At 45.0% G+C, this 110,426-nt stretch overlaps 1 protein-coding gene across 1 annotated transcript; it reads left to right on the top strand.

Annotated features, from left to right (window-relative positions):
• Positions 1–1,645: 1,645 nt before the first annotated feature.
• ELP3 (elongator acetyltransferase complex subunit 3) lies at positions 1,646–99,303 on the top strand (the record flags this gene model as incomplete). Its single annotated transcript, XM_081997980.1, has 11 exons — positions 1,646–1,664; positions 3,157–3,256; positions 4,173–4,311; positions 14,580–14,734; positions 38,396–38,557; positions 41,906–42,032; positions 59,004–59,197; positions 64,386–64,476; positions 73,226–73,453; positions 75,961–76,042; positions 99,227–99,303. 11 exons carry the CDS (start codon positions 1,646–1,648, stop codon positions 99,301–99,303), a joined length of 1,374 nt encoding a protein of 457 aa, XP_081854106.1.
• Between the last annotated feature and the right edge of the window lie 11,123 nt (positions 99,304–110,426).

Here is a 110,426-nt window from a genome sequence, read left to right as displayed (position 1 = left end):
GGTCTCACAGCGGACACACACATACACCCTGCTACAAGCTGCCTGCCAGGCTGCTGACCTCAGGCACCAGAGCAGGCTCCGGCTGCCTGATAAACCAACCCACACAGTGGGAGCAGCCGACCTGCAGCTGCTTAGAATCACAGAATAGTTTGGGTTGGAAGGGACCGTTATAGGCCATCTAGTCCAACCCCTTGCAGTGAGCAGGGACATTGTCAGCTAGACCAGGTTGCTCAGAGCCTTGTCCAACCTGACCTGGGATGTTCCCAGGGATGGGGCATCCACCACCTCTCTGGGCAACCTGGGCCAGGGTTTCACCAACCTCTTTGCCAAAAACGTCTTCCTTAGAGCTAGTCAAAATCTGTCCCCCTTTTAGTTTAAAACCATTACCCCTTGCCCTATCGCAACAGGCCCTGCTAAAAAGTCTGTCCACATCTTTCTCCTCAGCTCCTCCAAGCCCTGGCAGCTGCGCTAAGGTCTCCCTGGAGCCTTCTCTGCTCCAGGCTGAGCCCCCCAGCTCTCCCAGCCTGTCCTCCCAGCAGAGCTGTTCCAGCCCTCGGAGCATCGCTGGGGCCTCCTCTGGCCCCGCTCCAGCAGGTCCATGTCTCTCCTGTGCCGAGGGCTCCAGAGCTGGACGCAGCACTGCAGGGGGGTCTCCCCAGAGCGGGGCAGAGGGGCAGAATCCCCTCCCTCGCCCTGCTGGCCACGCGGCTTTGGGGGCAGCCCAGGACACGGGTGGCTTCTGGGCTGCGAGCGCACGTTGCCGGCTCCTGTCCAGCTTTTTACCCACCGGGACCCCCAAGTGCTTCTCCATGGGGCTGCTCTCCATCCCTTCACCCCCAGCCTGTGCTGATACCAGGGGTTGCCCTGACCCAGGGGCAGGACCCTGCACTTGGCCTTGTTGACCCTCATGAGGTTCACATGGGCCCATTCCTCGAGCTTGCCCAGGTCCCTCTGGAGGGCATCGCGTCCCTCAGGCGTGTCGACCGCAGCCCCCAGCTCCACCCCGCTTGTGATCCCCCAGGAGCCCGCACGTCTCCAGGCACCTCTCGGGGAGGGAATTTTAGCTTTTTCCAAGGAAAATCCAGCTTGTTCTCCCCTCCTCCTGTCGATACTTTGCCACCACCTAGCGCTGAGCGGGCGCAGGGCCCGAAGGCGGGGGGTGGCCTCAGGGGGATTCGGGCCTCCCCGCTGGCGACGCCGCAATATCGATAAATATCGGTGAATGCTGAGGATTTCAACTTAACACCGGACACGGTAAGGAGGGACCGGCAGGGAGGCATCCCCGCGGGGCCTCGGCACACACACGCGTGGGGGTTCCCCACGGGACACGCCACCCCCTTGAGGGAGCTGCGATGCTGCCGCCCGTTCCGCGCTCCCCCCCCGCACCGGGTTCCCCCGCTCCGGGTCTCCCCACGGCGCCCCCGGGCGGCTGGCGGAGGCACCGCACCGCCTCGCCGGCGGTGTGCGCATGTGCAGTACGGCGACACCCTCCCCCCCCCCCCCCGCCGCTCTGTTCTTCGCTTTCCGGCAGCGCGGCTGGAGGTTCGACGTTTTCACGACGGCGCGTGTCGAAGGGCGGTGTCGCTTCACGGCAGGAGACGCTGGCCTAGCCTGTGAGGGGGGCGGCTGAGGGGGTTCCTCCAGTATGAAGCAGAAGCGGAAAGGTACTGGGGCCTGGGGGGGATCGCAATACCCGGGGGCTGGCCGCAGGATGGCCTCTGCCCCTCTCTCAGGAGCTGAGGGCAGTGGGGCAGGGCTTTGCCGCCTTCCCCGGCCTTGTGTGTGTTAAGGGGGGCTGGGGGCAGCACTTTACCCTGTTGTTTGGGCATGGCGCGGGTGTGTGGGACGGGGCTCCTTCTCATGCTTTTCCCGGCCCTGTGGGGGTGGGACCTGTGGGGCAGCAGGGCTTTACCACCTCCTCTGTCGCTGTGCGTGTGTGTGAAGTGGGAAAATGGGGAAATACCTTTCTCTCCCCCTTCCCTGTTCTTTTGGGGGCAGGTGAAGGGGCAGGTGAAGGGCCAGCCCCGACCTTGTTTGAGGGTTGGAATGACGTGGCACCCCTCTGTGAGCCACCCGTTTTTCTCTCCCCACTGTTGAATTGGGTGCTGTCAGCAGGAGGCAGAGTCCTTTCCATCCATGTGGGTGCTCAGGAGTTTGCCTTGCTCCTGGCCAGTACCCTGACTGTCAGACACAGAATGGGGTGCTGGTGGCAAGGGAATGTGGGTGTTGCTCATGGCAGAGCGGGGAAAAAACTGAGGGAAGGATATGGGGCAGCAAAGATGATGCAGGGCAGCGCGGGATTAGCAGTGGTATGGTCTGTCCTACAAAACTACCTGCAGAGAGAGACCAGATGGGAGCATCGCTGTGGTGCTTCTCCCCAGTGGGTGTAAATGCTGACAGATTTCAGAACAGCTGGCACAAACAAAAACTTGTTGGAGTGGCTGCGCACCCAGCTATGTCCCTGCTAGTGGCTTTTCTAAGAAGTTTGGTGCGTACATTTTACTGTCCCAACACGTGCTGGTGTAGACATAGCTGCGCGAGGTGAAATAAATGGAAGTTGCCAATAGGAAATGTGGATGGATCTCTTAATAGAAATGCCCCTTTTCTCCCATAGCTGGTATGGAAGAAATGTAAGCAATGCATACAGTCTATACAGTGCAAACCCTCATTGCAGAGTGGGGTGGGTGTGTGAGGTGCAGTGGGGAAGCTTTGAGGCACGGATACATTGCCTAGTGCAGCGTACTCTCTTTGTGATGGTGGGGAGTTCGCAGAGCTCGCCTTTTCATTTGGCTTGCCCTGCCATCTTTCTCAGAACGCCTTCCATCCCTTGCCATGCATACTGGTAGCGTCAGAGCAGTCTACTAATTGTCTTTGACTTCCAGTGTCTTTTTATTTCTAGCTGTTGTGCAGATTCCCCTGACATAAGAAGGTGGAGTTTGTCCTAGACTTAAAAGGCGATAGGAGGTGATAGGAGGTAGTTACTATAATTCGTTCCGGAAATGCTGCAAATGAAGAGTGATAGGCAGTGGCAAAATTTGCTCTGTAGGCAACAGTTGTAGGAAGTACTAAAAATGAAATGCAAAGCAGATGCGCCTCGGTTGTCACAAGCAGTTAGAAAGCACTGACTATACACGTGGTTTGTTGTTCTCATTTCAGGAGACCTCAGCCATGCAGAGCTGATGATGATGACGATAGCTGACATCATAAAGCAATTAATTGAGGCTCACGAGCAGGGAAAAGATGTGAATCTGAACAAGTAAGTCACTCTGGGATGACACTGAAGAGCTGGTCCACCAATGATGAACGTGTCCTGTATAGTCTTTTATGTTCAGGCTGTATCTTAAAAATGTTTTCACAGGCTGCTGTCATTTCTCTTACTGTTATCTGATATAAAAATGCCACCAAGAGTTGCAAATTCTGCGGTGATTTGAAATCGGGCCTTGCTACTTCATTGGCAATGCTCAGAATACAAAATGGGTTGTATTGGTGAAAATCTCCCAGAAACTTGTCATTGCCATTTTTTGTTTCCATCTGTGTTCATCCTTCAGTAGTCCCAAAGTCAGTTCCATCAGGGAAAGGAGAGATTAACTTAGGGATAAAGTTTAAATAAAATTTTCTTAGTAATGTGTTATAAGTGAGGTTCTGTAAACAGAACTTTCTTCCTTTACGTATGTGGAATAATAAAACCTGAACTTGTCCCACTGTTTCCATTTCATTTACATGTTATGATTGCAAACTTTTTGCTGATGCTGGAAATAACTGATATGAATGCCCGAGAAACGAGCTTAGCTAGACTCTGTGTATGCAGGGGTTAATCACATGGAAGACTTATGAAAAGAATTAAATCACTTAGAACTGATAAGCCAGAGTCTGTGGGCAGCTTTCACAATGTTTTGATAAAACCGTATTTAGAAGAAGAGTATACAGAAACAAAAAACATTGGCAATTGTTGCATATCAACTTTATTTGGAATTTATTTTCTGTATCTTAATATGCAGTGCAGCTGTTGCAAGGAATTACTGTATGCTTTTTAAATAAGTTACCTAGAAAGGCAAATTGAGAGAACCTGCCTAGATCTCCGCGTAACTGAAGGGTAATGCGATAGCACTGCTGTGGAATATGGGTATGCAAGTCAGAATGGAGTTGTTAATTTGAAATATTTCTGTTTTCAGACTGAAAACCAAGACGTCAGCAAAGTATGGACTTTCAGCGCAGCCACGTTTGGTTGACATCATCGCTGCTGTTCCACCACAGTACCGCAAAGTGCTGGTACCAAAGCTGAAGGCCAAGCCTATAAGAACTGCTAGCGGGGTAAGCATGTACATCATTCTCTCCATCCACCATCATCCTCCCCTGCTCTCATGAATAAATTGTATTTAATTGTTTTGAAAGACCAGGATATTGAATGCTCAGAAGCTTTAATACAGGTGCACTGGCTGCATTTGCCAGCTTCCTGGTTGCCTTTTTTGTGATGGTGTGCCCATGGGGCTATTGATTTCAAAATGTTTGAGAGGAGGAGATGTGGACATTTTGTTTTGGAGCAGCATGTCTTGCTTTTTAGTTGCTGTAGAAACAGTGCAACTTAATCTGCAGGCCCTCTCAGTGAACAAAGGTAAAATGTCAGTATTTAACCTGTGTCTTTGAAAGGTAGTTCAGGCTGAAAGCAGTAATAGAGGTACAGCTAACATTCAACTGCGTATTTTTCAGCTTCCCTACTGTATATATAACATGCCTAAACTCAAGTTAACAAAAAACCCCCAAACAAACTAGAAACCAAAATCCCAGGAAGTGTTAAATTTTTGTAACTTAAAAACCCCAACAAACCAAAAAAACCCCATACCCCCCAAAACACACTTAATTTCTTTAATTTCTTCTTTCTGGCTATTACTCCAACCAGGATTTCTGAAAACTGGAGATGAGGTATTCCAAGTTGAGTGCCCAAAATTATTTGACACTGAAAACTCTTAGTCTGTCTGTCTCTTCTTCCCACTGGTCCTTTTTAAAAAAAAAGATAGCATCTTATACTGTGCTTGCTTTTAACGTGTGAAAAGCTGCCTGAGATCAGCCTGGGGAAAAAGGCTTCGCTCACTTAGGTGGAGGGAGGAAGCTATTTTTATTATCTTTGCTTTATATCTTTTTGTTTCTCTTCATCTCTGCCCCCATTTTCATCTTCCAGGGTGTGTTTTGATAAGCTTGGCAGCACGCTTTCACCCGTGCACTGTTTTAGATGCATGTTAGATGGTCCTAGTGAACACCTGAATGTCAGTCTGCATCTTTTCAGCCAGGTGGTTAATCAGATTTGGTATAATATAATTATACCAAATATACAATATATATTTTGGTTCTTTATAATATAGTGCCAGTTTATTCTGAATTTTGAAAATATGAAATAATAGGATTCCTATTTCTTGATATATTTGTTATCATAGAATCACAGAAGTGTCTGTGTGGGAAGGGACCGTTAAAGTCCATCTAATCCCACCCCCTGCAGTGAGCAGGTTGCTCAGAGCCCCATCCAGCCTGACCTGAGATGTTTCCAAGAATGGGGCATCCACCACCTCTCTGGGCAACCTGGGCCAGGGTTTAGCTCCTTGTCTTTTTATCCAGTGTTATCCCCTTCAAGGGTTAATGCACAGATATTTGAGGTGGCAGACTAAGCAGAAAATGTCTTTAAATAATCTCTCGCAGATGCACATGTGTACATACCCTTCCAAGATGCACTTTATTTTAGTAACTTCAGAAGCAATTACTATAATTTCTCTCTTCTGTAACTCTGCTTCTTACAGATTGCTGTTGTGGCTGTGATGTGTAAACCACACAGGTGTCCGCACATTAACTTTACAGGCAACATATGTGTGTAAGTATGACAGCTCAGATGACCTAAGAGGACTGTTTTCCAGTATTTCTGAATAAATCTAGTATTACAGTGGCATTGGATTGGGGACAGGCCTCCTTTGTGCACAAGTGCAAAGTTGCAGATACCGGCACATGATGCTAAAAAGTCTACGTGTTTTCAGTTTTTCTTCAAGGAGGAAACCTTTTTCTTTCATGGGCCAAACCTTACTTACCACAGTAGATTGGAGTTGTGAATGGAGTTAAATCCACTTGGTGGCTGATCACAAGCGGTGTTCCCCAAGGCTCGGTTCTGGGGCTGGTCTTGTTCAATATCTTTATCAATGATCTGGATGAGGTGATCAAGTGCCTCCTCAGTAAGTTTGCAGATGACACCAAGTTGGGCAGGAGTGTTGATCTGCGGGAAGGTAGGAGGACTCTGCAGAGGGATCTGGACAGGCTGGATCGATGGGCAGAGGCCAACTGTATGAGGTTCAACAAGGCCAAGTGCTGGGTCCTGCACTTGGGTCACAACAGCCCCATGCAACGCTCCAGGCTTGGGGAGGAGTGGCTGGAGAGCTGCCCAGCGGAAAAGGACCTGGGGGTGCTGGTTGACAGCCGGCTGAATATGAGCCAGCAGTGTGCCCAGGTGGCCAAGAAGGCCAGCAGCGTCCTGGCCTGTATCAGCACTAGTGTGGCCAGCAGGAGCAGGGCAGGGATTGTGCCCCTGTACTCAGCACTGGTGAGGCTGCACCTCGAATCCTGTGTTCAGTGTTGGGCCCCTCCTGACAAGAAGGACGTTGAGGTGCTGGAGCGTGTCCAGAGAAGGGCAACAGAGCTGGGGAGGGGTCTGGAGCACAAGTCTGATGAGGAGCGGCTGAGGGAACTGGGGGTGTTCAGTCTGGAGAAGAGGAGGCTGAGGGGAGCCCTCATTGCTCTCTACAACTGCCTGAAAGGGGGTTGTGGTGAGGTGGGTGTTGGTCTCTTGTCCCAAGGAACTAGTGATAGGACGAGAGGAAATGGCCTCAAGTTGTGCGAGGGGAGGTTTAGATTGGGTATTGGGGAAAATTTTTTCACCCAAAGGGTTGTCAAGCACTGCAACTGTCTGCCCAGGGAGGTGGTGGAGTCACCATCCCTGGTGGGATTTAAAAGCCATGTAGTGATGCTTAAGGACATGGTTTAGTGGTGGAGTTGGCAGTGCTGGTGTAACGGTTGAGCTCAATGACCTTAAGGGTCTTTTCCAATCTAAATGATTCTATGGTTGTACGTACAGTTTCTTGAATATAGCAACCAGAGTAATATATTAATGATGAAATGTGAGTTTGTTCTGGTTTCAGCCAGGATAGAGTTAATTTTCTTCCTAGAAGCTAGTGTGAGGCTGTGTTTTGGATTTGGGATGGGCAAATGTTGATAACATGCTGGTGTTCTGAGTTGTTGCTAAGTACTCAAGGACAGCCCAGCTTCTCGTGCTGGCCTGCTAGCAAGCAGACTTGGGGGTGCTCGGGAAGCTGCGAGGGGACACAGCTGGGACAGCTGACCCGGGCTGGCCAAAGAGATATTCCATACCATATGACATCATGCTCAGTATATAAAGCTGGGACAAAAAAGAAGGAAGGTGTGGAGGGGTGTTCGGAGTTACAGTGTCTGCCTTCCCAAGAAATGGTTACGCGTGATGGAGCCCTGCTTCCCTGGGGATCGCTGAACACCTGCCTGCGCATGGGGAGTGGTGAATGAATTCCTTGTTTTGCTCTGCTTGCATGCACGGCTTTTGCTTTGCCTACTAAACTGTTTTTATCTCAAATCATGAGTTTCCTCACTTTTACTCTTCCGATTCTTTCCCCTGTCCCACTGTGGGGGAGTGAGCGAGTGGCTGCATGGTGCTTAGTTGCCAGCTGGGGCTAAACCATGACAAAGTTGTATTACTGTTAGGGTGTGCAGGTGTGTTGTGCACGTGACTGAGTACGTAAGCAGATGGGAGAAGACTTACAGAAAAGAAACAGGGCTCAACCTGAAAAGTTTGAAAACCACTGAACTGAGACCCACCTGAGGAGGTGCAGGTGTTGTCTGCAAAGACTTGCTTGGTGTGACAGTCTGGTTCTGCCTGGCTCTGGAATGAAACGAGAGCACAGATGGAAAGGAAGGCCTCCAGCTGCCAAGAGCTTGTGGTGTTAAGGGAATAGCTTCTGAGTTTTATTTGAATTGAGAAACCCAAGCTAGGTTTACCTTGAAATATGTTACCTCTGTTTGACTTAGGAGTCTGTGCACCTGAAATCTCATCTGTTTTTTTTCTAACCATATCAGTTCATCCGTTTCAAAAGATCACTTCTCTTTTCCATCTTGTCACTCCTGAAAGGTCAGTGTGTTTCACTACCAGCTTCCTAACACAGAGTGAGCTGGCTCCGTTCTTGTTTTTTTGCATGGGCAACTATTCTGTTTGAGATGTTCCAGGTAATTACATATATGAAATGTCTTCAATTGGATTGCTCAACTTTTGCCAGCAAATTAATTTGGCCATGGTGATTTGGTAATTAATTTTATAATGGTGACAGATGACTTGGGTTGAGTTTGCAGGGCAGGCAGTGAGGAAACTAATCAATTACATTGTGAACCAAATGTGTCTGATTTGATAGAGATGGCATTATCTCAGTCTGTACATTTGAGATGTGCACCGTAAGTAACGATACGCTGACTGCTCTATTACCTTGTCTGCTGGAGGTGCTCAGCGCCTGCAGCTAACATTGGAGAGGTTGTCAGCCCTTCTGTCTTGGGTCATCTTTGAGTTTACAGTGATTGTAGATTGGTCATTAATCCCACAGGCTTCAAAAGAAAGCTAAGGACTCCTCAGCACAAATTTATATTCCTTTTAATTACTATCTGCCACATACTGTTCCTCTCCTGGCTAGCAGTCATGATGTGATAGCTGCAAGTCTGTCTTGCTGTGTCACAGAATAAGAGTTTCAAACAAGCCTTTAGATGCAGAAACTGTAGTTTAATACCAAACTGTCATATAGTCATCTGGAGTAGATGGACTGTATTCTTTTGAAGTAGTCTTAGAATGCTGTATTTATTAAATAACATGTTCCTAAGTGCAGAAAACAGATTTGAGTTTTCTCACCATCAAGATATTTAAATTCTATAAATTTCTGGGAGAGAAATGTAGGTCACGTAACAAGATGATATCTCTATATTATGTCTTTCCATGCCAAAAAAAAAATCATATATTACATCAGATGATGTTTTTGATAGAATGGTGGAAAATATTTAAATTGTTTACAACTGTAAAATTACCTTTTAAAATCTAATAATGTGTGCATAACTATTACTCCAAAACTGTATGGCAGCTCCCTAAAATAATGCCATGTTCCAGAAATATGTTCACAGTACATTTTGCTTCTAGTAAGTCTTACCAAATTGTTTTATGTGGATGTAGTCATCTCACAGGTCTGAACTGTTTTTTGACATTCCATTCTCACGAAAATTAAGTGAAACAACTGTTTTGCACTGTATACTTAGCATTTGTAAACATAGGTAGGCTCAGTTCCTCTCAATGTTACAGAATATCACAGAATCACTCTCTTCAGCATGTGCGTTTGGGTCTGTACCTATATTTACATCAGGTGATGCAGAAACACAGGTATTCACTCATTCATCCCATGCTCTGAGCTGACCAGTCACAGTCAGGTTTGACACGCCTGAGGGACGCGATGCCCTCCAGAGGGACCTGGACAAGCTTGAGGAATGGGCCCATGTGAACCTCATGAGGTTCCACAAGGCCAAGTGCAGGGTCCTGCCCCTGGGTCAGGGCAACCCCTGGTATCAGCACAGGCTGGGGGTGAAGGGATGGAGAGCAGCCCCATGGAGAAGCACTTGGGGGTCCTGGTGGGTGAAAAGCTGGACACGAGCCGGCAATGTGCGCTGGCAGCCCAGAAGCCACCTGTGTCCTGGGCTGCCCCCAAAGCCGTGTGGCCAGCAGGGCGAGGGAGGGGATTCTGCCCCTCTGCCCTGCTCTGGGGAGACCCCCCTGCGTCCAGCTCTGGAGCCCTCGGCACAGGAGAGACATGGACCTGCTGGAGCGGGGCCAGAGGAGGCCCCAGCGATGCTCCGAGGGCTGGAACAGCTCTGCTGGGAGGACAGGCTGGGAGAGCTGGGGGGGCTCAGCCTGGAGCAGAGAAGGCTCCGGGGAGACCTTAGTGCAGCTGCCAGGGCTTGGAGGGGCTGAGGAGAAAGATGGGGACAGACTGTTCAGCAGGGCCTGTAGCCACAGGACAAGGGGTGACGGTTTTAAACTAAATGAGAGTGGATTCAGACTAGATGTAGGGAAGAAATTTTTGACAACGAGGGTGGTGAAGCCCTGTCCCAGGTTGCCCAGAGAGGTGGTGGATGCCCCATCCCTGGAAACAGCCCAGGTCAGGCTGGACGGGGCTCTGAGCAACCTGCTCTGGGTGAAGATGTCCCTGCTCACTGCGGGGGTGGGACTAGAGGCCTCTGACGGCCCCTTCCCACCCAAACCAGTCTGTGATTCTATGATTCAGTCATGAGCCAGCTTTAGTTTGGAAGCTGTATTGCAGCATTAAGGCCGCAGTGCTTGAGCTGATAAAGCCTGCCTTTTGTGGATTTGCTTTTACTGATACGAGAACTCCTGAATGCCAGGAGAGCGACTGGCATGTTGCTGTGGTCAGGCTGTCTGGAATTTGTATTCCCCCATGTTTCTGGTGAGAGGTGGGGTAGTTAGAGCACTGTCTGCTCAGCCTGCACCCTCTTGTGTACCCATGCCTCAGACAGATTAAGTCATTGCAATTGTATGAGTTTGATGCTTGTTTTCTGTCTTTTAATATTTGCAGATACTGCCCAGGTGGACCTGATTCTGATTTTGAATATTCAACGCAGTCTTACACCGGATATGAGGTATTACTTCCGTCTGCTGTAATGCATTGCCTGCACTCTCTCCAGACGTGGGTTAGGCTGCTCTTTATTTCTACAAACTCACCCATATTGCAAGAATTAGAAAAAGCAGACTTCATAAACTTTGAGATCTAAAGGAACTAACTACAGGACTGGAAATTCTTCTCAGTTATTGTAGCAGTTGTTTCTTTCTCCTCACCTTGCTGCTGTTCGTACTGTTATACGTGTAATACGTTGTAGAGCAGGAGCAAGCAGCCTGTGATTCTGAGCAGAGCAAGTGCGGCACTGTGGCTGTACCCCATGACTTACTGGTGTGGGAACAGCTGTTAATCTCAATCTCCAGCTGTGGAAAACGATGAGTGAGTAAGAGCAGTTGAAGGTGACATTGCTGTCTCCCATGGGACACTGCTGCATGCAGTTTGTTGAAATGAATGCTAGCTGTGATTCCTACAGCAGTTATCAATCTGCTTCAAAATTTTCCTAACTCAACAGTCTGGCAGAAACATACAGTCTTACCTATGGCTCAGTCTGGGTTTAAGGGAAAGGTACAGAGAAGGCCGAGCCAGACTCCTTCTCAGAGCTGCCTAGTGGAAAGATGAGCGGCAACAAACATGAGTTAGAATGTGGAAAATTCTGCCTTAATGTAAGAAAATAATATTTTAACATGATGGTCGTCAAACACTTTAGTAGGGGCCTAGAGAGATTTTTGTCATCTCTGTCCTTAAGGATAGTCACATGCTGACTGGACACAGCCCTGAGCGTCCTGTCCTAACTGGACCTGCTTTCAGTCCTGTCCAGCCTACAGGACGCTGTGGATTAGCAAAGGTCAAGCTCTGTAAAAAAGACCATAATTTAGCTGTTAGTGCCTCTGAAATTACATTCTTGCCCTTTTATGTCTCTGTATCTGCAGTGATAGCTCACTAAATATATATATTTCTGAAATAGTGCTCTCCTGTTGTCTGGAGAAAGTTTAATATCAGAAGATCTTGTTGTGACTAAGTTATTTTGCCTGGTTTTAACAAAACAATTCATAGCTGTAGTACAGAGGTAAAGTAGTAAAATGAGGTAAAATAGAAACTGGATTAATTCAGTGAACAGTGATGTAGCATCCTTTTAGTATGGATTTTGTTGTTATCCACTTTTTCAGTGACTTGAAACTTGTCCCGTTAGTGCAAAGTAGGAAAATCCTCTGTATGTGTAACTGCTTTATAATTCATGTTGTTTTGGAGATATTGCATTCATTTGTTTAGTACTAACAGCATGTGGGAGTTGTCCATAATTAAGAGAGTCCTCATCCTTTAGAGATTTTAATATAATGGATATGCAATTCCAAGCAAATCCAGGATACACAAGATACTTGAACACCTTATTTTAGAGTATTCTTAATAGGCTTACATCAGCTAGTCATACAAAAAGTGACTTGTTAATGATTTCAATTGAAAGGATATGTTTAGCTTAATATTTCAAGTTTAGACTGAGCTGTAGAGGACCCCACTTGGATAACTGTTGTGCAAGGAAAGAGAAACTGAAATGAATGGAACAGAAAAACTGGTATTTTAAAAAAACATTTTGTTTGTGATTTTTGCATTATTTTTTGTGACTCACTACAGAGATTCTTCATCCATCCTGTTGTAATGCACAAAAAATGTTAAAAATGGTGTCATTCTTCTTATGTCATGTTACCATCTCAGGACAAAAGTGTGTTTTGTTATAATTTTAAAAAATTGAAGGAGCCAAATTAATATTTACAGATGGGTGGACTCTTTGGTTGTGAGTTTGAAGACTTTAGGGCCAATTAGGTTTTGAAGTCTTGAGCATCCGTTTCATTGCTAAAAGGTTGTCTTCTGTTCTTTTTTCACTGTGTTCTTTAAAAAAAAAAAACAAAAAAATTAGTCTCCTTGTGTTTTTTAGCCAACGTCCATGAGGGCCATTCGAGCTAGATATGACCCCTATCTCCAGACAAGACACAGAGTGGAACAGGTAAATTTTTATGGTGAAAGGGGAGTGCATTGTGATGAGAATAATGAGAATGCTTTTAATTGCCTGAACTTGTGGGCTGAAATCCAGCTGAAGGCCAGTCTCCAGTGATATAATCCAGCTGTCAATATTGGGGCCAGTAGTGTTTAACCTGTCTGTTAATAACCTGGATGTTGGGACAGAGCACACTGTGAGCAAGTTTGTAGATGATGCAGAATTGGGAGGAGCAGATGATAGACCAGAGGGTCATGCTGCCATTCAGAGAGACCTGGACAGGCTGGAGAAATGGGCTGGCAGGAACCTCTTGAAGTTCAAAAAAGGGAAATGCCAAGTCCTCCCTCTGGGGAGGAAGAACCTCAGGCACCAGTATGTTCTGAGGGCCGACCAGCTGGAAAGCAGCTTGAGAAAGAAAGACCTGGGGGTCCCGGTAGACACCCAAGTTGACCATGAGCAGCGTTGTGCCCTTGAGGCAAAGAAGACCAGCAGCCTCCTGGGCTGCATTACCAGGAGCGTTGCCAGCAGGTCAAGGGAGGAGATCCTTCCTCTGGCCTCAGCACTGCTGAGGCTCCACCTGGAGAGCTGTGTCCAGTTCTGTGTTCCTCAGAAGACAGACGTGCGTATTGGAGCGAGTATAGCAAAAGGCCACTAAGATTATGAAGGGACTGGAGCATCTGAGGAGACCCTGAGAGAGCCTACACTGTTTAGGCTGGGGAAGAGAAGGCTTGGGGGAATCTTAACCAATGTGTATAAATACCTGGTGGGTGACACTAAGTAGATGGAGCCAGGCTTTTCTCAGTGGTGCCCAGTGACAGAACAGGACACAGTGCAATAGGCACAATTGGAAACATGACAAATTCCATTTGAACATCAGGAAAAAAACCTAACTAAATTAAAAACTAACTGTGAGAGTGACTGGGCACTGGACCAGGTTGCCCAGAGAGGTTGTGCAGTCTCCATCCTGTGAGACACTCGAAGGCTGTCTGGACACAGTGCCAAACAGTTGTAGCCGATGCTGCTTTGAGAAGAGAGGTTGGACTAGGTGATCTCCAGAGGTCCCTTCCAACCTCAACGTGTCATGATTCTATAATTGTACGTTAGACTGACTTGATCCCCATAGAGAAATTATTTTTAAACCTTTTCATTGTCTGTCATTTCTATTAGATAAATGACAAGTTTTGAACCTCTTTAAAAGATCTTATCTGTTCTGAACAATACCTGATTAGTGATAGGAGATCCTATTACAACAAAATTGTACTGAACTTTCGTGGCAGTTGCTAATTCTTGATAATTACCTACATGGAGAATTTAGTACTGAAATAGTGGCTTTCCTACCAAAATGCAAAATGATTCTTTTTTTTTGGGTCTTCGCTGGAGAGTTAGAAGATCTGAAGAGTTTCTCAATCCTGTTGTGCTTTGACTGATTTCCTGTTTATCTCCAAATCCATTGGAAAATTCTCCATGGATTCAGTGTAGTCCTTTTCTCCCACAAGTTTTTAAGAAAAGTTAGTTCTACATGGATTGAAGCACATGTGAGGAAACTTTTCCTACTGGCTGTATCGAAGCTAGCTTCAAACTGGAACTAGTGTAACTTCATCAGCAAGATGCTGTGCTCAAATAATTCTGCTTTGTCAAGAAAACCTGTTAATGCTGGGCTCAGTATCTGTACTGTGCTCTTGCAGTAGCAAGATATTTTTTGAGGTTTCGCTGGGGGGAGGATTAGAAGAAATCTGTACAAAAATATTTTGTCATTCGTAAAAGATATGACAACTAAAGAAGGAAATGCAGTGTAGGAATGTCAGGGTTTTGAGAAAAATCTTTTAGATAAGTCCCTGATCAGTAATTTTTCCCTGATACTTTTAATTTTACAGCTGAAGCAGTTGGGCCACAGCGTGGATAAAGTAGAGTTTATTGTGATGGGTGGAACGTTCATGGCCCTGCCTGAAGAGTACAGAGATTACTTCATCAGAAACCTTCATGATGCCTTATCAGGTCACACTTCCAATAATGTAGCAGAAGCCGTCAAGTAAGCATCTTCGTTTTCTTTAATGTAATTATTTAAAAGTGTTCTTTAACTGGTGTAAGAACAGAAGATACAGAAGACAAAATTTCAGGCCTTTTTTTTTTTTTTTTGAAAGACAATGTTTATCCAAATATGTGTTTAGGCACAGAATATTTATAGCTCAATTTGCAGCATTGCTCTGTGTACTGTATAGCACCAGCAGAAGATAGGGCCATGGTTTATCTATTTTCTAATGTAGGAAATGCTAAGCTTCCTCTAATTTCTTGGCGTTCCATCTGGGCTTCTACCTTTTATACCTCATCACCTTGATTTGGAGCTGTGACGAATCACATTGCCATGGGAATTATTTCTTTTAGCTGGGAAGGGGAACTGATCCTGGCTTGGAGGGAGGCCAGACGTCAGCTCCCATAAGGGATGACTCACCCCCGAGAGCATCAGTGCTCAGGAGCTCCGAGCCCCTTGCGATCTCAAACGCAGTTACCCTTGCAGTATTTCAATGTGACGGGGAGATGCTCTTCTCCTCATTTTACAGTTGATGAACTGAAAATCAGAGGCTGATTTATTTGCGTGTGCTTTGGGTTGTTAAATACATAACTTTCCAGTGCATTTTGTAGTATAAAACGGAGAAGAAAAAGGAGAAAGATTTGACATTTTTGAGCTGATAAATCTAGGTGAGCATCCCTACTGACACTTCTAGTTTGCTACCTTGTCGTTATTTAGTGCAGTGGATTTCCCTTGATACCATTATCATCTACTAAAGAAAGCGGTTTTAAAACTGAGTAGGACTCAGTTTTAAAAGCCCTTGTCCAGCTTCATGTCTAGCTTCATACTTCAAAGCTGTAATTTCATTTGGTTTTCCTCTGGAGGGCAGCAAACACTTCTGCTGGTTTTCTTTGAGTTTTTTTTTCTTGTCACTCAAAGACCAGACAAAAAGTGCTATGCTGCTCTTTCTAAGTGGATTTTATCAAGAGAAAATCACAAACAAGTTGGGAAAAGAATTGCTTTTCTTTTGCTCTAGTGCCCTGGCTGTGAGCACTGAAGGACACAGTTCATTATGGAAGAAGGGTGGAGTTTGCAGGTTGTCTATTCAAATCAGTCCTGTGCTTGTATGTATGTCAGGTGGTTCAGGACGTGGTTATTCCATGTTTTTTCTACTGCAGGTGTCTAGCTAATTTTATTGGACCTAAAACTGCTTTTCAAGTAGCCTGTCCTTTGCTCTGCAGATTGAGGAAACTATTTATGACACAGACCGTGTGATCAAGTAATTTTAAGCACATGCAAAAATGAAGTGACTCTGAAGTCAGTGTACTGCATTGCAAGCATGCAGGTCGAGCAATGTGAGAAAACCTGCACTAACAATTTGTGGTTTTTTCCAGCAGATAAATAAAAGTTTATATTTTTAACATAAAATTCATGCTAAATGCTTAGTAAATGGAGGTATGGGAGTTATTCAAGTTGCACTTCCTAAATATTCTAGAGGCGAGAAAATTGGGTTCAAGATGAATCAGACGTTTTACTTTTTGTGCTTCTTGCATTTAGTTATTGTACTGTGTCACTGCAGTACTGTTTTAGGATGGTCAATGACACTTGGAATAAACAGTCAAGGTTGAATTTATTTCTGTTTGTACATGGGGATTCAGTCCTTCTGTCTTACTACTTTCATCAGCAGAGGCCATGCTGCATGGGGAATACTGACAATATTTTACTTGTTTTATATTGTGGCCTCGTGCCATAGGCGGTGACCTGAGATCTGGTCTTTCCCACCCCTTATTTTGAATGTGATTATGGTAGCCTTGAAATTTTCCTCCTTGTGCAAATCATTAGTTAATTTTAGATTTTGTACAGTGTTTCCCTAATGGAGAAAAAGACCTTCTGCCAGGGTACTTCTTAAAAAGCCTTTCTCAGCATGACCTTTGATTAAAATAGTGCAGCACCTATCTATATAGGCTTCAGCCCACCTAACTGTGAGCACATTTTTTTCCCCTTTTGTCCAGTCATTTCTTTACTTTGTCCTAAACTTAAGCTTTGCTTCTGTGTCCAATGCTGTCTTTCCAGTGATAGTGATATGCTGACCTGTATGGTCCAAGTTGTGCAGCACTGAAGGGCTCATCAATCTGGTATCCTCCTCTTGATGTAATTTTGAATTTTCTTCATATAATACTTTGTCTTGATCAGCCCACTGCAGCTTCTGGTCCCAGTTAATCTGATAAAAAGGATGTGACTCTGCCGTTTCAACCAGCACAGTACGACCGTAGCCTGCCATGGATATACTGTTCCTCACCAGGAACCGGCACTGCAAGTCTGACTAAAAAAATAAGTTCTCAAACTGTGTTGGCCCTTGGGCTCCAGCTGATGTTCTGAGTTGGCTTCTGGCTTTCCTGCAGGTACAGAGCCTCGTGGTGAATCTCGTCCCCATGGTAAACCACAAAGCTGCAAACCCAGCAGCGCCTGTATGAGAGAAATGGTGTGGGACTGGGACTGATCTGTCTCGGGGAAGTGGAGCACTGCTCTAGCCAGCTGCTGACAAATAAATAAGTGTGAAACTGTGGCTTTATAGTCAGTGGAGAGAGCGGGATCTTTATGGGATGGCCAGGAGCATCTAAGCTAGGTTGCTGCTTTAAGCTGTTTCCAGGTAAACTGGGCAGCTAACTTGGAGGGTGTGAAGAACTCCCTCTGTACCTCTATTTATAAGGCAGTAGGAGATCCTTTTTGCATGAGTGGACGTGAAGTTTTTATGGATGCATGAAAAGATGACAAGTGTAGAAGTGACCATATTTACATATGTGAACTCACCAACCAAAAGTGTGATTTAAAAAAATATAAACAGAGAAACTGCTAGGCTTTCATAGTGACTCTGTTGCAAGTGGAACAAGGAAATTAATTCTGTAAGAAAGTGTTGCAGCTGTTTAATATTTCTGTAGCACCACCCTATTGAGGTAATAAACAATTTCTAGACTCTTCAGACAGAAGTCTTTGCTTGAGGTGCTTTGGTACACTTGAGAAATAAGTTGGCCAAGGAGTGAGTAAAGACTTGCAGAGCCAGAGGGGATCTTTGTTTTGTAGAGAGTGTGCAACAAGACTGAGAAGTTTTAATTTTTATCTGCTGAGAACACCACTTAGGAGACTTAATGCACTTCTGGATGCCTATCAAGCAAGGCTATGGACTTGGTAATAAGCTTCCCTTCTTTAGGAGGAGATTTGTAATTACTGCTAGACTCACTATAAGACAGATTCTTCTTTTTGTACACTAGAGAAATACATCTTCCTCTGGGAGTATTCCCATCAAGCCGAAGTGTTGACTTGATCACCAATTGTGGCTGCCTTTGCTCTTTTGTGAGCACAATGAACCAAGAAGGTGTAAAATACACATGCAAATGAGAATTGCTGTTCCCCATCATTTTGCTCCTCTTACCTGACCCATGAGTCATTAGAGGTGCTGGGCATATTTAACTGCCACCGTGACTCACCATTTAACTCCAAGGGCTGACCACCTCTTCTCTGAGCCAGGATCTGACTTTTAATTAAGTGAATGAGGCCAAAGGAGAACTTGGCTGTGTTGAGAAAGGCAGGTGTCAGAAAGGCTGCACCACTGCAGTTCCTTGGACTGCAACATGAAGCCTGGCTACTCTTTGTGTATTTAAAAATGGACAGAAATTATTTAGAAAAAATATTTTAACAGTATCATGCATTGTCTGATGTTCAGTCTGGTTGTAAATCATGTTGTTAATGGCAAAGTAAGAAGAGGATAAAATTGCTGGAACCTCGTGTTCTGCATTTCAAGTATCTTGTGTACTTGCTATTTATGTGACAATACTCAGGTGCATGGCAGACATATTAACTATTCCCATAATGCGTCCGCTCCCTCAGTAAGTTTGCAGACAACACCAAGTTGGGCAGGAGTGTTGATCTGCTGGAGGACAGGAAGGCTCTGCAGAGGTATCTGGACAGGCTGGATCGATGGGCTGAGGTCAACTGTATGAGGTTCAACAAGGCCAAGTGCCGGGTCCTGCACTGGGGTCACAACAACCCCATGCAACGCTCCAGGCTTGGGGAGGAGTGGCTGGAGAGCTGCCCGGCGGAAAAGGGCCTGGGGGTGCTGGTTGACAACCGGCATGTCATGAGCCAGCAGTGTGCCCAGGTGGCCAAGAATGCTAACAGCGTCCTGGCCTGTATCAGCACTAGTGTGGCCAGCAGGAGCAGGGCAGGGATCGTGCCCCTGGACTCGGCACTGGTGAGGCTGCACCTCGAATCCTGTGTTCAGTGTTGGGCCCCTCACGACAAGAAGGACATTGAGGTGCTGGAGCGTGTCCAGAGAAGGGCAGCGGAGCTGGGGAGGGGTCTGGAGCACAAGTCTGATGAGGAGCGGCTGAGGGAACTGGGGGTGTTCAGTCTGGAGAAGCGGAGGCTGAGGGGAGCCCTCATCGCTCTCTACAACTGCCTGAAAGGGGGTTGTGGTGAGGTGGGGGTTGGTCTCTTCTCCCAAGTAACCAGCGATAGGACAAGAGAAAATGGCCTCAAGTTGTGCCAGGGGAGGTTTAGATTGGGTATTGGGAAAAATTTCTTCACCGAGAGAGTGGTCAAGCATTGGAACAGGCTGCCCAGGGAGGTGGTGAAGTCACCATCCCTGGAGGTGTTCAAAAAATGTGCAGACGTGGCACTTTGGGACATGGTTTAGTGGGCATGGTGGTGTTGGGTTGATGGTTGGACTTGATGATCTTAGAGGTGTTTTCCAACCTTAATGACTCTGTGATTCTGTTACCCAAGGTGGCTTTGGCTTTACATCTGCTCATCTGTCAATAGTCCTTTTAAAAGATTCATTTTCCACTTGCCTCCTGTGTTGAAGCCCAGAACTTGCAGAAGTGAGTACTGTCAGCTGCGTTTGGTTCCTTGTGGAGAAATTGCAGCTCCTAATACCAGATGACACCGTGAGACTGCCTTTTTCTTAGGCTTGTCATCGATTGCTTTTGCCAAGTGTCCTTTTGTGTTTCCACCATTAGCTGTGTCTTCCACTGGGCTGATAGCAGGTAGATCCAGCTCCTTTAGAGCCTTTGCTGAAAGAGAAGACATGGGTTTTAAATAACCACTGCTTAGGGCTGGATTATTATGTGTGCAGTTTAAAACCTCTTAGCCCATCTGAGGAAGGAAAAAAAAACCCTGAGCACTGGCAGTTTCAGCAGCTTTCAGGTTTGATATGTGGAGCTCATGACGCATTTTAAAACCCAGCTGGAAATCACTCTTCTTGAACATGCCAGATCAGAGCAACCCATGAAAAATGTGTTTGGTGTGATTATCAGATCATGAGTTTTCTGGAAAGGTTGTTATATTCTTTTCTTAAATGCTCACATTAGGGCTCATGTATCATTATTTCTTCTAATAGAAGCTACGGTTTCTCTACAAGAAATAAAGTGTTTGTGAAGGTTTACAACTAATTTTGCTTTTCAACAGTGAGGAATAAACTCACTTTCAAAAGGTTGCTCTTTATTGTCAAAGTAGAAGTCTGTTTTAAATTTCCCAAGTAAGACTTTAGGAGCTTTGTTAGAAGGTGTAGGTTTCTGCAGGTAAGTCTAGTCTTGCTGCTGCTGCTGCTGGAATTTTACCAAGATTCAGCCTGGCTGCTTGACTTTTAGGGCACAGACATGCAATGAAGTTATGTGGGGTAATCGGTGGGGTTGTATGCCTGTGCTGTTGCAGCTGGCTTTGTGTATCTATTTCGCTGGCCCCATTTGTGAGAAATTCTAGCGTACTGTGAATCTGAAGGGGAGAGATTTGAGCACACATGCTTTACCTTGCAGTTATTATAGGCAAAGAAGATGCTCTCCTACAGTTCCACTGGCTCAATTGACATATGGCTGCTTGTTACACTCATGTATCTTAATTGTGCTTTCTGAGTACTAATTGTGACTCTAGCAAAAATAACCGAGAGCTTTGACTCACTAGCTCCAGTGAGTCATGCTGGGGCGATTTAAGAGGTTACTATTCTCCCTTTATCTACCTTGACCCTCTGCTTGAGGTTACCACTTCCAAAACAGGCAACTGAACATAATTGTCCACCCTTCAGCTGCCAGAGTTCACCCTGTGGCAAATTAATGTAATCTGAAATGGATAGCCATTTAAGAAGATGTGCTACTTGTTTGGCTGTGGGGAGCCCAGCCTGTTAAATTGCCCCGCTACAAATTGCCAGAATTTGATAGTCGGATCTCACCTCTTGACTTGCCATAATGATTAGGTGCTGTGACAGGTAGGCTCTTGCAGCTCTAGCAGCTCCAGCACAAACCACTGTAATTGCCGGCTTAAGCTCCTATTCTAGCAGTAATTTGGGCGACCAAGGTGCGTGGGTACTTATCTGCTTCTGCATCCCCTCCTGTGCAGGCAGCAGCTCCTCGCAGAGAAGGAAGCGAATAGCAGGAGGCAGCAACGCTGCAAATTGCTGTGCCTGTATCCATCAGAGCTTGTCTGTCAAATCCCTCGGGACATCTGACTGGGCAGTGATTTTTCTGTGCCAGGCAGGAGATAACTGGCTATTGTTTTAGTGCCAGATCGTTTACAGCAGAGATTCTGCCTAAATGTCATTTTAGTCCTGGAGATTTGGAGACTAGTTCCTAATGCTCTGGAGAAGCGGGCAGATTTTCTTTGTTTCCAGCTTTGGCTGCGACTCTTCCACGGTGCAGGAGCCATGTTTGCCATTAAAACCTGTTTCTTTGTGAGTAGTTACCCCAACATGCCTTCAGTGTGGATAATGTCTTTCCATCTAGCAGAATTTGAGGAAGTTTACCCCAAAGCTGTCAAGCCTTTGTTGGCATCCTGTTACTTCTGCATTGCTTATTTTCTACCGCAAGACCCAACTTTTAGCTGCTGAAGTGTGTGTTATTTGGAAGATAGATAAGTGAAAGTCATTTCATCAGTTCCTAATCTTGTTATGGGTAGCTGTTCATCGTATTTTTCCTCCTGCAGCTGTGGAAAGTGATTGCCTATCCAGTTATCTGTCTGGTTCAGTATTTTCACAGCATTTTCTCCTGCATGGAAAATATTCAGATTTGTGACTGAACGTTGTCAACTAGGGAAGGTAGATATGAGGAAACCATACCCACATATTTCTGTGCATGTGCAACATTATATGGCTTTAGGTTTTCTAATGTGGATGCTGGAAGCAAATATATCTTTGTCAAAGGTTTACTAGGTGGTAGTGTTTATTTGTAACAGAAATTTGAGCTCCACCAAGTTTAGCAATATTTGTAAATGCTATTGATCTGTATTTCATCCTACACTGGTGGAAAGGATGATGGCCCTAGCGGTCATGACATTGTCAAAGCTAAAGAATGAATTTCAGTGCCTTTTTTTTTTACATTTTCAGCAAATTACTGCTGAACACCTGCCAAAGGGAATACTTTTCTCATTTTTGCTGCTTCACTGCTGTGCCTGTGTAATTTGGCAAGCATAACAAGTTCTCCAGTGACCCGCACTAAAATGTTAATGCTAGGATGGGATCTGAGTGGTCAGCTGGGATTGGTAACTGGAGATGGAGTTTTTTCTTCATGGCTTGGTCACCTGTAGGAATATGAACCTGGCCTGATTATTATATGGTTCTAGTTCAAATTGTGCTGGTGATCCAAAGGCAATGTCATGAAGAGACGGTGTGGCATGTACTAAATAAGCTTTCTGGGTTAATTTCCTCCCTGACGCAGAAAGTGTTACGCCATCCTGTGTGTTACAGAAGCATTGCCTTAGTTGCTGTTGTATTCTGATTTTCCAAGAGGTCAGAAGATCAGACGTTAGCGATTGCGTTGAGCTCCGTAAGGATGCAAGTGATCCTAGACTGATACTCCCATGCCCTGGAGAGCTAACGCGGGACCTGCACTACCTTTTTTCCTTCTTTCAGCAGAGATTGCTTTCTAGCCCAAATTAAAATGGGCTGGTAAAATAGGGAGATGTGGTTTATAGCTCCCTCAGCTGTGCTGTGCTTGCCTCATTGATATTGTAAACTGAGATCCACTGCCTTTCAACAGCGCTAAATTAATTTGAAAGAAGTCATTTTCTAGCAACATGGTGGGTGCAGTAGGCATGCAAAAAAAAGGCAGGTTTAATTTTCATACTTTTATGGAAGGATGTCAAGAAGTGGTTTTGCTGTGACTTTTGTGAACATTGTAGTAGGCAGAGCAGAGGCCGTTTGCTTTTGAAATATATCTTTCTGCAGTGTGTTGGAGCTAATGTGCTCTGGGACTCTGTGCCTCCTCGTGGCCCATCATTTTGTGAAGTGAAGTACTCAAAAGCTGCGAACTGGCAGAGCTGGGGGTGTTTGTGCAGCCTTAATTTGCTCACTTCTGTCTGGGCCTTGGATTATACGATTACCTACTTTTTTCTCTTTCTACAAGACCTTTGCTTGGATCACTTCCAGAGATAGATTGTGTGTTGCTCTAAAAATTCTAAAATTAATGGGAAGAGCCTTCCTTCCTTTGATATAAATAAGATTCACCTTTTCTCTGACAGCTCTGAGGTGAGATGTGGGTTCAATTTGTGGGTTAAGACAGCTCAATTCAGATGTTTCTGTGTGAACTGGGTGCCTGATCTCCCCTTGCAGCCAGCAGAGATGTAGTCAGCGGCGCCTAGAGAGGGATCCGGCTTGTGCTGAAGGAGGCACCCACGCTGGGTCTGCGTCACGCTCTGGGCTCTGTTGACCGGGCACCGCTGACTGCCGTGGGAGATGAGCGCCCCAGCTCAATGTGGGCATTTGCATCCATGAGCTGGATCCCATGCCAAGAGTCTTGGCTCCATTGCAGGCTTGGGCAGGAGGCTTTTCCTTCTTCATCACTGACTTCTGACTCCTTGAGCTCGTGCTGGTTTTTGATGCAGCATAGCTTTTTGCAAGATACTCCTATTCTAGTGTTGGATCTTGGTTCCGTTATCCTTTCCAGGTCTTTGCTTTTCCCCACCCCTAGGAAGACTCAAGTGGTCACTCGCCTTTGGTTGTATTCTTCTCTGTCTCCTCTTTGCTGTATTTGTCTTTTCATAAGCCAGGTTGTGCCATTCACAGGGGGTTGTAGCCATGAGAGGAAACATTTGACTTCACTCCTTAGCAGGAACTTGCTCATTGGGACCAACACATCTTCACTGGAGTTGAGAGGGAGTCTGTGCCTGGGGAGGCTGCAGTTTTATGCTACTGTAGCAGCTAAAAGCTGAAGTACTTTTCCAAAGCAGTGAGCTCAATCACCATTAAAAGTTGAATAGCTGTTGGCTCCTTGGTTGGAGCTACGATGGATGGCAAATGGAGCCGGGGAAATGGCACCATCAGTTCTTGTAGTCCACTTCAGCAAGCCTCTTCCTGAGCGTGGGCTTTTACAAGCATGGAGAAAACAAGCGCGTGTATGCTTTTGTAGCACTTTTTTGAGAGAGATCATATTGCAGCTTTATAGGTGAGAGAGTTGCTTTGGCAAGAGAATAAGATCAGCTAAACCACAGCTTTTCACTAGCAGTTTTGGCTCATGACTGCTTTTTATTAGCTCTGTTTATAATTTTATTGATACAATTTCTTTTTTTTCTCAAAGTAGCAATCAAGCTGATTTTCCTTCCTCAAGCTAAATGTTCATACTGGAGTGTCAGATGAGAGTGAGATTAATTCTGTTTAATAGGTGGATGCAGAAACTGCAAAGCGAGGTCTTTACTGGACACGGTCTTCATGCAACAATAGCTTGCATTGTTAGGGCATTGAATTGTCGGAACTATACGCAGCACCGCAGTGGCAGAAATGGTTATTTTCCTCAATATCAGCTAGGAAGTGGTTGTTACTAAGAATATGCAACTTTCCTTAGGCCACAGTGAGTCAATATCAGAACTGAAATTAGAACTAGATTTTTTTTTTTTATACATGTAAGTCTCACCTAATGGTGTCTCTCTCATCAACTGTAGCAAGAAAAACTTGAGGTTCAGTTTAGATTTAATAAAAGAGGCTGTCGTGTAATTTCTTTCATAATTTTAGATATAAAGATTTTTTTCTCCCGAATCCCTTTTTAGCTTGCGTCTATAACTACATATTGACTATTCTGTGGTAAACTGTCTATATAATTATGACCTAATTGTTGATCATATTGATCCAGCAACAGACATTTAAATTGTTGTTCTTTCAAGTTTCCCTGAACTAAATTGCACAGCAAAGATGTGAGAAATCAAGGGCAAATCTTGGGCATCTCCTTATGCAGGTTTTATAACAGTCTGTGTTTCACTGTATGTAGCGGGATGATGAGCTGCTTGCACTTTGGTGTCACTGCAGTGACATGGTTTGTTGCTCATGGGGTGTGTTACCTGCTTCTGTACACTTGGATAAAAAGAGAAAGGGATGTAGAGTAAAACCTGTCCTGTGGGAATAGCTGGTATCGATTGCCTGGTAGAGGCAGAATTTACCTAAAGGTCAAAAAAAATTGTACTGGAATCCACATAAGGGACAACTGAAATGGGACTAAGAGCTACTTCTTTTTAGGTTATATATCGCTTGGTGAAAAGATGCCAGAAAGGCAAAACGGACCAAAATGAAATGTTAACCAAATGCAGCCCACAGCCTTCTGGTTTTCTCCCCTTGAAATAGTGTGTGGGTTAAGGCCACCACACTGCATAGAAATGATGCTTAAAGCAAAGAGTGGGACTCTGTATTTAGTGCTTATCGTGGATTACTGGGCAGAAATTCCTATATTGTTACTGAGAAATGCATTTGATTCTTTCTAAAATGTCATAGATTAAAGTCTCTCCAATTTTCTCTCATTGTGCTGAGCGTATTTTTTTTTTTCCAAGCTTTTCTTCTGCACCATAAACTGACATATAGTTTTGAAAATAATACTGTTTGGGGTTGATAACCCTCATGTGTGGGCTTTTTTCGCCACTTCAGAAGTGACCTGTGTGGTTTTGGTAGCCTGGGAGGGCATGTAGTTATTGTAAACTATTTTCTTTTCTTAAATAGGAGAGGAGCTGCTGTTTGGCACAGGAAATCTTGCCCTTTTTTGTAATCAGCCCAGAGCTTCATAGTGCCTTCAAGCTTCTGGTCATCTGAACCACTTCTTCTTTTGCAGTTTTATGAAGTCTTTCAGGATGACATTCATGGCTTCTTTTCCTTGGTTGTCATTTTCAAATGCTATTAGTGGTAATTAAATGACATTAAAAGTCTGTACAAGCATCCTGGGAGCAAGGATGGGAGTTTTAGAATGGCTGGTAGGCAACCAACCTGTTGTTTCACCCATGTGTGGCTCATTGATCTGCTTGTCTTGGCTGCTGGAAACCCAAGCTGGAAGGATCAGCATGGTCTGTTGGACTAGCTGCATCTTCCACATGTAAGATAGATTATTTTTTTAAATTATTTTTGAGGGTTTTTTTACTGGCTTTCATATATTAGTCTGAAATTTAAAGTGTCTGGCTCGTGATGAAGGACAGTGTGTACACTTCTCATCTAATAGATTGAGTGTGGGCTTAGGAAGCGGACGTTTTACAAACACTTTATATACTTTCAGACATCTGGGAAAAAGTTTTGTTTTGCTGTTGTGTTGCACCTCAGTTGTCTTTACTAGGATAACAGTTTTTGTTTTCTTAAACCACCTCCCTCTTTTTGTGGAGTAAGTATAGAGAGATTCTTGTTTCTATAGTACTTTCTTCTGGCTACTTGAAATGGCATAATATTTCAGTGACACATCTAGGTTGTAGTTTTCTTTGAGGCATTTGACGAATACGTGTAACTTCACCTGGATTTCCAAAAATGAGGTCCTTCACCAAAGCCTCTTTAAAGATTCTGGGATTAAGAATGAAGGCTTTGCATGCATAAATACTTGAAAGATACTGGGAGACGGAATAAATGATCAATGTCATTAGTGATGTCCCAGAGGAGACTGTGCTGGAATAGGTCATCTTGACCATGCTGGGTGGGTCGTGAAGGGGTGAAAATTAGGTGAAAATTAGTGTAGATAGAGCCATGTATATAAGAAAGATTTTTCTTATTTTACTACAGATCAATGATCTCTACAGATCAATCATCTCTAAGTTGGCTAGTGCCACTCAGGATCAAGATTTTAAAGTTATAGTAGAGAACTGTGAGAAACAGAGGCTTGATGCTCTGTATTAGTTAAAAGACCGACTCAGCGTGAGGAACCGTGACGAAGAGAATAGAAAGCAAAATGAGAAATATTGTTATGCTGCCGCGTAATTCAGCAGAGCCTTCACAGCTTGAACCTATGTTTAGTTCTTCTTAAAAATAAGGGAGGGGAGAAGGAAAATGATACTGTGGAACTGGGGAAAAAATACTTGAGTGTGATATAACAGAGATCTGTGAAATCTTGAGCGGCATGGAGAAGACAAAAAAAAGGATAAACGTCAAGTATCTTCTACAGCATGAGAACTAGGGCGATCGTATGGAATGGGAATTAAATACAAAGGAGGCACCACTGTGTAAGGTACACAGTTAGGCTGAGGGGTGACCAAACGCATTCATAGGAAAAATACCCAGTGAGAGCTGCTAAGTCCTGAAGACACCTACTACTACTAAAGACATCATGTCTGGCTCAGGGAGTCCCTGAAGAGGAAATAATTGGCAACTGTGAGAGTATTCAAGGAAGATACCACTGCAGCTTCCCCTGCTCCTATTGCTGTAGCCTAAGCATCTGCAGCCAGCCATGGGTGGATGGGATACTGGGCTAAACAGACCTTTGGACTTGCCCAAGACAATGTTTGTGTGTTCCTGGAGCTTGCAGGTCCCTTGTTCCTCCTCCAGACTGGGTCAGTTTGTTAGTGGCACTCCAGTTGCCGTATGAATGCAGTGCAGAGACTCGGGTCTCCCTAAGACTCGGTGTGAGGAAGCTGGCAGCTCATGTCGCTGCCTCTGTTCTGGGAGAAACCTGAAGACTTCAGTATCCGAGACTGTAATTTGGCTCTGCTCACTGAGACAGGTTTGAGAAACGCAGAGGGCTAACATAGGGGAGGAGGAGATAAGCGCTGTCCTGCCCATATTAGCCTTGTTTCAACTGAAATCTTTGATTTTGATGGAGATGGGTAAAGAAGAGGTTGCAACTCAGCTTCTGTTAGAGCCACACATAGGTGTTTTTATTGTTTGAAATATTTCACTCTAGCATATGCTTATTCATCCTGGTGTTTTCAGTTACAGCTTGCTAATAATTTCATGCTGAAAATAACATCATCTGTATTGCTCTTGCCTTGAACTTAATGGATGGGAGCTTAGAAAATAAGCCTGCAGAGTTAGAAGGTCTTGTCAGGGTTTTCTGTTCAGTGTCCTTTTTTTGGCCTCCTGAGCAAAGGCAAACCTTTCAGGGCCTGCTCAGATGTCCTCTGGGTGATTATGGCTTTTGAAATAATTGTGCATTTATTAGCCCAGCATGGTAAGAGCTGAGCAGCTCTCGTGCGGGGCTCTGTCCTGGCCGTTGTGGACGGCAGAGTCCCTCCAGCAAAGCTCCTTGCCCAGAGGTCCTCTGCATGACGTTGCTCTATGAAAGCTGTGAATGATATAAAAATAAACCAAACAACCTCTCCCACCCCCTTCCCTCTATAGCCAACATCATTACCTCCTTGTCATTACAGCCAGGCATTTAATTAGTCCGTGCAAATAGCCCTACTTTGATTAGGCCTGAAGTGTGTTAACATGACTGTGCTGCTTCTGCTCGTGCTGTGCTTTTTCTTCGGAGGATTTTCAGATGTCAGATCCATTCATTGTGGTTACAACTTGGTAAACACATTAAGAAAGAGAGAAAAAAGGCAAGTTCTAGGTTTTGGGGTTTTTTTTCTCCAGCATGGTTACTATTTTGAACACAGATCCTATCCTGGATTTCTAACAACAAGTGACGCAGCAGGAGGGAGCATAATTACGTGTGACTTATCTGTTAGTGGCATTTCACGAAAAAAAAAGGATTTGTTCTCGCTTATCTTTTAGCAGTTATAAACACTGATACTTTGTCAAAATTTGAAAATAATATTTTAGTCAATAAATGACTGTATTTTAAGTAACTGTAAGTTTTTCAGTATTTGCAAACTGAACCTTGGGAAACTGATGCTGCTAAGAAACCAAAACAGACTGTCATACTTCTGGTAGGGGTGATAAAGAAAACACTGAAATGTTGTCATAAAAAGGGAGCAGTATAAAGCCAGATAACTGGCATTTGAGCTTTCAGAAATACCTGCTCTGGGCAATCATCAAACATGCAACTTTTGAAATGTATCAGATGAGTAAGATGCCACCTGTTTTGTTTACTAGCAGGAAATTGTAGATATTGAATTAATTATTGCTATCTGTGTTTCAGAGTTTGGCATTGTGTTAAAGCAGAGCTATTAGGGATCAAGGAGGAGGAGATCATTTAAGTAACAGGTGAGGGTATGGGATGTAAGATACTTGTGACACCCTGGGTTTCTGAAGAGGAAACTGCTGATGTAATACACATTTAGTCTTAATTCCATGCACGTAGACATCACTGTCTGTCTTGAACACCTGTAATTGCATTACACCTAGGACTGTGCTCCTTGTAGTCAAGGGCACAAAGGTTTTTTTTTCCAAGATGTTAGACTTGTTTGAGATGCTGGATGTTCACCATCTTTGTTGTTCACAAAGTTAAGGCCAGGAACCTTCTGCCAAGGACTCCTCTGGTCACTGATTAAAATTCTTGATTTTCCCACCCAGCCCTCCAACATTTCCCTCTTTCCACAAGACTCTAAGCATCTCTTCCAAGGCAGATTTGCCACTGTTTTGTGGGTCTTGTCTTGGGCATAGTGTAAGGGTAGATGAGGAGCAGTGCCTTCCCCTTCCCAGCTAAGCTGTGACCGCTCATTGCGATGTGTATGAGTATGGAGCACCACGTTTTGTGGAAATCACTGGTATTAGATAATCCATTGGCAACAATGGTGATCAAGTAATATGAGCATTGTTGTAGTTTATTCTATCTTCACCTTCAAGAAGATTTTCTTTGACTTTTGAAGTAATGCTGGAATGTCCTGCAGGCAAGTTTTTGGGGACTGCTGGGTTGGATGAGTTGTTCTAGATCCTTCCCTTCTTTCCATATGGATGGATACACCTAAACACTTCTTGATCTTGGTGATTGGTTTTCTTTGATGCTGCCTTTGAACTGTTTCTGCTGCTTCTTGTGCCTTTTTCTGCTCCTTTGCCCCTCTGTTTGCCTCCTTTTTATGTACTCCTCTGAAACGTGTAGAACAGATGAATGGTTTAAAAGTGTGTGATTAACGTGCTGTATACACACTGTGTTAACCCACCTGCTTTATTCTTACAGTTACCATTTCTGAGCTTTTTGGGGTGAGGCAAGTCTTTCTGTGTTGTCTGGCATCCTGCCACTCTGATCCCAACCAGGGAGTCTGGAAGCTGCTGTAGTATGGATTGTAAAGAGTTGAGTCTTTGATGTTCAGGTCGCTTAGCTGATGAGACTTTTGTCTCTAGACCAAAGTTTAATTGAGAGTGAGTAGAGGCTTTGCTAAGTGAGTTGTTTTATGCCAGCACTACGCTGACTGTGTTTTCTCTAATTGAGAAAGTACCTGAAACCCTATGTCAAACTGATGTGTCTGGTGGAGAGGTAGGTACCTTTTTGATCTGAAAAAAACTGAGCTTATTTTAGAGGCAGATTCTGATTTGAAGGTCTGCTTAATGTACCAGCTTTCTCTGAAAATTCAGTCAGATCTTCTCCAATGATGAGAACTCATAATCTCTCCTTTGCTTCTATTTCAGACAGTTCTGTAATCATGCTGAAAAGAACTGACTTTACAATAGCTATGTCTGAGCAAATCTTAAGGTTTCTCTATATCTCATTTCCTTCATTTGTATGGCTTAGCATCTATTTCATTTGCGTAATTCATCTCTGTGGTCAGTCTGTTATTAAAATTGCCCCACTGTCATCTTGTGTTATACACTTGTCTTGATTTCTGATTATTCTTTGGATTATGTGGGATTATTATTACAAATTACACGTATATACAAATAACAAGTAATACTCTTCCAGGGAAGGAGAAGTACTGTAAGGTGTTTGTTGCTGTTGGAGAAGATAAAATCCGTCTCCACTCACAGATTCCAGAAGAAATGCATTCATAAATATTAATGCCAGAATGAACCTGTAAATAGGGTGAACTTGTATATGCAAGACCATTATGGGTCGATGTATTGGGTCTGGCTGAGATGGAGTTAATTTTCCCCATGGCAGCCCTCATAGTGCTGTGCTTTGTTATTGGTGCTAGAAAGGTGTTGGTAACACAGCAGTGTTTTGCACAGCATCAGGGCTGTCTCCCCAACATTCCTCCTCGCCAGTAGGCTGGGGCGGGCAAGATCTTGGGAACATAGCCAAGGCAGTTGACCCAAACTGGCCAAAGGGATATTCCATGCCATACGACATCAGCTCAGCAAAAAAAGCTAAGAGAAAGGAGATGGGGGCATTCGTTTTTTATGACGTTTATCTTCCGGAGCAAACTGCTACGTGTACTGAAGCCCTCCTTCCTGGGAAGTGGCTGGATGTTGCCTGCTGATGGATAGTAAAGAATATATCTTTTGTTTTCCTTTGCTTCTGCACGCAACCTTTTCTTTTGCTTTATTAAACTGTCTTTATCTTGACCCACGTGTTTCTTCCATCTTATTTTCTCTCCTTCTTGTCTTGCTGAGGAAGGGAGTGATAGAGTGGCTTGGTGGTACCTGGTGTCCAGCCAAGGTCAACCCTACCACAGTGGAGTTTTCAGCTTGGGTTCATCTAATTTCTCTGGACTTTCTCTGTTTTGCTTCTTTTGGTCTTCAGTTAATAATAGTTTTTCTTGTCTTCATCATCAACAAGGTCGTCTTAACCTCTTGTGGCTGAGTATTCTGAGTCACTCTCTTCAGCGGTCTAGATATCTGCTTTTCAGGTTGTCTGCCTTAGCTGCATAGAGTCTGTGCCCTCTTCATATCTGCCTTGACTAGCATGCCATTCCTGCAGGATATGTGGCTAGATGTCTGTTGTTTTTAAAGATTATGTGAAGGCAAATCCATCATCTCCATTATCATGATAAGTCACTGTATCCTGTTAGTGAGCTTACAGGGTGTTTTGGAAAAATGAAGTGTAATATGCATAAACTTCTGCAAGAGATTTGACTTGGTACAGTGAGATATTTTGACGTTAAAAAGGAGACTAGAACAACATGCCATACATTACATTGGTTTTCAAAACAGGCATAGCAGAAAATTATTGTCATTGACCTGAATGATTTCTAATAGGATTCTGCTGTTTTTGCCTCTGGGCCTTGTGTTTAACGCTCATGTTAAAATAGTAATTTCTAGGGGTTGGCAGGAGCTATCAATATTGGACATAGGCAAGTAAGGCATAAATCTGTATTCCATAGTAAGCTGTATATGAGCAAGCTCTGTACTTTATTACAGGAAATGTAAAGCTGTTTTTCTAGGAATGGTGCAGGATTCTATTCTGAGAAGCAGCGAAATGTCTAGAAAATATTTAGGAGTTAAGTTGCATTATCATGAGTTTTCTCTATGATTCAGCAGCCAAATTACCCTTGACTGTATAAATAGTGGAAAATTGGATAAGAATAGGCAAATCGTATTGCATCTGGTATAGTACTGGTGTGTCTGCAAAGTTCTGTGGCTGTTTTTGGTATCAAAGGCAACAAGAAGAATGCTTAGAAGCTGGAGATAGTGCTAAGAAAAGGCAAGAAAATTATGTGAGCATTAGAATATATGCACCTAATGAACAATATACAAACCTATTTGGATCTAGTCTGACACCCTGATACCTGCTAGAGAGGCAACATGGTGGAACACAACTAATTTAGGAGATTTCTGGAGTGCATTGTGATAAGTCGTTGGCTCATCCAGTGCCTAGGAAGGGTGCTTTCCTGGATCTGCTACTCGCAAAGAGCTGGTCGAGGCAGGGATGTTGTCTTAGTTGCGATGACTCTGAGATAGTAGAGCTTAAGAGCCTGAGGGGTACAAGTAGCAGAATAAAGACATCAGAATTCAGGACGACAGACTTGCACCTTTCCAGGGAACTGAAAAGCAAGATCCCATGGGAGGATGGGTGAATGAAGGGTGAATAAGCTCAGATGAGTTTAGCTGGTCTTCCAGGACAACCTCCTCAAATGGCAAAGACAGTGCATCCTGATATGCAGGAAACCAAGCAGACACAAGAGGTCACCAGCTTTGCTCAACTGCTTAATAGGGAAGTTCTGTCGGAGATACAGGATGCTCAGGGGGGACACAGGCAGGCAGAGGGCATATTAGGAAAGCGTAGCTGGAGTTGAAACTCCAATGGATTATAGGGCAACAAGAATGATATCCATAGGTACGTTGTCATCAAACGAAGACAAAAAGAAAGGTGGGTCTGCTGCTGGATGAGGCAGGCAGCTCCATGATGAAGGACACAGGAGAAGGCTGAGGTATGCAGTGTTTCTTTGCCTCGGTCTTTATTTGTAAGATCTGCTCTTGCTAGGGGGTGGTTTGGGGTAAGAGGTAGTGTCCATGGCAGAGGATTGCGTTGGGCACCACTGGCAAATTGGACACATGCAAGTCTGTGGAAGAGGACAGCTGAGGCAGCTCCATCTCACCTTGGAGAGATCATGACAGTGAAAGGTCCCCAGTGACTGGGTATGTCGTGTCTGACTTCAGGAGGGTGAGGAGGAAACCTACAGACTGGTAAGCTTCACCTTGGTCCTGGAGAACGTTATGGAGCATGTCTTTGTGGAAGCTGCTTCCACATGGTTGGGAAGGCGGCAGGAGGATTCAGTATGGATTTGCAAGGGCAAAAACCTGCTGAAATGTGGGAAACCACCATGTTTCCAGTGGGCAGTTACAATGAAACTGGGGCACTGAAAGTAGATGAGCAAAGTCAGTCTTGAAATAGCCAATCTACTATGAATTGTTACATAAATCACTGTTTAGTAATAAAAAATCAGTGACTTGAATTAGGCTTGCCAATGTGACGCCCGTCTACAAGAAAGGCCGGAAGGAGGATCCTGGGAACTACAGGCCTGTCAGCCTGACCTCTGTTCCAGGGAAGATTATGGAGCGGTTGGTTTTGAGAGTGCTCACAGGGCATCTGCAGAACAGCCAAAGGATCAGGCCCAGCCAGCATGGGTTCATGAAAGGCAGGTCCTGCTTGACCAACCTGATCTCCTTCTATGACCAGGTGACCCGCCTAGTGGATGAGGGAAAGGCTGTGGACGTTGTCTACCTGGACTTTAGTAAAGCCTTTGACAGCGTCTCCCACAGCATTCTCCTGGAGAAACTGGCGGCTCGAGGCTTAGACGGGTTTACTCTTCGCTGGGTGAGGAACTGGCTGGATGGCCGAGCCCAGAGAGTTGTGGTGAATGGCGTTAAATCCGGCTGGCGGCCGGTCACGAGTGGTGTTCCCCAGGGCTCGGTTCTGGGACCAGTCTTGTTCAATATCTTTATAGATGATCTGGATGAGGGAATCGAGTGCTCCCTCAGTAAGTTTGCAGATGACACCAAGCTGAGTGGGAGTGTTGATCTGCTGGAGGGTAGGAGGGCTCTGCAGAGGGATCTGGACAGGCTGGATCGATGGGCAGAGGCCAACTGTATGAGGTTTAATAAGGCCAAGTGCAGGGTCCTGCACTTTGGCCACAACAACCCCATGCAATGCTACAGGCTTGGGGAGGAGTGGCTGGAGAGCAGCCCGGCGGAAAGGGACCTGGGGGTGCTGGTTGACAGCCGGCTGAATATGAGCCGGCAGTGTGCCCAGGTGGCCAAGAAGGCCAACAGCGTCCTGGCCTGTATCAGGAATAGTGTGGCCAGCAGGAGCAGGGAAGTGATTGTGCCCCTGTACTCGGCACTGGTGAGGCCGCACCTTGAATACAGTATTCAGTTTTGGGCCCCTCACTACAAGAAGGATGTTGAGGTGCTGGAGCGTGTCCAGAGAAGGGCAACGAAGCTGGTGAGGGGTCTGGAGCACATGTCATATGAGGAGCGGCTGAGGGAACTGGGGTTGTTTAGTCTGGAGAAGAGGAGGCTGAGGGGAGACCTTATCGCTCTCTACAACTACCTGAAAGGGGGTTGTGGCGATGAGGGTGTTGGTCTCTTCTCCCAAGTAACTAGTGATAGGACAAGAGGAAATGGCCTCAAGTTGCGCCAGGGGAGGTTTAGATTGGATATTAGGAAAAGTTTCTTCACCGAGAGGGTGGTCAGGCATTGGAACAGGCTGCCCAGGGAGGTGGTGGAGTCGCCATCTCTGGAAGTGTTCAAAAAACGTGTGGATGTGGCGCTTCAGGACATGGTTTAGGGGACATGGTGGTTCTGGATTAATGGTTGGACTTGATGATCTTAAAGGTCCTTTCCAACCTAGTGATTCTGTGATTCTGTGATTCTGAGATCTGCAAATCACAATCAGTTTTCAAAGATATACTTCTTTAAAAATGGAAAAAAAAAAAACCAAACCCAAAGGCTTTCTTCACTTAAAAAAGTATTACTCTGAAGTAAAAGTCAGTTCGTCTTTTCATTTTCTCTGTTGGCTGGTAAATATCTTTCTCAGACCCTGACTGTGCTTTAAAATAAGAGATCTTGCCAATTTGATTTTAAAAAAAAAGGTATCTGTCTTGATGTAAATCCAGTATTTAGTAGATTACCTTTTATATAGCATTTCCTGCCCTTTTCAGGTCTTCAAGCTCTCTCTTACAGCTCAGCATTGACTTGGTCAGCAAAGGAGGTGCTGGTCGTGCATAGGAAAATGATGAAACTAAATGTTAAACATGGACAGATTTATTTTTTAAAAACTAAAAATTTAACTTAGTTGTGTAATGCAGCTCTGTGCTGCATAATCACAGAATCACAGAATCACTAGGTTGGAAAGGACCTTCAAGATCATCAAGTCCAACCATTAATCCAGCGCCACCATGTCCCCTAAACCATGTCCTGAAGCGCCACAGCCACATGTTTTTTGAACACTTCCAGAGATGGCGACTCCACCACCTCCCTGGGCAGCCTGTTCCAATGCCTGACCACTCTCTCAGTGAAGAAATTTTTCCTAATACCCAATCTAAACCTCCCCTGGCGCAGCTTGAGGCCATTTCCTCTTGTTCTATCACTAGTTACTTGGGAGAAGAGACCGACACCCTCGTCGCCACAACCCCCTTTCAGGTAGTTGTAGAGAGCGATAAGGTCTCCCCTCAGCCTCCTCTTCTCCAGACTGAACACCCCCAGTTCCCTCAGATGCTCCTCATCAGACTTGTGCTCCAGACCCCTCCCCAGCTCCGTTGCCCTTCTCTGGACACGCTCCAGCACCTCAACGTCCTTCTTGTAGTGAGGGGCCCAAAACTGAACACAGGATTCAGTGATGATGGGGATGTCTTGCCAGAATCACCTTCGTTCTCTTTTCCGGTTAGTTTAAAAGGAACCTGTAGACTTTATGAAATATGGACCACACAATTCAAGCTTTTCTTTTATGTTGATAAAACACAGTATGAGACTGTGCTCTGTTTGCTCACCACAAGTCTTAGGACTGCTGGGGAGAGGTGGAGGACTGGGGGCTCAAGTTGAAAATGTCTGTCTTCTACAGAGGACAGCGATCTGAAGAAGCTTGTGACTTTTCTTGGAAATGCCAGCTTTATTACTTTATCTGTTCTGGGTTCATCTTTGGTTTGCTTTTCTAGTTACATTAAGACACACTTCTTTTTATGGCACAGAGTTGGGCAGGACAATTTTACCAGCCATTACACCATACTGAAATCCTGTTGGTGCCCTTAGTAGATGTTATAGTTTAGGGTCTGTTGGTCTTCATTGTATTCAACATTTTATTCCTTGGCCATAAATTTGCTTGCGGGGGGAGGTATAATTATTTTTGTCTCCCCTCAGTATTTCTAGTTGTGTTTGCAGGAGTTTAATATCAGCACATACCCTTTGGTGTGCTGGTGAGTTCTCTGGTGACCTTTTTCCCCCCACCCCTTAGCTGAAATTTCTCTCTTTAATTCTTGCAAATCACATCTTTAAAAGTGGGCGTTTTTCAGTCTGATGTTAATGAATCACACTTTGGCAATGTTTTCCCTGACGTGATAAACAATTGTTCTGTTTGTCAGATTAGTGAGCCACAAACTCTGAAATGTTTTACATGTTTTTTGTTGGTTTGTTGGTTTTGTTTTGTTTTAAGATGCTTATTTTGGCAGACATTACGTCTATCCCCCAAACATCTTGATCTTTATATATCTTAGGCTTTAGCAGTTTGAAGGGAGTTAATACTTTTGCTTGTGAGTCTGAGCCCACTTGAGTTTTTTGCTGGTTTGGTTTTTGTTTTGTTTTGTTTTTTTAGGGGTTTTTTTGTTGTTTTTTCAGGGTTTTGAGGAGGGGGGGGAGGTTGGTCAAATTGGACCTCCATCATGCTCTAAGGTAGGCTCTGGAGCTTTATTTTGATTCAGATGGTTCTGGCTATCTGGAGCCGGAAATCAGATGATGAATCTTTATAGAGCACCTAATAAAGAGCTGAAGTTAGTCATCCTTATGATTTTGGTGTGCAATATGCTTTCAGGTATAAGCATAACATCTCACTCTTACTCAAGGTGTCCTCTTTTCAGTCACATTTAATATTAATACTGAGATCTTCATCATTTGGGACCATTAAAGAGACCAATATTCCTCTCAAACAGTGTTTGTTAATCCTGCCAGCATCCTGGTTTGGGAATTATCCAGATTCTCTGCGGTTTCAAACGGTTTCCAAAGAAGTTTCCTCCTTCTTCCTGTAAATCTTTTCTCCTGTGCTGCAGTTCTCTGTTATACAACCACCATATTCTGCAGGAAAGATGGTCAAGTGAAATAATTCCTGTATGGAAAGGAATATTATCCTTGCTGGTAGTGTTGCAGATCATCTTGATTGATGGTTGCCTTTTGTGACCTTTGGTTCAAGGCTACTTTGGGTTCCCTTTTTCTTCTGTTAGACTTTCTCGTAGGTCAGTAACTTACCATTTGTCATCAGCAGAGGATTTTTCTACTAGCTGGAATAATTAGCCTCTGTTAGACAGATAGTGATAAATGGGAGAGGAGGGGGAAAAAGGTTAACAATGAATTTTGTTTCAGCGTTTGACTTCAATGAAGCTGCGAGCGTGCCGCTTGCTCACAAAGGGAGGTGATTTGTGGAATTTTTCATGGACAGTCTTGTACGTTTTCTTGTGAGAACATGGCTGAATCTTGTCCCAGTCCCTTGCGGTTGATCTGTACACTGTGGGAATCAAAAGAAAATGTACCGATTATACCAAGCTCTCCCTAACCTGAAGTCCTGTATTATCGACAGTGGCTGAGCGGGGAGAGTGCTCAGACTGCCTTTGGTTTGTCCCCAAAAGCGGCCATGGTTCTCATTGCCTACCCTTGCTTTCCCTTTTGCCCAGGCTTTGTTTCCAGATGATGAGTACTGAAGGCTTAGTCTGTTCTGGGAGCGTCTTCCTATCAAGTACGGTTTAAAAAAGCCCTGCAAGGCTGCCACAGTCCAGTTCTTTTTCATACAAAGCAAACCCCAGACTTCTATTAGTGCGCATTTTTGTGTATTGTTTCATCCACGCATTGCAATAAGGGCGAGGGTTCCTTGCCACTGTGGTATTTGAGGTTTTTAACCTGGATTTTAATTCTGGTAGTGATGTAGAAACTCTCACCTGGAAGATTTTGGAAACTCTTCTGAAGTCACTTGTGACAACTTCACAACTTTAATAGAGGACGGGGTTTTTTTGCAGGTATTCAGAACGAAGCCTGACAAAATGTGTTGGGATAACGATAGAGACCAGACCAGATTACTGCCTGAAGCGGCATTTAAGTGACATGTTATCCTATGGCTGTACGAGACTGGAGATCGGAGTGCAGAGTGTGTACGAGGACGTGGCCAGGGACACCAACAGGTGAGAAGAAAGCTTCAGTAAGAAGCTGAGCATGGCTGCTCACTGTACGCGTTCTGGAATACTCTGGAGTAGTGTGTTTTGACCGGTTTGCTTGAACACCCACTTAACACTGAACGTTGAAACATCTTGCTCATCTCCTTGCTTGGTTGGCCATAAGTCTGTTAAGAAAAACTAATAAACTGCAGTGGCTTCATGGATTTCTTTGTGATATTGTGTAGACCGTGGCTTGAGAAAAGAGAGTTTTGTGATGTTTTATTTTAAACTCATACCCTTTTCCTGTATTGTATACCTCTCCTTTTTTTTTATTGCTTCATAAATAAATGCAGTTTTGTGAAGTAGAACGTTTGTCCAAAGATTGCTAATAGCTCCTGTCCTACGTAATTCATAACCTATAGGCTTGAGTAGATACAGTGCAGTATGATCTATTGGAGGTACTTTACCAGCAAAGGGCATGTTCTCTACACCAGATACCTTTTTTGGCTGAGTATTGGAGAGGAGACATGACATCGGCAAGTACAGAGGGTGAGGCGTAGCCAGAAACAACACTTGTTGATAGATTAACCCAAATCATTCTAGGCATACAGCACCTCTAGGAATTGCAAAATATATTCACCAGAGGCCTGTGATTTATTCCTTGTCATATTGGACCTATGGCTAAAAGAACCGTTGTCCTGTGTAGGAGAGTGTGCAATACGCTGTTCATCCTGCTCCTTACAGGCAAGTAAGCCAATACCTTTTTTTTTTAATTGCAAGTCTGTCTCGTAATTCTCTTCAGATTTTGAAAGAGGTTATTTTTCTGTTGTTTTCTGACACTCATTCAACTTGCCTTCATTCTTATTGCATATTCCAGTCACCTACCAAAGATGTTTAATAACCATAATCATACGTAATGACAGAGAGATTATGGTTCAATAAGCAAAGCACATTTTTGTTAATACCTACCTTATAGTGCAAAACTGAAAATGTGGACATTTGCTTTTAGAGACTTCAAGAATCCAAAATGAGTTTCCTCCTGCAGGTTTAGCCGTAGTATTGCTGGTGCATGGAAGTGCAGGATGTCACTGCTGGGAAATGATCAGGCTCCAGGTCTCAGCAGATGAGGAAAAGGCATTTATTGAGTAGTCCAAGAGTTAACAGCTAAGATTTATAGGTGGTACGTTCCTCCTCTAGATGTCAGAGCTTTCCAAAGGAAAAGGTCCATACTAAGGAATGTAGCTAGATCTCACTCTTGGCTAGATGTATTGATTTACAGTTAAATCTGACACAGATTGTAAATGTAACAATTAATTTATCTTCAGCTTTTAAAATCTTTTAAAGGTGTCCCGTCCTGAGGTGGAACTGTAAAACCCCACTTAACTATCACTTCAGTCATCTTCAGTTTTCCTCCAGTTTTGTCTGTCACGTCAGAGCTGGTACCATAAATCATTCAAAGCTGTATGTCACTTTTGGCTTGTGCGTTTGCTAATGAACTCTTGTTTTCCTGCTGATGAATCAGAAGAAGAATGAAGTAGTATATTACTGACTTGATTTCACTAAGAAGTAATTCTGTATAGAATTGTATTTGTAAAGGTTTTTGGCGCATTTAAAAGCTGCTTGCGGAATTCCTAAAAGGCTTTGCTGCAGGCTGTCTCCGAGCAGGGAGAACACAGGCTGTTCACTCAGATATCTCCCTCCAACTTTTTAGAAGAATGAATTGGAATACACTTTTAGAGAAGGGTGATTCAAGTTTCTCTTTCTTTTGAAATGACCTTATTTTGCTTCTGTTCTTCTTCTACTTTGTGGGGGATGTGTTTAGGCTTTAAACTTTTAATATTTTGCTTGTAGCAAAATGTCAGATTACAACCAATTAGGCTAACTGTTTGGAAATTACTTTCTATTATGTTCCATAAGTCATTAGTGAGGTTTTTGAGTGCTTTTGGTGGCTCTGAGGCAGAAAAATATTCAAGAACAGATCTAGGCATCAAATAATCAAGTTATTGATGCAGCTCAAATTCCACTTCTAATAAGAAAATAATTTTTGTTTATGAAGCAAGTCTCCATTTATTCCCCTCAGGCTACTCAAGGTCTTGAGTAATACTGTCCTTGACCAGTCTCAGAAAAACACCATAATACTTCTGAAAAAATCATAAATGGAACTGTAGTCATAAAACTACATATAGGGGTTTAGCAGAGGCAGAATCTTCTAGTAGAGAGGAAGGAAGAGGTCCTTAAAACAAGGAAGTAGCTGTTTGGTTTGGTTAACGTTGGGTCTCGGCAGAAGGCATGCATTTGTAGGGATGCCCAGATGGTGTCAGTTTTTCATCCAAAGGACTGTCGAGGAGAAGGAGTCACCTGCTGAACTAATCTGTTGGCAAGGAATTCCAAAAGGTGGAGTGAACTGGTGTGAAAGTGTGATGGGAAGAAAACAGAGGGATTGGAAAGGAAAGAAGGTAGCAGATGCTGAGAGGATGGAAATGTCCAGAAATGTTAGCCAGTAGTGGAAGAGCCCTCCCAACTGGGGAACAGCAGAAGCAAGGACTTTTTGGGAAGACTGGTCACATGTGATGGGGACCTCGTAGCTGTTTGTAGTGATAATGATTGTCGTTGTGGAGGCAGAAAGCAGCTCCTCAACCATGGAGATGGAAGGAGAGAGAAGAGTTTGCTTGAGGCTAATGACTTATGTGAGATTCAATCTTTATCCCTACCATCATTGGTGCTCCCACCCTCACAGAGCTCCTGCAGAGCAAGCCTGGGTTAGTTTGGTTTGATGTCGGTGAAGAACATGAAATCCTTCAAAAGTCCCAATCCAGCCTATGTTTCAGAGGTTTGGCACCTCTCAGAAGTTGAGAAGAGTTTGTGTTTCTCTAAAGGGAGTGCTTGAGAGTTCGACAAGCATGTTGCAGGATGATTTTCTAGCTAGCTGGTTTTATGTAGCCCCTATCCTGCTTCTCCTTTTGCTCTTCTGTTGCTTTTGTTTCTGGTTATGCTTTGCTTTGATTATTTTAAAATAATTTTGATTATTATTTGATATATATTTGCTTCAGTGCAGTGTGTCCTAGCTTGTATTGTGACATCAACTTGTGTCATTGCTTTACAAATTAAATTTCATCAGCTTTCAAAAATTTCTCAGGCTGTGGTTTGAATAGCTGTAGCCTTGGTGGGGTTCACCTGCTGTAGAAGTAGCAAACCAGACTACTTTTAGCCCCTAGTGTGGTTTACTTTGTTAGCAGCCATGTTCCGAGACTTGAGTGGTGAAAAACTGATAATAAAACCCAACCCTTCTCACTTCCGAGAGAATAATCTCAATTAAGCCTATCAAAATAAATGTCGTCTTCTGTGTGATCCTGAATCTCTTTTCTCTCTTCCCAGAGGTCACACCGTGAAGGCTGTGTGCGAGTCTTTTCACTTAGCCAAGGATGCTGGGTTTAAAGTGGTGGCGCACATGATGCCTGATCTACCAAACATGGGGCTTGAAAGGGACATGGACCAGTTTGTTGTGAGTATGGCTTAAAATAACGGGGAGTTTCTGGTTTGTTCCAGCTTTTCCATCTAATGCTGACTCTCTTAGCTCAGCTATTAGTTACAATCCAAGCCAGAATTGTTTCTTAAGGACAAACAATTTAAAATTCATTTTTGAAAGTGGAGGGTGAGAAAGATTTGTTGAACTACTTCATCCAGAAAATTATATCCTTGCCTCATGAAAGACTGAGTCACTCATGTCTCTGTGGAATATAGTTCTTCCGATATTCACTAGGGCTCTTACTTTTTTTCCAAGGTGGTTTTCTTTCGTTGGATTTAGAATAGTACATGATTCAAAGTTAAAAGCATACTATCTCAAAGGTAATTAATTGCAAAGTAGAGGGTATAGGTGTATTATATAGCATCTCTGTTCTTGGCTCAGTGCTATTCAATATCTTTATCAATGATGTGGAAGAAAATACAAAATTATTTCTAGAGAAATTGAAATGAGAAATAAAGAGCAAATGGTAAACAGTGTAGGGAATTAACTACTTTATCTGGTAGAATGGTGGCGCTTTTTTCATTATTTCCATTTTTTTTGAAAGTCAGAATTGGTTGTCTTTTTAAAATAGTGCAGAAATTGCAGGTATATTTATGTGCAAGCTCAGACTAGGTGCTTTGTGGCACTAAAAAGCTATCAAGGCAATGGAACATATTGATTAAAAGTACAGACAGAAGGCAGTGGTTTATTCTGGTATGCTGCAAACAGGCACGTCTAGAAAGAAGCAATCGAAAGTGCAGCTGTACAGTACATGAAGGAAATTCTGAAAACTGTGGTAGGTACTTTTCCTAAGCGGTTTTGTAGCGAATTCCTTGGGCTCTTCATAAGCATGGTGTCATAGTACTTAGCAAATATCACGTTCATGTGACAAAGTGAGAGGCTGGGGCAAAGTGACATGCATAAAACTGGAGGGGAAGTCAGTGACAGAGCTGAAAGTTAACTCAAAATTCCTGCCCCAGACGCTGTTGCTCCTGGATTATTTTCTTATAATGCTGAAGGAGATGGAGGACGGACATCACATTAGCTCTGTTTTCATATAATTACTTGTGATGCAGGGTACAGCAAAACCTGAGTCCCTTACTCAGTATCTCATGAAGTTGCCGCCGTAGTTCTGCATTCTTTACGAGCCTGTCATTACTGAAGTAGTATTGCGCTGGAGAGAATTTGTGGTGGAAGAACAGCAGTACTGGCAAAAAGATTTAAAGAGCTAATCTTGGGTAAGACCCAGCAGAGAGGAGACAGTAGTCTAAGGTATTTGCAAGATGTAAAACTGAAGAGGGAGGAATTATTTAAGGCAGAATTACAAGCTTCTATAGAAAGTATTTAGTGATCATTATTCTTAGCCATTTTATCATGAATAAGCAGCAAAGGCTTTTCCACTGTCGGATCTGGAGTTGCTCCTGTTTCACTGCAGGAGATTCAGGGAGCCTGTTTAAAAGGTGTAACTTCAAGTGACGCTGTCAGCCTCCAGTTTCTGCAGACCAGCAGGCTCCCCTGCTTATTAGGTGAAGGGTAATGCCATGCTGTATTTTGTCCGTTTATTAATGACAATTTTTGCAGAAATAGAAGAGGCAAAAGGCAAAGTTCTCAGAAATAGGAGACAAGAGTGTGGTGAAAAGGCTGGAATTGTGAGAGGGGGGATTAAAAGAAAGCTGAGAAAATACTTGAGCATAGAAAAGCAAGAAAAGGAGAAAACGGAGCAGAGAAGGTCAACTGGTTTAGATTATTTCTGCCAGAGAAGTCTCTTGGCTTTAGGAGCTGGGAAAACTAATGTTGATGGTAGGCGAGCTGTGGGACACAGCAGGCAGGACTTCGCACATTATGAGGGGAAGGATGGGAAGAGTGAGAGTGGATGAGAATGAAGCCCAAAGAGAATTAAGAAATTTTTAAATTTAGAGAAGGAAGGCTTAAGATAAGATCAAATTTTTTTGCTGGAGGGCTGGAATCGGCAAAAAGGCCGGTTGGAGGGCCAGGAAAGAGAATTGCTGAGCAGGGGAATAAGAAAACCGGGTAATAGTTTAAGAGAGGGAATTCAAGAAGACAGAGAGGGTGGTGGGGCGAAGGCCGACTCAAGTGACAGCCCTGTTAATGAGTTCAGAACTTTGAAGTGGGACTCAAAGATCAAATTAAGATTTGATGCCAGTGAACAAGCGGATGAGGAGTTGGAGGATGAGTAATCAGTGTGGAGGATGAAGCCCTCAAGAAGTAATGTGAACGCTGCAGAGTGAGGAAGAAAAATGGGAGTTGGAGAGGCGGGCTGGTGGGGAAGCGGTGGTAGATCACATCAATATGGAGAAGAATTGTACCTGGGTTGCTTTAAAGAGAAGGAAGTATGGGAAGGGAGAGAAGAAGGAATCAAAAAGGCCTATGTTAGGTGCACAGGGTCCCCACCATGGTCTGAGGCCAGACAGCACGTGAAAAAAGACCTGTGTGAAAGAGGCAGCTGCAGGGTTGATGCCCGGCTAAGTGATCACTGTGCGTTTCAGAGAACGGAGCCGCAGGGAATGCGAGTGGAGAGGTTGTGGATCCCTGTGACATGTTTCAAGACGGAATGGTAAACAAGAGACAGCTATCCTCTTCCTTTTCCCTTCTTCTGTGCCTTTCTCAGCCTATCTTAAATGCTTTATTATTTCTTTTTAAAAGATCCTTTGTCTTAGATAGGAGAGCATAGAGGGTAAAACCAACCCTCTTGTTTTTTTCCCCAGAGCCCTGTACTGGTGAACGTCATAGAAGTATTCAGCATTCCTTCTTTCCCAGGGATTCTGCTAGATAGTACATTCTCTATGTCCTACCTTAAAATTTTATATCATGGTTTTCAGTTACAAAACCAACTTATTTATATGTTGTGCTGTATAAATGTTAGTCCATGCTGGTAAATATTTAGACGCTTCTACTACATACAAATAATATGAGAGCAAAGAGAGGAACCAAGTGGAGAGCATCTGTTGTGTTCTTCCAACAGTACTAAACTGTTCATGAGCAGCAGGAGTGCTCTTTTATTCAGTATTCTCCTAGTTCACAAAAACATATAATTTTCCTATAGGATACCTCTGACTTTTTGGGACAAAGACACCTGCAGCTGATCAAGGACCCTTACAGCATTTTGATTTTGTAGTAGTTCTAAATAAGTTTTGGGGGGAAAAAAAAGTTATTTGCTGTGATCCTAACCTCCTTTCTAGCCACCCTGCTTTTCAGACCAGGGAAAGGTAGGACAAAAAGGAACCAGATGACTTTGGAAGGAGGTCTAAGCACCTTGCCTTCATTTCCAATTGGTATATTAAATACAGGAGCTTCTCCTGGAAAGATGATAATTTGCTGATTGTGCTGACTGCATATTAAAAATACTGGGTGCTTCTTCAAATTGAACAGGTAATTATGGTTTCAGGAGTAACGTTGCTTCTGTCCATGGTGACCTATTGATTTTTAAGTGTTTCCTGCTACTTCCATCCAGCAGCTAGGATGCCCCATCAGTTACTCTTTTGCAAGCATATCTAGGTTTTTAAAGTTGTGTGTGTATAGCGACTGTTTTCCTGGAGAGTTTATTAATAATTATTCAAAACTTTATTGATATTAATATATTAGATCTTTCATTATCTGTATATATTATTTTTTACAGTAAGTGGCAGGTGACTGGCTCTTTGCCTGCCTTCATCCTGAAGATTATTACAATTACTTTTTTTAAACAGAGTGAATGTACCAGTCCTCTGTCCCAGTTATGTTGTGCTTCTCCACTCCTTCCCCGGTCACGCCTCTTTTTTTCCCTTATTATTGATTCTTTTTATAGCCTCAGAGGATTTCCTTTCAACTTCAGGTCTCTCCACCCCATTCCACATATGGGAAAACACTGCAGGGAGGGAGTATGCTCTGCTTCCTCCCACCACCCATGTGGTTGTGCCGGGAGTGTCAGGTAGTGTGCATGTACATACACACACATGCTGCTACTTACTGTTGGCAAACGCAAGCATAACAGATAAGACTGATTTCGCAGTTCCTCACGTAGCAGGTGGTCGGAGAAAATAATTAGAATAATAGCTAGAATAAATCAAGGACTCAGCGGGAATAATGGAATTGTTACCAGAGCAGACACCTCATTCTGTGGAATGCGATAAACACTCAGCTTTGCTGTTGTAGCATGAGAGAGATGAGGTGACTCTAGGGGTAAATGGTTGGGAGGATTCATGAATCACACTTGCCAACAGGGTTACCAAGCAGAACTTTGGATTTAAGCAAAAACTTTAGGAGGCTGAAGAATTCCCAGGATGCTGTTACTAATTCCTCATTCTGTTCCTGCAGAGCCACTGAGTGGCAATAGTGTGATCAACAAACTGCATCTGCTCTAGAATAAATATTACTAAGCTAGTAACATTTATTAATGGGGAAGATATTGCTATGTTTGCCTTTATTTTATTTTGTTTTTATGGTATTTGCCTAAGCATGATTTACTGTTGCTGTTCTTCTTGGTCCTCCAGGAGGGATGGCTGTAAGCCCATCTCAAACAACTTGAAAGACCCCTCGTAGGTTAAATAAATCTGGAGAGCAGAAAAAAGGGAAGAGAACAGGGAGGAGAGCCAGAAGATGAGAAATTTCAAGTGTGGGAAGTGTCAGGGGAAGTGTCATAGGAAGTTGCTGGCAGAACCCTCAAGCTCTGAAGGCACGTGGGAGATAGTGAATGCTGCCCGGAAACATCGGATAGGCCTTCAGTTGCTGAGGAGCTCTTTTCTTGAGGAGATCCTGTGGCTTCACTCTGTCCATCTAAAGTCTCATATAAATAAAATGATGAGGGTAAAAGCATAGGCAGGACCATTTAACGGTCAGTATTGGAGACAAGTACCAGACTGAAGAGATTTTTGGTTCAATTCAGCAGAGCCATTCCTATGTTCTTTAAATAAAAATGCATCATTGAATGATTTTAGTCTGATGAAAATTCCTTTTCTTACAGTCATGTGTCAGGCTGTTTTTTTTCTGAAGGAACTGCAAAATAAGCATTTCCCAGAAACAGACTAATTTTAGTGAAATGCCTGATGCATCTATGGTCCAAGTGTAAGTTATGCAGAGGGCCACAGTCTCCTTGGGTGTGTTGGACACGAGAGAGAAAAATAATGGTCAAGTAATGTAGTGGGTAATATGAGTGTCCTTTCTCTTTGCCATGTATTCGGTGTTGTTGTAAAACTTTAAATACTGCTGTATCACCTTTAGCTGTAAATAAGGAGATAGTTTTCCTGAGGGCTCTCATTTTGTTCAAGGAGATGAAATTCATAATGAAACTAATATATTGCACCTCTATCAGGAGCTTTTAATAACTGTAATAAAAGACAGTTAAACTGTGATCTATATTGATTTTTACTCTTTTGGGAAGACAATTATCTGTGTTTTTAAATACAGCTCTGAAATGTTTAGTGGAGTAAATGATTTTCCTTTCAATTCCTACTAAACATCTCATTGAAACACTATTATTGGCAGGTAGCCAGCATTACCTCTGAAAATTTGTCTTTTTTCTTCATGGGCACATTTACAGAAACAGATTAGGCGGAATTTAATGATCAGCTCTTCAGTTACTAGAGCTTCTCTTGGAGTCTTAGTAAATGTTACAGCTAAGAAGCTCTTCACTTTGGAAACAATTATAGTTTCATGAATTACGGCCAACGCCGTGGTAATTTTTATGTTAATGAGAATCATGGTAGTAAGGAACAGGCTATTTTTAGAAACTATTTTCACAGATAATTGCACTCATATTTCTGTGGATAAAATATCTAGAGAAAGCCCCAGTGCGTGCTCACGTCTGCAGATGGTCAAATTGTGTGCACAAAGCATCTCTCCCTCTCCAGTGTCTGTGTGGAAATAACTTTTATTTGCTCACTGGGTGTGTTTGCTGCGGCTCCGGGTACATTTCCTATAAAGCACGTCAGACTTCTCTCTGATATGTGCCACGCAGGGAAGAAGCAGAAGTTTAAAGCTGCGGCCCTTGGTGTGACGATGTGTGGGAGCAGAATAGCTGAATCAATTGAACAGTACAGGTAAACTGCGTCCCTTATCTTCTGCATCGTTTGGGGATCCATGCATAATGTGGACAGGGTGTCACAATTTAAACCCAAAAATGCAAAGGATGGGAGTGTAAGTAGCAGCATGATCTTTGCTACGTTCCACTCTACCGCGTAGAAACAGTACATACTGCTGTCCCATTAGTATGGACATGATAAATTGCAAGGCTGTGTGGAAAAACTGCATTTATTATGGGTCTTGGATTGCTTCCTTTGTCATTCTGAATTAGTATTTTGTCCGCACACACATTTTCCTCCAGCATGCCAGCCGTAAAAGTTATGATAATAACAATCACTACCTTTAAAAGAGCCTCCCATTCAGAAAAAAGCTCTGCTAAGGTATAAAGGTACAGTTGAGACCCTTTCTCTACCTGAAACAAAAGATCATTTCTGTGCTTAACAGTCCTCAGACAACTGTGGGTTGCATAGGCTCATGCAGTTGCTCTGTGTATTCGAGTGGTGGTTTTTCAAGCCAGCATTCAGAAATTGTTTTCGGCGGCTCTTTCACCAAGGCCCCTTGCTGCTGAAGTCAATAATGAGCATATGGCTGGGAACATACAGCCAAATGGAAAGGAGCGCAGGAATAAAGGGATGTGTCTTGGACAGAGAGTGCAAATTTGCCAGACATTTAGGCAGACAGAGCATCATTCAGTAAAATACGTATTTTACCACGAAATAGCAGCAGCAACTGAATGCTTGCTGTCAGGGTGGATAAACCATGATGTCCACATTAAATCTTTGAGGACTTAGTTGCAGGGTTCTTAATAAAAAAAACGTACTGGAAAAGCATAATGGTTTTACTGTGAACATAAATGAGGGAAGCTTTTGCAGGGATGAGTAGGGTGGGAGAGAGCACATACCTGTATTGATGCTCCTTACGGAAAGGAGAGGTCTGATGAAGGAGGGTTAGATTATCAAAAACATTATGGAATTGCTGGACTCAACATTTTTTAGGGTAGAAGACGTGCTTTAGAGGGATCTGTGTTACAAAACGTGTGTACTTAAGACAGTGAAAAATGTTATATTTCCCATAGTTAGTCCTAGGGAAAAGCTGACCCTCCCAGAAATATAAAGACCAGAGTTCTGTGCTTAGTAAAAGTGAAGGTGAAACTTCACAGCAAATTGATTGAGGAATTCTCATGGGTTTCTCCAAAACTGCGTAATAAATGGAGACTCACTTGGAGCACCTGCAGGACTAAGCAGATGGGACTGCTTGGTGCAGTGAGCACAATCTGGAGAGATTTGTCTTGGTGTTTGGATAGATACTGTGTTCAGGAGTCAAAACCATGCTCCAAGGTCATGCTGCTGATGCCCAAGGCCCCTTCCAAATGTGAAATGTCTCTTTTAATTATTGAGTTGTTTTATAGCAATGCCAGGGACTGGTGCAGACTAGGATCTCCTTGCACTAAGTTCTGTGCAAACTTGGAGAGAGCAACTATCCAACAGAGTGCTGGACTGGAGGTAACCTGTAGATCCTGACAGTCCAAGGGTAAAAAGAGACCATGGGATGGGAGGCAGGCATGTTCCCTCTTCATCTGGCAGCAGCAGTTTCTTATACCATGTAGAGAATTAGGGTGTTTATGACACTGAGGTGCATAGTCTTGGCAAATACCTTGCTGAAGGCAGCTTCACATCTGTGGACTAAATGCTCCTGTCGATTAGTTTGTCTCCACCGTAACTGTTGCTTTGCGCCCCAAGAGCAGTTTGTTCCTGGGTTTAATGTGTAATGTGTCCTTGCTGAAGCTGAAGGCTGTGCGGATTCACTTGTGTTAGACACTTCTGGAGAAGTTCCCTTTGGCCACGTGGATTTGGGGTTTTTGAGGCTGTTGGGGAAGGGATGAGGCATAACAGCCTCCTGCAGCTTGAAGGGTGAATTACAAGGTCCTTTACACTCTTCACTCTGAGCGTTAGCAGGCAAATCCTTTTTTCTTATTTGACATTCAAGGTCTACATATGAGGCATTATAGAACATCCTAAAGTAAGCATATAGATTATTCCATTAACCAAAACCATGCCTTTTTGTTAATATGCACTATTGTAATAGTTCCGTAAGACATATCCAGGTCTTCGGTGATGTGCTAGCGAAAGACTTCTTTAGTATTTCGAGACCCTTCCTTTAGGAATTTAAAGACTAGCAAAATGAATATGCAAAATTAATAGAAAACAAGCTTTTCTGTTTCACCTACAGTGCATTACCGTGCTACAATCGCTGATGTGCTGTTCTTCTACGCACTAATATATACTACTGTTGAAGAGATTTGGAGGCAGATGGGCTAAAACCAGATGTTGTTCATCATTGCAAAGCTGACCCTCTTATAGCAGAAACGTTGGGTTTTATGTCATTATTTTCTTGGCTTAGTAGTAATCATATTTATATACTATGTGGTGAAATTTGACAGTTTGAATGTGTCAGGAACTGAAAGGATTTTATTATGTAGCTGTTGATAGTCACGAAAGTTGTAACTATTAACTGGAAAATGGTCTTTCCTCCCGTGATCACAGAGTGCTTTACAGGTGTTCTCAGGAGAGCTGGAAATTTGGATCATCTGCTTTAGAAACTTTTTGCCCCTTTTTCCCATCTGTAGGAGATTTTGTCATGAGTGCAGTCATTAAGCAGAAGTGACTTGATTTATCTCTCCTCTACATTAACCTTTGAATCAATAGAGGTTCATGACACACTATATAAAGTAACATATGCATTTCAGAAGAGCCTAATTAAAAATGTTGCTATGTCATACTGTGTTTGCATCAGACATCACTGATTCAGCAACAGGGTTTACTAATTGCGTTGTAAAGTCACTCCTCCAAAGAACATTTGAATGGACAGAAAGTGTTGCTCTTTGAGGACAGACAACACCTGATGGACCTCATATATATATCTACTTGGCACAAGTAATATCAATGTTCCATCTTTCTATAAACCCAAGGCAACTTTGGGAATTCCCCAAATTATATTAGAAAAATGTTTCAATTGTATTTTAATTCTATGTATTTAAAATAAGTGTCAGGTAAAGATACCTTGAAGAGTGGGTGTGCATGCAGTCAGTGGAACAGCAAGCTCCAGCTTGCCGCAGATGAAATGCTAGAAAGTTTGCTTCCCTTTCGGGGAAGGGAAGCAGGGCTGATCTGCCTTATCATCACCGAATGGTCTGCATTGCGTTCGGGATCATAGAATCATAGAATCTTTGAGTTGAAAGGGAACTTAAAGGTCATCTCGTCCAACCCCCCTGCAGCGAGCAGGGACATCTTCAGCTGGAGCACATCGCTCAGAGCCCCGTCCGGCCTGACCTGGGATGTTTCCAGGGATGGAGTGTTCACGTGTGCTCTGCTGGTTTTGCACAGTGTGTATATGATTGCAATATGTAACAAATATGCACTTATAATATGTAAATACAGTAAATATGATTCTTTTTCATCATTATCCCACTGAGTGGTAAGCTAGATCTGGAATCTTCTCATTTAGCACAAGTCGGAGTCTGCAAGCAGATGATGTTCAGAGCAGCTAACAAGGAGTATCTTACTATGTTTTGGTAACTTAATAGGAAGTCTAAGGTCACATAATTGAAAGATATTGATGTTAAGTGACTTTAAAATGACCACCTCTCAGCTTGCTGTTGGGACTGCCTTTCCCTTCTTCCCAGGTGACAACTGCTGCCTGATGATGTGTGTGCTCCCAGGCAGCTCCAAAGGCAGTAAAAAGGCACAATTTACTCTATACGTCTCGGTCAGTAGGCCATTGTCAGTATCAGTGAATGCAGATCCTATCCTTACATTTTAATTAGACTAGCGTTTACGAGAAAGAGGGGAAAATGCAAATTTCAAGTTAAAACGGAGCCACATTTTTGAGCCAATGCATATAATTAAACTCCTAAGTGATTGTTCGTTCCCTGTAGAGTTGAAAGTGTCATTCAATGCAGTAGCTTTCAAGTGCTACCAGTATTCATAGTTATAAATAATGCAGCTGATGGAGCTAAGGAATGCTGTAATTTGGAGAGTTAAGATAATGTTAATCTTAATGTAGTCGGACATTAATTTAATCATCTGTTTAATGCAGGGACTATAGTAAAGGAACCAATTCAACAATCAGGTTGAGTGGCACCTGACTGCTAGTGGACGGTCATTAAAAAATAGATTTTGGTGACCTTTATTTTTTAACAAACCCTGAGATTTTAGTAAATAGCTTTTAAAAATTGCTGCACTTGTCCTGCAGCTGATATCTCCTAGAAGAGTTGAACATCTTGAGAACAGGAAGATGAAAGATGGCAACTGAATCTTTGGTCTGTAAAAAGATGAAGCGGCATCCCATATAATAATATTTTTTTCTCTTTTTGAAGAAATGCAGCTTTTGGGTGCCTTCAAAAGATGTTTCTAATTTGTTCAGTAATTAAAGTGGCCAGTAAAATCAGCACAAAACTGCAAGGTATATTTTAATTGGCTGAGTTATGCTATTACCAAACTTGAAAATGGGACCAAACCACTGTGTGGTTTCATGATCCCAAATCATATGACCTTTCTGTTGCAACTCTGAACAGATACATGGGTGACTAATGGGTTTTCTGTTTATAAAGGTTATCAGAAATGTACATGACAGTGAAATATTTGAGTTCAGGACTTCATCTCCTGATTCCGTCTCCTCTTATATTCTGATCTTTTTTTTGGTTCACGTAGTGTTAGGCTGACTTTTGGTTTTCAGCTAATGTCTGTTTTCTTGGACAGTAATTACAATGTCAGGCAATTTTTAAGACTCAAAGCAATTGATGGGACTTGGACAAAAGGATTCCATCATGCGCTTTGATACGTCTGCCTTGATGGAAAAATCAGTGGCTTCTTGGCATCTAAATGACTAATTTTACACCCATTGGACCCTGATTATTCATAGTGGTAGTGAGTTTATGAGGTGGTGGATGAATGGATCCTATAGATGCCATTAGCTTTAATAACAGGGAACTTCTACAACAAAGGCATATGCTACTAAAATCAATTACTGTTCTCATAAAACATGTTAGTGGCTAACTTGTATAACCTTGCAGACTGAATGTGCGTTGATGGGATCTTATTAAGATTCATTGTTTGTAATTCGCAGAGCAGCTGTTCTTACAAGTAAAGTATGTTTAATGGAGCTCAGGTGAAGCAAAAAAAAAATTGTGAATCCAGGGTTCTCTGGTTACACATTATGTTACTTACCATGAAAATTTACTCAACCTTTCTCTAATACCACGTAAGTTGGGCAAGGTTATGAGAAACGTTATTTTAGAGGATAAAAGGTCCGTGTTTATGAACCTCCAGGTTATTTTAAGTTTCAGCTTATCTGAATTTATCTCTTTTTTTAATTACAATTATGTATGATAATCTCTCACGTCCTGGCTATCATCTACACACACAAATTTAAAATTTTACTCTAGCATCCATCTTCATTATACGAGATGTTAAATGCTAGATGGCTTACAGTCTTTGGCTAGAAGGGAGAAAACTTCAAAGAAAATGGGTTTAGTAGCTTTTGAAGTTGTATGTGCTTCCGTTTGGAGTATTCCTGCATGCCAGAGCACTATGCTGCATCCTCAAGTGATTCAGAAAGACTGGAAATACGTAAGGATCCTTTCTCTCTAGGTCATCTTTAAACTCTAACTTCACAGTGCATTAGCAGACGTGGATTTAAGCCCTGGTTGAGTGCTTGCTAGAGCTGATGGAAAGCCTCCTGTTGACTCCAGTGATGCTATGGATGGTGGTCTCTGGAAGAAACGTTGTTTTAGGGATTGAATTTGTTTTGGCAGTAAACTGTTCTGAACAGTTTTATCACTCAAAGACACCTTTTAAGGTGTCTAATTAAAAAAAGAAAAGGCTACAATTCCTATTAAAGCTTGGCGTGTGTTAGCATTTTATAGTTCCTTTGTTTCATGAGAGACTTAATCAAAACTGTTTGTAAATTGGAAGAGGTTAAGCCTTTAAATATTGGGATTTACAGAAACTATTTAAAGTTTACTGCTGGAAAAAGAGGTTCAGGGGGAAAAAAGAGACAGTGCTTTGTTATATCGTTTCAAATGAATTACTTTTGAAATAATTAAACTTGAGGAATATCTTGAGAAATAGTGTAAGAAAGAAATATGAAAATATGTTGATTTTTTTTTAATGCCAGCATTGCTGAAATATGAAGTAGCATTATCAGCTAGCTTTATATATTGACATAAAATGTGCAGCGTGTGTGAAGCGGCAAAATTCACGATGTGATTAGAAACCTTAACTTTTGACCTTGCCTTTGACTGCTGGATGGCTTTAACCTCAGTGCTGTGTTGATGCCTGCCTTTAATCTGCAATGTAAATCAGTGAATGTTTAAATATTCTGACGGGTGAATCTCATATGCTTTTGCATTCAGTATTGTTGTGAATATTAATAGATAACCTTACTGGAAGCCTTTTTTCCTTGCTGGAGTGGTTTATTTACCTTCCTGTATCTCATTGGGGAAGCATCATTGCTTCCTTACCTTACTGTCCTTCTCGTCGTCAGTGCTGCTTGGCCGTAGAGCTCCTCTTGTCAGAACAATCACCTCTTACATGATATTTTTTTATTCCTTCTTTCACAGTTGCTTTGTTTTACATTAGAGCACCTCTAACTACCCACAGAAGATGGGAAGTCTGTCCTTTTGGGTTGTTCAAAGACAACAGGATTCTGAATTATTTTTCTGACCCTATGCTACCTCATATGCTATATGACTATGGATTATACACCTGCTTCAGCTGATTGGTTTTAAATTAGTCCAGTGACTTATTTTTTTCCCCATCTCTGCATCTTGAGAATCAGATGCACAGCAGGCCCAGCACAGAAGAAGTGGTAAGAGTGGTCAGCCAAGGACAGAGCATGTCTGCCTTCTCTGACAGCCACCAGTGACAGTATTGACCTATAAAGTCCAACTAAACCGTTGGGGCAGAGGGGAGGGGACACACTTCCAAGAGATGCATTAAGCAGACGTAATGGTTCCCTGCTGTCACATGGGGGCAGATCCTGTTTCTGACCTTACTTTCTTACTGGGAGTTGGACTCGATGATCCTTATGGGTCCCTTCCAACTTGAGATATTCTATGTTTCATGAGTGGTGCTTAATAGACCACTCCATAACCCAGCCCAACACCAGAACAACCAAAAAACCCACTCTCCCCAAAATGCACGTTGGGCTCTCCTGCATCAGTGAGGTGAGTCATCCTGGTCAAGGGTCCGTTAGGAATCAGAGCTGGCACGAGGTTGGGAGCAGAACGATGTGGCTGGAAGTGTGGGCAGGGCAGGGAGCCATCACATCTGCTGCCGGCAGAGCTGCAGCACAAACCAGTCCAGAGCGCCTCCAAATAAGTCATTTATGTCCTGTCCTCAGAGGTGGCGATGATGATTTTATTGTTTCACGGAGCTGGCAAGATAAGCATGGGGTTTTTGTCTCACGCTAGCGATGTGAGATTCATGATGAACAGGAGTGCTTGTAGAATGCATAAACAGACCTGAGGAAAGGAGGAGGCCAACCTTGTATCTGCATTCACGACAAAGCGAGCACCTTGACATTGGGGTTCAGAGTTATCTTGTCTTTATCTGCCTTTGGCCAACTTCCTTGGAAACCATTTACTTTACAGATAGCGCAGCTTGATGGGATACAAGGTGCGTTACCTGTCTTGGATGCTTGGTCTTGTGTCTTGGATACTCTCTGAGGAGAAATAAGTTGGATATCCCTCCTGGAGGCTAAGGGTGGAGAACGTGTGTCGTTCTTTCTGTATGAACCAAATTGTCTAGTGATTCTGTAACGAGCTGAGCGTAACGAGGCTGTGCCTGGATGGGGTTCTCAGCAGCAACTTTTGGCGCATCTATTTTGCAAAAGCCGCAGTTATCGCAAGTCAGCGAGTTGATCTGAGTTAAAACAACTCTGCAAAATTTAAAACAAGTACCTCCTCCTCGTGTTTTTTTTTTATTTATGAGGCCATCCGGGACTTACTGCTCCTTAAGCCAGCAGTGCTGCTGGGACAGTGATGGCTGAAGCTTCATCAGACCCTGAATGCAGGATTTCACAGTTAATTTTGCAGCAGCAGCAGCATCATGGACTTTATCCATCGTCCAGATCTTGTTTTGTCTCTTAAACTGACTCAGTTGTCCCTGTCTCTCTGTTAGTGAGGATGTGTATAAATGTCTCAGGAGGCTTATCTGCTTGGAAAAGATATTTTTTAAACTGGTTTCTTTTTATCAGCTGGATTAGCTCCCTGGTCTGTTGTTCTCTGTAGCTGCACAGCAGGTAGGGTGGCACGGCAGCGCGGGCGTGCAGGGCAGAGGCTGCTGGGGCTGGCCGCAGGCTCAGGCAGGGAGTCTGCCGTTCCTCTGACCTTGCTCGCCTCCTCCCATCCTTGCGCTAGATCTAGCATGTATTCAAGTCTGTGCAGATCCATTTTGGTGTGCTTAAGCCAGCAGCAAACTGTTTGCTGCTTTTTATCATGTTGAAGTAGGATTTTGTGAAGCACAGGGAGCCAACAGAGCCTCTTAGTGCTGCCCAGGTGGGGAGGTCCTACTCCCAGCAGGCTGCTAATGGCACTTTATTCCAACACTGAGGATTGCCGGAGCACTTCAGCAACTGGTTTAACACCCAGCAGTGGTGGGAAATGCAGCAAAAAGTCTGAGTGGGTCTGGGCCACGTGGACATGTTGAAGCACTTCAGCAGAGTGCTAGTGAGCACCAAAGCTAGCACAGCAACTGATGGGACCAAAACAGCCTGCCATTAACTCAGCTTAACAATTACATTGTTTTCAATTACTATGAAAATACCCTGCTGGAGAATCACAGAAGGGTTTGGGTGGGAAGGGGCTGTCAGAGGCCATCTAGTTCCACCCCTGCAGTGAGCAGGGACATCTTCACCCAGAGCAGGTTGCTCAGAGCCCTGTCCAGCCTGACCTGGGCTGTTTCCAGGGATGGGGCATCCACCACCTCTCTGGGCAACCTGGGACAGGGCTTCACCACCCTCGTTGTCAAAAGTTTCTTCCCTCTTTTAGTTTAAAACCATCACCCCTTGTCCTGTGGCTACAGGCCCTGCTGAACAGTCTGTCCCCATCTTTCTCCTCAGCCCCTCCAAGCCCTGGCAGCTGCACTAAGGTCTCCCCGGAGCCTTCTCTGCTCCAGGCTGAGCCCCCCCAGCTCTCCCAGCCTGTCCTCCCAGCAGAGCTGTTCCAGCCCTCGGAGCATTGCTGGGGCCTCCTCTGGCCCCGCTCCAGCAGGTCCATGTCTCTCCTGTGCCGAGGGCTCCAGAGCTGGACGCAGCCCTGCAGGGGGGTCTGCCCAGAGCGGGGCAGAGGGGCAGAATCCCCTCCCTTGCCCTGCTGGCCACGCGGCTTTGGGGGCAGCCCAGGACACGGGTGGCTTCTGGGCTGCGAGTGCACATTGCCGGCTCCTGTCCAGCTTTTCACCCACCAGGACCCCCAAGTCCTTCTCCATGGGGCTGCTCTCCATCTCTTCATCCCCCAGCCTGCGCTGATACCAGAGGTTGCCCTGACCCAGGTGGGGGACCCTGCACTTGGCCTTGTGGAAGCTCATGAGGTTCACATGGGCCCATTCCTTGAGCTTGTCCAGGTCCCTCTGGATGGCATCGCGTCCCTCAGGCATGTCAGCTGCACCACTCAGCTTGGTGTCATCTGCAAACGTGCTGAGGTTGCACTCGATCACACTGTGTCATTGATGAAGATATTAAAGAGTATTGGACCCAACACGGACCCCTGAGGGACACTGCTCATCATTGATCTCCATCTGGACATTGAGCCATTGACCACTACCCTCTGGATGCAACCATCCAACCAATTCCTCATCCACCCAACAGTCCACCCATCACATCCATCTCTCTCCAGTTGAGAGAGAAGGCTGTTGTGGGGGACCATGTCAAAGGCCTTTCAGAAGTCCAGACAGACGACATCAGTAGCTCTTCCCTTGTCCATAGATGTGGTCACTCCATCATAGAAGGCCACTAGGTTGGTCAGGCAGAACTTGTCCTTGGTGAAGCCATGCTGGCTGTGTCGAATCACCCGGTGCGCTTGATCCCATTGTCTATGTCATTGCTAAAGATATTAAACAGTACTGGTCCCAGTATGGACCCCTGAGGGACACCCCTTGAGAGGGATCAAGCGGTGGATTTCAAGCGTGCAGCAGCCTAATCCAATATTGGATGTGGCCTGTAGATGCTGTTATAATGAGGGCCATGTCATTGCTTAAGTCAATTTTATGGTTGCTTCGTTCAGGGTGCCTTGCCTGGTTTTTGATTTTCTTTTATTTTTTTGTAACTGATTTTATTTTAATTGTCACTACTGAAATTTAATCTGCAAAAAAACAATGTCGTTGTGTACTGCGCGAGCTAGTGCTGCTCAATTTGCAGTTCTCTGCTGGTATTTAGTCATAGAAGTTAGCAGGAGATACAGTTTCTCCTCCCGTTCTCCGGGTTTGTTCGGAACATCATTGTAGAATAAATCCGTTTTTCTTCATTGCTATTCAAATGATGTGTCCCAGACACATTGATTAATCTCTAAATGTGGTCTGCTGAGATGGAAGATAACTACACTCATTTCTATTGTTCTAATTCTGAGCAGAGTCTGTTACAATAAATGGTGCAATATCTATTGAATTCGAGCTGAAAGGTAGAAGTAATGTACAGATTTGACTCGTGGCATTGTCATGTGTTTTTTTTTTTCTTTAGTGGCCTGCTCTTTAAATCCAGAACATACTCTTTATTTCAAAAAAATGTCGTAAACTGATAAGCACTGGCAACTCAATGTAAGCCAGTAATTCTTAAAACATGCTTACAATTGTCTTTTACAAAATCTGTCTTTAAATTAGTTTTGTTGGGGCACTGAAGCCTCAGGAAATGTAGTTTGTTTTGCTCTGACTTGCATTTTTTGTTCCGCTTTTGCAGGAGTTTTTTGAGAATCCTGCTTTTCGCCCAGACGGCATGAAGCTCTATCCCACACTAGTGATCCGTGGCACTGGTCTGTACGAGCTCTGGAAGACTGGAAGATACAAGAGCTATCCCCCCAGCACTCTTGTGGACCTGGTGGCCAGAATCCTGGCCCTTGTCCCGCCATGGACACGTGTGTACCGTGTTCAGAGGTAATTTTCTGTTGTGGGCCTTGTATTGCTGCGGGTGAAGTTTCCTATATTTATTGCAGGAGCTGCAAGGCGTGTCATTTTTTTTTGGCTATAGAGACTTCCTTTCTTTCCCTGTGGGTGTTGCAGGGTTGTCATAAACATGCTATGGTCATGCCGTTATTTCCGGCACTCACCTCCCGGGGCGGTAGATAATACTTCCATTTAGCACTGCATCTTCAGTGTGGGGTCTTCCTTGGATTATTTTTCTTCTGTTATCTCCTCCATCTGTCTGATATTAGGAAGGGAGGCTATAGCATACTTGCCTATTTTTGCATGTGCAGACAATACTCAGTTGGCTTCCAGCTACGTGAGCTGGAAACAGTGCCAGTGCCTAGCTCCCCAGAAGCACGCAGAATGAGAAAGCCTTGTGCATTAGACCTCAGCTGCCTGGACTTCTCCAAGGTATTTGATTTTGTGCCCTACCAGAAATGTGACGGAGCGGGGATAAGCAGAGGAACGTGGTAGAGAGGAAAGTGGCTGAAGGCAAGAAACGCTGGGTGGCTTTGACAAAGGAAGTATGGACTCAGGATTATTAGTGGAGTTTCTCAAACATCCATTTAAAAACTCATCTTCCTCAAAATTGTATTTATTTACAATGACACAAAAAGTAAGAGGGCACTGAGGAAGCCTCGCAGGGCTGGGAAGCATCACTGAAAGAGAGAGGATGCACAAGCAGCATCTGGTGGTCGTGAAGCTGGAGTGATAGAGATGGGATGAGATGTGGTTCAAGGAAGTTTGAGGTCAAATTCGGCGGGGGGGTTGCTGCAAACCATGAGATCACCATGTGAAAATAGCAGAAGAGGAAAAGTTCTTAATGTCTTGGTCTGTAATATGAATAAGCCACTGGTGAATGCAGCTGTGAAAATAATTTTTTTCAGGATATCTCTTTTTAGAGACGAAAGTATTAATGCAGCAGCCAAGCAAGGCTTTGGTAAGACCTTGTCTGGAATAATCCCCATCTTCAAGAAAACTAACTGTGGAAATGTATAGAGGAGCATCAGTCTTTTGTTTGAAGGATAGATGTGGACATAAAATGACCTCTGTAAATCTGTGAGAGAAGGAAAATAACCTTTTAAGAATTAGAAACGTTGATTTGGGCAGAGAAGAAGAAAACAAGAAGTAGCCTTGCATAAAATGAGGCAGGAAGCTGGGAGTTTTCGGTCAGGACGGAGATTTTGGAATAGCTTTCCAAAGTTACCGAAGAGGAAGAGAAGGTAAATATAAATATGGTGAAGCTTGATTAGGCTTATGAATGTGATTGTGATATCGCAGTCTGGAGTAACTGAGACATGGTTTCAGCGACCAGGAGATCCTTTCTTCAGATCTTTGTTACTGTGAGAAATGGGTGGCTGTAGCTGAACTCTGAGAAGAAGGATGCGATACTGATGAAGAAACGGTAACATGGCTTATGGGAAATTTGTACTTGATATTCCCCCAGGCTTTTCACGTCGCTTGTAGAAGCATTATTAAAGGCAAAACTCCTACCTTTTCTACCTGTACATCTTCTTCATTGATTCCACTATAGGCGCAATGGCCTGTTTGTTCATGATGCTATCACCATAGCATCTTATCTAAAACAAACAGGTTTATTCTTAGAGGACGGCATGAGTTTGCAGCCTAGCAGGTCTCCTAAGGAGCACAGGCCTGGAAAAGTCTTTGCTTGCTGTGCTGATTTGCCTGAGCTTGACTATGTTTTCTTCTGTCAACAGTAGCAGCCTTCATCCAACTGTCATCCAGTTGTCAGTTATTATGTTCCGGCAGAATAGCTGCTTTCTTACTGCCTGGCTCATGTTATCTGAAACTTGTTCGTGGTGATTACAGATTTTTACACCTCCAGTGCAAAGTCCAAAAGCTATTACTTTGATCTAAATTGCTTTCAGGGCCGTTGTGTGACTCTGTAACAGAATAATGAAGACAACCAGATTTCTAAAAACATTTGTGGCCTGTTCCCAACACTGCTTCACTGAGGACAGCAAGTTTTTCCCCGTTCTTCATTGCTGCCCAGGCCCCTTCCGTCTCCCTCCAACCTGCTGCCACAAGTCCTCCATCCTTCACATCTTGCATTTCGGGCTTTATTTCCCCAATCCTTTCAGATTCAGCTTGTGCTTCACACCCAGGTTAACCCAAGCCCTCTGCACACTCCCTGGCCATTTGACACGTGCATTCCGGTTTTCTGGCCACCACCACCAGAAAAAGACTAAGCTATCTATGCCCTACCTCGTTAGTACCGCTATTTGGGAGCTCTGTTCCCTAGTACCAGGCTTTGAGGGAACGTTAGGGACTCAATGTTTTTGCAGTCCGACACATGCTCAAATTAATCAGTTGAATGAGTCGGGTGAGCATGGGAGAGGTGTCACTGACAAAACACTGTAGAAGTCTTTCTGCTTCAGGAAACCAGGTTAAATATGTTTAAAAAAAAAAAAAAAAGAAGAGATGCTGTTGCTAATGGCTGGTTGGAGAAGGATATATCTTCCAGGGTGTTTTGTAGCTGTCAGAGATGCTTAATACTGTATTTATCCTGAGTGTTTGTGAACCTTATTATCACCGAAGTGCTTTGGAGTGTGAGAAGGTGTGAAATGACAGGAGTAGTGCCACGCACCTTGAGACTTTTTCTTTCGTGGATCTCGGTGTTTTACATGAACGTTATTTTCACTGTACTGATGGGGTGATGTAGGTATGAAGAAATAAAATACCTTACTCAACCGAGATCATGTAATAAGTCAGAGCTGAGAGCAGATTCAGGGTCTTTAGAATTTCACTGTGTGCTTCAATCAGCTGCTTCACAAGTGTCCTAAGTAATGCAAAATGTTTGAAAAATAGAAGATTAAATCGGCCTTGTTGAAGCTTCTGGCAAATTGCACATTAACTTTAGTAAGGTCAGGATTTAATCCTCCATATCCCTGAATTTATTTAGCATTTTAACAAGTGCTAAAATCACTGGTACAGTGCTGTCTCGTGGCTATTCAAAATAGGCAGTTAGTGTGTACACTCATGATGCACACAGGGTACTTATTTAAATACTCTGCCCTAATATGAAGTGGGGATGGAAAACCTGTTTCTTGCTTTCTCTTTCTTAAAAAGCTTATTTCTCACATTCATATTTTAATTTAGTTTGCCTCCTAGTAGGCAGATGAGAGAGGCTCAAGTTACTGTATGTTGTAATCTATCTTTTATTTGCAGTACTTCATTTACTATTTCAGAGCTGACTCTGGATTTAGCTAAAGACCTGGTCCTGGAAGATGTCAGGATGTTCTGTCTGTGTCCCTGCAGGGAAAATACATACAGCCTGATTTTTTTGGTGTTGTTCCATAATTAGAAGAAAGGCGTTTAGTTAGATTATCACTGTAGATCTAACATACCCTGATGAAAATACCATTCTCCTCTAGTGTCTCCTTTAGTCACAATGTGAAGTGCTCATTTCCTCTAATTGAAGCTCTTTGAAGTATGTTGTGTTGGCTCTGCAGTGTCTTATTTACTCAAAGAAATTCACTGAATAAATGAACTGGTTAGCTAATTGTATTTTGCCTCGACTTTTTGGCATGTGAGTGTAAGAGGCAAGGAATTTTTCATATACCCTTTGGCCGTATAGAAAAAAGAGCAGGGAAAACAGGGGAGAGGAGTAACACACCGGACCTCCGTTATGTTGGAGAAAGTTGTACAGAAATTGGAGTGTGATGCCGAAACCGGAGGAGAATCCTGGCGTCTGACACCCTTGTTCTCATTCCTAACTTAAAGGAAAACTCGTTTTCTTGCCCCCCCCCCCCTTGCCAGTGTCTCAGGCTTCTGCAAGGCTGAAGCAGCACAAGGATCAGGTCTTTAGGACCCTTGAAGACCTTTATCTTTTACATAGCTACTGCCAAAAATAGTAATTGTTAATGGGGCCGTGGTGTGAATGCAAGTCCTCAAGGAACTGAATAGATCAGTTAATACATTTTATAGAGGTCATCAGACAGCTGCTAGATGGTGATGACTTTCAATCACTACTGAACCAAGATGGATTAAGCTAATTACATTACCAATTCCCTGAACTATCCCATTCTCTGTGTGTTTTTTGGTGATATTCTGTTCTTTGCTGTGTTGAAAGCTTGCACAGATAAAGAAAAAGAAGGAATACTCACCAAGGAATGTTTGAGCCCCGTTTTGAGACCCAATCCCTTATACAATTTACTGAGTATTTTTCATACTTGTAGAGTCCTTATTTCCCTGCAGAAGGTCTGAGGGGGTCTGGATTACACAGCAGTGCACTTGGGTGCTGTGTTATCAGAGGTGCCAGGGTGGAGTTTGAGCAGGGGGAGGGAGAAGCATTTGGAATCGCCATGTAGTGCAGCATTAGATAGAAGGTGAGCGTGGAGCGGGATGTGCCGATAATCCGCGCGTTTCTTTTTAAACTTAATCCGGATGCGTAAATCCTCCTTCCCCTAAGGGACGGTATCCTGCTTTCCTAATCTCTAGAGGGACAAACTGCTCTGGAAGGCAGTGGAGAGGCCAAACCTGGTCTTGCTTTCATTTCATTGTAGTACCTCCCTTGAAGAACTGAAGGAAGGAGTTCTGCCGTTTGCAGACTCATGATTTACATTCCCATTGGAAGGCCCTAAACTTTCTGGCTGGGCTTTGTTGCAAATCATTTGCTAAACAGAACTTCTTCACTTTTAAGCAGCTAGCATCCCAGTGTAAAAATGTTGGCGTTCTGATGAATTTTCGCTGACAGACATTCAAATCGGAGGCTGCAGAAAGACACTGTCTGGTTCCCAATGGCTGGTCTCCAGCAACAGAGACCATGAAGAACATCTGACCTGGAGTCCCAGGCGAGGCACAGGCTTGTCTGGATGATGTTTTTTTTCCCCAGACTTCCAAGTGAAGAACTGAGAGCAAAATTACAACCTATTTCTCAAGATTGTAAAAACCTATTTTTGTCTTCAGTCTTCTTACTAAAATAAAATCTGTAGCTTTTTCTCTTCGTTTTTCTCCTGCTTTCAGTTGTGTTTTGCCTGTGTTATTTCTTGTTCAACCAAAGACTTGAAACAAAGATAATTCGCAGAAGGTCTGTTGTCTAGTATTTGGGATCTTGGCCTAGGTGACCATAATCATACTTTATGGTGTATCTGCTATTGCAGTTTTTTGAGGTTTTTGTTTTTCCTCTTGTATGCAGAGATATCCCAATGCCACTAGTCAGCTCTGGAGTGGAGCACGGGAACCTGAGAGAGCTCGCCTTGGCCAGGATGAAAGATCTGGGGACACAGGTAAAATATTTCTCAATTGGTATTGAGGGAGAGCTGCTCGATGACTTTACGCAAAGCAGCAGAGGGGAAAGTACTGACCAGAAGACACGATAAGAGCCAGGTTTACTGCTAAACTAAAAAGATCTGCAAAGGTCTTTCAAAAAAATGTTAAATGACTAAAAAGCACCTTGGTGATACTTCTCAAAAGCTGTTTTTGTTTGGTTGATTTTTAGTTTAGCACTTTCACCTCTTTCCTGAAGGTACTTGGTAACTAGTTTGAGATATTCCATTTTTTAACAGAATGAAACGCTTAAATCAGAGAGAAGGCAGGAAGGTTTCTTTTTAATTTATGCTGTTAGGAATTCTCCTTCCTTTCTTTTTCCCACGCATGCACTTACTTGACTGAACAATTGGAAGAAAAGCTCTTAGTCTGAGGCCAGAGAAATCTTGCAAAAGAGATTTCAGCACAAACAAATGAAATTTGGTATTCTTGATATTTCTGAGGTCAAATAAAAATATGCGCGGGGGCGGAGAGGAGGAGGGAGGGGAAGAATTGTGTTTATGTTTGAAGTCAGAAGGAGGTACGTATACCCAGTCTTGATTTTTCTCGGAAGGTCGCTGCAGCAGTCAGCATTCACATGGTCTGCTCTGATGCTGCTCCCTGTTTGAACCTCCCTCCGAAACCCAGTTATCAGCCACAGTTTGCAGATCCTCCAGTGAAGTTATGCCCAAGTTCTTCCTTTCTTGGATGCCCAGCTTCCTAGACAAAACATCACACAAACCTCGTGCTCCTAGAGACTGTTCCAAAGAGCTTTAATTGCTGTGGTTTCATGGTGTTCAGGCAGGGGCAGATCCTTACCACGACTGTTCCATGTTCCTCTTTTGTGGTTTAGCGCTCCCTCTTTCTAGCTCACCTTTTCTTGAAGAGTTTTTAAGTCATTACTGCATCCAGCAATAACAAAATTTTCGGCTACTGTGTGAGTGCCTCTAGGCCCACATCAACTTGTGCTGCTGACCTGTATTGTTGGTATTTAACATTTCTCTAGGCTTCATCTAGCTTCTTGCTGCCTTGGCCGTCTCACTTGGATCTTGCAGTTGCAATACAAGAAATCAGAAAAGAAACTCCAGACTGTCTTCCTTCCAACTGGGCTTTCCGTACCACTTAATCTCTCCTAAGCTGATGCCCTGGACTTTCTCCTTACATCATTCCTCCCAGTCTCTCTCCAGTAGCAAGCCGGGATTTGGCAGACTGCTTTGCCAGTCGTGGAAGCTTCCATCCCTCCTGCTGACTTTTCACTTCAAAACCAGGCAGGGGAGACAATCTCCGTTAGTGCAGCTGAGCCTTTTCAATTGAACTCTTTAGGGCTACTAGTGAATTCTTTCCTGGGTTTGATATTAAACCACATCATTTGATCTGAACCTGATCAAGACCAGCTGGAGAAGCAGGGAGAGCTGATCCACGGCAGTCAGGGCTGAGCTGAACCATTAAAGGGCTTGTCAGGCCGGCAGTCATCACTTTGAGAAGAACCAAATCTGTAAATATCTCTGCTGTGCAGATGATTATAGATTTTAATTCAGTGAGGCAGAAACACTGCAGCTGGTGGAATGAGGAACCAGTCTGCTGCGATATAGCTTGAAATGTAAGGTACTGTTGTGTTTTTCTTGTGTCATAGAAGAAAACTATAAATATGCTTTGTCCTCTTGTCTTCTAGCTTGGAAGAGGAGAGGAAAAGGCCAAGGCAAGGAAGCAACTTTCAGGAATCATGTATTTGCAGGCTTAATAGTAAAGATCAGCCAGCTCAGCAGCTCTGGCAGTTCTGGCATCCCTCTTTGGGAATGGCTTGGTGAGGAGTGCGTTTGAGGGATGGGGATCAATCATGCCAACACTGCAACTTGTGTCTGTGGCTGTTGGAAAGAAATTGTTCTTGAGGAGCCTTGTTGGAGGAACCAGATGCTGGCCTTCATGATTGCCAGCCGCTGAGCGCAAGTGGAGATACGCAGCCAGGACACAGAATTTTAAAGGAGCATCCCAGAATACATTGTCCTTCCTCAGTTATGGGGTTCTTGATGAAGAGTGGATATTCCTCTGCCTTTTACTGTGCTGTTTGAGTATCTGGGAAATTGTAAAGTGGGTCAGAGTTTGTCTACTCTAAAACTGTAGTGAATCCCAGTTTTATCATAGCCCGCTATGAAACAGACAAAATAACTTTTTTCTGCTATTTGGGAGATTGATGCTTTATATCGATAATGTAATTTAAAAGCATCCAGAGTAGGGCAGGGCATGAGACAGAGCTGTGCTTGTTCTGGGTACTCTGAGTTTCTGTCTGAATTGGATTTTCACACGTTCTTTCCCTATCTAAAAGTCTGGCTTTTGGAAATACATGGGCAGGTAGGTGTCATTGCTGTTAGAGCGATTTTAGCCCACTGGTGGAGGTTATCTTCCCTCCCTCCAAGTCCAGCAGTGCTAGTGGAATGAAACGACCATTTGCACCTTGGCTGCTTTGGGTAAAACTATTGTGGCCGCGCTTTGCTGACAAAAGTTAAGTGTTGGACTTAACTTTTGTCAGTTAATGCACACAGTCTCCCACAGTAGGAGCACTTACACTATCACAACTGTTTGCTTATGTGAGCACGTGCCAAATTGCATCAACTTTTGTGCTTCTCAGCAAAGTTGAGTAAACTATAACCCATCTCTCAAGCCCTGAGCTTGGAGCATTGTCTCCTCCTCTGTCTGACTTCGAAGGGAGGGAAGATTTCTCTTGGCTGGCTGTCCTTTCTGCATCATTGGTCCCAAGGCTCAGCGATGCTCTGTAGATGCCAGGTCAACGTTACACTTTCTGATATTTGGGTAGGGCTTCTGCAACAGTTCTCATTTAAAAGCAAGAAAAGGGTTGCTGAGATTCAAAAACTGGCTATTTAGGGACTTTCTGGTGCCTTGGCGTAGATTGTGCCGATGTTAGAGCTGCCCAATGTAGGATAAAAATTGATTATTCCAAAGCCTTTTTTTTTTTTCCCTCTTATTTTTTTATGTATGTTGACTTTGCCTCCAGACCCTGCTGTTTGTGAATCAAAGGGTACATTTCTTCATGAGCCATAATGGTTGCTTAGTGAATTGATTTTTGCCAGCATGTCTTTCCATTTAGCACTAAGACCTCTTTCTGAGATATATTAGGGATGGATCGGTGAGCATTTTTATTTTGAAGTCTATCCATTTGAAATTCATCCTTGCAGCTTCATGCTATTTCAATTTAGTTTTGAACCCAATATGTGGCTGGAAATCTGTACGTTTCAGAGCTTAATGTTTTTCTCCTATGTAATTTTTTTTTCCTCCCTTTCTTTTCCTAGTGTCGTGATGTAAGGACAAGAGAGGTTGGAATTCAAGAAATTCACCATAAAGTGAGACCCTATCAGGTAAGATTTGTCTTTTTTTCTAGGAGCTTGTTTCAGACACAGTTTGTTATATGTGTTTGGTGTGGAGGCGTTGGGGCCCATTTGTTGCACGTCCAATCCTGTGGTTTGCCTTTGTAGCTGGATCCAATTTTCCATTTATTTTCGCAGCAGCTTTGGATGTCTTTTGTTTGAGCATAGTCACATGTTGAAATTTATGGACCACCATGTTCAATAAACTGACTACAGCCAGCAGTTATTTTGGTATTTGCACTGCTGCAACAAAATAAGCAGCTCTTTCTTCCTGCTTCTCAGCCTTCCCTTTTCTCTCTCCTCATTACAAATTTGGATTTAGAAAATACCAAAAATGTGTGTGTGTGTGTGTGTTAACAGGAATGAATGTTTAGCAAGAATTTACAGCCTTTTTTGTGAATGTGCATGTTTGTGCAGGCAAACAGTATATGTATATATACACTTCTGCACATGCATTTATAGGTGAGTAGATCCACTTAGCACATGACATATATGTTGTGTTTTTCCTTCCTAAAGTAATCCACAAAAAGATTGCTATGCCTGTTTTATAAAAAGGAAAATCTGCAGTGCTGAACTTCAAGCATCCAATTTAGGACACTAATCCTGCAGGTCACTGTAGGTACAAGGAGGGATTAATCCTTCCAGAAATTTGTCAGGAGGTCCATGACCATGAGTGGCACCCGCGGGGATGAACTTTCTAAGATCACACAGGATTGGATCCATCTTAGTATACATGTATACTGCGGCCAATAAATCATACCCTGGAAGTATTCTCTTCCTTTGTTGACATGAAAGAAGGACTTGAAATGATTGTGCAGTTTGTCCATCATGTATCTCCTTTGCCTGCAAACGAGAATTCTTTGTGCCAGGCAGAAGACACTGCCACCCCTGGGTAGAAAGCTGAATCAGAATGACAATTACATACCTCTCTCTTCTCTGCAATGGGCACGTACCCACTTTCTAAATCACAGAATACCAGGTTGGAAGGGACCTCAAGGATCATCTGGTCCAACGTTTCTTAGCAAATGTGAGCCACTAAACTGGGGTTAGGCTTTCTCTGTGTCAGCACAGAAAGAGATTCCTAACAGGGGTCCTCTCAGTTGTGCTTTGGAAGCTCCACTGATTATTCAGTCTTCAAAGAGGGTCGGAGTTTTGTGCCAGAAGTTAAGTAGCATGAATATTCTCTGAGTTTAGCCTCTGAAAGATGTTCTCACTTTGCAAATCAGAGATTACTGGGAGCCATATTCTGTTTTTCTCCTGCCATTATGTGAATTCAGATGAGTGCAATACTTCCCATCTTGCATAACAGAAATCCAGCACGGAAATCTATAGCGATCTCAAATAAATTATCTTGTTCTTACCAGATTTCTGCAAGAACTGAGGCTGTACGGGCTCGTTTGTACATAGGCCATGCAGCCTTCGTGCTTTGCTCCTGTTATCTCCTCTGTGGTCATTTCACGAAATATCTTCCAAAGATGTCCGTTGTCAGCAGTGCTAATCTAATTTAAATTGTAAATTCCTTCAGTAGTTAGCAAATAGTTTATCACAGGGTTTTCAAAGCAACGTTGTGTTAAAAATTCCCTTTGTTAAACTCGTCTGTCTGAGTGGCAGGAGGATGTCATTATGTAGTCTTCGCAAAATTTATCATGACAGCAAGCAAGAGAAATATTCTGAAGATGGTATAATTTTTCATGCGCTTTAGACTAATGACAAGATATGATGTTTTTCTTGGCTTCATAAGTAAACAACGCATCCTCTTGATAAGAGGCTATCATGTCAGATCTAAAATAAATTAATCGCTTGCTGTAATTAGTTACACTTTATGCAACTTCTTTCCGTTAAGGAAATACGGCTGTATGTATTTTTACAATGGCGATGGTGTGTCTGCTTTTAAAAGTATTTTTTTTTTAAATGGATTTGAAGTAGATTACTTGCCTGTAGCTGGTTATTTACAGAGCTGTCTCTAAGCTGCCTTTTCAATTAGCGGCGTTACTCCGTAGCAGTGGAAGGTATTTGCTTGCTCTCGGGATGGTTAAGGCTGCACAGCGCTACGTAATAGCCTTAAAAATGCTCTAGTGAATTGTTGCTGTAAAGAGACGTTGGATTGACGGTTTTTGAAAGGCGAGGGGCAATGACAGCTCTGTTACGGGCATGAACCTACGTTGGTGCTAAAGCAGAAAGTGTGAGACGTAGAAGCTGCTGTTCCTGCAAAGCAGGGGGGTTTGCATCAAGATAATGATCTCAATATAGAGCCTTCGTAGGAACAAGGCAGATTTTTCAGCTGGGAGTAGCTGTTTTAGGCTAAGAGTGTAATCTGCAACTGGATTTGCCCTTTGTTTGTCAAAGTAAGTTTAAAACGGAGTGTGCTGGACATTTAATAGGATTGCGTACGGAAATGGTGATCCGGCCTGGTGGGGGTTATTCTTACCCAGCACACAGGATGGTTTACGGACGAGGGACTGGCACCGGGGACGGCCGCACCTAGCTACGCACCAGCCGACCGGGAGGTGATTCAGGCTGACTTCTGCCACCTTTATCCCAGCATCCCAGAAGGAAAAGACTTTCTACGTCCCACCAGTCCCTGAAAACCCTTTTGAGGGGATTTACAGATCCTAGGACCCGCTGTGCCCAGGGGAGTGGGGAGAACAAAAGACTTAATCCAGTAGGGACTTTTCCGAGCAGATCAGCTTATCTGGTACGTGCTTATGATGCTATAAAAACGTGCGCACTGTAAAGCTCCTGGCACGGGTTCCTGTAGACTTGCTTCGCCTCTGTCTACAAGTGGTTTTCAGGCTGGAAATGGGCATAGCAAGGCATGTAGGTCCTACTGCAGCACAAGCAATGGAGCCATGTTTTCTGCTTGTTTTGTTTTGTCCTCAGGAGCAACCGGGGGTTCTCCAATCTTGCCGTTTCAGACTTAGTATAGCAATGTTTAATAATAGTTCTGCTTTTTTTTTATACATCAGCAGCAAGCTTTAACCTAACTGCTTTTCTACAGGTGAAACTAACTGCAGAATCTGGGCGTTGGAAAAACCTCGTGATCTTTTCTTTTCCTGTACGCTTCCATTTTACTCGTGGCATTGTGTACCTAATGGTAGATCTGGATCAGTGTGTGTCAGCTGTCCTGACACACAAGCTGGAGTGGAGTTGTGCTCTTGGAGAACTTGGCGCATCGGCAGACGTCTGCTCGGGCGCTTAACCCAGGAGCTGTGCATCAGCGTTGAAGTGAGCCTTGCTTCTGTAGTCAGTAAGGGATTTAATTGTGAGCTGTGTTCACCCAGGCTTTGTCATGGAGTAGAGCAGGCAGGCGACAGAATCCCTTACGGCTTTTCTGTAAACAAATCTTTAATTCATGGATTTCTGAGTATAGGAGGATTTGCAGAAAAAATACTGAGGTCCTTCGCTTTAGTCTTTATAGCAGTATGTCCTGGTTTCAGCCAGGATAGAGCTGGTTTTCTTCACAGAAGCTAGTGTGAGACTGTGTTTTGGATTTGGGATGAGAAATTGTTGATAATGTGCTGATGTTTTGGGTTGCTGCTGAGCAGTCAAGGACAGTCCAGCTTCGTGTGCTGGCCTGCCAGCGAGCAGGCTGGGGGTGCACGGGGAGCTGGGAGGGGACACAGCCGGCACAGCTGACCCAGACTGGCCAAAGAGATATTCCCTACCATACGACGTCATGCCCAGTACATAAACTGGAGTTGGCCGGGCGGCAGAAATTGCTGCTCGGGGACGGGCTGTCGATCACGGGGTGGTGAGCAATTGCTGTATTGGGCATCACTTGTTCTTGTACATTCCTTTGTTGGTATTATCATTGTTGTTTCCTTCTTTCCTTCTGTCCTATTAAACCGTGTTTATCTCAACCCACGAGGTTTTTTTTTTTCCCAATTCTCTTCCCCGTCCCACTGCGGGAGGGGGAGTGAGTGAGCGGCTGCGTGGTGCTTAGTTGTCGGCTGGGGCTAAACCACGACACAGTACTGGGAACAGTATGGCAAGGTGGCAAGGTATCTGTAGGGATCAGTCCTATACTGTACTATAAATGTTAGAAACACCAGTGATCGAGGCTTCTCCTTGATGATAGTAGGAGAGGACTGTCTGAAAAAGAATTTTTTCCCCTTCTTTCTGCTCTCTTATCCACCAGCTATTCTTTATAGCTTCTAGGTGCTCTGCAGAAGTTACTTCTTCTACCCAGTCATGGTCTTTTTTCTGTTCTCCGCAGTCAGCCAACTCTCACTTTGCTTTTCCCTTCTACTTGTTGTGATCTTCAAAACTGCCTTTATCTAGATTGTTATCAAAAATAGCATTTGAGGCAAGTAATATGTCATTACTGGTCAGTTCTCAGGGTGCTTGTCTGCATGGTTTTGGTGTCTTCAGTGCTATCTGAATGAGTAAGAAAACACTGCTTTTTTACAGAAAAAATTCTGTAAAGCACATGTGTAATTTACGGTGTGTTCCAAAAATACTTAGGACTCAATACTCAACACCGACTCTTTCAGATCTACTCCTGTTGCACAATAGTTAGCTCATGTAGGTATATCCTGTGCGTTGCTGGAAAGAACTAACAGGTAGTTAATTAAAGAAGTTGACTGCTGCTTAGAAAACCCACGTTCTGTAGACATCTCAAACCTTTTCTTTTGCAAAGCAGTGGAGACATGGGCTTAAATGCAGGTTTGGTGAAGGCAGATGCAAAACTACTCATTCTACATTAGCAAATTTGTAACTGGAGCTGAATTTCAATTAGAGCAAGTCCCTTGGTTAGTGACAAGAGTTGTCGTCTGCCTGCGCCCCCCTTGATCTTGCAGTGATTGTGGAACTAGGGTAACTCAAGAAACATAGGGTTTAGGTTTCTCATGTACAAACAGGTAACCGTGTGGGTTACCAGCCCTTATGGAAGGCTTGCCAATAGGGATAGAAGATTAGTTCTGTCCCATTGGCAAATAAATTTCTATTTAGAAATTAGTAGTTGCATGTTTTAGCTTTGATGTGACTGCAGTAACAGCAGTTCTTATCCAGTACTGCTAAGATCCATCTAGAATTCAATTGGCCTTTAAGAATCATAGCATCATTTAGGTTGGAAAAGACCTTTAAGATCAAGTCCAGCTGTTAACCCAGCACTGCCAAGTCCACCACTAAACATGTCCCTGAGCACCACATCTACACGGCTTTTAAATCCCTCCAGGGATGGTGACTCAACCACTTAAGAAAGCACTTCATGTTTTCTCTGAATCATAGTAGTTTGTGGATCCATGAAATTGGTTTTGGTTTGTTCAACAGGTTGCTTAAATATTTTTAAAGAAGTTTTCTTTTTTTCCTTTCCTCCTCCTATTTGTCACCGCTTCTTCTCTTTGACCAGATTGAATTAATTAGGCGAGATTATGTGGCTAATGGTGGCTGGGAAACCTTCCTGTCCTATGAAGATCCGGAGCAGGATATTCTTGTTGGTCTTCTACGGCTGCGGAAGTGTTCGGAGGAGTCATTCAGACCTGAGCTGAAAGGAGGCGTTTCCATTGTCCGGGAACTGCACGTGTACGGGAGCGTGGTCCCTGTCAGCAGTCGGGATCCTTCAAAATTTCAGCACCAGGTACTCCAAGCCGTCTTTATTTTTCATCTGTGCCTCTTTCTTGCACCCTGCTCCCTGCCTCCAGCATATTTGCAGAAGAGTTTTATTTAATATCTGAGGTTCATTCAATTGCTTGGACTATAGTCCGCTGCAACAGAAGCAGAATTGAATTTGAGCCCCATCTTGCATTTCCCCTGCTGAAATCATGCTGCTTCTGAGTTTTTGCTAGCGTGATCGTGTTTAGGCAATTGCAACTGCTCTGAGACAAAAAAAGCATGGCTGAATGCTATCAGCGTTGCTTCGTGCCCATACAATACGAGCTCATGTATGCTGGTGCTAATTTGGCTTTTGAGTACTAAGCATCTTTGGTTCTGAAGCATCTTTCCTTTAATATCCTGTATGGTACATCAGACTCCACTGCAAACCGACTCAATATGAAACAAAGGAGATACACCCATTGTGTCTCTTTATTTCCTTCTAAAATTTATCTTGTTCAACAGATGAATTTCACTTCTGAAATCTAAAATAATTACATATGGGAAGGTGAGATTTTATTTGGTACTACCCAGTTTTCTTCAAAGGAACACTTTATTGAATACATTCTTCCTACCAAAACAGAAGAGATCCAAGTTTGGTTCTGAGGTGTCTATCCATTTAAGTGATTTGGTGAGACTCCCGAGTAAAGTCTCTTAGTTGGGTCTGACAGTTTTTTTGCTTCAGACACATTTGTGAGGCCATTTCATACATATCTTAAAGAATGTGAAGAATGGAGTGGAAAGCTGTGTTTCTAACTCCTTGCAGTGACTTGTATGAAAATTGCACATTATCCTTCTGCTGCATGTAACATGCTGTGGCTTGCAGTGAGCAAAAATGTGAATTAAATTTTGCCCCAGTAGGTTTTGAACCTTTTAGACTGAGCTTTTAAAAAAGCAATCAGTTTGTCCTCTTTGCCAGAAGTGCCCAGGGCCGATGTTTTAAATTAAATTCCTTGTATTTATTAATCTTTCCCTGAGTATATGCATTAAGATGCAGTTTTGCTAGATGCTGATGATGTGTGGCCATAAGGCAGTGGCTAGGAAAAAAAAAGAAAACACCAAGAAAAAAAGGAGTGGATGTTTCCACTATAAAATATTAACACTTGAAAATTTAGGAAGGAGAAAGTGGTCATCCTAAGTATTTGAAAAAAAATTAAAATAAAATTTTAAAAAAGAGAGAGAAAATAAATTGAAAGTAGCCAACTACAAACATTAAAATAGGCTGCAAATAGAAATTTCACAGCATATGACGCACTCATGTTCATTCGGAATAGTCTGTGTTCAAGAGGTTAATCAGAAAGTGTTCTTCACAGTTGTGGGGGCAATTTCTGATTAGAAGGATGTTTTAGAATGAAGATTTCTACGCGTTATTTAAAAATGCCTGTAAGCGTTAACTGTTTTTTAGAATTAAATCATATCTACTTCAATGTCGCCACAGCCCAATTCTGTACATCTTGTCAGGAAAATAGGTGAACAAAGAGCCGAGTAGAATTTCTGCATCCTAATGTTAGGAGTGAATTAATCCAATCAATTATTCCCAGATATATAGGACAACGCAGTTGTTAAATAGAGTGGAAAGGCTCTTCCTTTATTTTGAAGCATTATTGTGATTCCAGTAGTACTCCTGCTGTGCAAGATTTCCAAACATGAATAGAGCCATGGATCTGGTCCAGAATATTAACATGTTCTTCTGCAGTTCTTTTTGATTTGGCATCTCCTGTGTCACAGTTGAGCTTAAGAGAGCGGGACAGAGCTTGAGCCTAGCCTTCGTTTCTAAGGGTCACACAACGGTTTGGTACAGCCTCTGTGCGTAGCCCCGACAAGCCCTGAGGTCACTGCATGCCTCAATTCTTCATCCTGAAAGAAGCACGGTAACAGCTCCTGACTCCTGGAGGAGTTGTGGAAATAGAAGATTACAAGGCGCTACGGCAACATCTGTATTGGAAAAGCGAACAGCAGGTCTGTAGGGTCCGATGTCCCCGGTCAGAATGGCTCTGGGATCCTTCCGCAGTTTGCGGCGCGGGCAATTGCATCTGGTGATTGTGCTCGGCTTTGTTTAATTCACTAGCACAAACCCAGGTCTAGTAAAGTAGCCGTTAAGATGGGCGATTGTTCTTTAGGACTGGTTATCTCAGCAGGATGGACTGTTCAGTGCCAGGAATTATGGGGTGCCTACCGAGGTGGCTTACCGTCAGTGGATGTAACTTCATTCTGTTCCTGCCATTGAGAAGCAGCCAGACACTAGAACTGCCTATGAATAATTCCGTGATCGGAAACAAAACCCTGAGAAAGCTCCACTGTAAAGCTTAGTGTTGGTACACCTCTTCTCAAGCCCTCTCCTGTAATATTCAGCAATAGTCCTGATCACAGGATCATTACTGTGCCAAAAATATGAGTCTCTTGGAACTGTACTAATGCTTACATTCTGACATTGCTTATGCTTTCTATTTTTACAGAACTTATCTTTTCTTCCTGTTTTTTCTCCTATTACAGGGATTTGGTATGTTACTAATGGAGGAGGCAGAAAGAATAGCCAAGGAGGAGCATGGGTCATGGAAAATTGCTGTAATTTCAGGTACCTTTGCTTTATCCCCTTTTTTTTTAATATATATCTCTCTCTTAATCTGAAAATAAACCCACTGCAGCCAACGCCACTGCTGTGAACATTCATCGTATTAGGTAGAAAATGAACATCAGCAGATGCTTCTTCGTAATGGAGTCAAATTCCATCGTAGCTTTTTCCAGACAATACTATTATTGTGAGCAGCATTCCAGAGGACACACTGCGGGGAACCATCCTGCTCTTGGTGCCGAAGGAGACAGACTGCATGACCATGGGTGTCTTCCTTCTCCAAACGCTGCTATTTCCCACCTCTCTGATTTGGCCCTGTTGCAGGTTGTTATTGTTGAGGGCTTCTTTCCAGAGCTTATGAGGATAGGAAATTGCTGGCCTCCATTTTAGAGTCTTTCTGCAAGTACTGTCATTAGGGTGGACAGATGTGCTTTTAGGATACATTAAGCATTATCGTGAAGAAAGGAGCTATATAAGAAAGAGCTGCAGCCCTTTCTCCTATTTGATTTTCAAGGCATTGTGACTAAGAGTGGCATCAGTTCATCCCGTGTGCGTGAAGTCAAGGTCGGGACTACCTTTGTGTGTTAATTTATCTTATATTAGCAGTGATGGGAGCTGTAGAAAGCTTTTACAGGCATATAGGTTATGTAACTGGGGAAGCGGGCGAATGGTATGGGAAGAGAAACTCTTGTTGGTGTAAGATTAATGTATGCTGAGGGACTTAAACAGAATAGCTCTATTCTTATAGACAGTTTAAAAAAATAATAATTTTCTGCCACCCCACCAAAAACCCCTGAAAAGCAGAAAACCACAACTTTGATCCAAGCTGCTGAGTGCTGAAGTGAAGAGCTTCTCCGTGTGTTTCCAGCTGTGTAATGTTCCTGGATGTTGAAAAGCCAAAGTGGGCTATCTCGACAAGTACTTGTGACAGAGGCCAGAGTGTGAGGGAGGACAGCATGCAGGCAGAACCCAGATGCTTAAAGATAATTTTAGATCTTCTGGATTACCTATTTATTGTTTGCTTAGGATATATGCCAGTCCCGTTTCCCTATTGCTGCTGCCTGGGTGTCAATTTGAACTGGGAATTTTATACCATGGAAAACATTGGACCTGCTGGAGCGGGGCCAGAGGAGGCCCCAGCGATGCTCCGAGGGCTGGAACAGCTCTGCTGGGAGGACAGGCTGGGAGAGCTGGGGGGGCTCAGCCTGGAGCAGAGAAGGCTCCGGGGAGACCTTAGTGCAGCTGCCAGGGCTTGGAGGGGCTGAGGAGAAAGATGAGGACAGACTGTTCAGCAGGGCCTGCAGTGACAGGACAAGGGGTGACGGTTTTAAACTAAAAGAGGGAAGAAATTTTTGACAGCGAGGGTGGTGAAGCCCTGGCCCAGGTTGCCCAGAGAGGTGGTGGATGCCCCATCCCTGGAAACAGCCCAGGTCAGGCTGGACGGGGCTCTGAGCAACCTGCTCTGGGTGAAGATGTCCCTGCTCACTGCAGGGGTGGGACTAGACGGCCTCTAACGGCCCCTTCCCACCCAAAGCTTCTGTGATTCTGTGTCTAAGTAGCAAACTCTCCCTTGGATTTCTTCAAAAGGCAATACATGTATTTTTAAGATAAGACAGCATGAGGGATTTTCATTATTGGCTGAAGGCTAGGGCTCATCTCTAAAATCAGTTTAAGTTCAGCTCTGGTTAGAAATTAGCAGCAGTCATTGTGGCAGGCTGCCCAGGGAGGTGGTGGGGTCCCCATCCCTGGAGGGATTTAAAAGCCATGTAGATGTGGTGCTGAGGGACACGGTTTAGTGGTGGCCTTGGCACTGCCTTGGCACAGCTTGGCACTGGGTTAATGGCTGGACTAGATGATCTTTAAAGGTCTCTTCCAACCCAAACCATTCAATGATTCTGTGACCATCTGTGACTGTTCCCTACCCGGGTTTTGAGTAGGGGCTTCTCATACTGATTGTTTTAGGACAGCCTGTTTCCTAGGGACCCCAAACGACTGGGTGCCCCTCGGTATCCTGCTGTATGCCAGAGTCTTGCTTTGTGCTATTGATCACTGGAGATATTCCTGTCACTCCAGATGTGTGAGGCCAGATGTCCATCTCTAGTTCACGCAGCTGGTGGGGGGCCCGCTCACCTTTTAGTGAATGAATTTGGGGAGCTAGGTAAGTCTGGAGGGGTCCAGGAGTCTTTAGTTGATTATTTGCCACAGTCTTGGATTGAAGCATGGCTTGAAGATGGTTTGGAAATGCATTTAACTCAAGCCACGTTAAGGTAAATTCAGGTGAAAGTGTGTATGTACAACATCCACAACAGGCAATGCAGTTACAAGTGGTTATAAAAAACAGGAAAGAAAGAAAGAAAAAACCCCACCATATGACTAATCTGCTTTTAGTGAGGTTACGTTAGAAATGCCTCTCTCCTGTCCAGCTGATTTGCTGCCCATCCTGATCAAGGTAGTATTCAACATTTCCTGACATCTCAGGCTGTGTCCATTAGAGCCTCACTCATCAGAAAACTCTTTTCTCCATGGCAGAGCATGTTAGCTGCCAGAGCCAATTTTCCTTTTGTCCAGACTCCCCGGAGGACTTCAGGCATAATCTTTTCCCCTCTGCCTCTGCTTGCTTCCTTCCCATGTATAACCTAGTCAATACTCTTAATTAAACGTTCTTTCACTTGCCTGCAAATGCAGATGTCCTCTTCGTTAGGGCAGGCGTCGCATCTTGTACTTGCCCGTTTCTTGCTTGAAGGAGGGCTACAACTCAGCAGTGAGTCAGTGCCGTATTTCAGTGTGAAGTGTTGGCATTTTTATATTCCCTATCAGCAGTACTGTAAAATCACTTGATACAAACATGTAAATGGGAAACAAGTGAGTAATTCATGATTGCCTCCTGATTAAGATCAGTAGGACCATAATAATCAGTTTGGGGTGACTGATCCCACCATCTTTCTCCTAAGCGTACTGCAGCAGTCAGGAATCCACAATCGCAAGTCTGTGAATAGAAATTAAACTAATACCACCTGTTTTCTGTAGTCTCCACGAGAGATAAAATGGTTCATAATAGTCGGTGACTCATCTCCCAGTCTGTTGGTGCCGCTCGAGCACACTGTCTCATGTGTTTAAGGAAACTGTCCTACTCTTGCCTTTGCCTTTTGCAGCTAGGGAGAAAACGCAGGTTCAGAACTTTTTAAAAGCAAAACTGATGCATCAGCCTTCGACACTGTCTTCCACAGCATTCTCCTGGAGAAACTGGCTGGTCATGGCTTGGACAGGCGTACTCTTCGCTGGGTTAAAAACTGGCTGGATGGCTGGGCCCAAAGAGTTGTAGTGAATGGAGTTAAAAGATTCGAGTCAGCGCTTTACAATTACTTGAAGCATCCGAGCAGTAAAATTATAAGACTGATACCTTTCTCTTTTAAAGTGCAGTAGTTACACATGATACTGAAAAGCATGTAGTAGAAATGCTTCCCTACCTCCTTTTAAAGTAATCTTTGTGAACTTAAATAATGTGTATCTGGTTGACAGCCGGCATGTCATGAGCCAGCAGTGTGCCCAGGTGGCCAGGAAGGCCAACAGCGTCCTGGCCTGTATCAGCACTAGTGTGGCCAGCAGGAGCAGGGCAGGGATCGTGCCCCTGGACTCGGCACTGGTGAGGCCGCACCTTGAATCCTGTGTTCAGTGTTGGGCCCCTCACTACAAGAAGGACGTTGAGGTGCTGGAGCGTGTCCAGAGAAGGGCAACGGAGCTGGGGAGGGGTCTGGAGCACAAGTCTGATGAGGAGCGGCTGAGGGAACTGGGCATGTTCAGTCTGGAGAAGAGGAGGCTGAGAGGAGCCCTCATCGCTCTCTACAACTGCCTGAAAGGGGGTTGTGGTGAGGTGGGTGCTGGTCTCTTCTCCCAAGTAACAAGCAACAGGATGAGAGGAAATGGCCTGAGGTTGCACCAGAGGAGGTTTAGACTAGATATCGGGAAAAATTTCTTCACTGAAAGGGTTGTCAAGCACTGGAACAGGCTGCCCAGGGAGGTGGTGGAGTCACTGTCCCTGGAGGGATTTAAAAGCCGTGTAGATGTGGTGCTCAGGGACACGGTTTATTGGTGGGCTTGGCAATGCTTGGTTAATGGTTGGGCTTGATGATCTTAAGGGTCTTTTCCAACCTGAACGATTCTGTGATTCTATCATAACAATGTTAAATTCACCTGTGAAGAAGAACGTTAAAGGGGAGAACTGAGCTGGCATATAAATCAGAGGTAAAAGTTTCAGCGCACATTTGATGGTACTCTAAAATATCCTCATTTCCTCATGTAAACAGCCTTTTGGTCACCCTAGAAGTAATAAATTATTTGAGTAATCAGTGTCTCGTAGTTCATATTGGATGTTGATTCATGGGCTGCCTCGGAGAGTGCCAACTGCCAGGGCATACTCGGGAGACCTTAGGACAAGACTCCGAAGTATTGCTGGGAGGATTGATGGGGTTTGGGAGGGCTCCCTGGAGTTTTGATTCCAGCCCTGGTTGGTTATTTTTAGAAATGCCAATCTTACCAGCTATTAATAAGAGAAGAAGTGGCCCAAGATAAGTGGAAATATGGGGATGTTAATGAATTGACTCTCTGATGTTTGCCTGCTTCAGATTGATGGCCTTTGAAAAAAAATTAATTAGAGGGATTTGGAAGAAGCCAAGGATAAACCCGTACTAGGGGATTGGTGCTGTGGAATAGCTACTGTGTACAATCCTCTAGTTCTTAATGAACTTCAATTTTGAAGGTTTAATAATGTAACAGCTTTGAAAACAGGCTTAATACTGTATTAACTGGGATTTTGGCGCAGGCATGAACAGGAATATTGCTGTCCTTAAGCAAGGACACTTCTGCAAAAGCCAGCATTCTGCAAGGGTGTTCTGGTAGGAAGCTTTTTTATATGTAGATACCATAATGTATCTTACAAACAAAGATTTATAATGTGGCCTAGCTTCTGTACAGCCCAGAGACTTCTGCCTGTTTTGCATCGGTCCCAGCTGAGCATGTTTTGGGAGGTGGGAACCTGTCTTGATTTGTTAAGGCTTTTGTGTGGTCCCCATCAGCAGGAGCTTTCCTTAGAGTGGGCAGAGGAAGGACCGGTAAGACAAACCCTACGCAAAATCTGGTGAGCAGGAGTTGAATATATGGGGAGACCTCCTTTGTGCTTCTTCCTTCCCCAACAACCCTTTCCCCAATCTCAACCCAAACCACCCCCAAATTTATAAAACCTAAACAACTAAAAACCCACAAATTCTGAAATTAGATTGGGTAGAAAGTATTTAGAAATCAGATTAATGAAGCAACGAAGGTGATTTCCATCCTAGTGACTTGTAACACACGGCAGTATAAATAGCGCTGAATCAGAACTGTGAGCAATAGCAGTTTTCAGGGATTTAAAAATAAATATCAGTTTCTTTTATGGGAATCTTCTTCTCTGACTAGCACTGTTCTTACACTGCCTGCAAGTGGTAATCCTCCTTTTCAAGGCTGCACCAGGGGTCAAGGGCTTAAAGCTTGTTCTTAGTCAAAGCTTTGATTGTGGAGTTTGTCGAGTTGTGGGTTTCATCTTTGTTGTGTTTCTAACCCAAATTTGACTCACGCTTGCAGTCCAGTTTTTCATCTGCTGCTTTAGCCGAGAATTACTTCTGGCTTAAGGCAGGCTTATCTCCAGTGTGCTTTGTTCGTCTGTAAAGGCAGTTACAGAAAGACTAACGCTGCTCCCTGGTTTACCAGTCTCACCCTGTGATCTGGGTAGCATTCTGCACCTCATCAGCTGCGATCACCCTCCCCAGAGCAGGGTGCGGACCTCTCCCTAAATCACGAGCAGAGGTATTCATGAGACAGTGAGCAGATTTTCCTTTAAAAGCACATTCAAACCAGGACTGCACAAACAAATGCCATCAGTTTCTGTGCTTCTTCGGAGTACATTAGTTTGCCTTCCTAAGGAAAAAAAAAAAAAAATCAGCGTTTCCCAGGGACTCTTTACAAAGCATTTTGTTCTCCCTGCTGTTCTTGGAGTAAACAGGTTCAGCTGAACCCATCTTCTCATCGTAAGTCCTTTAGCTCTTAGGGATGTTCAATTTACGGACAGAAAAGGAAAGAGATGCGGCAGGATTTAACAGGTTTGCCGTTACTTATAACGACAGTACCTAAAACCATGCAAGGTTACTTTCAAACAAAGGAAAATCTGCGTTCCCCTGCACCAGGCACCCAGGAATCATCACAGGCAATGAACCGGGGAATGATGCACAAAGCAAGCTAGGCTGTGCAGCAGCTGCCTCGTGGTGTGTCTAGTTAAATACCACTTCATTTGAAGAGGACCGGTGGGAGAACTGCATTTAATCGACTCTGGAGTCAATGACAAATGCACTAGGAGTGCATTTGTAAGGGAAGATGAGCGTTTGCAAGCCAGGTTAGGAAGGGCATTTTGGATTCTGGCAGTACACAGGGAAATTAGGGTACCGGTGGGATGGGAAACAATAGCAGCCACAGATACTCTGGTTTCATATTGTGCGTGACATTGTAGTTCTACCTCTGGCAGTGCCGCTGTGCGGATTCTCTGCTCTATTTAAAGCTCGGATGCTAGCGATGCTGGATGCTTTGGACCCTGGGTGCTAAGGTTGCAAGGGGTATCCTTCCACCAAAGATGCAATCTCCTATCTGGACATTTGACCAAACCAATCAGAATTAAAGAGTTATAAATAACGAGGTGGTTTTCTGGCCTGCTTGCAAGGTACAGAGCCAGAAGTGGGCTGTGTCTGCTCCTTAGCAGCAGGGGAGGAGGTGCCCCCCACCACCTAAATCAAAGAGCAAAGTAGAAAAGCGAGTAGCTTGTTTATCATGAAGTCGTTGCTCATTTAAGGTAATTTTCTGCATGAGTGGTGCCTTTCTACTCTTCTGATGTGAGTAGTATATTAGTATGCAGGTTTGGGTAGCTGAATGGTAGACCCTGGAGGCATCACTCCATTATTCAGAGCTCTGGGGAGGTCTGATCTGAAATGTCTGTTTTTCCATTTTCCAGCATTTGTAATTGCATGTGTGTTTTCTCTGCCTTTTGTTGGTTTTGTGGTGGGTTTGTTGTTGTGTGTGTTTTTTTTTTTTAATCTTTTAGTTGTACCTACTTTGAATTTGCATCTTTTTTTCCCTTTTAAAAAAAGCTGCCCCCAACCTAATTTACACTAAAATAATTTTAAACATGTTAGTCCTCTGATGTCCACGAATCCTTAGGCACTGAAAATGTAAGAAACGTTGGTGTTTGAGGCTAGTGGATGGGCTTGCTGCATTTATAATCGCTTCTTCCTTGTTAGCAATAGCCACTGCTTGAATTCTGTATTCAGGGTTTTCTCTCCTTTTGGTAAGATGATGCTACTCCAATCCCTAACGAAGCTTTCCCTTCCGCTCCTCTTTTACCATTCAGTCTACGGACTTGTATCTGTTTCTGTCTGGGGTGGGATTTTTGCGAGCTCTGTTTTGAGGCTGTATCTCCCATTTGGCGCTCCGTAGGTCTCGGCACTTGCCAGAGTTCCCTTTGGGAGTCAGCGGTGAGCAGTCACATGCGGTAACTCAAGCACTACAGGTTTTTTGTCAGAAACTGCCCAGCATCCAGAGGATGATTTAGGACAAACATATGCTCATTCCCTGCCTTCCTCCAGTGGCAGAAGTACAACGCAGCCCTTGTACCTGTTGTCTCTTGGTCCAACTTGCAGCACATTTGCTTCAAGCTCTGCCTCTGCCTGAAGAATATGAGCAGGCTGCAGCGCGTCGGATCAATATGTCATCTCTGACGCTGCCGATGCTGGGTGTCTGGGGAAGGGAGTAAATATCAAGTAAGCATGCAAACATCTTCTTGGCCTCCAGCCATTCGTTGCCCAAGGACTGCTAGAGTCAGAGAGGGTGCCTTTGTATCTGATAGACCTCGAGGGATTTTTCTGCCTTGCCGATGTGTCTGCCTACAACAACTGATACACTTTTCTCCCCATCTCTTTCCATGAGCTTTTTAGGGTCAGTTGCACTGCCTCGGCGTTGTGGCTTGAGCTTGGGAGGAGTAATCATTCAGTCTAGGTGAAGGTGGATAAAAGGACAGTCCTTTGTCAAAACCTTTCCTGTTGTCTCTCTGAGAGTTCCTATTGCCATTGTTTTGACTTTGCTGCTTGACATCCCATAATTAGCCCCTTCTGACCCTAATCCTGTAGCAAGTACTTCAAACCATTTCTTAAAAAGAGCACCAGCGATGACTTTGTGGAATGTAACATACAACAAATTCTGAAATACTAGAAGTCCTGGGTCCTCCCCATCCTGAATAACAGAAGCATAAAGTTCCTGGCTGGATCTGCTTTAAACAAATTCATACATTGTGGGTACTTTGTGTTTCCTCCAAGCAGCAACTTATTTGTTCTGGTGTCGTCCTCTGAGTTTGGTGGTTACCTTTGGCAGTAACGATGATCAGAAAGATTCGAGTCAGTGCTTCACAATTACTTGAAGCATCCAAGCAGTAAAATTATAAGACTGATACCTTTCTCTTTTAAAGTGCAGTAGTTACACATGATACTGAAAAGCATGTAGTAGAAATGCTTCCCTATCTCCTTTTAAAGTAATCTTTGTGAACTTAAATAATGTGTATCTGGTTGACAGCCGGCATGTCATGAGCCAGCAGTGTGCCCAGGTGGCCAGGAAGGCCAACAGCGTCCTGGCCTGTATCAGCACTAGTGTGGCCAGCAGGAGCAGGGCAGGGATCGTGCCCCTGGACTCGGCACTGGTGAGGCCGCACCTTGAATCCTGTGTTCAGTGTTGGGCCCCTCCTGACAAGAAGGACGTTGAGGTGCTGGAGCGTGTCCAGAGAAGGGCAACGGAGCTGGGGAGGGGTCTGGAGCACAAGTCTGATGAGGAGCAGCTGAGGGAACTGGGGTGTTCAGTCTGGAGGAGACTGAGGGTAGACCTCATCACTCTCTACAGCTGCCTGAAAGGGGGTTGTGGTGAGGTGGGTGTTGGTCTCTTCTCCCAAGTAACAAGCAACAGGACAAGAGAAAATGGCCTCAAGTTGTGCCAGGGCGGGTTTAGATTGGATATTAGGAAAAATTTCTTCACCGAGAGAGTGGTCAAGCATTGGAACAGGCTACCCAGGGAGGTGGTGGAGTCACCATCCCTGGAAGTGTTCAAAAAACGTGTGGATGTGGCTCTTTGGGACATGGTTTAGTGGGCATGGGGGTGTTGGGGTGATGGTTGGACTTGATGATCTTGAAGGTCCTTTCCAACCTTAGTGATTCTATATAAAGGTGCAGTTTTGGGAAAGTTCCCAATTGCTGTTCTTTAATGCATGTGTCATCTGTCATAGCAATCTAGAAAATCTGGACAGAGGCTGCAGTCAGCAGGTCTACAGAGAGAGGAGGGTGTGAGTGAGCGAGCGTGGCAGCACAGACTGACAGCCGCACACACATGTTCAAGGTCACTCTTGAGGACATAGTGCCCCTGGAGGTGCCCAGCACCAGCGGCCAAAGCCCGGGTGCTTATCCAGGCAGGGAGAAAGCATCACAGCCCAGAACTGAGCCAGCAAAGGCATCTACTCAGCTGCTGCTCTCATTCTGGCTGGGCTTCGTGGCCTTCAAGCCTCTACCTTGAAGACTTGGAGCACAACTGGCCGATACCCAAGCGGCTCTGACCAGCCCATGCCGACACATGGCTTAGCAATAACCGAGCAGGAGACATCCATGCGTCAGAGCGGGCCTGTGCCCGGGCAGCCAGGCTTTGCACTGTGCTCCTCCTGGCTCCAAGCACACTCCGGGCTGTTACACTTTGCTAGCTCCTCACCAAGTCCTTAATCTCCTGCTCCTTTTGGTGGAAAGTGTTGAGGCTGTGCCAAACTGACATCCTGTCCTGGCACAGAAATATCTTGCTTTGACGCCGTGTGTAACGTTGCTGTTCTTGTTGTATTTGTTTTGTTGTTCTTTTTTTAAGGATATGTGTCCTCCTGTCCTGGGAATGGCTGCTGGCTTTACGTGTAGATTTTCAGTGCTGTCATCTCCAAACCTTAGTTCACCTACTTAGCCGCCACTGCGGCTCTGTTCTCTGTACCGGGTCTGCATGGCCATGTTTTGGCAGCTGTGGGGGCTGCAGGGGTGGCTTCTGTGAGCAGCTGCCAGACGCTTCCCCCATGTCTGACAGAGCCAGTGCCAGCGGCTTCGAGATGGACCCGCCGCTGGCCAAGGCCGAGCCCATCGGCGACGGGGGCAGCGCCTCTGGGGGAGCAGAGCTGAGAAGGGGAAAAAATGGCAACAGCAACTGCAGCCGGAGAGACGAGTGAGAAGGTGTGAGAGGAGCAGCCCTGCAGCCCCCAGCCCAGAGCAGGAGGGGCAGGAGGGCTCCGGGCGCCGGAGCAGAGGGTCCCCGGCAGCCCCCGGGGAAGCCCCCGGGGAGGCCGGCTGTGCCCCTGCGGCCATGGAGCTCCACGGGGGAGCAGATCTGCACCCGCACCTGGGGAGGGCCCCACGCCGGAGCAGGGGGATGCCCGAAGGAGGCCGTGACCCCATGGGCAGCCCACGCCGGGGCCGGCTCCTGGCAGGGCCTGTGGCCCCGTGGGGAGGGAGAGGAGCCCCGGCTGGAGCAGGTTTGCTGGCAGGACCTGGGACCCCGCGGGGGCCAGGCTGGAGCAGCCTGTTCCTGAAGGACGGCACCCGTGGGGGGACCCAGGCTGGAGCAGCCTGTTCCTGAAGGACGGCACCCGTGGGGGGACCCAGGCTGGAGCAGTTGGTGAAGAACTGCAGCCCGTGGGAAGGACTCACACTGGAGAAGTCCATGGAAGACGGTCTCCTGTGGGAGGGACCCCAGGCTGGAGCAGGGCAGAGGGTGAGGAGTCCTCCCCCTGAGGAGGAAGGAGCGGCAGAGACAGCGTGTGATGGCCTGACCACAGCCCCCATTCCCCGTCCCCCTGCGCCGCTCGGGGGGAGGAGGGAGAGAAACAGGGAGTGAGGTTGAGCTTGGGAAGAAAGGAAGGGTGGGGGGAAGATGTTTCTAGATTTGTTCTTATTTCTCATTACCCTACTCTCATTTGATTGGTGATAAATTAATTTCCCCAAGTCAAGTCTGTTTTGCCTGTGACAGCGATTGGTGAGTGATATCTCCCTGCCCTTATCTCGATGCTTGAGCCCTTCATTATATTTTCTCTCCCGTGTCTAGCTGAGGAGGGGAGCGACAGAGCGGCTTTGGTGGGCACCTGCCATCCAGCCGGGCTCAACCCATCACAGCTTCACGTCTTTAGTGTGTGGAAGCCACTTCCCTCTAAACTTTATACCTCTGGCATGTGCAGAGCACAGGTAGCTGCCTCCAGCTTCATAATCTCTGGGCACAGCAGAGGTTGGTGGTTTCAGTACCAGTGGGATTTAACAGTACATGGCTTATGTCTTTTGACTCCAAAACCCAAGTTTCTTGTATGAAGTTAAGATGGGACTACCACCGAGTATTCCCTTTATTCACAGCAGAGGAATTGAAGGTATCCATCCAGCTACTAAGTAGCTGTCTCTATTCCTACCTACCTAGCTTAAATCAGCTGCCAAAAGGAGGAGGACAGCACCTTCATGCCACCGTGTCGTCCTTAAAGGGTTGGCGTCTTGCTGATTGCCCTCGACAAGCGTGGTGGTTGCAGGTGAGCTGCCTCCTTGGTGTAGTGAATCTGCAAGCTGAGGTGCTGTGGGTGAGGCTGCTGGCTGCTCCAAGGGCAAGGACCAGGAATGCACAGCCCGAGTGTTTATGTGTTGTAAGACTGCAAATTACTTTTCAAACACTAAAAGCTAGCTCTGTAAATACAGTGCTCTTGCACAGAAGAGCTTTTTCGGCTGCAGTGTCCGCTGTGACGTCTGTCAGCGTTATCTGTTTATGCCGGCATCAGAAAAGCAGGCTAGCTTGGCTTGTACCAGCAGGATTGTCTCCTTATCTCTGTACAGGCTTGTTAGGGGGTGGGGGATGAGATTGAATTCCCCTGTCGCAGGTGCTTGCCCTGTTCAACCCAAATGCACCAAGGTCCATTAACAAGCACCCTTCCCTTTCTTCTTTAAAGTGCAGGCATGTTGTCACCTGTGCCTACGCCGTCTCCAGTAGCCTTTAAACGAGCCTCGTTGGTACTTTACTCCCGAGACTGGAGAGGTGTCTGGAACTGCAGCCAAATCCGCACCAGCACGCTTCATCTTCTGAAGCAGTAGTTTAATGTCTCCCTGCAGCGAGATTTCACTGTAGCCTCGCTCCACGCTGGTGACGTAGCAGCCTTATCACGGTGGCGTGGAGGTCTGGCACCGCTGCCGTTCCCTGCTATAAGCTAATTACTATGCGGCAAGATGATCAGTTTTCCTCCAGACCAGGTTTCTATTTGTGTTCTGTCAAGTAGAAAATTAACATGGACACAGGCCAGGGATGTTTCATGCCTGAGTGCGCCGAGGCTGAAGGTGGCGATGGGAAGGCAGGATGGATTTCTGAATGGTAGGCGTGGAGGATCGGGTGATGTCAAGCGTCGCCAGCCCGCTTCATTAGCTGGATCATCAGAGAAGTCGAGTAGCTGGGGAAGAGCCGGAGAAAAATCTCCCGTAGTGTGCACAGTCCTCATTAACCGCCCGTCTCGGTGTGCTTTGTTCAGAACGAAGCTGAACAGTATTTCTGCAGAGCAGGTAAGGGGTGCTGTCTGAAAAACCTGGAAGCGAGAGGCTTGTATTAACTTGTATTAACTGTATTAATTCATTATTTGCCCCACTGGAGGCTTTTCAGGGCCTCCTTGCACTGCAGAGATACAAACGTAATTGATGTCCGAGTGACCTTCTCCGCTTGCGTTGCTGCTGGGTCCAGACAAGCACACGAACTTGTAGGAGCCCTGTCAGCAGCTTGCAGAAGGGACAATAAAGCAAACACGTGCAGAAACGAGACGAGATCGTAAAGGATTTTTCCCTGCCTGGTCATTCTCACTTCTTTTTAATCAGTAGCATTATTTTTTTGAGTGTTTTGATGCTTTTTATTAAAAATACATACGGTAATAACCTTCAGGTGGAGCCACCTAAACTGCTGAGCGTGACTGTTGCTTACAGGAACTCATCGCAGGGATTCCTGGTAGGCATATGTGGTCTTTCTACTCTTTTCTCACACTGCTTTTACTCACCAGGAGTCATGAACATCTGTAGCAATCTGTGCTATTAAACTGTAGATCAACGGGAACCTTTTAAGTTGTTCTTCAGTACAGAAACATAATATTTATAACACTAATAATCTCCTTCTGGTTCTGATGAGCGAAAGGGGAAGTTCAGAAGAAAAGGCTGGTTTCTGACTCCTACCTTCCTGCACTAGACAGATACTGAAACAAATCCCTGAAGCCGTGAGCTATGTTTTAGTGACAAGGGTGGTGAAGCCCTGGCCCAGGTTGCCCAGAGAGGTGGTGGATGCCCCATCCCTGGAAACACCCCCGGTCAGGCTGGACGGGGCTCTGAGCAACCTGCTCTGGGTGAAGATGTCCCTGCTCGCTGCAGGGGTGGGACTAGATGGACTTTAATGGTCCCTTCCCACCCAAACCCTGCTGTGATTCTCTGAAGAAGTAGATGCATGGGGACGCTGTTTAATGGCTGGTAGGCTGTCTCTCAAGATTGCTGAGTGTTTATTCATCAGCATTTAAAATCTCATAGCCCATAGGAAGGAAAATCGATCGCGAATGCCTCACATGCTTGGTGAGTCATCCTAAATCCCCAATCTCTCAGTAATACCTTAGCAGCTGGGTTGGATATTTCAGCAACCATCTCTGGTAGAAGCCTCAAGACATTACGTAGCCTGTAGATCTAAAATCTCTCAAACCTTTAACCTGACAAATTTGGGGTTGTGTAGCAGACACATTTTGCTGTCCCAGTCTCTCTCAATGCCCAGTGGCCATGACGGTGACAGCACTTTGTTAAAGTGTAAGAGAAGTTACAATATTAGCTCTTAAATATTTAATTTTGCTTGGTTTAGAGTCAGAAGATCTGGCAGCTCCAGCTTCATCTGTCGCAGTAGAGGTGGTGTTGGTGTGGCTTTCTTTTTCCTGACAGTGGATGCTTTCAGTGCAGCTGGGTTTGGGCAGGCCTGTGTAGTCGTTAATGAAATATTGCTTCTATAATAAAAAGATCAATGAGATGTAATCTCACCATCTGGAAGCTCTAGGATGGGTCTTACCTGCAGACTTGGCATTTAAAAATCAGTTCTAGCCAGGGCATCTTCTGTGTGCTAAGAGACACCCCGAAAGTTGAACGCTGTAAAATCAGTCCTTTAATTCTACCATTCATTTAATAGTTTTTCTTTAAAAAAAAGAAAGATTGGTGACAGTCTTGGTTTTGAGATTTGGCCTTAAGAACAATTCAGAAAATCCTCGAGCGATCCATTTGTTAATATGATAAAGCTTTTGCTCTGATTTTTCTTGTTAGCTCTGCACCTTCACCAACGTGTAAATTCTGCAGTGTGACAGGATAGGAGGAAACATGGTATATCTGCTTTGTTTCAATAAAACTTCATAAGCCGTTCACTAAATTATTCTATTAAGGTACTGTAATCCTTACAACCTTTCCAGAGCGGGGCTGGTGCGTCAGTACCCCATGAAGCACACTGCCACGCCAAGCTCTCACCCTGTAGTGTCACTCCAGAAACTCACCCCATTAAATCGTATTATTTGGTGCTTTTGGTGTTTGGCAAACCTAACCCAGGAAATTGGGAGAACTGGCCTCTGAGGCCAGTGTTCCCAAACATCCCTCTTTCACCTTGAAATCGCCGGTGAGTCAGTGTCGCTGCGCTGTTACGGAAAGATTCGTCGCAGCTTGTGTTAACCTTTAAAGTTGAGGTGGTTCCTCTGAAGTAATTGCTGAGGCTCCCGCTGCAGCCGGGGATGGAGGGAGGACAGGCGGAACTCAGAGCGCGTACAGAGACCTGTTTGCTAGATTAGAGATCTGTGTTTGAAAGGACTGAAGGTAAAGGAGGGGATGCAAGAGAGGCAGAAAAGAGTTTTTCAGATGGGCCAGCTCCTAGACCGTGCTAAGTCATTCTAGATTTAAATTGGGTTAAATTAAATTAAAACTGTAGTGTATAAAGAGGAAGTTGCAACGGGGAGAGTAAAGGTCTCCCGTGCTGTTTACGTAGTGTGGTTTCTTCCGTCGTTTTTCTTTATCAAGACCAAGAGCTGACCACAAGTTGGAGGAAGGATCAACACTATCAGAAAGGGACTGCATCTCTTTGTGTTTGCATCAAATCCAGAGTGGATTTAAATGGAGCAGGAGTTGGATTTGCCCAGGAGGCTGAGGTAGGGTTGATACTAGAGATAGTCAGGGCTTTCTGCTTGTGGGTCACAGCTTCAAAAATAATCCAATCTCGAATCTGAAAGGCCATCGGTGTTTTGCAGTAGTGAAGTGAGTTGCTGAGCTGATGAAGGGAGACCCAGGCTTCGAAACCCTTTTTTATCGCAGACTTACTGTGTGATTTCAAGCAAATTACCCAGCTGCCTGGGATCTTGGCTCTTCTTCTGGGATGTGGCGATGACAGTACCTCCCTGCTAGACAGAGGTGTTGTGAAAATAGTAATTTAAAATCTCTGGGAAGCAATGCGGGCAGAAAGAAAGCACAACTTGGATTTGACAGAAAAAAGAGAGGCTGTCAGGCACGGATTTCTCTTCCAGGTCCAACAAAAAGCAACACACAGACTAAATACAGGTTAGGCACAGTTGCTGTTAGTGGGTTTGATTCTGCTAATCATTTAGCCCTTACTAGAGAAAGGATTATGAAATGCTTCACACACAGTGATATTAACAGGCATGTAAGTACATAAAGATAGGTCTAAATCGCAATTTGAACTGCGGCGCTAATTAGCTCTTTGTGGTTGCTGCAGCAGCGGGAGGTCGTGAAATACCGAACTCTCCCGTCCCTGGATTTAGACTGTTGAAACACATGGGGAGAGTCGCTCTGCGGGGAAAATGCTTCAGACCCCAGCGCTGCGATGTGCTTATGGGTGCAAAAAAAAAAATCCAAGTGTCCAGTGCTCCATTTTTAAAGCAGACTTATTGAAATAAAAATATTTTCAATTATCTTAAAATAAACATCATATTCCTATTTTCCATTCATATTGCCTAGATTATGTTTTCTGATGCCTGCCAAAGTATTAGCAATTCTCAGTAATTCTCAGCAGAATCTGTTGTTTTAAAAGAAAAGTGAGCATGTTTGTGTTTCCTCTCTATGCTAACTTGAAAATTGAGAGTATTGTATTTGCAAGATACTGGGTAACATTTCCAAGAGCCCCTACTTCTAATTTTCAGAGGATTTTTATCTCACAGTATCTTTAGGAACTTTTGGGAAATGAGTTGCCAATTATCTACTCTTCAAAAAAAACCACAAATCTTTGCTGCAGGGATAGATGTAGGAATTGTTCCTTGGTTTCTTAAATTAATAACTTTTTTCTGATTGCTCTGACGTGCCCAGGTTTTCTCAGTGGTGTTAAGGATGATGTTTTTTTCTCTTTCCTTGGTGCTGATAAGGCGTTTTGGTTATCTCAAATCGTTTGGCTTTTACCCATTGTTACCATTCTCGGTGGTTGGTTAGTAGTGATTCACAGCAAACAGCCTCATGTTTTCCCTGAAGATAAAATCCAGCATTGTAAAAAGTGTAAATGCCAAAGCAAACTCATCAGAGGTTGTGGATGGATTTGCTGTGCATTCTTAACTCGTGCATCAGCTCAGAAATGTGGTGTGTGGTTTTTCAGTCAGCGTCCAGTACACAATAGACAAGAAAATGTTCTCTAGTCTTATTTTTTCCCCATTCTTACGTATTTGAAACCCTAGTTTTGACCCTTCCTTATATAAGCAGGTCCTGCCAACTTGAAGAGCAAGGGCTCGCTCCGAAGCAAGCTCTGGATGCTTGCCCGAGTGGCTACCAAGTGCCACTAAGTGTCGGCTTTGCTCTGAAGTCCTACGCAGAGTGTAGGTTTCGGGTAGCAGTGGATTTCACAAGGCATTTGTTTGACATCTAGGGAAGTGTCGTCTTGGACCTGGTGGAGGTCAAAGCAAGGAGTATGAAGAAAAACCTAAAACTTCTGTTTCGGTAGCCTAAGCGTCCACCGAGACCTGTGCTAAAAAGAGGGTTGTATTTGTTCATTCACTACTGACATCAGGCTCCGAGTCACCCGAACCCAAGTCTTGAGACGCTCTAAAATGTGAGCTTTGTGATCTCTGAATGACGGCCTTTGAATCCTCCTAATGTTTTGGCAGCCTCAGGCTGATCATGGGAGACACGCTTGGAGGCCAAGGAGATTCTCTCAGAGCTCTTGTTTTCCTTCTTCGCTTTTCTACCTGTGTTGAAAATGCAGATGTTTATGGTCTATCCCCAGCCCTCCTGCCCGGCTCTGTGCCATCGCTGTGTTTTACCGATGTCTGTGGAAGCACTGTATGTGTCTGCGGAAGCATCTGTTGCTTCCTTCTCTCTGCCTGTTCAAAACCACAAAAATTATATTCCAACTGTGGCAGAGCGTTCCCCTCGTAGATCATGGCTGCACCCGCAGCAACACTGGCAGTCACAGCGAGAACGTCCTTTCTGATACCAAGAGAAGCAGCCTCAGCTGTCCCAAATCCCAGCAGCTGGCTTGAGACTCGCTGCTGATTCTGGGTGAAATCCATAGTGCTTTGAACATAGCATCGCCCGTTCCTGTCTGCCTGCACTAACCATTAGTCCTTTTCTTGGCACCCTTGAAGGACAATCCTACTTGCCAGAGATCCTACAGATGATCCAGGTGTCCGTGCAATGAGCCTGGGGCTCTCCCTTCCTCAGGCAAAGCACCTAGCTGGGTAGTTACTCCCCCAAAAAACCTGGAAGAGGCTTCGCTATCGCCAGAATTGTAGCTGGCACGTTAATGGATCGAGGCAATTTGGAAAGTTGAGCGGACTCGGGTTCGCTGCCTTGCATACAGGGCCCCGCTAACTGCTTCTAAGACATATTTTGAGGGGGAAGGAAGCTGCGAGACACGATATGCCTTGACTGCGCGTCTTTGGAAAAGATTTCAGTCATTGCCAAAAGATGCGGAGGCCTGTGTAGAGATAAGTCTCTCGTGTGCCTCAGTAAGTCTCTGCTATGGAAATTTTATGAACTATTAGTAGCTCTTTAATGATCCTGAAAACAATCTCATTTTCACTTAGTTCTGTGACTAGTGAGCCGTGGTGAAGGAATCTTTGAGGATACTCGGCCTCAGATGCTGCATTGCAATATTTCTGCGTGGCAGGGCTGAGTCAGAAGGGTGTATTTATGGGCTCTGCACAGAAAAGGTCATGGGCAGGGGTTGCTGCATATGGGCAATGAAAACTGATTTCTGCCGTCTTCTCGGTAGCAATCCTGTGCTGACTGCTCGTCAGGCCAGAAGAGTGTTTAACCCTGACGCTGTGGTCACTTTTCTCGGTCCTCTACTGCAGGCAGACTTTTTAGATTTATTTCATTGATTTTGAAGTTTAAATGTTACAGTGAAAAGCCAGGTTTGGGGTTTTATCAGTAGGTTTCGCTGTAATTCAGACGCTTCCAAAAGAAGAGAACAAAAGGCGATTAAATTAACCAGCAGCCATTGCCAGAGGATGTGTCATTTGAAGCTTGCGGGGAGGGACGCTTCCAAAAAGCCTCAGCTGGCCGCTGGCCACAGGTCTCCATCCAGGCAGGCATGATCGGAGCCCCTGCCCTTCAACCAAATCACTGGCGGTGAATCCGGAAGTGGTCGGTTGAAATCTGCTCTGCTGCGTTCAAACTAAGCTCTCCTGCAGAGTTTGATATGGAATATTTAAAATTTAAAACCCCATTTTAAAGACCCAGAACGAGAAATGCAGCCAATTCTGGCTTGGAAAGTCAAAAAGCTTCTTGGGCCAGCTTTTGGCCTTACTCTTCCACTCCTGCATGATACTTTTGTGATATTTCTTGGATGATGTTTCTTTTCACTGGAAAAGCACGGGTGCTACTTGGAGCAACAGGAAGAATGCTGCCTGAACAGGTCCCACCAGCTCTGTGGTATGTTTGCTGTGAATGAGAGCAGCAAAGATTTGGGAAGAGAACTTGTGTCATCAAGACCTTCCTTTCAGGTATGCTTGATGGAGGGGTACTGAGTGGCTGGGCATTACGAGTTGCTTTTCTAACAGTTACCCCTAGAATGACTTGCGAGCAGACGAAATGGAATGTTGTTTTAATAGCTGTAGCTCTCATTTTCACAGGACTGCATGTTGATACTGTCCTTGTGATCAGATGCCAGCAGCATAATCCTGTGGCCTTGTTTTTTTGGACTTTGCATTTGTACAAAGTCGTGATAATTTCACAAGGGAGAGGTCTGTGAAGATGGTTTCCTTCTGCATGGCTTATAGGCAGCTATTAGTGTCCCACAGATCTCTTACCCCATTTAGCGGTGCCTACTATGTTGCACTTCTCTCACGGATGAGGAAGGCTGTGGATGGTTTCTGGCTGTCAGCCTGTTTTTAATTCCATGCTTCAACACCCTGTTTCTCTTCCAGTTGTGCCGTGTTGATCTCAAAACACCCATCCTCCATGCTGGTTGTGAATTCCCTGATACACTTTGACTACAAGGAGATACCTTTCGTATTAATGGCATCCTAGTGAATACTGTAGGCTGGGTTTGTTAGCCTTTGGGTTCAGAGCAGCTGAAGTGAATCCCATCCTCGTCCTCTCTTCCGTGCGTCAGTTTGGTTCCTGGGGAGATTTTTGTGCATTTCAGCACAGTTCATGTCAGAGAAATATGCTCCAGGTGCAGATCAAACAGAGTCCACCATGTTTTGAAGGGAACAGAGGGGCCTGAATGAATGGCTTTTTGGCCAACTTCAAACCAAGTGTGTGGCAGGGACCTGCAGGGCAGGATACCAAAAATTGAGTCTGAAGTCACTCCTGCAGTCACGTGTATAGTGTAGAGGTGTGGGCTTGAGTACCAAGTGCTTCCATCTACTGATCCACTGATGAGACTGTGAGAAGTCCTTGTCCCATTGGCTTCTCCCTCCACACCTGCCTGCTTTCCCCCACTTCCAGATGCAGGTACTGCCCCTGTGCCTAAGCAGCTTGCCTCCATCCTCGCTGCAGCGCGGTCCCGGGCTGATAGTCCAGGGGATATAATCCCGAATCTTAAAACACCTTTCCCCCACCCCTCCTTTCTTCCCAGGCTCAACCTCATTCCCGATTTCTCTCCCTCCTCCCACTGAGCGGCGCAGGGTGACGGGGAGTGGAGGCTGTGGTCAATTCATCACACACTGTCTCTGCCGCTCCTTCCTCCTCAGGGGGAGGACTCCTCACCCTCTGCCCTGCTCCAGCATGGGGTCCCTCCCACGGGTGACAGACCTCCATGGACTTCTCCAACATGAGTCCTTCCCACGGGCTGCAGTTCTTCACCAACTGCTCCAGCCTGGGCCCCCCCACGGGTGCCGTCCTTCAGGAACAGGCTGCTCCAGCCTGGGTCCCCCCACGGGTGCCGTCCTTCAGGAACAGGCTGCTCCAGCCTGGCCCCGCAGGGTCCCAGGTCCTGCCAGCAAACCCGCTCCAGCTGGGGCTCCTCTCTCTCCCCACGGGGCCACAGGCCCTGCCAGGAGCCGGCCCCAGTGCGGGCTGCCCACGGGGTCACGGCCTCCTTTGGGCATCCCCCTGCCCCGGCGTGGGGCCCTCCCCGGGTACGGGTGCAGATCTGCTCCCCCGTGGAGCTCCATGGCCGCAGGGGCACAGCCGGCCTCCCCGGGGGCTTCCCCGGGGGCTGCCGGGGACCCTCTGCCCCGGTGCCTGGAGCCCTCCTGCCCCTCCTGCTCTGGGCTGGGGGCTGCAGGGCTGCTCCTCTCACACCTTCTCACTCCTCTCTCCGGCTGCAGTTGCTGTTGCCATTTTTTCCCCTTCTCAGCTCTGCTCCCCCAGAGGCGCTGCCCCCGTCGCCGATGGGCTCGGCCTTGGCCAGCGGTGGGTCCGTCTCGGAGCCGCTGGCACTGGCTCTGTCGGACATGGGGGAAGCATCTGGCAGCTGCTCACAGAAGCCGCCCCTGCAGCCCCCACAGTTGCCAAACCCTGGCCACGCAGACCCGGTACAGGTTTCTTGGTGAGAGCTTTGCCCCTGAAAAGCATCTTGCCTTGAAACCATTCGGGCAGTGCTGGAGGCATCCCAAGTTAGAGCTGGGCAGCAGGGAAACCATGCTGTGTCTTCACGTGCAGCCCTCAGCTTGAGGCGTCTCCTGCCTCCTCTTCACAGAATACTTTCCTGTTGAAAGGCAGTAATTTTGTGCAACAAGTTACTGCTACGAGCTGAGATGACGGCCGAGATGCTTTGCAAAGCGGCACAGCGTGGGACCCCTGGGGCCCAGGGCCGGCCAACTGCATCATCGTTCTTGTTAATGGCTTGTACCCATTGCCCTCAAACGAGGAAGAGTTGGCGCTTAACTGGGGCCACTTAATAGCTCTGAGATTAATGGAGGCAGCACACGATGCTCTGAAGGCAACCTAAGCTGCCTTCTTTAAAATCCACACATTCCCAAAGTGCTTTGGGGAAAAAAAAGGGAGTTAAATAACTGATCAAGCTGTTTTTAAAACTGTCAGCTGAACTACTCGATTGTCCTTTAGCTTCAAGAGGGTTGTTCTTCAGCTTTAGATTTCACGAATCCTTTTAACCAAGTTGTTTTCGGCCACGGGTGGGGTGGCTCTGCTGTTTTACTGCAAAAATCTGTATGTCATAGCCCAGCATCTCTGCTAATGAACCCAGAAGACCTTTTTTCAGGCAAGATATTGGTAAAGGTGATTGATAGTTTACTTCAGGTCAGAGATCTCAGCGCTCCCAGGCAGAGATCAGGAAGAGGGGAGCAGTTGCGTGTGCAGCGGACTTGGGTTTTTCCTTGGCTTCAGGTTCACGCTGAAGCTGAGTGATCTGGGTCCATTCAGGATGTTTTTAGTTGAGGACGGTGCTCTGCTGGATGTCACAGGGGCTTTGGCACTGCTTGGAAGTAAGTTTGCTCAGGTTTCCCGAGTTTGGGGTTCTTTGTGGTTTTTCAAGCTCTTCCCAGCTGCAGCTGGAGTGATGGGCACAAGGACATCTCAGGTCTGGGTTTCAGGTGTCTTTTCCATACCTTAAATTAATATAATGCTTCTGTAGCATGTTGGCTGGGGGTTTGTCTGGAGTTATGGTGCTTAAGCCGTTTCGCAGCTATTGTAATGTGCATTCAGGAAATACATTACTGCTATTTTAAACAAATCTGTCAAAACGGCAATGGGTAAAATTGCCACAAGGATGTGTGGGCAGGAAGGGGTTACCAGCTGCACCGGGTTGCTCCCTGCATAGGCGATGCAGCCGATTCCTGGAGAGCCATTTGCAGTCGCCACAGTTTCCAGGAACTGGCTGGAGGGATGAGATTAGAGGAAAGAAAGACTGCTTTTCTTGATGGAGAGCCATGTCCTATCCATCCTTCGGTCCCTACCCACCAGCTGCGCTGACAACGATGCCACAATGCTGAATTCCTCCTCCCTCCCCTGATGACTAATGTCTGCATCTGTGAGTAATTAGATAAGGTGAGGGCGAAGGCTGCTGTGCTGGACCTGTCCTGCCGCAGGATGCTGCGTGCAAGGCAGCCTCGGTCGGTGGGGCTGGGCTCACCCTGGGCACGGACGCTGCGGGGTCTCATTAAGAGAGGAAGGAGAGGGAAGAGGCTGTTTGAAAACTGAGGCGTTCGGAGCCGTCCTTTTCAGTGAGGAAATTGGATTGCGGCTGCGGAGCCCACTTGTCTATCTGAAGTGGAGCTGAGCTAATTTCTAGGAGCGATTGGACAGAGTTTGTTGGGTTTTAGAGCCCTTCAGTTCCTGGTAATGATGCTGGCAGCTGGGCCACCGCCTCTCAAGAGCCTGTCTCTGGGTTTCATTACACCTGGGGTACTCTGAACTCTTGACTCACGTTTCACCGTTGTTCACCGTTGATTCAGGGCAGCTAGAACAGCTATGTTCCTGCATTTCCCCCCTTAAAAACACTGTAATCAGTCCAGATGCTAACGAGTAAACACCCCTGCTCCAGCACGGCAGCCGGCGAGGCCTCAGTGCTAACTGTTTGTAGAGGCCGAACTCCTTTCGGCACCATCCTTCCATGGAAGTGACTTTCCTGCCCAGCCCTGGCTTCTCCAACTCGTTTGTCATCACACTGAATTAAACCTTTTTGTTGTTCTTCTCACAGGTGTCGGCACAAGGAACTACTACAGGAAGATTGGCTATGAGCTGGAAGGGCCTTACATGGTGAAAAGGCTGGACTGATGCCCCAGGAGGTCCCACCCCGATCAGCTGCTGGGAGAAGAGGCGAGGAGACAAGACGCATCCTGGAAAGAAAGCTCAAGGTGACAGACATAAGCTAAAAACCAAAGCCTCGCCAGCTGTGAAGGACTTGCTTATGCCAGGGCAACTCCTCTGGGGACTGCAGTTGTCCTGAGATCTGCCCATTGCCCCAGGAGAGGTCGGGGACGTTTCACGTGTCTCGTTACGTGCGTGGGCCTGCCCCATCTCCGGGACAGGCTCTGATGCATTACAGTAGAGGACTGAAGTGTAGGTGAACTGAAAGCTCTGAACTTGGGGACCCTATTGGACAACCTAGTGGGAAGAACATCTATTGTTTCTGTGATGCTGTCAGCGGGCTTTTAATGTTTCAGCATTGAAATTGTGGGGGTTATTCTGCAACATGAATTGATTCTTTCTCTGTACATATTTATTTATGCTGGCCTTGGTTGCTTTCTGTCCATCCCAAGCGATGTCATTTGATCCTTTTACAGTAGGAGACCATGAGGATTGGAAGCCATTACCTTGCTAGCGGTAGGAATTGAGATTAAAACTTAAACTGAATCTCTACAGGGACACACAACCACGGATTAACTGAGGTTGAAGGGACCTCTGAGCTCTCTAGTCCAAGCCCACTCAAGGCAGGTCCAATTAGATCAGGATGGTGATGCTTGAATATCTCCAAGTACGGAGATACTCAGTGTGGATGGAAAGTTCACAGCGCCTATGTCCCTGTTCCAATATTTGACCACCCGTATGTTGCAAAAGTTTTTCCTAATATCTGATTGGAGTTTACAGTGTTTCAACTTGTTGCCCGTTGCCTCTTGCCCTGTCGCTCTGCAGCTCTGGGAAAAGTCTGCTTCTGGTCTCCAAGCCTCTCCTTGCACATCGCATACTCCCAACACCGTAACCATCCTGGTGGCCTCCGCTTCAGTTTGTTAGTCCGTATTCCCAGCACCAGCTCGGCCACTCCTCCAGCCCATAAGCCATTGATGTGGGCTTGAGGATGCCATGTCAGAGCAAGGCCATGATACACAACAGCCCTATAGCTCCTCAGATCCTCCTTGGAGATGGGTGTGATGGTTGCCTTTTCCAGGCATCAGGAATTGTATCAGGAATGATAGAATTAAATCTTTTTTTTTGCCCTTTTTTTTTTTTTTTTTTTGGCACATGGAGTGAGGTGGGATGTGAGGGTGAGCTGTGACCCTGGGTGAAGAGCTCAGCACCTTCCTTACCTCTCCCCAGCCCTTCGGTGGGGTGGGGATGGCCCAGGACAGGCGGGCGTCCTTTGATGTCAGTGATTCAGAGTTTTCAAAAGCAGCGTGCCTGGTGCTGCCCGCTTGACTTAACAAAAGAGTGGCCGGAGCTCTGACCTGCTCCACTTCTTTTTTTATAGTATTTCAATCAAAAATAGGGTTGAAATCCAGAGTAGCGGCTTGTAGAGAAGTTGACATTTTGGGTGTTACTCTTATAAATGACTCTGTCAGGAGCCTTCTGGAAACTTCGCCAGTAACGAGCGTTCGGACACACGTGATTAACTTGGAGGAGGAGTGGCGCTGGGAGCAAAGCTCTCGCGGTGGTGGTGCCGCGCAGTAAATGCAATTCTGCCACCATGATCTATTGCGGCGACTCGCAGGGTCAGCGGCCAGAACCGTGCTGACGTCTGCTGACGCACGAGCGGCAAAGGCAGCGGCTGCCCAGGCAGCGCGCAAAAAGCGCGTCCTTGCTGAAGAGAACCGAAATACCTGGCAATAAAGTTTTTTATTATTGAAGGTAAACGCTGGTGTCTTGTGTTTTAAGGGCTGGGGAGTGAAAACCACAGCCCAGCTTGTTGGTACCTAAGCCCTGAGCGTGTTTGAGCCTCCAGCCCTGTACGGAGGGTTTGATTTAAAGACGGGAGATGGAGGCTGTTGCTTCTTGATTTGTTGAACTGTTTTTTTTCATCCTCCAAGACACTGGTAAATGGGGCGTGTTAAGCTTCTGACACCGTAAAAGCAGAGGAGATGGAAAGGGATGCATTGAGAGGGGATGCAATTTCTGTGCAGAATCCTTAAAATTTTCCGCAAAATTTGTTGTTCTGGTACCACTGACACAATTATGAATCACTCTGACGCTTTCAGCTCTGACAGCCCAGTTTTTTTGGAGGTACTGGCCAGAAAAGCTCGCTGCTTCTGTGCGTCTGAAAGCATGGCCCTCTGGCAAACCTAGGAAATATCTGATATGTTTGGGGTTTCTTTAAGGCCAATGTGTTTTGATTTTACTAGCGGCTTTATCAAGAAATAAAGCAAATTTTTTTTTTCTTATTTTTAGCTTCCTCTTTGTGTGTTCTTTCTGGGGTGATTTCATGCTGCACTGGCTTAGCTCCTGCAAAAGTCTCCGGGCTTGTCTGCAGAGGCTTGGTGTTGTTTTGAAGTGTGATGTATTGATTTGTCCATTTGATATAAATGCAGCCAAATGAATAGCTGGTTTGTACTTTTCTCCAAGCCATTGCTTCCACCGAGGACAGGGAGTTCCTCCAACGCATGTTCCTGGCATATGTCCTGTCTGCTGCCGCTCTGCGCACCAGTGGGGTTTGGGATGGGGTCAGAGGGTCTCGGGCACTGGCTCTGCTCAGTGTGTGAATTTTCCATGGGTTTTAGTGTGGCTTGTGGGGTCTGCAGTTGCATGGACAGAATTTTAGGCAACATCATTTCCTGTGTGGCTGCAGGGAGGGAAAAGCAAAACCACACTTCCCTCTAAAGCTGTTCTGAAGGGTTTTAGGCTTTCTTGTGTTCATGAACAGTAAGAAAGCCACGAAGTCTGGTAAGATTGCAGACCTCTTTAGCTGCAAAAAAGGGGAAGCACAAAGGAAACACGAGACCCTATTGGGCAAAAAGGCTCTGTGTGCATACTTCCCATGGTCATGCTTGAAGCTTTGTGGCCACCTCTTGAGCTAGGCTTCATTAACACGGGGTGACAGAGTGGGACCAGGAATTCAAAGAACAAATTGGGGAGCTCAGAGGGATCCTGATGCGGCTGGAGACACGCAGCAAGTTTCCTACTGGCAGCCCTGCCTACGGGTGACGTCGCTGTGACAGCGCGATATACGGACAGCAGCTCTTTGCAAAGAGGATTGTACACCACGGACACGGTCACAATCTTTGCCAGGCCGGTGCCCACACCCCGTGCCATTACTGCTGGCTTGCAACAAGTGTCTCACATTTAGGTGAAGTGCAGGCCTGGTGCCAGCAGTCTTTGTGACTAACCTCTTCTGCAGCCCCTGCCAAGAAATAAATCAAACAAATCTTTGGTCTTGTTTTTTTGGGGGGGTTCCCCCACCACCACTTAAAGTTCATGCCACTGGCTGAAAATGAGCAGAGGGCCTTGCCCTGGCTGTGCAGGGAGGAGGAAGCAGTATTGAGCACCAAAAGACTTTTAATAGAGAAATTCAGTTTGGCTGAGGTGTGTTGGCTTTTTCCCTGGCCAGGCTGCTCATTTGCAGGGTCCTGGTAGCAAATCAGCCACCCTGAGGCCTTTCCCAGTTGGCTATGACATGTTTTTTGCAATACTGTGAAAGTTTAGGTTATTATGTTAGGGTTTGGAGTTTTTTCCTCCATGAAAACAGCACCCCTGTGAGTACAAGTAAATCATTCTTACAGAGCTGGCATGTAATTAATAGCACACGGGAGAGCAGCTTTGAAATCCCAGAGAAGTTGTGCTTTGCCGCAGCCCGTGAAATGTTTCTGTCTTGTGCAGCCGTGAATCGTCCTGCCGTTTGAGGTCGGCTAAATGCAGACAGCGTTGTCTTCAGCGGCCAAACCTGACAGCTTTTACGTGGGACTTGGTGCAACATAGTATTGAAGCTTCCTGGATGGAAAACAAAACAAAAAAAAAACGCAACACAAAAAATGCAAAAACCACCACACCCCCACGCCCCCCGAGGTGATTTGTATTGACAAACTGGAGCTCCTCATTTTTCTCCCTTCATGATGGGAATGAGGTCGATTAAGCAGACACGGGCTTATGCAACTGTTAAAAAGATGAAGAAAGTCAAGAAAATGCAATTTGCCTGTAAAACCCAAACAGACCAGGCACTGTGGCCGATCCCGTGCCTGTGGGAATGAAACCTGGGGCTGGGAAGGACCCAAATTTCCTTGTTCCAGGTTGAAATGGTGCCAAGGGAGGATGCGGGTCACTGCTGCGGAGCAGGTGCTCGTGCTGCATCCTCCCCACTCAGTAACCCATCGCAGCCCCAGTCAGGCAGAGGCGTTTTGAGGCCGATGCTTTCAAGCAGGAGAGCACCAGCGAGGGCTGTGCCTGTGCCCAGCTCCTTCGCAGCCTGCTAAGCAAGCAGGCATGGAGAAAGCAAGTCATTAAAGGAAACTGCTCCATTCTTTCATGGGCAAAACAGCTGTGACCAGCTTAAAATACTTTGAAGAAGAAAAAGGTGAGTCATGCTCATTTCTGCATTAATTTTAGCCTGTTGCGTTTCTCCTGCTCCGACTTTTCGGGACGCTCATGCTCTCTGCAATCGGACATGGCCAGGATGTGGCACAGGGGTGCCAGGTGCAGCTGGAGCAGTAATAACCTGCTCAGGGCAGGAGCACCAGGGCTCGCGCCGTGATTTCATTTGCTGTAGTCCTGTGCTTCCTGACTTGAAAAGAAGCTCTGCCAGCTTCAATATTTCTCTTGCTTCTATTTATATGCTTTTTCCTCATTGCTTTAAAATTATCTTCTGCCCCTGCCTTGGTAGCGCTGGAGCGATTCGTAAGATGGCCAAGGTGAAGCACCACCGTTACAGGAACTGAGCCATAAAACGAGAGGACACCAACACGGAGATAAACATGGTAGAGTAGGGTACGAGCGGCTCAGCTGCTCTGCTGTCATTGATATTAAGGGCAATTTTTACATCCAGTAGACCCTTCTACATTTAAAAGGGATGAATTTAGCAGAACAGACGCTGCTTAGTTTGGGGAAAATAAAAAAAAATATCTGTTTACAGATCCTAGTTTGGCACATCCTACATCCGGCTGCAAATTCTTAAGCCGCGGTTAGCTCCACTGCTTCCCAAGACCCCAGCAGCTCTGTTCATTATAAAAAAATGAACTGGGAAAAAACCCCAAAGAGAAATAGAGGAGAAAAAAAGGCAAATAATACCTAGAAATACCTAACAACACTGGGCAGCCTCTCTGGCGAGGCCAGGTATTGCCAGCAGCGCAGGATGGCGGGGATCTGACCTGTTCTCAAGGATCGATCCCCTTCTGCCAGCTCAGAATTGTGTTTTTTTCCCTCACTCACATCCTTTGTGCAGCAGCAGCACAGGCTGCCTCCTGCCTTCAGTGCAATAAGCAGTCACGCCAGGGGCTCAGGGAATCTGCGGCAAATCTGTAAGAAAAGGAGAAAATTAAATCAAGAGAAGCAGGAGCCAGGAAGGAGCCTGATTTAAAAAAAATACAGCAGTCACGATCTGGCTGTGCTCATCAGCTTTGTTTAATGAGAATAAGGAGTCTGTTGTTCGGAAAAACAAAGCTGAGGTAAAACGGCACCGCTCGGACCTCGGGCAAACAGCAGCACGAAGTCTCTGGGCTGATCTCAAGTTCTTTTCCAAATGGGAAAGAAGTGGTTTGGCATCGATTTATCGACATCGCTGCCTTCTTCCCCTTTTGTCCCTTCCCTGTCTCAGCCGGCTGGCGCAGGGGCACAGATGGCCCTGCGGGATTTTATGCCCAAAGTCCCCTTCCAAAGGCCACCAGCCCCTGCACTGACTCACTGAGCTGCTTTGGTGGTTTTAAACACTTGTAACAATCCACCTGGCTTTATTCCCCCCTCCCAGTTTGTTTATAATTGTGGGAAAAAGCCAAATGTGGTGGGTTTCACCTCAGTCTTTAATGCAGCAAAAGGCTGAAGCTCCTCAGTCACAAACTGTCAGCTCAAGTCATTCAGCACATGTCTGTCTGTCTTTGGCAGAAGTTGGTGCTGGTTTAAGGGAACAGGTTAAAAAAAAACCCCAAAAATCTTAAGTCACTATGTTCAACTTCCTCTGTAGATGCCTGTTTTCACTGATGCTGCCTCCCAGAATCTCTATGGATCTAGTTTTTGTCCAAATCCAGCTGATCACGTAATGAAAATTAAATACAAGCTTTGTTCTGGCTGTGTCTACCAGCAGTTGTCATAAGTACCCACTGATGGTTCTTGGGCGCTAGATCTAGGTCCAAGCCTTACATATACACCATCTTAGCTTTACATATAGGTATTTTCATCCCTGGAAGGACTTGATGCATCCCACAACCCTTTCATATCACTTCCCAGTGAAACACAAGCTCAGTACACTGCTCCTGAGACACACATCCTCATGCAGGAGCATCCTTAGGAGACCCTTCCCTCTTCTCTGCCGCTGGGATTTCAAACTCCCACATCATTGCATGTATCAGGGCAGTTCTAGAAATTTATTTCTCATTAGTAGAGTTTAAGTAAACCTTGGTGCCTTTCTTTTGCTTGGGAGCCAACTCTCCCAGAAGGTTTGCTGGGATTAGGGGAGCCGGAGGTAGCAGGGCAATGCAACCAGGGTCTTGATCCCAGCACAGGGCACATGGGTGTCCCCGTCACTCGCTGTGGGGCTGGGACCCACGTCACGGCTCAGCACAGTGTGCAAGACATCCACAAAGCCGCTTTAAAAACCTATTTCTTAAAAAACCTTAAAACCCAAACTTCCTAGGAAAGCTGCAAGAGGGCGAGTGTCAATGGCTTCTGGGTTTTATGCCCCTGCGCGTACGGCGGCGCATGGCAGGATGGTGGCTTCCAACTTCCCTCTTTGCCTGTCTTCCTGGGAAACGCTTTGCACTCCAGGCAAACAGCCCTTTGAACAGGGAGCAAGCACAAGGCTGTGCCGAGCCCGAGCACTGCAAGGAGGTGTGAATAATGCCTGTAGACTGCACATTGTTTCCATTTAAAAACAATTTAATCTCAATTCTCTGATCCTGCAGCTCTCTCAGAATAAAGGAAAGCTAAGTAAGCTTAAAAGGGAGCAAACCACTGCTTCGAACTTCAAAAAGCCTCAGCAAAATTCAATTAAGAGTGTACGAAGAATCTTGAAAGAACAACAGAGACTGACAGATTGAACCACACGAGCTCATTACCTTTTCAAATCCTCTCTATGATGTTTCTGCGCAACGTCAGCCGCCGCACGTAGGTGTCTTTAGATTTCGCCTGCGAGAGTACCTGGATCATACTTTGCAAACAGAATGCAAATACAGCCTTAGTGTTTTATGCACTGAGGAAACAGCCTCCTTTGATGGGGGAAGGCAGAAGCTATTTAATGGAACAAAAGAGCGAGGTGTTCAAAGTTTAGGGTGAGAGAGGAGGAACAATGAATGTGAACTGGGTGCTCCAGTGCTAAAGGTTTTAATTAGGAAATAGCCTGTATCCATCCCTGATGGATTAAGCTGCAGGTTTCCCCATTTTTCCTTATTTTGCAAAAACATTTCTCTAGGTTCAGTCAGTCCACGAGTGACGCCAGTTCGCTTCTGCGCCCACACAAGTCAATAACTTCGTTCTTACCTCTCCAGCCGTGAAGAAATTAAATTCTTCCTCTGAACCCTTCGCAAAAGGGAACGTTTCTAGCTGAAGAATCAGGATCACAGGAGCACCGACGTCGTGGCCTGCAGCTTCCACTGAAAACAACCGCCACACCTCCCGTCCCTCCTCCTTCCCAAACCTCCAGAACTGGTCGGCAAACCTGCTTTCCTTATCTCGTCCTGCTGAGATGAGACACTTAATCCAACCAGCTCCTGTGTCCCCCCTTGGAATGATCTATACCTCCAGCCAGCCCCTCTGCATGTTGGTTGTCTGCAGATAACTGCTCCGTGACAGGCGGCCGGGAGCGCCTTCGTTAGTCTTTGTGATTAACAGACCTGTGAATTTATTTAGTTCCAAAAAATGCTTTCCAACAGCTGTAAGACTGCCAGCTACCATGATATATTTAACAGACATAGGGGGGAAAAAAAAAAAAAAAAAAGACCTTCTGCTCTCTGTGAGATGTGCTGGGATTGATGATCAACGGAGGATTCTGCTAATGAATGATTTGGAGGCAATGCTTAATTTTAGAGAAAAATAGAATAGTATTGACTAACTTGAACCTGATGGGGGATGGTAGCAAGTATTTAATTCTTCCCCGGATAAATTCAGCCCCTAGCTATCCTGCATCTCTGAGAGTGATGTTATTTGTCCCACTGAAAAAAATTAACTAGTCTGAAGCATCCTTAATCCAAAGCAATCGATTCAACTGCCTGCCTCAATGGACAACTCCAGCATTTAGGGAGGCTATTACAGAATCGCAAAGTCATTACAGTTGGAAAAGACCTCTAAGATCATCAAGTCCAACCATCAACCCAACACCCCCATGCCCACTAAACCATGTCCCGAAGTGCCACGTCCACATGTTTTTTGAACACTTCCAGGGACGGTGACTCCACCACCTCCCTGGGCAGCCTGTTCCAGTGCTTGGCCACTCTCTCTGTAAAGAAATTCTTCCCAATATTCAATCTAAACCTCCCCTGGCACAACTCGAGGCCGTTTCCTCTCATCCTATCGCTGGTTACTTGGGAGAAGAGACCAACACCCACCTCACCACAACCCCCTTTCAGGTAGTTGTAGAGAGCGATGAGGACTCCTCTCAGCCTCCTCTTCTCCAGACTGAACACCCCCAGTTCCCTCAGCCGCTCCTCATCAGACTTGTGCTCCAGACCCCTCCCCAGCTCCGTTGCCCTTCTCTGGACACGCTCCAGCACCTCAACGTCCTTCTTGTCGTGAGGGGCCCAACACTGAACACAGCATTCGAGGTGTGGCCTCACCAGTGCCGAGTACAGGGGCACGATCCCTGCCCTGCTCCTGCTGGCCACACTAGTGCTGATACAGGCCAGGACGCTGTTGGCCTTCTTGGCCACCTGGGCACACTGCCGGCTCATGTTCAGCCAGCTGGCGACCAGCACCCCCAGGTCCCTTTTCTGCCGGGCAGCTCTCCAGCCACTCCTCCCCAAGCCTGGAGCATTGCATGGGGTTGTTGTGGCCAAAGTGCAGGACCCTGCACTTGGACTTGTTGAACCTCATACAGTTGACCTCAGCCCATTGATCCAGCCTGTCCGGATCCCTCTGCAGAGCCCTCCTGCCCTCCAGCAGATCAACACGCCCACCCAACTCGGTGTCATCTGGAAACTTACTGAGGGAGCACTCGATTCCCTCATCCAGATCATCAATAAAGATATTGAACAAGACCGGCCCCAGAACTGAGCCCTGGGGAACACCGCTTGTGACTGGCCACCAGCTGGATTTAGCTCCATTCTAACAAACCGCTCCAACGTGCATGAGGCTCATTGCAGGGGAAGAAAAATAGAGAACTAACACATTCTTCCCCACCAACGCAGAACAAAGTCTCACCTTCACTATCTGTTTGTTTGAAATACGAAGCTGAATCACAGATCTGCATTCCTCTCTGTCATGGTTTAGCCATTCTTTTTTTCTTCAAGAGAGATTGTGACTGTAGATTAACAATAAAATAAAAATGGAGTGGTACATCCTTAGTCACCACTGCCTGTGCTCCAACCTAGGGAAAAATCAAGTGTCAAAGCCCAGCCAGCCTGGCGCTGAGCCCAGGCACCCGTTCGCAGCCCTGTTGCCCTGCCACGCGCTTGACAGCGCCGTCCTCTTCCTAAATGTGAAGCCACATAAGCAGCTATCACTGGCAAATGTCTTCAGCCACCAAAACAGTGGTTTTCGTCAAAACCAGCTACTCGACCGTGTCAGGAGTAACACATGGCAATGTTTAGGGTTCAGTGAGAAAGGAGGACAGCAGCATCGCCATCTCCCCCAGGAGCTGGGAGAAAAACTGTCTATGAACAGAGAGATCAGCTCCACCAGCAGCTGAACGATGGTTTAGGAACTCCCTGAACCAAAGCTTGCTCTAAACCACTGTTCAGCAAGCGCTCACAGATTTATCTGTCTTCCACAAGTAGGTATGATTTAAGCCCTCCGACACTTCTGCTATCACCAGGAAGTTTAGCAATTCATCTACGTGCTACATGAGACCTGTGCATCCCCCAGCACCCCCGTGGTTCTCATAGCACGGTGGGGGGAGCATCCATTCAAAAAAAACAGGAGCGCATTTTATCTGTAACACATGTAATTTAACAAACTTCCCATCTCTCATTCCCAAATTTTAGGTCTTTGACAAACTTCTCTGTATTTTTCCTTTTTTTGCTCAGCTATATTATTCTTAATGAGCTGCATACAGCTTTTGAAACAGGAGAATACCATGGATTCGTGCACTTTTCTATTTTATTCTGTTCCTTTCCCAGCTATAGACATCATATTTACCCTTTAGATCACTTTTGATATTGAGCTTGTTTTCAGAGAGCTACACGTAGCAGCTCCAAGATTTTCCCCGCCACCCCCTTCCCTAAGAAGTCACTTAAATTAGAGGCTGTCATTGCATATGTTCATTTACCAATTCGCTAGGTATTAGAGTAAGACCTACTAACTTGTGGTACCTAAAAAAACAAAGTGTCTTATGATTCTAAAGAGATGCTCAGTATTACCACACTTTTTAATGCATTAGTAAAAAACCACAGCATTTTATTAATTTATAAAATACAGAGGTTCAAGCAGTTAAAGCATATGTACAGACTAGCTAAAAATATCTAGCAGCTGTGAGGATACTCACCTGGCACAGCAAAACAAAGAAGAAAAGAAGTAAAACAGCCATTCTTGTGCTCTGCCATTTTCTCACGTGTTGCGAGGGTGCAGAAACCTCTCTGTATCCCAGAGAAATGGATCTGGTCTCAACTAAAAACAGCCCTGAAAGACCACCAGCATGCTCTGGGGAGAGGTGGCAGAAAGCAAGTAATAGAGGAGCAGTGCCTACAGGGTCAGAAAGAGAAGGGTGAAGAAGCCTTACTTCAGCAGCTCTGCAAAGCGGAAGAGTATTTATAACCAAAAGCCGCGGAAAGGAAAACGCAGCATGCAGTCCTAAATTATGATTCTCCAGAACTCCAAGGTTAGTTAGAAATCAAGGCAGCAACTAGGATTAGGTAACACTGGTCTGTACTGCAGGTGTAGAGCTGCACTCAAGGCCAGAC

Source organism: Phaethon aethereus (genome assembly GCF_964289735.1).
Source record: "Phaethon aethereus genome assembly, chromosome: 3".
NCBI lineage: Eukaryota > Metazoa > Chordata > Aves > Phaethontiformes > Phaethontidae > Phaethon > Phaethon aethereus.
The sequence above is the reverse complement of the archived record's forward strand: the minus strand, read 5'-3'. Positions and strand labels throughout refer to the sequence as shown.